Source organism: Lygodium microphyllum, chromosome 18, assembly GCF_053477565.2.
Source record: "Lygodium microphyllum isolate KBCC chromosome 18, Lygodium_microphyllum_v1.1.10, whole genome shotgun sequence".
Taxonomy (NCBI): Eukaryota; Viridiplantae; Streptophyta; class Polypodiopsida; order Schizaeales; family Lygodiaceae; genus Lygodium; species Lygodium microphyllum.
Window position 1 is genome coordinate 74,577,244 of NC_141152.1, and position 144,179 is coordinate 74,721,422.

Genomic DNA, 144,179 nt, shown 5'->3' on the forward strand with positions numbered 1-144,179 from the left:
ATCTTTCCGCAAAAATTGGGCAAAACCACCTGCATTACTATCCAATGTCAATCAAAACCCTAAGCCTATTCCACAGCAAAATCCTAATGTCCCTAGACTTCCCGCCATTGCAAACAATGTAACCAAAGCCAAGCCAATAGTATGCTATAAATGCCACCATCCTAGACATTTAGCAGCAAATTGCCATTCGAAGAAGCCACCTGCCCATATCAACTACCTTGGAGCAATGGACGAAGACAAACATGAAGATATGCCTGATTTCACAGAAGATGAGGACGACACTACTACTACTTCGGATACTTTGCCAGGTATGCCTACTCCACATTCTTTATTGACTATGAAATGTTTGGTGCACGGAAAGGAAAAGATTATTTTGCATGATGACGGTAGCACTCATGATTTTATTTTAGCAAAATTAGTAAAAGAATTGAAATTACAGACTGTACCTACGCATTACTGCATCAAAGCATACAGAAAGTGGATTCTTTGTGCGAGAAGTTGATGGGGACGCATGTCCTTTTCGGGCGTTTTATTAATTTAGTGTGTACATGGGTGATTCCATAGCGGGTGATTCCGCAAAATGCATATTAAATTAATAAACGTTTATGAGTTTAGAGTGCGCACTCGTAATAAATTAAGGTTAGGATTTATTTTTAACCAGTTGATTTATTTATGTAGCTGAAGACTGCTAGGTATTCACTTTTGTCGGTTTAATTGTATTATTTTACTAATGATTGTGAATGCTTCAGTTGATGTGTCGAGATAGCAGCAGTGGCGGAGGAAAGCATTGGAGGATAGCGAGTATTCGATTTATGGATTATATTTTGATAGGCGCCACGCCTATATTTTGTCATGCCTATTTATTGAGGCATTGATTATTTATTATTATTTTGTATGCGCATGGGCGCACGGTTATGTTATTTCTATTTGGACATTGTATTGGGCGTGCCAGACTCTTTGGGCACCGTCCATTAGCTTTATTCCTATTTGTGTGTAAAAGCAAACTCAAAAGCTAAAAGCTTGCTATTTTGTAATTTGGGCTATTATTTGAGCATGAAGATGAATAATACATAAAATACATGCTTTGTGGAGCACTCACATAAGGCATGGGGGGAGATTGCACCCAATTGGTCTCTTACTCTTGTTGTTCATGCTTTTTACCTTGTAATTTGTGCAAAAAGTAGAGTTCCATTATTCTTGGGGACCTTCCGGCATTCACTATGCGAGCATACAGCATCCGATCTGTGCACCAGAATCGGAAGTTACTTCGGATAGTGACCTAGAGATCCCTAGGCCACCCATGACCAGACACACCAAGGGGGACTTACCCGTCCACCTGAGGTGCAAACGGTTAAGGCAAGATAAGGCAAAGCACCCCAGGGATACACGATCAGAAGAACAGCAGAAGCCGCAGGACCTCTCTAGATGCTTCACGAAATTCAAAAAAGGGGATAGGGTGGTAGTTCTGTTAGGTATCAAACGTCAAGGGCAAACAAGCGAACCAATCGAAGGACTAGCCAAGGTCAAAGAGGTAGACCTAGCCCTGGAAGGGGAGACACCCCGACTAGTGTTCATTGCCGATGACTTGACTAGTAAAGAAGAATTGAGTTTTGTCACTCTCTTGCGGGAGTATATAGACGTATTTGCCTGGTCCTTAGAAGAGCTACAGGGGGTAGATCCAAGTGTTGTGACTCACAACATACCCATGACGTCGGACGGAACGTCGGTCAAGCAGCGACCATACCCTATGAATCCAAAACACGCTCATGCTGTCAAAGAGAAAATTGACAAGCTGATGAGAGCTGGATTCATTTATGAAATTGAGCACATAGATTGGGTATCACCCCTAGTCATTGTGATGAAGAAGAACGGAAAAATTCAAGTGTGCATCAATTACAAGAAGGTGAACGCTGCTACGAAGAGAGACAACTATCCCTTGCCGTACACCGAGCACATGCTTAAGAGGGTGGCAAGCAAGGAAGCCTACAGTTTTCTGGATGGCTTCTCAGGGTACAACCAGGTCCAAGTGCATCCTGCAGAGAGGCATAAGATCGCCTTTGCCATGGAGTGGGGCGTCTTTGCATACATAGTCATGCCCTTCGGGTTGACCAATGCCCCCGTCACCTTTCAACGTCTCATGTGCACCATCTTTAAGGACATGCTTCGTAAGGAGTTAGAGGTCTTTGTCGACGATCTGTGTGTCCATTCGACGTGGATCGAACACTTAGACAAACTCCGCGCAGTCTTTGAACGGTGCCGCTTATATCGTCTCTCCTTGAACCCCTTGAAGTGTCAATTTTGGGTAAAGCACAGATGCATCTTAAGACACGTGGTGTCGAAGAACGGCATTGCCACTAACTCCTCGAAGGTCAGGGTTTTGTTGACCTTCCATCCCCAATTAATTACAAGGAAGTTCAATGCTTTTTAGGCCATACATGATACTATCAGCGATTTGTACTAAACTACGCGCTGATTGCCAAGCCATTGTACGAGCTGCTGATTGTCTTCGAGTGGACCGATGCATGCCAATGGGCATACGAAGAATTGAAAAAGGCTCTAATAACAGTACCAATTCTACGAGCCCCAGATTGGACCATTACCTTCCACGTGCACATCGATACTTCTAAGTTTTCCGTGGGGGTAGTGTTGTGCCAACCTGGTGAGCATAACTTAGATTACCCAGTGAGCTTTGCTAGCAGACAACTCACTGAGACGGAGATGAATTACTCGACAACAGAAAGGGAGGGATTAGCCATGGTGTTCACTATGAAGAAATTCCGGCATTATCTATTGGCCACACCCTTCATCTTCTTTGTGGACCATCAAGCCCTGCTCTATTTAGTAAACAAACCTTGTGCTACAGGACGCATAGCTCGATGGCTCCTTCTGCTCCTAGAGTTTGATTTCTCCGTGGTGGTACAAAAGGGAAAACACCATTACATGGCTGATCACATGTCCCGCATACCCACAGGAGAAGCCGCTGGACAAGGCATCATTGACGAGTTACCTGACGCCCACTTATTCCACCTGTCCAGCTAGAGAGATCTATTTAAGGCTGATCTAATGCCATACTGGGCAGACAACATAGTCCAAGTGCTTGAGCATGGACTACCTGAGCGAGCAATAGAAAAGTCACGACTTAGGCGCTTGATCCTGAAGATCCAGCCCTACCAGCTAATTGCAAGCCAACTCTATAGGCTGGGGCAAGACGGATTGCTGCGTAGGTGCGTGTGTGAGCTGAGATGCACGATGTTCTCTCGGAGGTGCACAACGGCATCGTGGGAGGACACTTTAGCAGAGACACGATAGTACAGAAGGTGCTGCAGTCTTAACTATGGTGGCCCACGCTTTTCCGCGATGCCATGCGATTCGTCAAGCATTGTGACGAGTGCCAACGGACAAAAGTCCCGATTTGTAAAGAATAAATGGAGTTGACCCCAATCATTGCTCGCCAACCCTTTGAAAAATGGGGAATTGACTTCATAGGACCCATCAGTCCTGCGGCGCAGTACTCACAAGTCAAGTACATCGTAGTGGCCACGGATTACCTCACGAAATGGGCAAAGGCAAGAGCCACACGAAAAAACGACGCTAGGACGGCCGCCAAGTTCTTATGAGAGCAAGTGATCTCGGGCTTCGGTTCCCCCATCGAACTGGTTAGCGACCAAGGCACTCACTTCATCAACGAAGTGATAGCACATCTCCTATCCACCTTTCTCATCATCCTTGGCAAATCCTCACCATACTACCCTCAGGCTAATGGCCAGGCAGAATCAACTAACAAAATTCTTATCAACGTCCTGACTAAAGTAGTCTCAGCCTCACGAAGCGATTGGAACAACAAGTTGATGGCAGCCTTGTGGGCCTACCGCACAGCTTATAAAACGGCCATCGGCCAAACCCCCTTTAGCTGACCTATGGAACAGAGGCAATTCTACCGTTAGAATTCTTCGTCCCAAGCCTGATAATAGCACTCCAAGAACGATGGAAAGGGAAGGAAGCATGGACGCAACGCCTGGTCGAGCTAGAATGCCTATTAGAGACTAGTCTTCTAGCCACCCACGCGCTTATCTGTGAGAAAGCCCGATGCAAGAGCTGGTTTGACAAGCATGTCAAGCAACGCAAGTTTGAAAAGGGTGAATTAGTGCTCCTCTACTCAGTTAAAGGACATAAGCAAAAGATGAAATTCAGAGGTCTCAGACCCTTCAAGGTTCAGGGGCAATCAGCCGAACCGGCAATGTCGAGCTTGAGACCCTAGACGGTGAAGGAATAGGCTTCTTCAATGGCAGTCGTGTCAAGAAGTACTTCCCTCCCACTCATCCTTTGCATGAGCCACCAATGTTAGAATCGCCGATCAAAATACGAGCAGCCACAATCACTGAAATCAACGAAGATGATGAGGAAGCTGTAGAACCCGCTTACCTTCGTGTCACAGTACTGCCAAGCAAACATGCGCTTTCAACGCCTTGATCGATGAGGGAGTAGACTTCAATGTCTTAACCCACAAGCATTGGATCCAACTTGGCAAACCACTACTTCAACCCACAACTGCCAAATTAAGCCCATATGGGGCTCAATCTTACGCACTTCTCGGCAAGTGCAGAGTCGCCGCTTCTATTGAGTCTGAGACTGTTCCAATGCTTTTTTACGTGTTGCCCAATGCTACAGACGCAGGCATGGAGTCGCTGCAATGTTGATTATGAGTCGCAGCACATCCACCTAGCAATCGGCAACGTGCGCATTGTCACAGCTTTCAGCAAGGGCTGCGGGACACCATCACTGTCCGTAGGGCCATCGATAGAAACATCCGTAGGCAAGACTAAGGAGGGGGTAGTGCACAGCTACCACTCCCCGACTTCCATAAACCGTAGCCCGCAGTGACCAAAGCAAGGGCCCAACAGCCACGCCTCCAATGGGTGCCTAAACAGCCTCGAGAACTGCCTAGGACTAGGCGCACCTATCCTCATAAGACCCAGCACTCTAAACCTAGGAAGCCAAGATGCAATCACAGGAAGAGCCGCAAAATTAAGCAAAGATGGGTCCCTAAATCCCTCTTGCACGCGCAAGACTACTATAAGGGAAATACCTCACTATGGATCCCCAAGGCCCCCACGGCCAAAGGCACTAGTCGTACGCCACCCTCAGGCTTGATCAGCCCACGTCCCTCAGCACCGCGAAACCATAGGCCGCAGCGCTCTTCAAAGCCCCAACCATCCGACTCATTTACGCTTCGGCCCAAGGGAGTCGCGCAAACCTATCGGGCCAAGCAATAGCCACTGTCACCGGAGGCATTATCCGACCAAGTCAATCCCACTCCCCAAAGCAAAGCTGAATGTAGCCGTCCATTCATTAAGGCTGACCCTAATCCGCCCATGTTCCAAACAGCCCAACCGCCAGCTAAGGAAACTCCCAGCTCTTGGGAGACTTTTGAATTCGCCTTTGCAAAGGCTTCTCACTCTGCTGCTGAGTTACTCGGTAAGGTCTCCAAAGAGCAAGCCATTAAGCAACGTCTCATCACGTCATACGATCCATGGACCACTTCTGCTATCACTGCCCAAGAGATCGCAAGGTTATCCCACCTTGCTGATACTGGATCACCTTTCTTAAGGCAGTGGTACGCTCTTAGGTTGCAATGGGAGGTTGACGAATGTCGCATAATGACCAACGCCAAGCTATCAAAATGGCATAGTATAATCCCACTTACGTCGCGCCTACCTCGTATAGAGTGTTAACCACTCTTCAAGGCCGACCCATGGACGAGCATATCAAGGGGCATCCCTATCTTGACCACCTCTTAACAGAGGAAGAGCTCCACATCGCGAGTCGGGTCGACTCCGGTGACTTCCTCACAGATGTCCTCACATAGGTCACACATGTAGGAATTCGACCCTTTGATCTGGACCGCGCCGCTCAACTGGAATACAATCCAAATTTCTACACTTGGCTCCTTCACAAGTAACTCCTTCCCCAACAGGCCCAAAGCCCCTAACCTTTTGACCCCCAATCCTAGAAAGGATTCTTTTCTAAGACGGATGGGGAGGGGGTATGGTGAAGGTGAAAGGAATCAGATGGAAAATGAATCAAAAGGGATATAGTAAAGTAAAGGTAGTGAAAAGCATAAGCATATAGTATGAAAAAATGGCTTCCTAAGAAATTCATTCAAGAGTTTTTATTCTCACGCAACCAGCGAAGGGATATGTGGAAAATGCTAATGAAAGTTACGAATTATGGCAGGAGCATAAAATGTCGCAGCAAGACCGCGCCCACCGACTCCCGTTCACAGACGAGGAAAGGGAGCAGTATTGCATCCATCTAGAGAACCGCGCCTTCGGCCAGCTCAAGTTCCGAACCATCCACAACATAGAAGTCGTGGTGGCCAAGGAGGAAGCAGCCAGGAGGGTGGTGGAACAATGCAACCTCACAAAGTATATTGAAAATTTCTCGTAGGAGCCGGACCACCTAAAGTGCGTAGAATTCCTCATAACATATAACCCAGACCAAGAAGGTGGTATTGTAACAGTGGGTAGAGGAGAGGGTGCAAAGCATGTACAAGTCCGATTGGATCCAGCCTTGGTGGAGAAGGCTTTGGGATTGGTACCAAAGACAGAAAGGAAACAAAAAAGAGATGTTTATGCCATGCTGAAAATGAAGAAGGAAGAGGTGCTCACGAATGACGGCATAAGCATCTAGGACATCCCTGACACAGAAGCCAGGTTGCAAGCCAAGTTGGTATATGTGCTCTTCTCCAGCCAGCATTACAATTCCTTGATGCATCGAATTAGCGTACCAGTGCTGGAGAATGAAGCGGCCCATACCCTAGACGAAGTAGATTGGAATGGGTACGTACAGAAAATGATTGATCAAGCGGCCAAAGCGCTAGCCCTAGGAAGTGCACTAGTAGGAGGAGAATCTCCGACTTCTAAAGTTATGGAAAGGAAGAAAGCCTCCTCCAAAGCCTCCTTCATTGGGTATGGAGGAGTCTTGACTGCACTCATCCAGGAGGCAGTAAAGGAAGCACATGAGGCGGAAGAGGGAGAAGGAGAAACGCCAGAGAGGTCACCTCCTCACCAGGACAAAGATAGGTCCATCGACAGAACTGAAACAGAAGAAGAAGGGGAGGGTCAGACTAGCAAAAAGACAATCAGGAAAACCAAGAAGAAGACGACGCAGAGGAAGAAGAAGGATGACGAAGGCAGGAAGAAGAAGAGAGAAGACTTGGAAAGGGCAAAGAAAGAATCCCTAAAAGAAGCAAAGGAGAGAGAGAGAGGACAAAGAGACAGGAGGAGGAGAAGGAAAAAGAGGAGTTACAGAAAGCAAAGGAGGCGTCAAAACAAGGAGCAGAAGAGAAGAAAATGAGGGAAAAAGAACAAAAAGGGAAAAAGAAGGAAGAGCAGAGAAAAGCAGAGGAGGAAAGGAAGAGAAAAGCGGATGAGGAAGAGGAAGAGCTACGAAGGAAGGAGGAAGAGGACTTGGCGGAAGCCACCCACCGGTCCATTGAACAACAGAGCCAAGCAGATGAACTGAGGAGCCTAGCCCGCGTAGAGAAGAGGGGCCAGGGTCTAGCACGCAGGTGCCAGAGTTTGTGCCACCTCCAATCCCTGAGGGCAAGGGCAAGGCCCCGCTCCATCCAATTCCTACCCTCCTAGTGCCTTCCGCTGAACTCACCACCATCATCCCCAGCATCCCGACCAATGCAAACGTGTCAAACTTCGTGGTGTGGATGTAGTATTTCATCAACAAAGAGATGGGCCAGGGACAGAGCACAGAGACCACGGCCACAGGACAGAAGAGGCCAGCTACAGATGCGGAGTCCAGGCAAGAGCCCAAAAAGCAAAAAGTCGAAGCCTCAACCTCGCCCATCCACACAATGATGATGCCATCGGCTAATTATGACGAATACGTCGCCGAGCTACTCTCCCAATTGGAGAAAGCTAAGGAGGAACGCAAGATAGCCGTGGTTGAGTTGACAGCCGAGAAGGAATTAGTGGGGCCGCCTTCCAGCTGGATAAAACAAGAATGATAGCCTTGCAGTAGTGGGAGATTGCAGATCTCAGACAAGAGATGAAGGCTAGGGACGAGAGGGAGGAACACTGGAGGCAGTTGCTCGAAAATGAGACACATGAGTTAGTAAAATGCAAAGATAGCACAAGCTCCTAATAGTGTAGTACTAGGAGCTTGCTGCGAAATCTGCTCAAATTGATGCACTCGTGGCGGAGCTAAATGCCAGGGATGAAGAAAGAAAATGAGGCATGGAGGAACAACAGGAGGAACTCGAGTGCCTGACAGACCAGCTTACCTCTGAAAGAGAAGAACAAGAAAGGCTAGTCAGGGAATTGGAAGACTATGAGTAGAAACTTATGATGATAACCCTAAAACAGGGAGAGGGCTTGGAAGTAATGAACAAAAGAGCAGAAGAGTGGGTTGCACACAATGAAAAGAGGGTGAAGACACTGGCATGGCGCCTTGCTCTGACAGAAAATGAGAAAATCATCGCAGAGAGCAAGGCAAAGGTAGCCCAAGTGGCCTTCAGCACTCAACAAAAGGCCTTCCTCGACACCATCCTGGATGCCACCCACGCAGCGCAAGGAGAGCCATTGGAGGCGATGCAAAGAAAGCTCGACATGGCACAAAGAGCCCTACATGCTAGACTGCAGATGCCACCATTACATGCGGAGGTTAGGCTGAGCTTGGATGAGCAATGAAAATACCTAATGTTGGTCGGCCTAACCCCCTAGGAGATCGACGCCCTCGGATTCGAGGAAGAAGCAACACACGCAGAACGGCAGGGGGAAGAAGCAGAACTGGAAATCGATATGAATCGATTCAAGGAGGATGTAGTCCCATAACCCCCCTCGCCGCAGTCTCAAGAGCCGCCACAAGAGGACCCATCTGTGGAAAGAAAAGTCGTCTCTAGGGAAAGACACAAAAAGCTAGTGGAGGAAGCCAGAAAAAAATTGAGAGCCAAGCTAGTTGTGCTACCGTCCGCACCTCTCCCACCGTGCCCTGATGATCTTCCCGCAGGATTCCACGCAGAACTGGTGTTGTGGGAGATACATGAACTAGGAAATGACCCATTCCCCTTTAGTTTCCTCCTACCCAACAGTCTGCGGAGAGTCCTGTCGCTCAAGGTGATGGACAAGGTAATCGTGGTCGGTGGGCTGGTTGGGGCAAAAATGGCTAGAAGAGCGAGAAAAGACCCCGACCTCTTGGGGCACAAAAGCGGCCGACTACTGGCAAAATAAAGTTTTTGAAGTCCCACACACTGTACAGGGCTACAAAAGCCAACCCCTGTGGAGGAGGCGAGTATACGACATCAGCATGCTCGCCTGGATGGCGTTTTGTAACACCCTGCCATTCGAGCGGAACAACCCTACCTACATGGCATACCCTCGAAGGGTAGGGGTAGATTTTGATGCCACCCTCCACGGGCGGTATCACTTCCCCATTATTTATAACTCCACTATAGTATCCTTTGAGCATACCCTTCTTTTTACCGCGCCGAAAGCCTAGATGAATCTATGATGCGCTTTCTTGTGGATTTCTCCTCATGTCCTAACCCCGCTTTTGTAACAACTTGTAATTATCTTAGGTTACTTAGGCTACTTCTTAAGCAGGACCCGACTCCACAAGAGTGCGGCCTACCTCCCCTATTCTTTGACCCTAACGCTATAGACAACTGTGCCATGGCTCATCTCATGATGAGGGCTAGTCTCCTTCCCTCTTTTTGCCTAGCCCTCCTAGAAGATATGAACGACATCCAATTCACTAGGTGCAATCACCCCTTCCTCTCCACTACTTCTCTTCATGTCCGCATGAATCTGAAAGATTACATGCAAAGCCCCCCGTTTTTGAGCAAATCTATCTGACCCCCTTCTCCTCCTCATTCCGATGAAGACAATTAGGCCTATTTATCATTTATAAATTTAAAAAAAAGCACCACAGTCACCGCACCTAGGGTTCTCCCTAGCCCCCTCCCCACTTCACACTTAGGGCACATCAAGGGCAGGATTTTCAGACTTGTCACCCTTAGACTTGCACCGCACCTCCAACGACGCACAAACTGGGTCCTCAAGTGTGGGACGTTATCAAGGGCTGGCCCAAGGTTAGACCCATCTCCCAGTTCCATTGCCATGGGCACCACACACTACACGGCAAAACAGACACACCCCTTAGGGAGTGCACAACTTTTCTTACAGGTTATGTTCGAGTTTCAAGAACTGGCTACTCCATTGAGGATCATCCACGACATCCTTTAATGACCAAAACTTTTTCCCTGTACCGGTGTCCGACCATCTGCTTGCTAATGGCTACCATGATTGAACCAAGCCAAGATAGATCTGCCATTGGCATAAATCTTGGAACCTCATCTTCCAAAGATGCATGTCCAATGCCTCGAGATCTAGGGATCGCTTATTGATTCCACAAGCCTGAAGACCTTCAACTCAAAGATGAAGACCTTCAACTCAAAGACACAAATTTCCAATGCAAACAGCATTCGAGGGGGGGCTTCTTCAGAATAAATCCCTCCAATACCATCCTCCTAAGGGATTGCTTATTGTTTCAAGCGTTTCTGATCCTCGACGGACGACCGGCTACATAACGGGCGCCACAACAGTGTGAAAGATGCCGAGTATCTTCATGGAGCCTAAAGCAAGCCGGAATCTCTCCGGTCCTCGTCCTTCAACTCCATCACCTGTCATTCACCCAACCACCTTGAAAGCAGTGTCATCCACCTACCTGTTCCGCCTTGCAGCCGACCTAACTAGCCACTACGTCCCACCGCAGTGCCATGGGACTGGCACTTGCCTAGGAGGGGGGTAATGTTACCGTGTTTCCCGCAGCACAGAGGAGCGGAAAATGAAAAAAAGGGGAAATAGCAGAAAAGGCACAAGATAAAAGCAGAAAAAGGTGCCTTGACCGGTAACTAGACCCTGAAAATTTTAAATGCTTGGGCACGACCCTCAAAAAGCCTCGGTGTTGCCCCGAGACAACAAAAGAGTAAAAGGACGCACCATTAAAATGTGGGAGCACCCCGAATCTTTGTAAAAGAGTGCCAGGCTCACTCTTGTGCAAAGTGTATGCATTAGTTGGGAATAGGATAAATTAGAATGGTGGGAAATGGGAAAAAGGGGCCTAGGCTACGGCCGGCTATGTAAAAAAGGGAAAAGGGGATGACCACCCAAAAAGGATTTAGGGCTTTGTATATAAAGTTGAAAAGTGAATGAGAAGCTCATTCTTTGGTGTGTGACCAAAAGAGTCTTCTTCTTCCTCTCTTCTTATCTCCTTCTTGCTTGTGTGTGCTCTTGAGAGAGGGAGTGTGAGAGTGTGAGGGAGTGAGTGTGTGTGGGAGTGAGGGATCAAGAGGGTGAAGCTCTTCACCATCTCCTCTTCCCTTCTTCTCTTCTCTTCTCTTCTCTTCTCTTCTCTTCTCTTCTCTTCTCTTCTCTTCTCTTGCGCGCGCGGCTATGGAGGATGGAGCTTGGAGATGGAGGAGGCTTGAGGATGCTTGAGCTAGCATCAAGAATCGTGGAGCTACCGGAGTGCAAGACAGAGGAGGATACTCGATCAAGCATCAAGGTAAGCTCACTACACTCGTAGGATCGACGGCGCGTCGGCTAGGTGAGAGATAGCCATTAGAGCTCACTTGGAACGCTTGAAACAAGAAGCGGTCCGTGGGTCTTGGCAGTTGAGTGAAAGCTCCCACAGCCTTAAACCCTCTTATGAGCGTCGATCTATTCTCACTTTCGCCTCAGATTTAGCCAAGAATATGGGGGATGACTTGGTCACCTACATTAGATGTTTGGATTCCACCTTCACTCTGCTTGCTAAAAGCTACAAGCGGTTGCACTTAGATCTCCTAGAAGAACCTTTAGCAATTGATGTATGCATGCTGCCATGCACCTCGAAAGAATCTAAATTCATGTTCATTAAAATCCCCATGGTGGCCAAGAAACCGATTGCCAATGAGATTTCTCCAAGCACCTCCTATATCAAGAGCAAAGTCTCTGCCACAAGCCAAGAGCTAGAAGAACTTAAGAAGTTGGTTGTCACTGAATCTTTGTTTCTATGTAAATGGTATGCTCTCTGTCTCCAATGGGAACAAGAGGGCTGCCCAATTATGACCAATACCAAGCAAAGACACGCCATCAAAACCTATAAGTATGACCCCACTTATGTAGCTCCTACCTCCTTTAAAATATTGGTCATTACTCACAGTTGACCCTTAAAATATCATGACATGACCCACCCCTATTTAGATCGAATCCTTACAAAGGAAGAGCTACACATCGCTAGCTGGATCAAATCCAGTGACTTCCTAACTGATCTTGTGACCTACATTACACACGTAGGCATTTGACCTCATGACATGGAGGACCGACACGCTCACTTGGAGTATAACCCACATGTCTACGTGTGGCTCATGCAAAAATGAAGCACTACAACATGTGCTTAATGCCCTTAGCCCTTCATCCTCCAATCCTAGGAAGGATTCACATCATTCCAGGGGGAGGCGGTAAGGTGGAAAAGAAGACATGCCTTAAAATCTCAACCAAAATTAAGTTTTCATTCTATACTTGAGCATTTCACCTTTCCATAGTTTGCATTCACATTATCTACTTATCTTGTCGCAAAGAGTTGTCTCAAGAAAACTAATGATGAGTTGTCATGTCATGATAGGAATCTAACATGGCAGGTCAAGACAAAGGCAACAAGCTTCCATTTACGAAAGAAGAGCAAGTTAAGTATGACCTAATGGTAGAAATAAGGGCCTTCAAACAGTTCAAGTTCGGCAACATCATGAACTTGGAAGACATGGTCATGGAAGAACAGGATGTGAAGCGGATTGTCAACCAATGCAACATGAGCAAGTATATAAAGAAGGTCGGACAAGCTGTGGATTATAGCAAGTGTGTATAATTCCTACAAACTTTTGATGCTGATAGGAATCGCACCATTATAGCGGTGAGACAAGGAGAAGAAACCCGCAGGGTCATTGAACTAAGCCCCAAACTGGTGGAAAGAGCACTGGGCTTGGTCAACAAAATTGAGAGGTGGCCTAAAAGGAACCTCTATAGCATGTTAGGAATGGACAAGGCCCCTACACCAACAATCGAGTCAATCTAGACGACATCCCAGACCCTGAGGTCAGGGTGCAAGCGAAGACAATCCTCCAATGTCAAAGTTACAACGCTTTAATGAGCAGGATTGGAGTGCCATTGCTAGAGAGCCTCGTGGCCAAGTCCTTAGACGAAGTGAATTGGAACGGCTATGTGTGAAAAACCATTGAAGCTTCAGCAAATGCATTATCCAAGACCAACACATAGGGAGACCCCAACTTCCACAACAGGGAAGGAATGAAAGAAACCATCTAGCAAGGCCTCAAGCATAGGATTTGGAGGTGTGCTTAGTGTGATTATTCAAGAGGCCATTGGAGACCTAGAAAAACTTGTAGTGGAAGAGACTCCAAAGTGCTCCCTTGTCCATGAATCACCAACTCATTCACCACTACAGATGCAGATTCCAGTCTCCTTCTCCACAGGAAACATAGTACACGAGGAAGCAACAAAGGTGCAGAGAGAAGAAGTTGAGCAAGATGCAAGAAAGAGGAAGTAGCTAGAAGAGTTAAAGAAGCTGAAGGATGAGTGAAAGAAGAAGCAAGAGGAAGAGAATGAGCGGCTAAAGAAGATTAAAGAAGAATTGTGAAAAGCAGAGGACGAAAGACAGAGGAAGCATGTAGAGGAGGAGGAGAGGTTGAAAAAAGAAGATGATGAGCAATTAGCCCTGGCCATGAGGCTGTCAATTGAGGAGGCCTCCTGCCCTTGAGAGCCAACAAAGAGAAGCCCACGAGAAGAACCAGGATCAAGCATCGTTGTAGAAGAGAGGTCTCGAGAACCCATCATGTTGAACAAGGGAAAGGCCCTGTTGCACCCAACCACTCAAGAGACCTCGAGAGTCCAAGTGGACCAAAGTAACTTGGTGGCATGGGTGCAGACCTTGTTGAGCTCAAAGCAATTAGGCCTAGTACCGAGTGGTGGAGCACTTGTGTTAGGGACAAAGAGGCCAGCTTGCAAGGGGACACTGAATCTAGGAAGGACCCCAAGAAGCCCAATGTGGAAATGTCAATGACATCCATGCTACTAGCATTGCCACAAGCAACTCACTACGATGAATACATACAAGAGCTCCAAGGACAGCTAGAAAAGATGAAAGAGGAAAGAAAGGCCGCTCTAGTAGAGTTGGAGATTGAAAAAGAGGTGTTCATTGCCTATCATCTTGAGAAGATGAAGCAAGTGACTATATAATATCAGAGATAGCTGAACAACCTAAAGAAGGAGGTTAGAAGCAAAGAAGGAGGTGGAGGTGAGAAAGGAAGAAGACACACAAGAACTTCGAATAGGGCAAGCCAAGAAGCTTCCGTTGGAGAAGGTAGAGGAAGAAACAAGCTTGGAACAGATTTTTCAAGCTTCACGTAGGGACAAAAGGACATGGAAGGGGTCCTTGAGCAATCAAAGATGACCACAAATGAGCTCGCAGATGAGCTCACAGAGGAGTTGAAAAGAGTGAAGACTCGAGCTCGTGCACAATACTGCAAGGAGAGAAGCCAAAAAGAACTACTGCTCAGGGAGTTATTGGAGGGAAGTTAAGGCCCAAAAGGATAAGGAGTCAACCAAAAAGTTGCTAGAGGTAGAGAACCGACTCCTCAAGAGACTCTCTAAGAGCAGGATAGACTATAAAAAGAGTTGACCTGCCATAAACAAGACAAAGAAGAAATGCTTAACACTTGGAAAGAACAAGAACAAGTAATGGCAACACTATCAAGAGAGTTGGGTAACAGTTAATGAAGGATAGAGGAGAGGGACAAGGCCTAGGAAGAGAGAAATATTGGGAGGGTCAAAGACCTGGCCGAATGCCTAGCTCTAGCAGAAAGTGGATGATCATGGTAGAGGCAAGGGCCAAAGCAATAGAGGCGGGGCTAGAGGTCTAATAACAGGCCTTTCTAAATATTGTGCTTCATGTAACTCAAACGGGAGATGAGGATGACGTAGAAGCCTAAAGAAGAAATTAGAGATCACAAGAAGAGCCATTAAGTATGGGCTCCAGGAACACACCCCCAAAACCAGCTCAAGCCCAAGTCTAGAGCAACAAAGACAAATTTTGCTGCAAGCAAGGCTATCTAGAGAAGACTTAGAGTAGCTGGGAATTAGAGACCAAGAACAACAGGAGTAGCTAACCATAACCACCCAAGCAAAACCACCAACAAAGGAAGGCCTAGATTTGGAGTCGCTTGACGATCCTGAAGGTGAGTTTGTTGAACAAAGCCCACCCCTGCCTCCATCTACAGAAGGAGAAGGCCAAGAAGAAGACCTAGCTGCCTTGGAAAGAATAATCGAGGCAAAAAGAAAACGTAGGGAATTGGCCGATCTCACCACTACTCTATTTTGACATCAATGTAGGGATAGACAGTTGTGCAATGACCCGCCTAATGTTAAGGGCCGCTCTCTTGCCAACATTTTGCATGAGTCTCTTAGAAGATATGAGTGATAGTAAGTTCTTGAAATGTAACCATCATTTCCTCTCTACTACCCCACTCAATGTAAGGATTAATCAGAAGGGCTACATGCTAAGCCCCGCCTTCCTTCGCAAATCCCTTAGGTCCCCTCGTGAAGCTCCTAAAGAGCATGAGGATGATGACATCTAGCTTGTCTCCTCCTACTTGTACCAAAAATAAAAATAAAAGAACAAAAAAGGAAAAGGAAAAGGAAATTTAAAAAAATAAAATAAAATAAAAAGGAAATAGAAAATTAAAAAAAAGGGAAAGAATGAATGGAGTCCACTATAACATCAAAGTGCCACAACCACACTGCACCTAGGGTTTCTCAAGTTAGATGCATCCGATGGCCCTAGTCAGCTAGCTCTGTGCCTAACCCCTAGCCCTTTTGTTCCCCCACTTCACAGTTAGGGCTCATGAAGGGCAGGACACACCTAGAGATTTCACACTCGCCTATGGCTAGACCTATCTCTCTAAGCTATGCCCACCACATCTTCCCTTTACACGAACTGGGTCCTCGAGTATGGGACAACATCCCATGCTTGACCCAACTCGCAGTTCCACTGGCACAAACATAATGCAGTGTGCGGAAAGATAGATACACCCCCTAGGTAGTGCATCTTATTTTCCTTTTTAGGTGAACGTGACCAACCACAACAACCCATTGACCTTGAAGGCCCTGTCACCCACTCAATCCACTCTTGGTCTCCACAATCTCATCCACTTTGATATTCTTCTTCTCCATGTCCAATCCTTGTAAGGCCCCATCATCGATCTCCATGACAACCCTTCAACCACTCGAGCCCTCATCAACAAAGCCCATAAATGCCATGGGACCGACACTTGACTAGGAGGGGGGTAATGTTAGCCCTAGTGCAAGAAAGGCAAAAAATAAAAAGAAGGAAGCAAAAGAAAATTTTAAGGGCAAAGTAGAAAAAGATGGCTCAACAGTAGAAATAAGAGAAAAAATGGCCAAAAGTACAAATGCTTCACAACCATAGCTAAATCGCGAAAGAGGGTGGGCCACCACAATTGACATTGCAGCACTTTGCATGCTATAGTGTCTCCACTGAAGTGTCCTCCAACAATCCACCATGCGCTTCAGTAACAAGTACATCGTGCATCTCATGCTCACATACGCATCTTTGCAATAATCCATCCTATCTAAGCCTATAGATCTGGCCGACTATTAACTAATAGGGCTGAATTTTGAGGATAAGGCATTTTAGCCTAGCCTTCTCTATAAGTCTTTCAGGCAATCCATGCTCTAGGATTTGGACTATGTCATCTGCCCAATACGTTGCTAGATCAGCTCTAAATAGGTCTCATTCATCACTAGTCATGCTGAAAAGATGGCATCAAGTAGGTCATCTTAGATGCCTTGTTCAGCCACTTCTCCTGTGGGTATGTGGGACATATGGTCTACCATGAAATGCTGCTTACCCTTGTGTACAACCACGGAGAAGTCAATTTCTAGAAGGAGAAGTAACCATCTAGCTACGTGTCATGTAGCACAAGGTTTGTTCACCAAATAAAGCAAAGCTTGATGGTCAATGAAGAAGGTGAAGGGTGTAGCTAAAAGATAATGAAGAAACTTATTTACAACGAACACCATAGATAGGCCTTCCCTTTCCAATCGTGAAGTGTTTCATCTTAGCATTCGTAAGTTGTTTGCTAGCAAAGCTCACATGATAATTGAGATTATGTTCAACAGCTTGGCACAAAATAGCTCCCACGGCAAACTTTGACGTATCAATGTGCATATGGAATGTTATGTTCCAATCTAGGGCTCATAAGATCGGTGCGTTCATAAGAGCCTTCTTTAGTTCATCCTAAGCGCAGTGACATTCCTCAGTCCACTCAAATATAATCATCAATTTGTAAAGGGGTCTAGAGATTAATGCATGGTTTAGAACAAATCATAGATAGTATCCTGTGTGTCCCAAGAAGCACTGAACTCCCTTATAGTTCGTGGGTGGTGGTAAATTGACAATGACTTTGACTTTGGAGAAGTCTATGGCAATGCCATTCTTAGACACTACATGCCCTAGGATACATCCATGTTTTACCCAAAACTAGTACTTCAGGGGGTTTAAGGAGAGATTGTATAGTCTACACTACTCAAAGACTACGTGAAGTTTATCTAGGTGTTCCCTCCAACTAGAATGGACACATAGATCATCAACGAATACCTCCAATTCTATTTTAATCATGTCTTTGAAGATAGCACACATGAGGCGTTGAAAGGTAATCGGTGCATTCGTCAGCCCAAATGGTATGACTATGTAAACAAATGCATCCCATTGTGTCGTGAATGATGTCTTATGTCTATCGTTAAGGTGTTTTTCGTGCCACTCTTTCGAGCATGTGCTCCGTGTAGGGTAGTGGATAGTTGTCTCTCTTAGTCATAGCATTGACCTTTTTATAATTCACACACATTCTACAAACTTGTCCAAGTTGTAGTGTCTGAGTTGCAAAATTGAACGTCCGAGTCCAAGTCGCATATATGTTTGAGCATGATGCCTTGGCCGTTCGAGGCCGACTTGTCTGAGTCCGAAGTGGTGTGAGTGAGTGGACGACTGTTCCAAGCTGAATGTGATTCAAGGTGTGAGTCTGAGTCTTCGACTCGATGACTTTTGGTCATCCAAGTGGATAGTTACTTGGATTATCCGAGTCAGGCGAGGTTGTTAGAGGCCGAAGGTGGCATTCGAGTGCGGTGACAAGGGTTCAGAATGATGAAAAATCACTCAAATACTCATCGCATCTATTCTAATTTTGCAACCAATGTCCTGACTACGATCAACCAACATTGAATGACACTCAAAGAGCATACCTGTAGGGCTTAGGGATGCGGGAATGCAAATTGGTGAATGAATCTAAGCTCCTATCCTTAAAAATCTCTCTCTCTCTCTCTCTCTCTCTCTCTCTCTCTCTCTCTCTCTCAAGCTCTCTCTTGACTGAATACACACAAGTGAGCTCTCTCCCCTCTTCTTGGCCTCTTAAATCCCTTCTCTCTTGCTCTGTTACTTCCCCCTTCTCTCTCTTTGCTCCCTTAATGCATTTAAGCCCTTTTTCTCCCAATTTTACCTTGTTTTAATAGTAGTAACCCTATTGTTTGTTTCCTTTCTTTTCCTTGTTTCTTCCTACATTAATGCATCCAAAACATAAAGCAAACACCTACGCCACTCCAACCTACTCACCCAAATCTTAGAAACCAAAAAACTTAATTGCAAAGGAGATCGAATGCCCTTTGACTCCCTCACTTCCTACCTATCCCAAGTAGTGGTTCTAGGCAAACCCTACTTCAATACTCGTTTCAGAGCATGCATACACTCAAATCTTGAATCATTGGTCCTAGCAAATGGAACCAAAATGTGGGAGTTCTTGCTTGACTGCCAATACCTACAGACCGCTTATTGTTTCAAGCGTTTCAAGCCAAGTGCAATGGCTACCTCTCTCACATAACCATGCGTACTCTCACACCTACAAGTGTAGTGAGCTTACCTTCATGCCCGATCGAGTTGCCTCCTCTCATGAGCTCTCTGGTAGCTTCACGATCCAAGGTGCAAGCTCAAGTAAGGTTGATCCTTAAGCTCCAAGCTCCATTATCGCGCATGAGACAAAGAAGAATAAGAGGGGGAAAGATGAAGAGCTTCTCCACCATGGTTCTTCACCCTCACACACTCACTCTCTCACACCCTCTCTCAAGCACAAGTACAAGCACAAGCAAGAAGAAGAATAGAGCTAGTTTTGGCCACACACAAGAATGAGCTACTTCATTCACTTTTTGCCCTTTATACATGCCCTACCTCCTCCTTAGCACCCATCTCTTTTTTACATGACCGACCATTTTAGCCTAGGTCCTCTTTCCCTATTCCCTTTTTATTTACATTGTTCCTTCACTTATGCCCACCTAACTTTACAAATTGCATAGGAGGGAGCCTGGCGCTCTTTTGAAAAAATTTAGGGTGCGCTTTTATATTTAAGATACACCTTTTCCTTTTTGCACTCGCCCTAGACTTTTAGAGTTACTCTTGTGCTTTTGGCTTTTTTTCCCTCTATTTTTCGATGGCCCACCTTTTTCCTCTCGCCCTTATCTTTTGATTTTCTTTCACTTTTTTTACACAAGGGTTAATGGAGATAATCACCCAAGAACACACCAATCCACTTCAATGTGCGATGTTGAGCTTGGAAGTCTCTCCTACCCTAGCCTCCATGGTGGGCAAGTGGAGGATAAGTGCACACTCTTTTGAGCTCTTCCCTTCTATGCTTTTCTTACCCACTCTCTAGGCAAAGACACGCGTGTCTTTCTTGATATTCATTAATGTGTATAGCTCCTTGGTGTTCTCTTCCACTTTTTCATGCATCTTTAGCCACATTACTTGAACATGGAGTGCTTTCATTTTCCTTGTTTGTTCCTCCTCCAATGTGTCATTGATTATGGTTGTTGTAGATGTGTGGGCTAGGTGTTTTCCCTTCTTTGCAATCTGAATCCATTGCTTCACCTCCTCTACTTGTTGTTGGGTTTTCTTAAGCATCTCTGGCCAAGAAATGGTCTCCTTTGTTGTCTCTTTTTTTTTTTTTGGAGTTGTACTACTTTCTCTTTGATGTAGATGAGCTCCTCGATCATACTAGGTTAAATTTCTCATTTTTCTAACTTGGGGCTGAGTTGAATTTTAGTCAGCAGTTGCTCCCTAAGCGATTGAATCTCCTCATCTTAGGCTTTATTATTCAATTCCAACTTTTAAATCTTATTGTTCAACTGCCTATTTACTATACTCAATCCATTTTCGTACTCCTTGACTTTGTTGATGGCATTGGTAATCATCTGCTCTAGCATAGACCTTCTCCTTTTTGGGGGTGAGCTTCTTGCTATGCTTGTGGGAGAGATCGATTTAGATGGCCATTTAGTGTACAACAATTTCTTAATTCAGGGTGCTTCATGATAGGGGGAAGCCATTTCAATGTTGGGGGGGAGGTGCAAGGATTGCAGGCATAGGGAGGTGACTGGAGCCGGGGGGGGGGGGGGGTTTGGGGGGAAAGGCATGGCAACAAGTGGTGGCATGAGGAGAGGTAGCCAATGGCAGGAGAAATAGGTGGCGAGATAGAATGGGAGGAATAGTTGGTGACGGGATAGGAAAGATGTGAGTAGGTGGTAGGACAGATAATGAAAGGAGCCATTAGTGATAGGATAGCTAATGGGACCACAGATGGCACGCTGTGTCGACCAACAGGAGGCACGAATAAATCAGATGGAAGTTGGCACTCATCAAGATTCAACCCTCACATTGCTTGAAAGAATCCCCACACTCAAATCAAGAGCTTGAAATTGCTAGATGACTTGCAAGAAGATGACAATAGGTTGTGATTTTGGAAACAACATAGGGTGCATGTCAAAAAGGGCAAAAGAGAGAGAGAGAGAGAGAGAGAGAGAGAGAGAGAGAGAGAGAGAGAGAGAGAGAGAGAGAGAGAGAGAGAGAGAGAGAGAGAGAGAGAGAGAGAGAGAGAGAGAGAGAGAAGATTTCCAATAGCATGAGCAAATAACTAATTACATATAAACTATCAACTATCAAGAGCTCGAAATGTTCACCAATCGTCATTGCAGAGCTCTAATATATCAACACTTTGGCCCAAAAGGGTGGAGATCAACCAAGGGGAGAAAAGATGCCTCGAACTCCAATGATCCAACCGTTCCAAATTTGGGGAGAAGGGAGGTGGGGTTAAAGGCATAAGACAAAATTAGATGAGGTTTCTAGTGAAGGGTTTTAGTGAGAATGGGGGGTTTTCCTAGAAAATTGGAAACCCCCATGCGGTTTTAAATTCCCCCCCGCCCCCCCCAAAAAAAAACCCCTCATGTGAACCGCTCACAAGCGGGCCCCGTTTCATGTCTTATTGAATTGCGCAACAGCCCACGTGGCGATGAGAATGGGAAAAGAGTGATCCACGTTTGCCTCTTTCATCTTTCTCATCACTCATAAGCTCCTAGCGTGCGAGGATGGCGATAGTCTCATCGTCGTCATCAGCATCGTCGTTGCTGCTGCCATCGACTTCTCAGCGAATCGGCCATGGGTGGCTGCGGCGGTCAAGCAGGAACCCTAAGCTCAGGTTCATTCCCTGCGCAGAGTTCAACAAGGACTCCGCTGTCACCACAAAAGATTCTGAGTCCCCCTCAGAGGCTTCATCATCATCATCATCACCGCCACCGCCGGCGTCCTTCAAGACCTCTGACCCCCGACGTTTCTATGTTCGCGGCGACAAATGGCTCGACATTCTTGGCTGCTCCCTGGCTTTGCCAATGCGCTTAGGCACTGGGGCCCTGGCTCAAGGGTAAGCGGTCGAGGTGGTAACCTGATATCTTCTCTTTGCTTTTGCCCGTGAATATGTCTGCGCGAGGCCATTGAATGTTAGTACCGATTTGGTAACTAGAGGCATATGAGGCTAGTCGATGAAAAGCTCCTTACTATTGGCTAGATTTTCCTACAACTTTAGTTCGAGGTGGTAACCTGATATCTTTGTTTGTGCCTGTCAATATGTCTACGCAAGGCCATTGAATGTGTATGCGTGCAGGCACACCTGTTAGGATTTGCTATGTCTTCCTAGATTACTTAGTCCATAACATTGAGGTGGATTTGTTGGCCATCTCATGGGCCTCCTAACTAGCTTGAATTGTCACTTAGGATTGTGAAAACACCTAGCATAGTTAGGGCTAGGGTTCACTATGTGTGATAGGGCATTGAATCCTAGGGTTTTCTACAAAATTCCATTTTGTGCATTTTTATTAGCATGTCAGTGCTGTCATTTTTTGATCATTGTACTTTCATTTATGAATTGAGTACCTTTGTTTCCACTTGTGAGAAATTGTGATCGAGTATCTTTGTGCTTTAGCTCGCACTCTCTCTCTTCTTTTGTGAGTGTAGTAGGGTTGAGTACATGAAATTTGTAAGCTAGTGACGAACAAAGGATATGTAGAATAAAAAAGACTTGAGCTGATCCCATAGAGCAGCTTGGTCCATCAAAGAACAAGAGTGGGATCCTTCATGGGTCAAGGAATAGTAGTAACAAAATCCCATAGATCAAAGGTGTGGAGTATGCACTTACTTTGCATGACCAAAGGGAGTAGTTCAACCTATCAAGTTGATCTTCTTTGGGTAATGTAGGAAGAATAGACACCTGTATAGAGGCTATCATGGCAATATGAGGGCCAAAAGGATGGGCCCCATGTGATATATGCAATGAAGTGGGTGGAGGAGAGAGCCATTTTGATTTTCAAGGCCTGTTAGAGTGGTGTTCCTTTTTAGAATGGTGCTTTGTTCTTCTTTCTTCATGTTGCTCTTCACGATGGTTGGATTGGTGAGGTCGCATGTCTTTTGAAGAATAGATAGACTCCTTGTTTGATTCATCAAACACATTGAACTAGTGGTACTTCATCTCTTAAATAGACCTGAAATTACACTAGGAAATTTGTGTTTTGGTGTTGGGATGCCCGAGTGGAGGAAAAAGGAGCTACACCTTGCAAGAAGCTGTAGCTGTCTTGCACGCTTCATAAAAGGACCGAAAACAATAGCAAGCTCAGATTTCATGACAAATTTGCTCCAAATAACAACCTAGATGTGGTCTCCTCTTGGCGTTGCTGCGGTCTCTTGTAGAAACCTTTGTGTCCTCACTTAGGTGATGAAATACCATGTGAGAGTGTGCAACAAAAGGGATACATGAACATGGAGAGAAAAGAGAAGAGAGAGATAGCAAGACAGAAGAGGATGAAGTGATAATTTTGCACTGAATTTGAAAGGGTATCAATGAGGGCATTGGATCTAGTTGATGAGAAAGGCAACATTGGAGATAGAGGAGGGCTGAAGAGGGAGTGTGCTGAATGTTCAAGAAAAGAATGTATCCATCCAAGTGTGGAGGGGGGCTATAACTAGCTAGTTGTGGCCAAAAGTGGCCGTCTTGATCGGGTGGCCCATAAAGTTGATGCAGTCATCCAGTAAAAACTGGCCAATCAGCTGCCATTGCTCATGAAATGCTGGCGCAAAATGATAATATGCAGCAACCCCCAACTTTTGGCCATTCAAATGACTGCCCAGCCACCGAAAATGGAATGCATCATGGCTGGAACCAGCGCAAACACATTCTAAGCACACTAGAAAAGAAATGCACTCAAACAAAATCGGCTAAAACAGTTAGAGCTCCCATGCCTCTTTCAGATTTTGATGGAGACCACCATGATCATCCAAAAATCGACACGATGATAGATTGAGAAGATTGGAGCATCCTTCTCCCCTCTACTTCTCTACAAATTTCTCATAGGGCATGTACTACAGGTCCTTGAATAACCATTATGGCACCTTTTGTATAGGTGCTCATTCTTACTTCTATGCCCAAAGAAGATCAACTTGATGGTATAAACTACTTCCTTTGGTCTTGCGAAGTGGAGTGTATTCTTAGTACCTTTGACTTGTGGACATTTGTTACTATCCCAATCCCTCTTCTAATGGAGGATCCCGACATTGGTTTTACAATGGACCAAGTAGCCCTTTGGGATCAGCTCAACCTCAGAGCATGATCTTTTCTTCATGAGTCCACAAGATTTAGTCTTTGTGCCTATGCATAGACTTCAGACTGCAGTGGAGGTGTGGACAAAGTTCTATTCTTTCTGTCATTAGAAGACCTTTGTCCATTGGATCACCATAGAGAAGAAAATGTCGAATGCTTTCTATTGATGATTCCTCTTCTATGCAGGATTACATCAACAAGATGGAGGACATGTGAGATGAGCTTTCATTCTGTGGTAGGACGATTTCATCGGAGGACATAGCGATGATACTCATTACTCATCTAGCATCTCCCAAGTATGATATCTTCTATACTAGCTTGCATACCTCTAGGGTTTAGGAAACTCTTGTGTGGGAAGAATTAGCTCTAGTTGTTTTGGAGCGTGAAGAGCGAGTCAAGGAGATTGGTACTAGTGGATTCATTCTTACTAGGGCTTTTATTGTAGGTTCAGGAGACGGCAACGATGAGGATTCAAAAGGCCAGAACAAGAAGGAGAAATAGGATACAAAGTCTTCTTTGCCAACTGTTAGGGCTTTAACACAGATTTAGAGAAGCCTAAATGTCCATATTGTGGAAAGGGCACTCATTCCAAAGAGAAATTTGGAAGAAATATCCTCACCTCTATTCAGGAGTAAAGAATGGAGCTAAATCATTTGAGCCTTTGCTCTTGCTATTACGCATGAGGCTGTGTTTCTTCACATCCATTAGATGATAACGGTATCTCGTCTTTCGAGGGTCGTGGCTTATTGACAGTGGTGTTATTACCCATGAGGATGTGTTTCTTCACATCCATTAGATGGTAGTGGTATCTCGTCTTTCGAGAGGTCGTGGCTTATTGACAGTGGTGCTTGGAGTCATGCGATTCCTCTAGGAGATTTGCCACAGGATCTTTGTCCACCAAAGGCTATAGTCACTGTTGGTGACATTTCTATGGTGCTTATTAGTGGTGTTGATGCTTTGTTGCTATTGTCTAAGTGTGCATCAAACTCCATTTTGGAAGTGCTACATGCTTTGGACTTGGGCTTTGCCCTAACCAATGCACCTTCAACAGAATTCGAACATGTAAGCTTGCTATCCTTAAACCCTTATCTTTGACATGCATTTGCCTTGAGATTGGATGCTGAATTTAATGCTCTCAATGATTGGAAATTAGACCTGCATATCTGAATACATGTGCACTAATGTTTGCCTTGAATCTTCAATGGTTTGGTCAGCAGTTCGCTAGCTGTAGACGATGTGGTTGATCAGCAAACGCAATAGAAATCGTTGTAGACTGCGTGCTAGAGGCTGGAAATAGGAGCCATATGGATAGACTTGAGCAGCCTTGGCTGAGATGTCCTTTGCCAACGGGGTGTGGGCTATGAAGCTAGAGGGCCTGAAACTTGCAAAAATGAGATTGGACTGAATGGAGGACAATCTATCTATTTATAAAAAGTTTTGGGACCTTGTATTACACACTATTTTAAAACTCTCTCGAATTGCACACCATTTTAGGATTTTGATCAATTAAGCATTTTGGGATTGTTTAAGTGGCTAATTCAGCATGTAATGCTTATGTCCCAAAAACTGAGCTAGAAAAGGAAGGCCAACCCAAAGTTGTAAGTGTTTTTCTTTTCATGTGCTTTTACTCCGAGGCGTCCCATCCCAAAGTCACGACGACATCGGACAAAGGTTGCATGGTTGCTACCTTGTGGCCTGCTAAGTCTATAGTGGCAATGGTTATCTTACCAAGGGAGTCCAAGTGGTCACCCTAGAGAAGCTAGGGCATCGGACAAAGGATGCATGTTGGCTGCCCCAGTGGCCTACCAAGTCCTGTAAAGGCGGATGGAACCACAATGAACTTTTTTTTGGGGTGATAAGTTCTGGTGCAAAAAGTAGAGGTGGTGGTTGAAAGGACAGGAGACCAGTAACTAGACCCAAAGGCTTTTACAAAATAAACAAGCTATTCCTAACACTATTGGATACCGATGATGAATAAATAGAGTAGTGATGTGTGAAGCAAATGTTGGGGTAAAGGCGCCTCCGCCGTGCCGCCCCGTGTATTACTACACTGATAGTACCCGCCACTGCACACTGCAGGTGGCGGGCGCCCGTCACGTCACTTTATTCTTTACATTCATTTTTTAGTGACTAGTAAATAAAGGAAGGCCCGGTCACACATTGTGACTGTTGGAGTTCCCATTTCTTGTCTTTCTCTTTCTTGCTCTTGCTCTCCCGCCATAGCTCGTGTGCAAGCTTCGATCCTTCTCACCTTTCAACTGGTATCAGAGCTTGGCTTCCTCTTGCTCGAGCTCGACTCGGTGCTTCTTTACCTTCGCATCGACTCCCTTCACGCATTGGATCTCCATCCCGGTAGCCATATCCGATCTCCCCGAGCTCCCGTCACTCCCCGGCTTCCCGAGCACCTTCCCGGCCTATTGAGGCACCTTCAAGGCATTGATACTTAGGTATTTGATCATTCTTTCAGGGTTTTATTTCAGTCTACAGGTCGCAAACAGCAAGGGCAGCCATGGCTTCAAACCCTTGAAGCTTATTCTCCTCATATTGTGCCTTATACCTATCAAGGCTCAAAGAGGCTTGTCATAGGCCTTTGATAGGCCCTTCTTGAGCCCCCCATTACCCCCTTTTCAGCCCATGTGGAGCAGCAGCAAGTTCAGCACCGACAGGGCAGATTGCACCATTTTTTTTCAGGTTGTTAGCACTCGTTTACTTCAGCTCCACACTTGGCCATTGCTTCTTGCTCTCTACCTTGATCAAGAGGGCTATAGACTTCATGTTTGATGTCATTCAAGCTTTGGGCATTGGTCTTGATCATTCGGGGTTGATTTCTTCAGATTTGGGACTGTCATAAACTGTCATAACAGGCTGAAAACAGGGCCGCACCATTGGCATTAGCATTTGTTGCTTATACTCCATTCCGGTTGTGCTATTTGATGCCCGTATGCGGTCTACATGATGCCTAGTGCCTTGGGAATGTATGCACATGATTATGCCATGATTTTGGCCTGAAATATTGGCTGATTTGGGACTGTTATTTACTGTTATACAGTGCTGGAAACAGGGCAGCTACACTTGGCATTGGCATTTGATGCTTATACTCTACTCCGGTTACCTTGTTTGATGCCTGTATGCGGTCTACATGATGCCTAATGTCTTCGGAATGTATGCATTTGATTTGCCCATGATTTGGCATTGTTTTTGGGCTGGAAATTGACAGTTTTGGACTGTTTAGAGCTGCTGTACATGAGCGGCCTGAAGCTCATTTGTCACATGTATTGCTTCTCTATCGATACCGGATGTATGCTATGGGTTATGTCATGATGTATTACACTTTGGGGATCGACTTCGAACTCATGATCGTGATTCCGGAATGCTTTTGAGCATCGCATTTGCTCCGTTGTTATTGGTTTGTCATTGGCAGTTTGGTCGACTTGACTGGCATTTGGGCCGCTTATGCCTATTGTCTGTACTTGACTGATAAGCTCTATGCATTACATGCTTTGGTCCGTGGTTGATGCCTCTTAGTTCGTCCATGCTTGACAGATATTTTGGAGCTCCGATTTGGACGTTTTGAGCATTTCCGACTCACAGGGATATTGACTTTGGCTTGCTATTGGATGTATTGACTTGACAGAGATCTTGCCATTGGGATTATGTCTTGCTTAGTGGTTGCTACATCAGTTGCTTCATGTATGTCATGCTCTTGGGAACCGTATGACGCATTGACTTGGTCACTTGTCATTGGTACTTTGTCTTGGGTTGCTTGAGCCCTTAACTCGATTGTACGCCTTTTGTGCCAGTGGGAGCATCTTGCATGCTTACTTGACCTTGAGCAGGGATTACATGCTATTGGAGCAGTCTATGTCATTGAGCAGTTATGGATGTATTGAGACTTTGGGATTATACTCCGACAATTGGATGTTGCATTGAGTATATGTCTTGGTTCACAGGATGCTTATGAGCTGAGTCTCAATTTTGGATCCGCTTTCTTTTGAGCAGACACCTATTTGTGTTAGGTTTTGGCAGTTGGTTCTATATTTTGCCTAGATTGTCTGGGGTGTGCCTCTTATTGGCAGATGCTATTTGACATCTCTCGGTGTTATGCTCATGTATTTTCACTGTCATTTGGCTTTGCTTTGTCCTCTTTATGCCGGCTTTGGACCTAGTATTGTTTAGTTGACATTAGATCCAGTTTTGGTACAGTTTGCTCTCATTATTGCAATTCTGAAATTTATTACAACAAGCATTTATTGGTGGACTGAGCAGTATTTTTTATGCTGAAATATCCTGATTTGGTGTACCGCACCTAGTACTAAGTGGACAGTATCTTTTGGCACACTTTTCTCGCCATTTGGAGCTCATATCAGTGGATTTTGGGCATTTTCTGCAGTAAAACAGCCAGCAGTTTTACAATGTCTGTGCATTTCCAGCCTGCATTATGGCATCCTCTTCGACTGATAATGCCATATTTAACATCACAAAGTTGGATGGTACCAACTACTCTTATTGGAAGAGTCAAATTTGGCAGGTCTTGGTGCAGAAATTTCAGATTAAGCCACTTCGGTTGAGTGGGGAGCAGCCTGAAACTATGGATAATGACGACTGGCTTGAACTTGATGAGCTATGCAAGTCCACGATTGTATTCTCTCTCACTGAACAGGTACATTATAATGTATTTGAGGAAGCACAGAGTGCATGGGATCTATGGAATAAGATCAAGAATCTTTATGATAAGAAAAGTTCGGCGAGTCAGATGTACTGGTTGAAGCAGCTTATGGATCTGCGCATGAAGGATAATGCGACTATGTCTGCTCACTTGAGCCAGTTCCATGCTATACTGAAGAACTTGACTTCGCAGGATATTACCTTTGGAGAGGAAGTAACTCCTCTTTTCTTGCTTGGGACTCTGAATGAGTCATGGGATGTATTCCGCACTGCCCTATGTGCCTCTAGTGCTACTCTGAAACTGAATGATGTTGAGAGTGCTCTTCTGCAGGAAGAGGTTAATCGCAAAAACTTGGATGCCTCTCGTGTTTCACATGCTTTGACAGTTAGGGAATGAAAATGTTATTTGGTTTGCAGTATCTTCCGCCTTTGGACTATGCACGTTTTGACTCATGTGATCATTGTCTTTATGGTAAGTAGAATAGGTCTACGCATAAGAAATCGGGTAGGCCATGCATGAGTGAGCCCTTGGCTTTGGTGCATTCAGATGTTTGTGGACCCATGCCGTGTATGTCTATGGGTGGCGCGAAGTACTTTGTTACCTTCATTGATGATTTTTCTAGGAAAGTGTGGGCTTATCCCATAAAGCAAAAGTCCGATGTCTTGGCAGTCTTTCAGCGTTGGCTTGCTCTTGTTGAGAACCAGACTGGGTATAGGCTGAAATGCCTTAGGACTGACAATGGGGGAGAATATGTCTCACGTGCTTTTGAGTAGTTTTGTGATGACAGGGGTATTAAGCGTCAGTTGACCGCCCCTTACACCCCCGCCCAGAATGGTTTGGCTGAGCGCATGAACAGGACTATTCAGGAGCGTGTCCGCTTTATGCTTAGCCATGCAGGCCTACCACAGAGCTTTTGGGCTGAGGCAGTTAGTACGGCAGTGCATGTCATAAACCAATCGCCTTCTAGTGGATTGGATTTCCAGGTTGCAGAGGAAGTTAGGGCTGGTAAGCCACCCTCTTATGCGCATCTCCGTGTCTTTGGATGTGAGGCATTCTGCCATGTGTCCAAGGACAAGAGGAGAGCATGGTGTAGACTTTGATGAGGTATTTTCTCCTGTGGTTAAGATGACCACCCTGCGCTTGGTCTTGGCTTTGGTTGCTCAGCTTGACTTAGATCTATATCAGATGGATGTCAAGACGGCTTTCTTACATGGAGACTTGCATGATGAGATCTATATGGAGCAGCCTAAGGGCTTTGCAGAACCTGGCAGGGAGCACCTAGTGTGCAAGTTCAAAAAAAGTCCTTATGGCTTGAAGCAGGCACCTAGGGAATGGTATCATAAGTTTGATGTCTTTATGCAGTCACAGGGCTACAACAGGAGTGCTATGGATCCGTGTCTTTACACGAAGAAAGCCCGTGATGGTTCATTGCTTATTTTGGTACTGTATGTGGATGATATGCTGATAGCAGGGAAAGCTCATGATGAGCTAGATACTGTTAAATCTCAGCTGAAGAAGAGCTTTAAGATGAAGGATTTGGGACAGGCCTCTCACATACTTGGTATGCGCATTAGACGCGACAGGCATCAGGGACTCCTCTACTTGTCACAGAGGGAGTATATTCATAAAGTCCTTGAGCGCTTCCGCATGCAGGACGTAAAGCCTATTGGTTGTCCATTGCCTTCTTATGTGAAGGTATCACAGGCCGATTGTCCGCATATAGATGAGCAGAGGGCCGAGATGGCCCAGATCCCTTATGCTTCAGCCGTGGGCAGTTTGATGTATGCCATGATAGCCACTCGTCCAGATATTGCCTTTGCAGTTGGTGTTGTGGCACGCTATATGGCTACACCTGGTAGGAAATATTGGGATGCCGTGAAGGGTATCATGAGGTACCTGAAGGGCACAACAGATATGTGTATTTGCTATGGCAGCCAGGATACAGGGATTGTGGGGTACACTGACTCCGATTATGCAGGACATGCAGATAGTAGGAAGTCCACTTCTGGCTATGTATTCACCTATGCTAAAGGTGCTGTCTCTTGGATGTCTAGGGTTCAGAAGTGTACGGCTTTGTCTATCACTGAGGCCGAGTATGTTGCAGCCACTGAGGCTTGCAAGGAGGCCATATGGCTAGGCCGTCTAGTTGCTGACCTTGGGATTGATGCTATACCTACACTGCATTCGGTTTCTATGAGTGCCATTCAGTTGGCTAAGAACCCGGTCTTCCATGCGAAGACAAAACATATTGAGGGGAGGTATCACTTCATACGTGGTGTCGTGGAGGACAAGTCTGTTGACCTTGTCAAGATCTCCATTGACGAGAATCCTGCAGATCTGCTCACGAAAAGCCTCACTACTGAGCGCTTTGCTTTCCTCAGGAGATTGATGGGCGTTGGATGAGATGTTGCCTTTCCTCATCCCTTGTACCTATGTACAGTTGTATTGTCTTTTTCTTTTCTTTCTCTCTTACTGGGGCAGATTTGCCTTTAAGTGGGAGGTTGTTGGGGTAAAGGCGCCTCCGCCGTGCCGCCCCGTGTATTACTACACTGACAGTACCCGCCACTACACACTGCAGGTGGTGGGTGCCCGTCACGTCACTTTATTCTTTATATTCATTTTTTAGTGACTAGTAAATAAAGGAAGGCCCGGTCACACATTGTGACTGTTGGAGTTCCCATTTCTTGTCTCTCTCTTTCTTGCTCTTGCTCTCCCGCCATAGCTCATGTGCAAGCTTCGATCCTTCTCACCTTTCAGCAAATATAGTGGGTATGTGGAGAGGCAAAAAAGATGTGCGGAAAGCAAGCTAGCGAAGCTAAGCAAGCATGGGAGATTGCCTTGTGCAAGGCTGTGAATACGGTGAATCCATAGTTGACCAGTCAGAAAGACCGAAAAGGGATAAATGCGCATAGATGCATGTTTACAAGAATAGAATGCCAATGCACTAGAGTTATGCTAGAGGCAATGTAGGTGTGATCATGCTCATGCAAAATGCTATGCAAGAGTGCCACTTGGATAGTACCCTTGTAGGGGAATTGTTTACTCGTCTAAGCACCCTTTTACAATCATGTCATCGTGATGATGCGGATGAAGATATAAAGTACGATATTAAAAAAATTCTGAACTATAAACAACATCTTGTCACTACCAAGATAAGAAAGCCACCTCCTCTCAAATTGAAAGGGAAAGCCATAGGGAATCACCCTCTCCCCGTCAATTTAAAGTAGGGGAGGCTCAAGGGTGTATCCAAGCCGATCCTGCGTAGAATATAGCCGATCCTGGGTAGAATATATTGCAACATTGGTGGATTGACCGCCTTGGTCAATGTTTGTAAAGTTGTTGGATGAAGGTAAACTCTAGGTGTATAGTGCCTAGCTCGACTTGCTCTCTGGTGAAGTGGAAGTGGATCTCCACATGCCATGTCTATGGTATAATGATTGGATTGCCGGCAAGGGCAATGGCACTGTGATTGTTGTAGTAGACAACAGTGGGAGAGTTGCATGGAAAGTGAAGTGCTGCGAGTAAGCTCATAGCTGAATTGCTCCGAAGTAGTACTGACATATAAGTTCGGATCATAAGGGGTAAAATGGTATCCGTGAGTTCTAAGGAACTCATCGATTCTTTGAAGCTAAGACCATGGTGCTTGCTTTAGCCCATAAAGAGCTTTCCGCAAGCAAAAGACCTATTTTTCTAGTCAGTAGAAGAAAATTAAGGAGGTTACCCACTGACTTCCTTTTCCAAATAACTGTTCAGAGTGACATTTTTGACGTCCATCTGATAAATTGGCGAACTGTAGTAAGTGGTTAGTACAATGAATGGACAAAATGATGTCAACCATGCCGTAGGAGCAAATGTCTTTTGATAGTCAATACCTTGCTTTTGTAGAAACCCTTGTATCACAAGACGACGAGTCTTATTCTTGTCTAAAGTCCCATTAGCCTTCAGCTTAGTTTTGAAAATCCACTTTGTTCTAATGACTTTCTTGTGGCTTTGACGATCCATCAAGGTCCAAGTCTCATCTCGATCAATACTCTTTAGCTCCTTTTTTGTGGTCTCTCGCCTTTGGGGATGTTGAAGAGCCTCCTGCCAACTATTTGGCTCAGAATGCGTTACGTCATTAGCTGTAAATAGCGATGCAAATGAAGCGTGAGGTGCAAGCCGGGCAAATCCTTTAAGGCCCTCTTTGAAAATCTAAGTTTACCCTGTATTCCAAGTTAGTTGTTCGAAAGAACGATTGGGACAAGATGAATTGTTTGTTTCGATTGAGGCAGTCCTGTGTGGCTGGAGGACATTACTTCAATAGTTCCCCTTGAACTTGAATTGGTTCCTAACCGTAGACTAAATGATCCCATCGGACCATTTATCCCAAGTATTTGGTCAAGTGGAAAAATTGCTTGGAGCCGGAGGCTACTTGGAAGTCGGTACATTCATTGAAGAGTTGTTTTCCTCACTTTGTCTCTAAGGATATTGGTGAGAACAATAATCATTCACAAGGGGGAAAGTGTTACGTCCTTGGACATCTGGATGGGCATGATTTAACAGGAGAGGTGTTTGTTGATGTAGATGGCCTATTGGATAGCAAAAACACAAGCATTGTAGCAGTCGATTGGTGGGAGAGATTGTAGCAGCCTATCGTCTGGCACTAGATATTGAAAACATAGGTTGACTAGGCCCTATCATGACATAGTAGATGAAGACCTCCAAACAACAAGGTGATGGTTGGAAATAGGCCATCTAGGGCTGGATATTGAAGTGCTTAATGTGCAGTGGAGATGCAATGGTTGGTGATGGCGAAGGTAAATTGAGAGAAAAACGTGAGCAGTAGTAGAGAGTAGAGAGTGAGAGAGATGTACGATGCGTGGGTACAATAGTGTATCTCTTTTAGATTTTAGAGATAGCTATATGTGTCATGAGGACATGCATTTTTGAAACCTCACTTAACATGTGGATTAATTTTTAATCACATGGTTAAGTAAATGTTGCACATGTGAGTTGTAATTGGGCTAGAGTAAATTTACGAGCCCAGGACCTGAGGAAATTACGGGATGTCAAAGGCAAAAGTTGCTATAAGTTATGCCGCCTAGGTACTTGGTGGTATCTGGTGTCAGTTGTTGGCCTATGTTATTCATTTGGCCGTAAGTGTTAGTTGGTGACACTAGAGAAGTGGCGTTTAATGGTACCTAACGCCAATCTGAAGGTCAAAGATAGCATAGAGACACTCCGGAATGGAAGTTGCCTAGCCAATTTAATTATTGGCAAGTCAGATTATTTTTCAAGGCACCGAAATATTTATTAGATTAATTTTCAGTATTTAAAGACTGAAAATTAATATTTAATTATGGATAATGTTGGAAAAACCATTTGGGAAGGTTGCCACTTGTAAAAAATGCCCATGCAAGATTAAAAACGTCTTTAGAGACTGGAGAGAGGCATTTTTAGTGTATTCAGCTTGCAAGAGAGAGGGAGGAGATGCTGTTGATCTAATTTGCAGCCATTGGAGGATCTTTTGAGGCAGCCAGGGGCAAGAGAAGACCAATCAACAGCAGGTGACAGCATCTACAAGCTGTTGAGATAGGGCAGCAGTAGTAAATGATTGATTTTCTTTAGTACTTTGCATCTACAAGCTGTTGAGACAGGGCAACAGCAGTAAATGACAGATTTTCTTCAGTTCTTCGTAAAGAAAGTCTGAATTTTCTCTCTCCTCAGCATTCTCTCTCATCTCCCAGTCTTTCTACAGCCTTGCTCCAAAGATTGTAGCATTGAGATTACTAGAGGTTGAGTAATTGCGGATTTCTCTGCTATAAACTCTAACTTGCAGCAGAAATTAGGGTTTAGCAGCAACATTAGGAAGCGTGCCAGAAATTGGAAGCTCCAAGACGTGGATTCAACAGGGCTGAAGCTGTTTTTAGCCTATTCAAGTGGAGGGACCAGCAAATAATTGAATTTGGGGCATTTTCCATCTCCATCAAAGCAGTTGAAGGCCAATTGATTGTCCGAATCAAGAGGCAAATCAGATTAAAGACTTGTTGGTCATTTTGAATAGCAAGGGGAGTTGGAATACCAAAAGGGATTGGGAGAATCCCATTGTACATCTTCTTCTTCTTCAATTAAGTGAAATAAATACCGAAAGGGGCTCCAGATTTGGGGCCAATAGGGCGTCTAATGTCCAAGGTTATATGGTAAAGTGTACTTTTCAGTTTTGTGAATTTGTTAATTGCTGTAAATAGTGCTTAATCAGGTTATTTATCACCCTATCCAAGGAGGAAGGCTGGTTACAATATGTAACCTATAAGTGCTAAGGGTGTGTTCACACCTGTGCACATATAAAAGGCACAGTGGCCTTTTATTCCGAACCACCTCCCACCTAAAGGCAGCGTGCCTTAAGGTTGAGGAAAAGAATTAGCTAAGTTAAGTAGGTACAAAGCTGAAATACTTATACTATCCAACTCCCATCGTTTGTCGGCAAATGAGCAAACCGCTCTGTTGGAAGACCCTTCGTGAGAGGATCTGTAGGGTTATCATCTATATATACCTTGATAAGCTCAATGCTTTTGCTATCAAGTACATCCCTGATAAAGTGACACTTAACTTGTATGTGCTTCGTCTTTGCATGAAAGACAGGGTTTTGTGCTAGCATGATAGCACTCTAACTATCACAATGGAGGATAGGGGTCTCGGTAATGCCAAGCTCTCCCACTAGATGTGAAAGCCATAAAGCCTCCTTGCATGCCTTAGTGGCAGCCACATACTTTGCCTCTGTAATAGACAATGCAACACACTTTTGTAGCTTGAAAATCTAGGAAATTGCTCTCCCTGTGAAGGTGAATACATACCTTGAAGTAGGCCTCTTAGAGTTAGCATGGCCAGCATAATCTATATCCGTAAATCCAACAACAGATGCCTTTTGCTTTCCAAAGCAAATGCACAAATCCTTTGTGTCCTTAAGATACCTCATGATACCTTTCATTGCTTCCCAATGCTTTCTACCAGGATGTGCCATGTATTTGCTAACTACTCCTACCGCAAATGCTATGCGAGGACGTGTAGCAACCATAGCATATATCAAGCTACCCACAACTGAAGCATATGAAATCTTGGCCATTTCAGCCTTTTCATCATCAGATATAGGGCTGTTCTCTGCATTGAGTTTCACACATGAAGGTAATGGTACACCAATTGCTTTCCCTGCCTCCATATTGAAACACTGCAAAATCTTGGATACATACTCGTGCTGTGACAGATAAAGAAGACCTTTCGATCTGTCCCCAAGTATATGCATGCCAAGAATGTGATTTGCCTCACCAAGATTCTTCACGTCTAAATTACTGTGTAGGTTTTACTTCGATGCGTTCAAAGGATGAACATCCCTATTAGAAGTCAACATGTAATCCACATATAAAACCAACATAATAAGGCTGCCATTTGTTGCCTTCTTGGTATATAAGGAGTGATCCACTTGACTCCTTTTGAATCCTTGAGATTGCGTGAATGTATCAAACTTATGATACCATTCACGTTGTGCTTGTTTTAGCCCATACAAGCTTTTGTTGAGTTTACACGCCATCTTTTTCTCCCCCTTTGCCACAAAAACTTTTGGTTGTTGCATATATATGTCCTCGTATAGATCACCATGTAAGAAAGTAGTCTTTACATCCATCTGTATAATTTCCATATCCTCACATGCAACCATGCCTAATATGGTATGCAAAGTAGTCATCTTGATTATAGGAGAGAAGATCTCATTAAAATCAATCCCATGTTCTTGCTTGTATCCCTTTGCAACAAGCCGTGCTTTGTATTTTGGCAAGGAACTAGAAGTGACCTTCATCTTGTAAACCCATTTGCATGGCAGGACTTTCTGCCCCTTGGGCAAATGCACCAAATCCCAAGTGCCATTCTTTGTTAGAGATTCCATCTCTGACAGCATAGCTTTATGCCATTTCTTGCTGTCCTCTCTGTCCATTGCTTTCTTGAAACATGACAGTTCACTACAGTCTGTCAACATGAGATAATCAACATCATAATTTGCACCAGGAACAAACCTATCCAGCTGTTTTGTATTTTTGGTTGCTCTATGGACCCGATGATTAGTGTTTGCTGGTTGTTCAGCTTGCAAATCTGCATTAACAGCTTGTTGTTCAAATGGTTCAGCATCCTGTTCTACCTGATCTGGCTATTCTAATGGCAGATTTTCTTGCTGAAACTGTGGTATATCATAGGAAACTTCTTATTGATCTTCAATTTCAGCATCATTCCTTGCATTTATATGGTCATTTGCAGTAGGTATTTGTTGTTGTGCAACGGGCACACTTTATTGTCCTATAGGTATCTCTTCTCGAAACACAACCCTTCTGACTTCCTCAGTCTTTTCGGGCTGTTTATGCATGTGATCTTCCCGGAAGATAATGTCATTGCCGCGTACAAATTTCCTTTTCTTGGAATCCCATAATCTATACCTCATTTCACCCTCATCACCATATTCTAGGAAAATGCATTTATAGGACTTTGGCTCCAATTTGTTGCGTTGTTCCTTGCGTATGTGCACAAATGCCTCATAGCCAAACACTCTTTAAGTGTGTATATGAAGGTGGCTTGCCTGACCACACTTCTTGAGGGACTCTATGTTAGCCAGTTATTTCTTGGACAGTCAGTGCCACGTCACGGCGGAGGAGGTGCCACGTCAGCAGTGCAGTCGAACTGCATAGTCGGCCAGTTTTCTGTTGTTGGCTGCATTTAATGCAGCCGACCTGATGCTGTTTTTAAATTATTTCTTGGCTATTTATAGCTGGTTCCTGTGGCACACTTTATTATTTACTCTTTAGTGATTTCAAATTCTGATCTTGAAGATTTGTTGGCTGAGATAGATTGTGCTCGGGCTGACAGAGATCGAGGCCATCAAGTCGGAGACATACACAGATATTTCCTCTGCCCCCTTGTGTATTTCTGCACTCTTATACAGCATACTACCTCGCAGATTTTTTGCGTTTACACTCTCCTTTTCTCTCTCTCTCTCTCTCTTCTCTCTGTGTTCACTCTCTCAGTCTTTGTCCTACGCTTCTGCATCGCTGCACTCTAACATGGTATCAGAGCGGTGAAGATGGATTGACTGTCTGAAGAGGAGATTTCAGCCGACACAAGGTTGAGTTTCCAGGTTTTGAGGGCAAGCGGGAGGGTTGCGCATCAGATCAAGGCTGAAGCGAGCATGGACGTGTGGGAAAGGAGTCTAATCGGTGAATTTGTTGTAGGTAATTGCTGTTCAAAGGGGAGGAAGGTTGCATTTAAGACCTTCCATTGCAGATTTTACCTTTTCATCGCCTCTGACGGGTAAAGAAGGTTTGGGCAGCAGAGGAATCAGTCTTAGAAGGCTGCGTTTTCACAGTCAGAGGGGGTTGCTTTTGCGTTTGTGCAGGTATTGCAGGGTAACATGTCTATATAGACTAATTTGGAGTTCCAGGCGATCATGGACAGGAAGGTGCCTGTTCTACCGACTCTTCCAACGGATCAAAAGCTTGATGGTGACAATTACCGCACCTGGCGAGTGACGATGTTGGCCATTTTAGAGTCTTATGATTTGGCGGAACTGGTGATGGAGGAGATTAACAGGCCCTCGGTGAGGGATGAGTCCAAACTCTCTTCCAATGCTCGTGCGGAGTTGACCAAGGCCCAATCTTATTGGGACAAATTGAATGCCAGGATTCGATCTTTTCTGTTTCTGTCTTACACCATAGTCATGATAGCTTACATCGAGCACTTGACAATGGCTCGTGAGATATGGATGGAGCTCGACCAGATGTACAACCGGATGACCCTGATGAAGAGGGTTTCTTTGGAGATGCAGATGCGGACTTTGTCCGTGAATAAGTCTTCATCGCTTCGGAAACACATCAACAAGCTTTGGCAGCTTCAGATGCAGGTTCAAAATGCGGGGAAGCCTATTTCCTCCAAAGATATGGTGATCACTTTACTGTCCTAGTTGCCGTTACGATTTGGTACTTTTTATTCCGCTCTTATTGCTTTAGGGCAGGAGTCTACTCTTCAGTGGAAAGAGTTAGTTCCTATGGTCTTGGACCAGGAGGAACAATTGAAGGGACATAATGCTTCCAAATCGGAGGCATTGGTTGGTCAAGCCTCTCAGAAGAAGGGAAAGGACCAAAAGAAGAAGAAAGAGAACAATAAATCCAAGAAGGACAAGGAAAAGGAATCAACTTGCCATATTTATGGAAAGACCGGTCACTGGAAAAAGGATTGCCTCGACAAAGACAAGAAGGATACCAAGAAGAAGGACACGAAGAACTCTAGAGCGGTGACTGCACCCTCATCAGCTGCTTTTCTTCACTTAGCAGTCATTGAGGACTCTACACCGACAACTTCTGATGTTGCGATGGCAGCTCCCCAGGATCGAGAGTGGATTGTGGAAAGTGGTGCCTTATGGCACATAACTCCTCCTTTCGTTGGTGTTGTCCTTTTGCGACCTTCGTGTGGGCAGATTCTTATTCGAGACAGCTCTTCTGTGTCTATTGGCTGCGCGAGGTGAGATGCAGCTTATTCCAGATGGACGTGGTGGTACCCACACCTCTGAGGTGTTGCATGCGCCAGGATTGGATATCATTTACTTTCGGTTCATAAGATTTGTGCTCTTGGCCTCTTGGTGGAGTTTGACAGTGATACTGTTCGAGTCCTTGATCGTGGATCAAGGAAGGTTGTCTCTGCAGGGTATGAGGAGAATGGAGTCTACAAATTGAAGTCTTCTTTAGCTCTTACTTCTCAGACACAGTCCGAGCTATGGTATGCTCGGTTTGGCCATTTGAACTATGAGTACCTTCGGAAGGCGTCACAAGGGTCCTTTGTCCGAGGGTTGCCAGACATAGTGGTTAGCCATCAACCATGTGTCTCTTGCATTCGTGGGAAACTACATTGGGATGTGATTTCCAACAAAGCTTCTAGGCGGTCTACTTCACCCATGGAGTTTGTATCTACGGATCTTTGTGGTCCGATGAGGATCGAGTTCCTGAAGGGGAGCTTGTACTTCATGTTGATCATAGATGACTACAGCAGGATGACTTGGGCCTATTTCTTGACTTTGAAGTCGGAGGCTTTCTCTCATTTCAAGGATTGGCTTCTTTTGAAGGAGAACCATTCTGGCCGGCAACTGAAGACCTTGCGTTCAAACAAGGAAGGTGAATTTATGTCTAATGAGTTTGCTCGTTTTTGTGCAGATAGGGGCATTCACCAGGAGTTTGCTAACACCAACACTCCCCAAGAGAATGGCATTTTGGAGCAGAAGAACCGAAGTGTGATCGAGATGGCATGCACCATGATGGAGCACCGACAGACATCTCAATTTCTTTGGGCCGAGGCAATGGCTACCGCAGATCACATCCTTAATCGATCTCCCACTTCGGTCGTTGACAGGATGTCACCTTTTGAGGCTTACTTCGGGACTAAGCCTGATGTCTCTTATTTCAGGATCTTTGGGTGTGACGCTTATGTGCACATTTCGAAGACGCAGCGTGATAATTTCAAGGCGGCTTCCCAAGGATAGGTTTTTGTTGGCTATAGCTCCCAATCCCAAGGTTGTCGTTTGTTTGATCCCGTTAAGCAAGATGTCTACATGAGCTGAGATGTGTGGTTCGTGGAAGTACCAGCCACAGAGGGGTGTGAGGAGCACCCCGTCCTTGGAGATCCAGGGGAGAGTTGGGCTCCTGAGACAGTTTCTTTGGAGCCAGAGTCTCTTGATGGAGATTCTTCTTCGGATTCAGAGTCTTCTCTTCCACCGGCCACCCCCGAGGAGCTTCCGCCGGTGGATATTCCTGAGTTTTCAGCAGATGGAGAGCGACGGCGGGGAGAGGTTCGTCCTCCTCCTCGTTGGGCTCGTGACACCCTCCGAGATTTAGGGATTGAGGGGGTCCCTGAGGAGTGTGAACCGCAGGATGGACCACGGAGGTCACGGAGGAACCGGGCACATTTTTTGGAGCTTGTTTACTCCAACTATTGTTTGCTGACCCGTGTTATGCAGGATCGAGAGCCCACTTCAGTGAAGGAGGCTTTGCAGTCTGATCATTGGCGGAAGGCCATGGAAGCCGAGTTGGAGGCTATTGAGAGGAATGGCACTTGGTCTCTTGTGCCTCGTCCCTCTCACAAGAAGGTGATTGGTGTCAAGTGGCTCTTCAAGACCAAGTACCTTAGCGATGGTTCTTTGGACAAGCACAAGGCTCGCCTTGTTGCTAAAGGTTTTGCTCAGCGCCCAGGCCTTGATTTCCATGATACTTTTGCCTCCACTGCTCGTATGGCGACTATCGAGCTGTTCTTGCCTTGGTTGGCCATAGGAGATGGCTTATTTATCAGTTGGATGTGAAGTCGGCCCTTTTGAATGGTGACTTGCAGGAGGAGATCTATGTTGAGCAGCCTCTTGGCTTTGGATCCTCGGATGGGAAAGTTTACAGGTTGAAGAAGGCCTTGTATGGCCTCAAGCAAGCTCCGCGTGCATGGAACGAGAAGATTGACTCGTTTCTTCAATCAAAGTTGGGATATTGGCGCCCCAAGGCCTATCCGCAGCTTTCTGTGCACACTTCTGAGGTTGATCGTGTGTTGTTTGTGTTATGTGTTGATGATTTGATTTTGATAGGGGATCATGCACAGAAGGTCCGAGAGACCAAGATAGCTTTATATCAGGCATTCGAGATGACGGATTTGGGGCTTCTTCATTTCTTCTTGGGTCACGAGATTTATCAGTCTCAGAGGGGGATTTTCATCTCTCAACAGAGGTACATTCAGGAGCTCTTGGTGACTTTTAAGATGGAGACTTGTCGGCCCATTACTACTCCTATGGATCCGAATTGGAAGGCCACTTCACACTCAGATTCTTTTGTGATGCATGCTTCACGCTATCGTCAGTTGGTTGGATCCTTGATTTGTCTTCTCAACACTCGTGTTGATCTTTATTTTGCTGTGGGTCTTTTAGCAGGGTTCATGACGGAACCCAAACAGGTGCATTGGTAGGCTGCCCTGAGGATTCTTCGGTATTTGAGGGGAACCTCTGACTTAGGGATTTCTTATCCTGCAGGTACAGATGCTTCCGATCTGGTTTTTGCAGGTTGGAGTGACTCGTATTGGGCTGGAGATATGGACCATTGACGGTCTACTACAGGCTACTGTTTTATCTTGGGTACAGGTGTTATCTCTTGGAGTAGCAAGAAGCAGCCCACGGTAGCCCTTTCTTCTACTGAGGCGGAGTATCGGGCTGCGTCTTCCACCACATGTGAGGTTGTGTGGCTTCGGAGATTGTTGGAGGAGCTTGGTTGCCCCCAGACTCGTCCTACTCTTCTGTGGTGCGACAATGAGAGTTGCATTGCCTTGGTATGGAATCCAGTATTCCATGCTAGGATAAAACACATTGAGATCCAGTATCACTTCATTCGGGAGAAACTTTTGGATGGGACCATTGATGTGGAGTATTGCAAGACGGAGGATAATCTTGCAGATTTGTTTATGAAGGCGCTTCCCCAAGCTCTTCTTCGGTAGAGGGGGTGTTAGCCAGTCATTTCCTGGACAGTCAGTGCCACGTCAGCACAGTACGGCAGAGGAGGTGCCACATCATCATTGCCACGTCAGCAGTTGGACTGCACAGTTGGCTAATTTTCTGTTGTTGGCTGCATTTAATGCAGCCGACCTGATGCTGTTTTTTATTATTTCTTGGCTATTTATAGCCGGTTCCTGTGGCACACTTTATTATTCACTCTTTAGTGATTTCAGATTCTGATCTTGAAGATCTGTTGGCTGAGACAGACTGTGCTCAGGCTGACAGAGATCGAGGCCATCAAGTCGGAGACATACACAGATATTTCCTCTGCCCCCTTGTGTATTTCTGCACTCTTATACAGCATACTACACTGCAGATTTTTTGTGTTTACACTATCTTCTTTTCTCTCTCTCTCTCCTCTGTGTTCGTGCTCTCTCAGTCTTTGTCCTACGCTTCCGCATTGCTGCACTTTGGCACTCTCACCCCCAAAGACTTGTTCGATGTCCGATCTATCAAGTGCACAGCTGTCATAACAACTTTTTTCCAAAATCCATAGGCTAACGCAGCGTGAGATAGCATGGTAGGGACCTTCTCCTGAATAGTTCTTTTCATATGCTCTACAACACTGTTTTGGGGGGGATTGTAAGGGTAGTGAGCTGCCTCTTTATCCCTTTGTTGTCACAAAAGGCTTGAAAGGCTTTTGATATATATTTCCCACCATTGTCAAAGTGAAGATACTTTAATGTCTTGCTGGTCATATTTTCAGCAAGTGCCAATAATTTTTTAAACTTATCTAATGCCTTGTCTTTACGGCGGATTGGATAAACCCATCCTTTGCATGTGGCATCATCAACAAACATGATAAAATATTTCTTTCTTCCTAGAGATAACCCTGGCATTTCACATACATTTGAATGCACCAACTCTAAGGGTGAAGACTTTAAATAAAGAGACTTTTTATGTGATGTTTGAGCATATTTACCAAATATACAACGATCACAATGGTCAAAATGAGCATACCTGAAACAAGGCAAATAAACCAAATAAGAAAGCACTTTCATTCCAGTTTGACTCATGTAACCCAATCGGCCATGCCACAAAGACACACTTGGCTGCTCGGTTATGGCGACAACATGGTCATGCACACTAGATACATTTAGTGGATGCAGAGTGTCACTCTTAGAGCCTTTAGCAACAATCCTAGATCCCTTACATATCTTCTATTTGCCATTCCTAAAAGTGGTGTGATAGCCTTCATCATCTAGTTGCCTTGTGCTTATCAAGTTCTTCTTGAGTTGGGGTACATGCCTCACCTTATGCAAGGTAAACACTGAACCATGCTAAAATGCCAAGTATGCACTGCGAATCCTTGCAATGTTACATGCATAGTTGTTCCCCAAGTGGACAACACCATGTCTACCACCATTGTAGTTAGAAAGCCACTCCCGGTGTGGTGTCACATGGAATGAGGCACCTGAATCAAGAATCTAAGTGTGCATGTCATCATTTGAATTTGCAATCAATGATTGTGCACTAAAAGAAGAAGTAAAGAGTATATCATTGCCATTGTCACTTTCATGATTGATTACATTGACTTCCTCTATCTTCACACTACTCTTCTTTGCATGTTGACTGTCTTTTTTCTCATATTTGCCATCATCAGTGCTTCTGCCCTTTTCTTCCACTTGAAGCAATCCTGCTTGAAGTGCCCTTTCTTGCCACAATGATGGCACTCTACATTTTTTCCATGAGATTTGTTACTTGCTTTGTTTTCAGACCTACCCTTCTGTTGGGATTTGCTATTGAAGACTTGCTTGCTGAATTGTTTTGTCTATTTAGCTCTTCCATGAGTAAAGAGCTCTCCACATTTGAATATAACAGCATGGCATCGGAGTTATTCATTGCTGTTCTAAAAGTGTCCTAACATTCAAGCAAAGTGCATAGCAAAAATGTTGCCTTAAACTCCTCACCAATGTTGAACTCCAAAGCAATTAGCTGGCTGAAAATAGAGTTAAACTCATTCAAATGTACAGATATAGCTGTATCTTTCTTTATACGAAGGTCCATCAGTTTTTTCAACCAATAAACCTTGCTTACTGCACTTTTTGAGTATATAACTCCTCAAGTCTTTGCCACATATCATAAGCAGAATTCAATTTCTCTATATTAAATAGTAGAGTGTATGACACAGAAAGCTCTATGGTAGAGCGTGCAAGCTCATCTAACTCATCCCACTCATCTTGATCCATGGTTGTTGGTTTTATCCCTTTTGTCTTTATGGGCTTCACCTGTTTCTTCTACACCAAGACATTATAGCACTGCTTTTGCCATATAGCAAAGTTATGTGCACCCTCAAGCTTTTGAATGTTCAAAAGGTTGCAGTTATCATTGCTGCCAGCCATGATTCACAGCCCAAAAATGCCTCAAAAGTCAATAAATGTAAGCCCAACTATCACACAAATGACCAAGCTACAAAACAAGTATCAACTAGCAATGAAAAACCAAGTAATTGGAGAAATTTTAGATTTGCAAATCAATTTTGAGAGTCACAAAATGTGTGCTACAGTACACGACAAGTAAGTGCAGCTGTGCCACGGGCTAATACATCAAATTGCATGAGAAAGCCCCAAATTTTAGCTGCAATTTTTACTCCAAATGCATCCATGAGCACAAATTTGACCCGTTACGTCAAAAGCCCTAAAATTTCTCTACTCAAATCACTCAGATTGCATCAGACATAACACATTCATTTGGTAAATTGACCACTGCTTGTGGGTGGCCACTACAAGTACTGTGCGAATAATGGCCATTCTGGCAGTTGGGGCAAATGACTCTTGAGAGTCAAACCCTTCAACCTGTGAAAATCCTTGCGCAAGTAGTCTAGCTTTGTACTTTTCTAAGTTCCCATTAGCCTTGTACTTTACCTTCCAGATCCACTTGGTGCCAATAACCTTCCGCTTTGCTGGCCGATCCACTAGCTCTCAAGTGTCATTCTTCATTATACTGTCATACTCAGCTTGCATAGCTCCCTTCCATGTTGGATTTGCAAGTGCTTCTTCTAAGTCAGTTGGCTCCTTTACTTCTCTCATAATCTTAGCCATCAAGGCCATATTGACTATGTGAGCAGAAGCTCTCCTTTGCTCCTCTATTCTCTGAGATTTTCTTGGTCTGTCCGTCTTCTCCTCAAAAGATGTAGGCAGAGGATTATTGTGTCATAGGGTTGCTTTACCCAATGCATAAATGGCTTTTTCGATGGGGTGATGTCAGGTTGGTGAACTTTTTCCTCATCTGAAGATGATGCTTCCTCCTCCTTAAGATAGGGACAGCTCTTGGGACAGGTTCATAGCGGACTACTTCGCTTGATGATAAAGTGGAAAAACTTGCATTCTTTTCCTTCATTGTATGTGGTTGCTCCTTGAACACCACATCATGGCTCGTGATGATCTTCTTTGCCTCTTGGTCATATAATTTGTAGGCCTTCTGCTCATTACTATAACCCAAGAAGATACATTTTCTGCTTTTTGGTTTTAACTTACTTGTCTTCTCATCTGAAACATGTGCATAACATTCACATCCAAAAATTCTGAAATGTGAGAGAGATGGTTTCTTACCAGTGTAAGGCTCATGAGGTGTTTTTCCCTTGAGAGCCTTTGTGTAGCTCCAATTTAGAATGTAGACTGCATTATTAACAGCTTCAACCCAAAAATGGCTAGGTAATTCCTTGCCCTTTAACATGCATCTTACCATCTCCACAATTAACGCTTGATCCCTTTGCTCTTGCAAAAGTCAATTGACACCACCGTTCTGTTGAGAAACCCTTCACCCTTCACCCCCAGTTTGCATTTTTGCGTTTCTGCGTTTTGCATTTAGGGTTTGCAGCCCCAAAAAGGGGGCGCTATCCTAGACTAACTGTGCCTATTTATAGGCCACTCTCTCATTCATTCCTTACGGCTGATTCATTCAGTCTGTCACCTCCTCTCTCCAGCCTCTCCACTATCCTCACACCCCTTTAGGATGACATTGCGGTTCGTGGTTCGTGGCTGTCTTTATCATCTTCCTTATGCTACGGCACCCTTGTTTCCTTGTATCACATTCACTCCATGATTCAGAACTTCATCTTTCCATTCATGAGAGTTTCTTCTCTCTTCTCTTCTCTTCTCCATGTGTGCCGAGTTCACTCCGTGTTTCTCCCTGCCAACCCTACTGTCTCGCTGATATGTCAACTTTTGACACGTCTTGCTGAGGTGTGTGATGCGTCGTCAATTGACGCTTGATCCCTTTGCTCTTGCAAAAGTCTTCAAACTCCTTTGAGTTAAACTCACCACCACCATTTGTTTTAAATTTCTTCATACTTTTCCCTGTTTCATTCTCAACAAGTTCTAGATATTCTTTAAACTTACCAAAGGCTTGAGCCTTATCATGAAGGAAGTACACCCACATCTTCCTACTGTAGTCGTCGATAATTAACATAAAATAAGCAGATCCCCCCAAGGCTTGTGTAGGCATCTTACCGCACAAGTCAGCATGCACTAACTCTAGAGAGCTTGTGCTCTATTCTTGCTTTCGTGTGAAAATTCCTTTCTCTATTGCTTGCCCATCATACAAGCTTCACATGGTTCCTTTAATTCAATCACACTGCAGGTAGGTGAGCAACCATACCTTGCTTGTGCATCTCCTTCAACACTGCGAATCCGACGTATCTAAGCCTTTCATGCCAAAGCTTACTTGCGTCCACTCCAACGGTGGTTGTAAGAGCACTTAGCCTATACAGGTTGTTCCTTTTTTCTCCTTTGCCAACAACTTTGCTAGTACTGTCGAGAATTTCTGCATCTGTCTTCTTGAATCTCACTTTGTGACCAAGATCAGTTTTGGCAACAACTGATAACAGATTTCTTCTAATTTCGAGAATATACGATACATTTGAAAGCTTTTTGACTTCACTATTTGCAGCAACAAAAGAAATAGTACCTATGCCCGCAGCAGGGCATTATGCATAATTTCCAACTGCCATAGTGATGGATTCTTGTAGAGGCTGCATAGAATTGTATAGACCTTTCTTATTGGCCATGTGATGGGAGGCCGCACTATCCAACACCCATGAGTCAGTGGTAGATTCTTCTTGTGCCGAGGAGCACACTTCCTCAATGGTCGCCATGAAAAACTCCAACTCTGCTTCAGCCGTATTGGTTGTCTTTTTCCCTTTACTTTTAAGGGTATCATTCTTTTCATCTGTCTTCTTGACACGACAATCTGCGATTGCATGCTCTTTCTTCTTGCAGTAGAAGCACTCTCCTTGAAACTTCTTACCGCCCTTCTTATTTTTGTCACCATCATTTTTGGTGGAGAAACTATCTTTGCCTTTTGCATTGGCAGCGAATGTAACATCTCCATTGTTGCTTTCTTCTCGAGCTTTCTACCTCAACTCCTCCTCCATCAATAATGCACAAAACTCCTGAAAAGTCAAAGCTTAAGGTCTCACCTGAGTATTAAGTGTAGTTACTAGTCCATCAAACTTTTGCGGACAAATCCAAAGACACCTCCTCGCTAGCTCCTCGCTAGTCTTTTGTATCCGAGCGCCAGCCATCTGGTTGTGCAAATTCTTAATCCGAGTGATGAATGCCTCAGCCGTGTCTCCTTCAGTAAACTTCTCTGTTTCTAGTTGATTCTCCAAGTTTTAAATCCTTGTTTGGTTTCGCGTTTCATATTGACTCCTCAGTATATTCCAAGCCTCTGATGCTTTGGTTGTATGTTGAATCAAAGTCAGAACAGTGTTAAAACAGCTTGTAACTAAGGCACACAATGCATCTGCATTCCTTCGTTTCCAAGCTTGTAGAAGATCTGCATTTGAAGGAGTTATCACACTAGAATTTGATGGATCGGGGGTAGGCTGTGGTTCTGCGTTAGTCCCCAGCACAGTCTCTAAAAGCTCATAAGAATCAAGGATAGTTGTAATTTTGACATAGAGACAAGGAACGACTGTTCCAGCACATAGGAACGGATTAACACGTTTCGGGAGGTCCGAGCCCAGGAAACGCCGGCGGAACGTTCCAACCTGTTTCATGTCCCGTTCCCTTCCATTCCCTCTCGTTCCGGGCCGTTCCTTGGTCGTTCCAAGGCCGTTTCCTGTTTGGAACGGCCGTTCCAGTAACAAATATTAAAAAAAAAAGTCGTTTGCTCGTGCCTGTTTAGGGTCGCGATTCACTGGTGGCTCGATGACTCCCGTCTCTCTCGTCTCTCTCACTTGCCTCACCTCTCCCGCTTGCTCCTGCTTGTCCCACTTGCCTCGCCTACTGCTCTCGCGTGCTCCGCCTGCTCCCACCTGTCCCGCTTGCCTCGCCTGCTCTGCCTGCTCCCACCTGTCCCGCTTGCCCCGCCTGCCCCGCTTGCTGCTCCCGCCTGCCTTGCCTGCTTGCTCCCACCTACCTGGCCCAACTTCTGCTTGTGATCACGTGAGGAATCTTGTATAAAGCACCAATCAAAGTGTTTGTCTACTTAGTACTGATTTTTGTTCAGTAGGACCATTATCTCCCCCAAATTTGGGGCATTTTGGATTAGTTGTTGGCAATTGCCCCAAAATTTGGGGCCCAAATTTGGTTGCAATGTCCCCAAATTTGGGGTATTGGGATCCATCATTCCAAGATCTAAAAGAGCCCCCAAATTTGGGGCATTTTGAATTAGTCATTGCCCCAAATTTGGGAGCTGAAAATGTGCCAAATATTAGGGCATTTTCAGCAAGGGAATGCAGGCTGGAATGCCCCAAATTTGTGGCATTTTCAGTAAAAGGAATGCAGGCTGAAGTAGCACCAAAGTTTGGGCATTTTTAGCAAACATTTAACACATGCATGTTGAAAATTTGGCTGCAAATCTCTGCAATTTCATTGAACTTTACTGATTATTTGTCACTTTCATATAGATGGCAGCATTGACATCTATGGGATCTTCATCATCCTCAGCAGGTACTTCATCAACAACTGGATGAAGTCGGAGCACTACTTGGTCATGGTGAAATGAGGTAGATACAGGGGTGCCATTGAGAGGTGGAGGGGCTCGCCCTTGGAAATGCAAACTTTGCTCTTATGCTCACAATAGTGGGGCTAATAAAGTGAGAGCCCATCTTCTGCATGAGGAGGGGAAAGAGGTGCGTTTTTGCACCGATGTATCAATTATGAAAAGGCAGGAGTTACTTGATCGCATAGCTACTTCTATGGGGAATTCACATGCTAGGAGGATGCCAAATATAGCAGTGGATCCAACAACATGGACTCCCAGGCCAACAGGGCATGGTGCTTCATGTAGAAGACCACCAGGATTTGTGGCTACACAGCCTTCTCGTGGGCCATCAGTGGCAGCAGGTTGTGGTGTTAGACAGAGTTCATTGCACACTTCATGGGAACCAAAGAAAAAAGAGGAAACAGATGCAGGAGCGGCACACTTTTTTTACCATGACCATATTGCATTCAAATCAGCCAGGTCACCTTATTTTTTAATTATGGTGCAAAGATTGCAGAGTATGGATCCACATATAAGCCCCCTTCATAAGAATCTATTAGGACTACATTGCTTCAGAAGGAGAAAGCAGCCATAGAGATTGCAACAGCAAATATTTACAATCAATGGGCAAGAAATGGAGTGACATTGATAGCAGATGGATGGAGTGACACATGCTATAGGTCCATGCATGGTGTTGTTCCATATTCTCGTGGGGATGTATACTTCATTGGTAGTCATGATACTTTAGAGACCGGAAAGAGTATAGATGTATTGGCATTCGAGTGGTGTGAGGCAGTGCAGGCTGTTGGGGCAGAAAATGTAGTACAGTTTGTGACAAATGGTGAACCTACAAATAGGGCAGTAGGAAACATTTTAATGGCAATGTATCCACATATCACCTTTAGTCCATGCACGGCACATTGCTTGAATAACTTGTTGAAGGATATTGGGGACTTGCCATGGATTGCATCCCTTGTTGCAAAAGGCAACAAGATTATCACATTTATATGTAATCATTAGTACTTGCATGTTGAGCTAAAATATGCATTACTTGTTGATTAGCCTCTTAAACAGCCCCAAAACACACTAAAAATGCTCTTTTAGAGTAAAACCCTAAAACATGGAGCGGTTTGAGAGAGTTCAGTGGAAACCCTAAAACGGGGAGTGGTTCGAGAGAGTTTAGTGGAAACCCTAATTTTTGGGGCGCCCTTCCACATCTATAAATAGACAGGCTGCCCCCATTCAGCCATCATCCTTGTTTGCAGGTTACACCAGCCCACACACCCTCTGCTGCTGTTGGGGCCCAGTTTCCAGCCTGCAGCCCGCCTCCATTTGCTATCCAGCCATCATTGACTGCAGCCATATTATCTTCAGCCTGTCCATTGCTGTAGGCGACAACTCTCAGTTGCTGGCGACTGCGACTGCTCCAAGCTGTCCCAGACTGCTGTTCAGCCTGCTGTCCATCATCTCCAAGGTCAGCCAGCCTGCGTTTTCAGCATTGCAGGCCTTGATACTCTCAGACACTGTTTCAGCTTGCTGTTTACAACAGACTGTGCACAGTTTCCAGCCTCCGATCGGTGGTACACTGCTGCGTTTACTAGTTTCCAGCCTCTAGACTGCTGCGTTTTGGTGACCATCTTGTTGCCATTCACTATTCAGCACTCCTACACTCCGACTGGTGGTTACAGACTTGGGATCCGTCTTCGGTGGACGTCACACTTCGACATTACTCTGCCCTTGAGTACACTGTACACTCTTACATTCATTTACAACATTCATTCACTTCAGAGTTATGTTCTCTCTCTCCCTTCTTGTGTTTGTGTTTGAGTTTTGAGTTTTGCATTTAGGGTTTGAGTTTTCAGTTTTGTGTTTAGGGTTTGAGTTTTACCCTCTGTGTCTGTGTCTGTCTCTTTGTGTTTTTGTCGTGGTCGTACACTTTGTATGTCCATAGTGCAAACCCTAGCAGTTTTCTTCACATGATATCAGAGCTGGTGCTCTTGTAAAGAGTATCTTGCGGATATTGTGGAGAGCTAGTCTTTGTGCGAGGCACATAATATGACTCGTAACCGAATCACAATGTCCTAGACACCTTCTTCTCCAATTCCTATGATGTCTTATCAAGCTTCTCCATCATTGGAGGCCCTGAGACGGCATTATGGACTCGGTGAGGAGGACGACACTCCACGTTCACCAGAATTCACTAATATGGCAGAGGAGGACTTTGAGGAGTACTATCGCAACCCCTCCTACCAGTTTTGCTACCACATCGGGACCAGTTGGTGAGGCTGGCCACCTCTTCGATCATGGAGGACATACAACATTCGAAACGTCTGGCGATCCATCTTCATCATCCTAGCCAGGTTCAATGTCAGGTTTGTATAATTCTTTTGTGTTGCATGAATCAAAACCCTCGCCCGTTTCTTCTTTTGAGGTACTGGATCAAGATGGCTTTGTGTATGTGAACTTCAATAGAGGGGGACTCATGAAGCAAATGAAATTCAGGTACATCTACAGCTTCTATTTCATTTGAGCATATCACATATACTTTTCACTTTCCTCCCATCCCACCCTCTTCTATATCACACCTCTCATCATCTTTCCAAAACCTTGGATTACACTCCACATCTGCTTTACACACCTTAGGGGTTGGATCTTCCATCTCCGCTCCCAGCACCTTTTTCTTCTCCACTGCATTCTCTATCTCTTTGCACCATGGTACTTCGTTAGGGGGAATGCCATCCTTTAACACATTGCCTCTCACCTTTCAGCACGAGCACACCCATAACTCCTGGGACGACTGTGATGGGCATCCCCCTCACTATCCCCAGCTTCACATCTTCCATGACCACTCATACATAAGGGTTTCTATCCTCAGCTTATGGTGCGTGTTCACACTCTCCTTGGGTTACACCTACGTAGGGATTCCCATCTTTTGCTCACCGTGTTCCCGTCTTATCTTCTTGGGATCCTCATGTGGCTACCATGCAGATGCCTAGTCAACCCATCCCTACCTATGAATCCACCTTGCACACTACACACATGCCTGGTGGGCACTCTGGGGCCCATTCCCAAGTGTACTCCACTTCCCCATCCTACCGACACTACACTTTTTTACGCTATCCATCTCCGAGCACTACCACTCTTGTTTCAATAGCCAAGAATGCCTTCACAGATAAGACACGTTTTAATGGGTCAATTTCACCACTTGGTCTAATTTCATTCAACAAGTGCTTGAGTCTCAGGGTCTTTGGGACCTCGTCATTGGTCTAGAGTCTATGCCGGACCCTCGACTAACTCACCTTGATTACATCCGTCAATGGAGAGACCGCAATGTCATAGCCAATGTTGAGCTGATGTAGGGATTGCTTCCTGAGTTTCACTCTCAGTTGCAACACTTCTCGCTCGTGTCAGAGCGCTGGAGTCACCTTCTCGATCGCTATGCGGCTCGTGATCGTACTTGGCGCATCAATCTCGACTTTGAGCTTCAAGAGTTCTCTATTAAGGAAGGGGATGATCGGAAAGTCAAGCTGGCTGAATATAGGTGGTTACTTGCCGAGTTTGCCACTACTGGCTCTCCAAAGTCAGATGACGATCAGGTTACATTCTTCTTGAATAAGTTGCCCGACAAGTACTTCAATTTTGTTTGAGCATAGTGGTCATACACAATTACATTGACACAACATGTGGTATCATATCTTGGATGCATAGCACTTGTTTGTATGAGCGATGATCTACGTTGAGAGGGTGAGGTATCCTAAGCCGTAGGGCTAGATATTTGGTTCTTTGGGGTTTGATTAGTGATGTTTATCTATTATCTCCTGGATCGATTCATCAAAAGAGTGGAGTTTGTTTCGAAGGTGTTCTATGTTCATGGCGTATCTTGGGGCCAATCCTCGAGGCGTAGGAGAGCCATAGTGGAGCCACGGTGATTAGCCAGGGGTGCTCCCTTTGTGTGTGCTACGTGGTGTATAATACCAAGATGTTTAGAGACTCCCTTTGAGGAGTGGGGAAAGAATCATCCGTTAGACTACAAAATCATACAAACGTAAAGTTCTTAGATGCTCTTCTTGGCTGCGAGGCCGTGTGGAGTGGTTTTAGGTGAGTAGTAGAGACGTGGCTACTAGTGCCATCATAGAGCCAGTGTTGGGTCCGTTTTAGGTTCCAACACACACTTTAGACATATTGGATGTTGTAGTAGACCCATGGGCTTTCAAATGTCTCTCTACTTCTTATAACTCTTTGTGAGACTTGCAAAGCTCAGGTTTTAGGAGGGGAGGATAGTTATATTGATCAATGTGACTCTAAGAATTTGTATATGCACCATTCATGTAATCTACAAGTCCTCCATACAAGACAGTAAGCAATTAGGATGCTCTTAGACAACTAACACACATATGTGCGCATGCAGACACACATACACAGACAAACAGAGAGAGAGACAGAGACAAAGACAGAGAGATATTATGAGTTACCCAACCCCATCTCATCCTCCCATGACATCCCCTTCCCAATGAGCCTACCAAGACAAGTTGAGAGAATACTCATGCTCCTGCTCTAGATTTTGGAGCTCATGGCTACTTGGGCCATGTGATCACCGAGAGAGAGAGAGAGAGAGAGAGAGAGAGAGAGAGAGAGAGAGAGAGAATAAGAAGAAGAAGAAGAGGGCTTCAAGAAGTTGGAGAACATGAAGAATCGAGATCGTTCTCCTTTTTCTCTCTCCATCTCTTCTCTAAAATTAGAGATCTTCCTTTTTTTAATCCCTTTCCTAGAATTAGGGGGGCACACCTATCACTAGAGAGCGTGAGGGTCTAGAGAGAATGGGGTGATGGGGTAATGGATGCACCCCACTAATGCCACCCTTGCATGCAAAGACCGCTAGGGTCTAGAGAGAATGGGGTGATGGGGCAATGAATGCACCCCATTAATGCCACATTGGCATGCAAAGATAACCTTTTAACTTTTTAAATTACACATTTGGAGAGGATTGTGTAAATGCCATTTAGGTATGGTTTTTGGTTTAAGATTTTCTTCAATTATAGTCCTAAACTTATAAGCCTAAACTATAAAGCAAGGTTTAAGTAAAGTTATAAGCCTAAACTATAAGACCTTAAGGCAATTAGAGCAAGATTAGCCCTCTCCATCAAGTAAATATCCAGTTCCAATCAACCATCAAGCACAAGGGAATAATCTTCAACAAGATGAGGGACCGAAATGAATATTGCAAAGAGGGAAGGCTATTGTAAAGGAGCTGCCTAGTGGAAGTGGAGTCAGCCTTATTAAAGCTATACGTGTAAATGGCACTAAAGCTTCTAACCCACAAGTTATTACAAGAGATTAGAAGGGTAGAGATGGTGATAAAGACAAGGTGAAACCTATCGAGGGAAATCCTAAGCAAAATGATAAAGGGACGCAAGTCCTTAATTCTGACATGGAAGGCGGACCTCTAAAATCCATTGATAGTAAAGCTGACCTCAAGAAGATAAGGAATTGCCAAAGAAGAAGACAAAAGCCAAGAAAGAGGCACCAAAGCCTATTCAAAGACCAAAGAAGAGAATGGTCTAGTGGGAGAAGAGAGCTATTGCCAATCATCACAAATTTGATTTAGCAAGTTCTCTTTGCAAGGTTAAGCCGGATGTAAACCTCCTACAGTAGTTGATTAAGATTTCTCTAGGAGTACATAAAGAGTTTAAGAAGATTCTTCACACTGGGTATATCGTGGAGCCCTTTGACATAGCGCAGGTAGAAGATGATTGATTTGAACATACTAAAAAGCATTGTCCAAGGGTAGCAACATATATTGACGGCATATTAGTGGAACATGCTATTGTAGATATGGGATCCTCCGCCAACATTATGAGTTTGGAATTGATAGAGAGGCCAGGGTTAGAAATCCAAAAAGATACCTCCATGATTCTCCGAATGGCTGATGACAGTTTGACTAGACAACTTAAAGGTTGCATCGCTAAAGTCCATGTGACTTCATTAGAATTAAAGTATTTTATTTCATTAAATAAAGTACAAAGCATTACATTCGAAGTAAAGTATTTCATTTCATTTCATTTCTGAGTCAAGACACAAAGTACTAGGCCATATCTCAAAGCCTCTTACAGAATAGTTTGTAGATCCAATTATCAGACCCATATTACAAGTTTGACTATTTTTTCTTCCCTCCTACAAAACACACGAGGGGACGCACTTAGAAATTGCATTCTATCTTTCATCGGTAATTTCATTGCCAAGATCCTCCACAAGGCAAAATTCAATATAAATGAGGAGGATGTGAGGCTCTAATAAAGTATTCCAAAACTAGCTATGGGGCCTATACTACTAGTCCTCTTTATCTAATATCATGATCATGTACAATAGGCAGATTGTAAGCCACCACAACTAGATCTTGAACCACTACATCATCAGTAGCTGCAACACGCTATCTAGTTGGGGTTGGGTGTACTGTAACAGGATACTTCTCGTGAAAGATCACTTAGTGTATATCAAGTATCTAGTCTCGTCTCATATTCACATTTTTCTCATGGAATCTAACATGATAGTACCTAGTGATAACTTTCCAAGCCTATGGATCCCAAAGGAGGCAACCCATATCACCATGCATCACCATATCTAAGAAATAAATATTTGATAGAATTTAGATTCAACTTATTTCATTTTTCTTTGAAAATATGGTAGAAAACCTCACATCCAAAGATACAAAAGTGTGCATACAAGGAAGGTTTACTAGACTATACCTCCTCTACAACCTTACCATCAAGAGCAATGCATGGGGATCTATTAATTAAATAAACAATAACACTAATTGCCTCAATCCAAAAGTACTATGGTAAGCTTGCATGACTAAGTATAATACATAATTTTTCCTAAATAGTCTAATTCATATGCTTTGTAATACCATTCTAGAATGGGGTATATGGGGCAGTCAACTAATACTTAATATTACTCTCATCACAAAATTGCTCAAATACCCTAGAGACGTATTCACCCCCATTGTTAAGTCATAGGCATTTAAGTCTATGCCAAGACTCATTCTCAACCATAGGAAAAAAGCACAAAAAATTAGATGACACCTCTCACTTCTACTTATAGGCCCAAACTTTATGTGAGTAATCATGAATAAATGTGACAAAACATTTAGCATCACCTAATGACTAACAAGGTATAGTATTTTAGAACTTTTAAATTTTTTTTCAAAAGTTTAGGACTCATGGTCAAACATTCTCTTTGCTATAACTCTTACACCATTGTTCCAAATTTATTGTTCAATAGCTTAATAGATTTAATTTCTCATAAGGTTTCTAATGATGTATCACATGATCGCGTTGGGAAACTTAAATATGTCTTTTTGGAATCCCAATATTCTAAATAATGAAGAATAATACTTGACAGATTCCCTAATTCACTAAAATTGTGTTACAACATCATTTCTCTTACCTATGTCACCAAGTAAGAAGTAACAACATCATCTCTCTTACCTATGTCACTAAAATAAATAGTGCATATTGAAACTTATTGGATTAATCCCCTCAAGCATGTTAGAAAGTTCATCTTCTAGTACTCCTACTTGTTCTACTTTTTTTTCTTTTACTTTCTTTCTCTTGTTCATCCTCTATTTATTTACTTGTTCCTCTATATCATTCTCCTCTTTCTCATGCAATCTTGTATCTCTCTCATATGTGATTGCTTTTATTCTAGCCATAGCTTAACTCACCAACTCCAAAAAATAGTTGTAGTAATATAGTCAATAACTCATCACAATTGATAATTATATTTATTTTAATTATGTGATCCAAGTAACCAATGCTCCCATGCATAGATGATTTTAAGAGCCAACGTATATTTTCATGTTATAGAATATGTGATGAAACTTGTATTTTAGGCTTTTGAAAGTGTGGCGATTTGTTCTCTAAACCAAAGATATCCTATAATTAGTTGGCGAATATTTTTTATGAAAATAATAAAGTAATAAAAAGTTTAAAGTTTCAAGGAAAGAGGATGTCATTGATAAGCTGGTGAAAAACTATGGAGGATTTGCAAAATCGGCTAAGTAGGAAGATTCTAGGAAACTGATCATTCACAAGCTCTACCTAGGAATAATTTTGTGTATAGATACATATGGTGTAATAGCCCTAAGCATGAGCACAAAGATTGTGAATCATTTAAGAATGTATGTTAAAAAATTTATTTTTCTAGCTAGATGGAAAGATATTTGCAACCAAGATTGATAAGTACTTTGTTATAAATTTTGGTAAGGGTGGAATGAAGAAGCTTTTTGAGGATATGACTAATGGGACATATTATGTAGCCATAGGAGATGCTTTGGCTTATGGTGTTCAGATTGAAAAGAAACCAAAGTGTAAGTCAAAGTTATGGAGTTTTGCTTTACAGACTACAAATAAGGACAAAGTGTAGCAAGCAGATTTATCTGGTGCAAGGAAGAGCATCACAACAGAGATTGGGTGGGGATCTCCAATTGATAAATACTAAGTTTATACCTATTTAACAAAGACCCTAGGTACATAAGTGATTGTTGAGGAAAAGCGAAAAAGGGATGATAACAGTCTTAGCACTTCCAAGAAGACTAGAGGGGGTGAGCCTACATCACCACCTTCTAGACCATGACGTGAATAGAATAAAGAGGATGCACAGAAGAAGTAGAAGAAATAAGATGCTAGACCAAAGAAACAACTAGGTTACAAGCTTGCTTCAGATGGTGAGTTTGCAATAGATCTTAAAAGTGTGTTGAAGGAGAGAATCTTGAATAGCAAGATTGAATTCACCTTAGGAGAGATTTTGGGAATTGTAAAGAGAGAGTTTCATGAAGAAATTATAGACATCATAAAGAGAAAGAAACATGTGATTCAGACTATAGAAGAGCCTATCATGCAGGATATCACAATTGAGGAGCTGGCTAAGGAGAGTGATGATGAAATTCTTGTTGAGAGTGTTGTAGTATATCCAAAGATTGTGAAGAGTATACAAGTGCACGATGCAAAGGATCATGCACTTGTGTTGATTACTTGCATGCATTTTCTAAAAGTCATTGGGCATGAGCAAACACTGAGACAATGCTTAAGATTGGAGAGATGGAGACAACCATGTGTTGCCTTGCTAGATCACAGCTCAAAGATAAATGTTATAGTTTGCCATTTGTATGAGAGCAGGAAGTGGCTTGTAGATGTAGAACACAGTTGACAGATAAGAGCCACCAATAATACTGCAAGAGAGCTATCGATAGGGAATGTTCAGGGCGACTGTCATTTCTTAATGCAAGATTCATGTTCTTATGATGTCATTTTGGATCAACCCTTTATCATGAAGCACAGATGGAAGAAAAGGTTATAGACGCTGGATCTACATGTATGTGGATCTGAAGCAAAGATGGGAAAAGAGTTGAGCAATTTATGACAGTCTGTGTAAATCACCCACAAAACAAAGATACATTGCGAGATTCTTCTTTACCCACAAAAGAGCCAAATTTTCACTAGGTTCCACTATCCTACAAGATGACGGTGGTACAAGGAGAGAGAAGCTCTCGCCTCTCCTGGCAGTGATGCTTTTTCTTCAAGATTTATTGATCTTTCAGCTGAGAATTTTGTTTGTTTTCACAAAGTTGCAAAGATTTCTAGAGTTGCCAAGCAATATGCATGAAGAAAGGAAAAAGAGTTGAGAAGAGCAAATTTATTGCAGGATGAGGAGTGCATTGATAGGATGTATGATGGGCTATCTTATGCGAATACTATTACAGAGATTGAAAATATGTTGAAAACAAAGGTGCAAAGTGGTTCCAATTTGGTGCAAGTACATTTCCTAGATATGAACCATGAGATTGTTGATTTTATGCATCAAAGAGGGTTGGGTACTGTGTTTTCTCAACAAAAAGAGTTATTTGCTTATGTATTTCAGCAAACAGAGAAGAGGGCTGAATTATCAGCCAACAGAGTTACAAGGGGCTGAGTTATTTCAGCCAAAAGAGTTTTATGTTGATTTATTTCAACATACAAAGTTTGGGGCTATTTATATGCAGTCCAAAGAGACTATGATTGATTTATTTCAACTGACAGAGTTGGGTGCTTCCCATTTGCAGCAAAAGTTGGGTTTGCAAGAGAAAAAGGGTAAAGCCAAGGTTCAAACCAAGTACAAAACAGTTGACAAGAAAGTGAAACCAGTTGCTGGGCTGTTACCTCCTAACAATGATGAGCAAATGAAGAGGGTTGCCAAGCAACTGAATTTGAGGAATCCAAAAAATATTTTTCAGCAAAGACATTAGAAAAATTGAAGATCGAGAATGGGGATTTTTTACTTCGTGCAAAGAGACAATACTTTGAGGAGAATATGCTCACTACTGAAATAATGTTTAGAAAGATCGAAGCTATATCGACAACGAATGCAAAAGAGACACTGAAAGAGCATACTAATGATACCTTGACTTAGAGTATTAATGCTAAAATACTTGAGAATGTAGATGAAATGGATAAAGTGAATGTAGATGATACAGACTTAGGATGATACAGAAGAACTGGACATTTTGATTGAGGGTGTTCATATGCAGGATATGTAGAAGTTACAGAGGAATGCAAAGAAGACATTGTGACAATGTTGCTTGTACAAGACAAAGATACTTTCATAGGTGTTTTTCCCAAATTAATCACAGAGAGATATGCTATGGATTGCAAAGCTAAAGGGGGTGACGATACTGGACCTGTGTTTCAGACATGGATACTAAAATAAGGAGATGTATACATACTTATCTATGGATTTCAAGAGTTTTACCAACTTGAAAAAGGAATGATAGAATATTCAAGTGATTGTCTTCAAGAGGGTAACATATGTAGAATGATGAAGTAAGTTTTCAATCCTAGCGGATACCATGTGTTGCTAAGTATGATATATAGGTTGTTTAGACCAAAAGTGAATGTATAGGATGTATGCATGCCTTATTGGTCGATTATCCAATGGCCATTCGATCCAGGAGGAGGGATATTGTTGTAGGTTATTGCACAAAGAGATTGAATCTAAAGGATGTAAAGTATTGTATGTGACATCTACTTTAACAGAGGTGGATAGGACTGACTTGAGGATACCCGGTGTCGGAGGGGTTTTTGTCGAAAGGTCGAATCCAGCGGGGATCAGGGGTAGAAGGAAGTAGAGATAGAAGATGGAAGAGAAGAAAGAGAATACACAAGTGGTAAATACGACAAAGACAAAGCACAATGAACCGAATCAATATGTATTGAAAGAACCTGGAATCTTTGCACTTCTCAGAAGCAATCTCCAGGCATTAGATCTCCTGGAGCCTCTTCGTAGAACAAAACGTGTATAAAATTTACAGCTTCTTCTTTACTGCTCGGAACCCAAATCTGATGGCTCCATTGGCTTCAAAAGGGGGGTAAAACCTCAGGACACCAGGACACCTGCTCACGGATCTCCCAGATTACTCCTTATTCTTTCAGTTCAAAGTGTAGTTTTGAGTCTGTTTACAGCGATTGCGATACGGGTAATTTCGTCAATCTATCTTTTTTATGAAAAACCCTAATTGGTTGAAAAAGCAACTAGCTTTTTGCATGCCATCTTAATCTAGAAGCTTTTCTAACTTTTTTGGATTTTTTTTTTCAATAAATAATATAAAAAATAGGCTAAAATTATCCAAAAATCTAGTATTTTTGGATAATCCATGCAACTCCTACTAATACTAATGACTCAGATCACATTGACTCTCTTGATCAATAAGAAGTCGGATGATGATGCATTCCAGAGTTTTTTACATCGTGTCCGCGTAGTGGTACGACATCCACCTCCTTTGAACCTGCACATCCTCTGGTATGTGCCAAAATCCTAGTTGTCACCGGATTCTGAGTCCTCCTCATTCTCTGTAACCATATCCTTTGCTTCTTCATCTTCCATATCTTCCTGGCTATCCCCTGTATCATGGCCACCATTTTCTCCAATTCTGGCAACTCATAGGCAATAGATTCTCGCCTCTTGAATAATTTGATTCTTTTCCCTGCTACCAGAAGTTTTATGGCTGTCCCATCTAGTTCATTTAATACATAAGTAGCATTATCAAACATCTATCTTACCACATAGGGTCCAAACCATCTTTTGGAAACTTTACGCATGGCACTATGTTGGTTGTCTAAACTGCTATCATAAACCAATACCCAATCCCCATCTTCTATGGTTCTTGGTCTCAATCTATGTCTTTTGTCAAACCGTTTCTTGTTCTGTATCCTTGCTGCCCTTTACTTTGTAATTGTTGCCTCTATGTCTTTTCACTTTTTTTTCAACTATCTAATGCGCAAGGCCAACAACTCCTTTTCCCAAGGTAGCACACTCTAGGTGCCTTAGCAAACCACTGCGATTGCACAGTCCAGTGGGACTACGCCTTTTGCTCTTGCTTCATCTGCTCCTTTAGCACCCGTTGTTGTTGCTGTTGGATATATGGCTCGAGTACAGCCTTAGCAACCCCTCTCTTTCACTACCCCTGAGGAATTGGTTGATTGGTTTGCAAGTTCCGATCCCATTGCACTTCATGCATCCATCTCACCTTCCTCTCCACCTCGTTAGACGTTCCCTTGGTAGAGCCCTGCTACTGGATATAGGCGATGGTAGCCACCTTCTTCGACTCGCATGCCTCTAGGTCTGGATACCCTAGGTCAGTCTAGCATTTATTTTTCTCACTCTTAGAGTTGGGCCCATAGGATTTATTATCCTTAGTTTTTCCATTTTTTTGTTTTCCGCTACATTTCCTCACCCACATACACATTCATTGCATTTATTTTGAGTTAGATTTTCTTTCTGTTCTGTTTTGCTTTGAAGCATCTCACCACTAACCTCTGTGTTTGCAAATTCTCATCTCTTTTGCAAGGTTTTGTCTTTCAGTGTAGGGCTAACTTGCAGATTGCTTTGGTCCACCTTGGGCTAGAGACATGGGGATACACACCATTTCTTTCACGGTTTCATCATCCTAGGAGTTCTTGCTCTTCTTTTAGCATGGCGGTTTTCCCTCCGGAGGCGAATCATGCAATCTCTCTCGATACTATCATGGCGGTGACTTCTACCTTGCTCTTCTAGCGGGGTGCTTCATCCACTTCATCCACTTCATCTTCTTTCATTCCTTATGGTTCTCGGCACCATATGAAGACCGACATCAGGCTCCTTTTCCTTCTTTGGCATCTCCATCCAGGTTGAGAGGGGATTCCTACCCTTCTTGGTATTCTACAGGCTTCAACACTTTGTCTTTGACATCGGCTTCTTCCCCCTGTTGTACCTTACCCTTTGCATTGCATGATTACATCATCCTTGTACTAGGGCGCTTGGGCAAGTGAACAATTTCCCCACGAGGGATACTGTCCAAGTGACACCTGCTGCATGAGCATTCTTCAGCATGTCGCATACTTTGCATCTCATTGTGCAGAGCACCACTTGCGCGGATCCTAAGCTGTTTCCACCGGCGACTGTTGTTACCACACCACCCTCCTTCTTCATCAGATGCATATCTCATCATCTATTTTTCCTCGTCATTGACACCATGAGTGGATGGGTTAGCTTGTACTGTTTTGTGATGTGGTGGATGTACCCTCCCTACTCCCGTCTTTTGGGGTACTTTTACTCAATCGACCACATCTCATCAAATTTACTTCACTTATTAAAAAAAAATAAAAATAAAAATAAAAAATCCATGTAGTTCCATCCACCTTTGTAGGGCATGGTAGGCCACTGAGCAGCCGACTTGCACCCTTTGTTTGATGCCTTGTCCTCTCTGGGGTGACTATTTGGATTCCCTTGGTAAGATAACCATCGCCTTTGTAGTCTTGGTAGGCCACTAGGTAGCCGACGTGCACCCTTTGTCCGATGTCTTGACTGCTTTGGGGTGGGACGCCTTGGGGTACATAAACATCACAATGGCTAGCCTAACCTTTCAGCTTAGTTTTGGGCCTAAGAGGGGGTGTTGAGCTAAAATATGCATTACTTGTTGATTAGCCTCTTAAATAGTTCCAAAACACACTAAAAATACTCTTTTAGAGTAAAACCCTAAAATAGGGAGCGGTTCGAGAGAGTTCAGTGGAAACCCTAAAACGGGGAGCGGTTCGAGAGAGTTTGGTGGAAACCCTAATTTTTGGGGCACCCTTTCACATCTATAAATAGACAGGTTGCCTCCGTTCAGCTATCATCCTTGTTTGCAGTTTACACCAGCCCACACACCCTCTGCTGCTGTTGGCGCCCAGTTTCCAGCTTGCAGCCTGCCTCCATATGCTGTCTGGCCATCATTGACTGCAGCCACATTATCTTCAGCTTGTCCATTGCTGTAGATGACAGCTCTCAGCTGCTGGCGACTTCTCCAGACTGTCTCAGACTGCTGTTCAGCCTGCTGTCCATCATCTCCAAGGTCAGCCAGTCTGCGTTTTCAGCATTGTAGGCCTTGACACTCTCAGACACTGTTTCAGCCTGCTGTTTACAGCAGACCGTGCACAGTTTCCAGCCTCTGATCGGTGGTACACTAGTGCGTTTACCAGTTTCCAGCCCCTAGACTGCTGTGTTTTGGTGACCAGCCTGCTGCCATTCACTTTTCAGCACTCCTACACTCCGACTGGTGGTCACAGACTTGGGATTCGTCTTCGGTGGACGTTACACTCCGACATTGCTCTGCCCTTGAGCACACTATACACTCTTACATTCATTCACAGCATTCATTCACTTCAAAGTTATGTTCTCTCTCTTTCTTCTTCTGTTTGTGTTTGAGTTTTTAGTTTTGAGTTTTACGTTTAGGGTTTGAGTTTCTTCTGTTTGTGTTTGAGTTTTAGTTTTGAGTTTTTAGTTTAGGGTTTGAGTTTTACCCTCTGTCTCTGTGTCTGTCTCTTTGTGTTTCTGTCGTGGTCGTACACTGTGTGTCCTCAGTGCAAACCCTAGCAGTTTTCTTCACATTGCACGTTGAGTTTTGCAAGAGAAGTGACAAAGAACTTCTCAAATACTCGGATACACGATTTGCATATAACTTTCTTATGCTTGGTCGATTGCACTATTGCAAAGATGCAATTAGGGAGCTATTTGCTAGTGATGAGTATGAAAATTGGACTAGGGCTGCCACTGCTAGTGCTGTGTTATATAATGTATATGTCTCTGATAGAGATTTTTGGGATGAGGTGAATCGCACCAATCAAATGGTTGATCCTATTATGCACATGTTGAGGCTTGCAGATGGCATGGATCCATGCATTGGGAAGATCTATGAAGATATGGATCGCACAATTGAGAGGTTGGAGAGTTTGAAACCAAATGCAGACATGTATGAGCAGATCAAGGAGTTATGCATTAGTAGATGGAATGAGTATGACTCTCCTATGCATGTTGCAGCATATGTGCTTGATTCCGAGTTTCAAGGAAAGATGCAAGAAAGAGACCTTGAGGTGGTCAAGGCTTGGAACACATTGCTTGCAAGGCTTTATCCTAGCCGTGAAATGCAACGCAAAATTAAAAATAAGCTCTTTGTGTATCGACAAACACTAGGGATGTTTGGTGCAGAGGATGCACTAGAGGACAGGACAAATATTGGGGCTTCTTTATGGTGGAAGGACTACAGGGCAGAAGCTCTAGAGATGCAAAGTTTGGCTATTCGTATTCTTAGCCAAACAATTAGCTCTTGTTGTTTAGAGCAACTATGGAGCTCATTCAATCACATTCACTTAAAGAAGAGAAATCGTCTTGGTACAATGAAGACGGATGACCTAGTTTATGTGAGCTCCAATCTTCGCTTGCTAGTTCGTACACATCAGTTGCAAAGGTTGATTATTTTATACGTGGGAAAAAAGATGATGATGATGATGATGATGATGGTGATGGTGATGGTGAGGATGTTGTTCAGTAAGATGAGCATTCAGGCACAGTGGAGCTATCTACCATGAATCAGAGCACTTAGCGGCTAGCCTTTTGGAACTTTAGAGTATTGACTTCGAAATTGAAGCTCTTGTAACTTGGATCTTTAGACTGTAAAGTTTAGTGCATATTTTGTGTCTTTGTAATGCTCACTTGTTGGACTTATGCAACATTGGTGATTACAATGTTGAATCATGGATGCGACAATCCATTGCTGATTACAATGTTTTGAATATTTATTATTGTTGAAACTTGATTATTATATCTCTAATTTGACGAATTATGATTAATATGATATATCTCTCTAGATTGTAAGACTTAAGTGTTGATTCTCTCTCTCTCTCTCTCTCTCTCTCTATATATATATATATATATATATATATATATATATATATATATATGCCGTTTCCTCCGTTCCCATTCCCTAACTTTGGGCATTCCTCCCATTTCGGAGGGTCGCGTTCTTGTTTCCATTCTCGTTCCCCGTTCCTGGTAACTATGAATTTTGAACTTCCACAAGGTTTAGTTTGTACCATCTAACTTGCCTTCGCTGAAGGTTGATGGATGAATCCTCAGTGTTTGAATAGCCGATATAGCAGCACCACCTCCTGCACCACTTCGTGATGCGCCATAACCGCTTTTCCCGGAAGACGGCATCGTTCCTCTTTGCTATTGAAGCCTTTGCCTCTTGTGCTTTTTTTGATCCCTAGAGCCCCTTGGGCTCTGATACCATGTAAAAATTACACGGCGCATCAAACAGAATCTGAGAAAGAGATAGAGAGTACACAATAGATAAGAGAATAATAAAAAAATTCTTTAGCTCCAAACAATTGATACAAAGATGGCTTTGTCCACCCGTGTGCTTCCACTGTGAAGCTTAGATGGCGATCTAAACAAAAGATAGGTGAAGAGCTTAAGGCTAGTTGGAACAACTTTGACTTGGTGAAAGATAGATGATCGATGGCTATGAAGGGGTTTACCTTTTGTAGCCCACGAAGGCGGTTAGGTTGGCCTGACCAACCTACCATATGAGCCTCCACTAGTCGGCTAGGGTATATTTCAGGGAATATTTCTTTTATTGTCGGGCCCCCCGCAACTCGATGTAATGTGCCTCAAGTTGCTACTAGCTTAACTACTCCGTCTAACCCAAAGATTAGACCTACAATGGTTACCTTTTTGCCATCCGGTCACATAGACGGTATCTGACATGCAAGTCAGGACTCAACCAATATCCAAGCTCACATATGGCTTCTCCTCATAATGGGGTCCTTACAACTTTGAGCACCATGGATCATTGGTGGCACCTTAGGAGGGTGGGGCATTGAGCATATCTAACACCTACTTGACTACCTCTGACCAGAGTTGAAGACGACTTGTAGTGGAGATGCAATGGTCGATGATGGTGATGGTAGATGGAGAGAAATACGTGAACATCAATAGAGAGTAGAGAGTGAGAGAAATGCACGATGTGTGGTACAATAGTGTACCTTTTTTAGGTTTTAGAGATAGCTATATGTAAAGTATAGTGCTAAGGGTGCATTCACACCTGTGCACATATAAAATGCATGGTGGCCCTTTATTCCCAACCGATATAGTGATGGGCTGCAGTCGATGATGGCTGGACAGTAGATGGTAAGTATTTGATGATTGAACTTTGTACGGTAGAGTGAGAAACCTGCACAAAAGGATGAAGACTGAATGGGTGAGCCTATCTATTTATAGATGTGTATAGATCCTCCCAAATTGGGGTTTCACAGAAACACTCTCGAACTGTGCATGGTTTTTTTGTTTTTCATTAAATAAGCATGTTTTGGGGTTGTTTAAGAGGCTAATCAGCATGTAATGTATTTTTTAGCTCAATCTTCATGTCTTGTCTATCTCTTCTTGTATTACATGTTGATTTGATCAATACAGGATTCGAGCTGATTACTATTGCGAAACACCTATTGCTTTCAAACAGACTTATTCTTTGACATTTTTTGATGTCTTGGGGTTACAAATAACCCTCTTACTTATGCAGTTTAAATTAGTTTGCATAGCAACTCAAAATTAAACCTTAGCTATCAGTGTTCAGTGTTTCTCTCCTCTCTTCCCTCATCTATGTGTGCATGTTTGGGGGTTGTGAGGTCAGAGCAACAGTGGGTGTAATTCAACTCATTTTGCAAAACTACCCCGGAATCAGAACCTTAGCCTGTTAGCCTTCGATGTTTCTCTCCTGTCTTCCATTGTTTGGGGGCTTGAGTGTTTTTGCAATATCATAAGCCCCAAATCAATTTGCAATTCAGACATGCCTTTAAGATGAAACAGTTGGCTTTGGCCATAGAGGCATTGGTGTTCTTTGTCTATTTTGGGACTACCCATTACCAAACAGTCTTCAAATCTAGTTTGCAAACACAAGCAATAGTCAGACTTACTGTTGACATTTGCATTTTTCCCCACAGTAGCAGCAATGGTATTTTGAGGAAGCAAAGTCTTCCCCCCTTTCCTCCCCAAACATGGAATTGTCATCCATGGCATCTTCGATTCTCATACTTCAATAGATTGATCAATACTTAATGAGCAACAAAGAGCTTTAGCTGGCGAAGGAAAGGAATTTAATAGGAGAAGGTTCAATCAAAGCTTATTTTAGAATGTCATGCCCAACCACCTGCATATACAATGGTGGATTCACAATTTCAAGCTTAGACCTTGGAATGTCAGGACTAGACTGCCTAGATTCATCCCCAATCTTGAGCAAGTGAGATTTATCACCAATGAATGAGTGTCACCCGAACTGCCTACTCACTTTTAGACAAATGGACCAAAAAAGAGAGGTAAAGATGATGTACCCACCAAAACCAACAAATATAGACAATGTCAGTACATGTTACCAAGAAGATTATTAAGATTCAAAGAATTATAACGTGACTAGCAAACTCTTTTTATGGTAATATCATGGCTTCTCTAGAATACAAACTACGGATTTCAAGGCAAGGGTGTTTTTGGCTTGCTTATGCTGTTTTGTTGTTCAATGATCAAGTGGGTGAGACAATTTTTCTGTGCTTGGAATTGGCAGATATAGTGCATCTTGGGTTCCCGAGTCTGAATTTCCATCCGATAGCTATTCTTCATTTACTGTTGCAGGTACACATACTATTATGCACATCTTTGTGGATTTGATGTTATTGCTAGCTGCTTTTGTCATGTTATGGGTCCTTCTGTTATTTGAAGCATTTCAATATTGTGTGAAAATGCTATATGAATTACAGTCCTCATAAATAATATGTTAAACTTATTATGATAAAAGCATTTCAATATTTTGTAGGCATGCTACATGAATTATGCAGTCCTCTTAAATAATAGGTTAAAAATTGTGAAACTTGCTTATCATGCTCAACAAGCGGTCCTTCCCCAAGCTCTATTTTTCTAGCTGTTTAACTTCCCAAGTTTCACTTTCATTAGGGAAGCTTCTTGGTTCCACTCTATTGAGGTAAAGTGATCCATTGCCATCAAGCTGTCTTGTCTTCATCAGATTTGTCAGTTCCTCCTTCATTTGAACTGGGGACTAAAACTAGGATATAGGCTGTGGTTCTTGACATCTTTTGTGAAAGGCATGGGCTTGGCTTGATATATGCCTTTTTGTTAAACAAAGCTCTAGATGATGTTGAACCAGCAAGGTTTTTATAGGTACAAAACCTTCAAGAAATGGCCAAGAATGTTATACACTTTCATGTGCACTTTTTACAATTGTTATGACTGTGTGCTTTGCATCTAGGACTTGTAGCATAAGTGCTATTTTAAATTGAAACATATGTCTCTGTTTCCTTGTCACACCAAAATACTTTAAAAAATTCCTTACTAATGTATATTTTTGATGCGACAGGAAATTCTTGAATCATAGATTTGCACTTTAATTTCAAACTTAATACAGATTAGTGTCATGACAATTCCCCTTTTGAGCAAAAGTTGTGTCATGACAATTTCCTTTTTGAGCAAAAGTTGTCTTCAACTTTATGTGTCTAAAAATAAAAAGAATGCATGTGCATTTGCTTTGGTTGTTTTATATAAGACAAAAGTCAGAATATAAGCAAGGATATAACAGAGTATCCTTCATATTCACATTCCAAATTCCATCTTGCTCTGTATATAGCAATTTCTAAAGTTGTCTTGACAGTTTGATGTTTTAGGACTTTATGGTTGCTTAAAGTTTTATGTGTTTCAGCTGTTGGTTTTATAACATTATGGTTGTTTGGAGTTTTATAATATTACAACTGTCTGAAATTCCTTTTTGAAGTTTTACAACGCTCAACCATGAAAAATAGGCAAGGAAAAAGGTCATGTTTTCCTTATTGTGCAACAGGATGAAAAGTAAAGGCTGAGCTCAAGAGTTTTAAAATCAGGATGAGTCTGTTTACCTTTCAGGTCGTAAATTGAAAGAGACTTCAAATCTTGGGCCTCGTCCTGGAAAGCCAATTGAGATTTATGAATTTGAAGGGTTTGTATTTGTATTCTGAAATGTTTACTGTTGAATATGGTCCTATGAATTGCCTCACTATGTTACCTTTTGATGGTTGTACCCATAATCATCTCTCATTTGACTTTTGGATGCTATTGATGGTCTGTGGATTGCTGCAGTTGCCCCTTCTGCCGAAAGGTAACTTGCTTAAATGTTAGTTTAGCATGCCTTAAGAAACTTGAGCTTTTCATATCTGCCTGCTTCCATGAAACAGGTGCGGGAAATTGTATCTGTATTGGATTTGGATGTGCTTTTCTATCCTTGCCCAAAAGATGGACCTAACTTCCGGCCTAGAGCAATCAAACTCGGAGGAAAGAAACAGTTTCCATACATGGTATGCTTGTCTAAAAATTACTCATATATGGCAACTGTTGATGTTTAGGCTAACAGGTTTTGCTAAAAAGATACGTAATGGAGGTGCTGGAATTCAATGCTAGTTGATCGATTCAGATAGTTTCCAAAGGAAAATTAGCAGATTAAATTTGTAAAAAAATAGCAGATTAATCTTGTAAAATGTGAAAAAAACATGCTAATGGATCGTGCATTTGTGAAATTTCAGATTAATTACTTTTTGTGGTCTCAAACCTGTCTAGTTTCAATCCTGTAGTTTAGGAACTCATGATAATTTTAACTAGCTGTGGGTTTCCAACAGTAATTACGTTGCCTTGTTGGACTTGCTTCCTTGGACAAATGTTGGGAAAATTGCATTTTCACAAAAAATTAAGGCCAGATTTGAATCTCTGAAGTTGCAACCTTAAAATTTAAGCTCATTTTAGGAATTCCCAATAAAGTGTGGGTCTATCTCAATTGCTGTTTTGAAATTTATGAATTTGGGAGACAATATGGCTTTATTTTGTTCTTAGATTACCACTATAACAGTGCATCATTACAGTGGTCGCTACAGCTTTAGCCTCAACATCAGATCGGAAGGTCCTAAGCTTTAACTTTTTTGTGCAACAGATTGATCCGAACACAGGAGTTGCAATGTATGAATCCGATGACATCATTAAATATTTGGTCCAGAATTATGGTAATGAAAGTAAATTTCTGGTATGGGAATTGTATACTTTATTGTTATTGTTTGTATTGTAACATGATTTTTAAGTGTCTCTGCACATGAAGAATGGGATGAGCTTGGTTCAGGCATATAGGATTATCTTTGTAACAGAGAAGATGAAAAATTGTCTTAAATTATTTGGAAAGCAAATAATTTGTTTTGATACAAAAGTGGACCAATTTTTGGTGCTCAAAAGCATAACGGAAATGAATGCCTGGTTTCCTGTTTCTCAAATTGTCAGTACTGAAGACTTCACCTTTTGTGTGTGGGGAAAGTAAGCGTGTGAGATTTGCTTACAATCAGGAAGATGAGACAGATACTGAGCTATTTTACTTTTTTTTTGGGAGCTTAGATTGCTTTGCACGGAAAAGGCTTTTTCTTGTCACTGCATACAGAAGATCTCTTTCCAAAGCCAAGGAAACTTTAGGTTTGGTCTTGCGTAGGCAATAAAATCAATATGATTGTGATTTAAATTCTGATTGGTCATGCATCTGTTTGCATCTAGCACATCTTTGCTAAAGTTTTCTATGCAAGAGTCAAATGTAATACTGTCTCTAAAGTTCTTATTATTACTAATTTTGAATATGAGTCAATGGGATACTTTTCTAATGATTCAGAGAGCTATGCTAGGGACGGTAAATAAGAGGGGTAAAAACTTGAGGCTTATCTTACTGGTTTTGACATGTGGAGGCTGACACCAAGGTTGTCACGTCTGATGGCGTCTGGTTAGTACTGTCCGATATTAGTACGGTACCAATCGGACTAATAAATCTTGGAGCTACGTGTGATGAAAATTTTTTAACGTATAATTTAAAGTCTATATGTAATGTTTGGACTTTAAAACATAAATTTAGAGTGCAAAAGAGAATTGAAATAAGAGTATAGTATGAGACCGACAACTTTATCATGAGCCAAGTTGGAAATCTCATACAAAAAGGCATACAAAAATGGATCATGTGACATAGATGATCAATCCCATAGGCTCTAAGTACTCATATCACTATCAGTATCGGAGCTAGAAGCATGCTTACCACCACTTGAGGAGCCATCACCCTCCTCAACAAAATCACCCTTGCTAAGTACATTACCCAGTCTCCACACACTTTTTCAGTTGTGCTCTTAGTTTTCAGGCTATGGATGGTGGAGATGACCTTGGGGTTCTCGGAGTGTGAGATCTTCGAGGTGGAGACATACACAGACATTCTCTCTGCACCTGTGTAGATATTTGCATCCTTATATAGCATTCTTCATTGTAGATTTTTTGTGTTTCACTCTCTCTCTCTCTCTCTCTCTCTCTCTCTCTCCTCTATTTGTTCACTCTTTGTCTTGGTCATATGCTTCCGCATTTCTTCACTCTAACATGGTATCGAAGCGTTGAAGGATTGGCCAAGGGGTGGACTTACTTGAAGAGGAGATTTCAGCGCGACACAAAGCTGTGCTTTCAGCGTTCAATAGCGAGCATATTAATTGCATTCACACAATTAGAGGGGGTTGTTTTTTTTGTTTTGTGCAGGCATTGTAGGTGAAGATGTCTTTTGAGGCCAAGATAAAGTTTTAGGCGATCATGGACCGGAAGGTGCTCGTGTTAACGGCTCTTCCATGAGATCAAAGCTCGATGGTGAGAACTACCGCATCTGGCAGGTTATGATACTTGCCATTTTGGAGTCTTATGATTTGGTGAGCTTGTTACGAAGGCTTTTCATTGTCCTTCTTTGCGAGACAAGTTCAGACTCTCTTCCAGTGACTAAGATGGAGTTGGCAAAGGCTTAGGCACATTGGGACAAACTCAACACTCGCATTTGCTCGTTTTATTTCTCTCATGCACTACAACTATTATCTCTCATATTGAGCATTTGACGGTGGTCTAGGAGATATGGTTGGAGCTTGATTAGATGTATAACCATATGACCGTCATAAAATGAGTTTCTTTGGAGGTGCAGATGAGGATCATGAGTGTTAACAAGCCATCTTCTATGCGGGAGCATATTAACAAGTTGAGGTAGCTTCAGATGCAGGTTCAAAATGGAGGGAAGGTGATCACTTTTGAGGATATGGCGATAACTCTTTTTTCACTACCACCCCGTTTCATTGGTTTTTATTCCGCCTTGATTGCTTTAGGGCAGTTTGAGACTCTTCGGTGGGAGGAGTTGGTTCCTATGGTCTTGGACCAAGAGGAGTAGTTGAAAGGAACCAATGCTTCTAAATCTGAGGCCTTGGTTGGTCAGTATGGCATGCTCGTTTTGGCCACCTCTATGATTACCTTCGGAAGGCGTCTAAGGGACAACTTGTTCGAGGTTTGCTAGATATTGTGGTGAGCTAGCAACCTTGCATATCGTGTATCCGTGGGAAGCAAACTTGTGATGCTATTTCCAGCAAGGCTTCGAGGCGGTCTTCTGCATCCTTGGAGCTTGTTTCTAGCGATCTTTGTGGATCGATGTGGACAGAGTCTCTTCGAGGGAGCTTGTATTTCATAATCATTGTGGATGATTACAGCAGGATGACTTGAGCTTATTTCTTGAAGCTGAAGTCGGAGGCTTTCTCCAACTTTACGGATTGGTTGCCCTTTGAGGAGAACCGATCTAGCCGGAAACTAAAGACCTTATGATCGGATAAGAGTGGAGAATTTGTTTCTAATGAGCTTGCTTGTTTTTGTGCAGATCGTGGTATCGACCAGGAGTTTGCCAACACAAACACCCCTCAAGAGAAAGGCATATTGGAGCGGAAGAATCGCAGTGTGTTCGAGATGGTCCGTACCATGATGGAGCATCAACAGACACTTCAGTGTCTATGGATTGAGGCTGTGGCTACTGCAATTCAAATTCTTAATTGATCTCCTACTTATGCTGTTGTTCGTATGACCCCTTATGAGGTGCACTTTGGGTCTAAGCTAGATGTTTCTTATTTCATGGTTTTTGGGTGTGACGCCTATGTTCACATCTCGAAAACACACCATGACAAATTTGAAGTGGCTTTCGAAAGACAGGTGTTTGTGGGCTACAGCTTGTAGTCTCAAGGTTATCGATTGTATGATCCTACTAAGTGGGATGTCTACACGAGCCGTGATGTTCAGTTCGTGGAAGTTCTAGCCTTAGAGGGGGGTGCAGAACACCCCATTCTTGGAGATCCTAGTGATAGTTCGGGGCGCTAATGATTGTTCCTCTGAAGCCTATGCCTCTTGAGGACTCTTCTTTGGATGAGGAGCTTAGTTCTCGGCCATCAGACTAAACGATTGTGCCCTAGCAATCGGTGGACCTTCCAAAAATTTTAGGAGATGGAGAGCGACGAGGCGAGATCTGGCCTCCTCCTCGTTGGACTCGTAACACTCTTCATGATGCAGGGATTGAGGGGGTCCCTGAGGAGTGGTAGCTGCAGGATGGCCTGTGGCATTCTCGATGGAACCGGGCATACCACACCGAGCTTGTGTACACTAATTACTATTTGATGACTCGTGTCATGTAGGATTGGGAGTCAACTCCATGAAGAAGGATTTATAGCATGTTCATTGGTGGAGAGTGATGGAGGAGGAGTTGGAGTCGATTGAGAGGAATGGCACTTGATACCTTGTATCGAAGTCTCTTCATAAGAAGACCATTGGAGTCAAATGGGTCTTCAAGTCCAAGTACCACAGTGATGGCATATTGGACAAGCACAAGGCCTGCCTTGTTGCTAAAGGTTTTGCACAACGCCTAGGTATTGATCTCCATGATAGTTTTGTCCCTATACCTCGGATGGCTACTATTCGCGTAGTTCTTGCCTTGGCTAGCCATAGGAGATGGCCAGTCTATGAGTTGGATGTGAAGTCAGCCTTCTTAAATGGGGAGTTGAAGGAGGAGATCTATGTTGACTAGCCTCCAGGCTTTGGTTCTTCTGATGGTAAGGTATACAGGTTAAGGAAGGCTCTCTATGGCCTTAAGCAGGCTCCCTGTGCTTGGAACGAGAAGATTGACTCGCGTTTCAAGGCCGACTCATAGCTTTATGCTCACATCTCAAGTGGGGTCGTGTGTTGTTTGTCCTTGATGTGGACGACTTGATTGTGATAGGCAACCATAATCTAATGGTCAAGTAGACAAAGGCAGCACTTCATGAGAAGTTTGAGATGATGGATATGTTGAGCTAAAACGCGCATTACTTGTTGATTAGCCTCTCAAACAGCCCCAAAACACACCTAATTAATGAAAAACCCTAAAAAGGGAAGTGGTCTGAGAGAGTTTGAGTGGCCTCCCAAAAACCCTATTTTTTGGGGCACCCTTCTACATCTATAAATAGACAGGCTGCCCCCATTCAGCCCCAATCCTTATTTGTAGGTTACACCAGCCCACACACCCTGTGCTGCTGTTGGCGCCCAGTTTTCAGCCTGCAGCCCGCCTCCATCTGCTGTCTAGCCATCATCGATTGCAGCCACATTATCCTTAGCCTGTCCATTGCTGTAGGCGACAGCTCCCGTCTGACTCTGCGTTTTTGCTGGAGGTCTGGTCATACAGTTGGCACCACTGTTTTGGAGGTCTGTGTCAGCATCCACATACCCCTACAAGTTGCATCCTGCTGCTTTCCCTCTCTGACTGGTGGTTGTATCGGGATCTGTCTTTAGTGGATGTTACACTCTGACTACATCCATTGCTCTGCCGTTTCGCATTTTTCATTCAGGGTTTCTGTCTTATTGTGTGAGTTATTATGTTTTAGTCGTGTTTATACATTCTGTGTTTTCGTAGTGCAAACCCTAGCTTATCATCACATGGTATGAGAGTAAGTGCTCTTCTAAAGGGTATTCTATGGCTATTCTAGAAAGCTCGATTTTGTACGAGATATATGAACGATATGTAAGTAATCCATGATTGGAGGCCTTCACAAGGCATTCTGAACTTGATAAGGAAGACATCACTACACCTTCACCTTCTTCTTCTTGGCCACATATACAATTCATGACAGGTGAGGAGTTGCAAGAATACTTGTATTGCTAATATGTGGTGACAAAGAAGAAAATGTACTATAAATTGAAAGAGATGATCCAAATCCTAGCATGCTACAATACATAGAGATTTTCTAGGATGCTAGGATTTGGATCATCTCTTTCAATTTCTAGTATGCTAGGATTGTACTAGCATACTAACATAGATTTTCTTTCTTCTGTTTACAATAATTTAGGATTGCACTTCCTTGTGCATTCTAGCATACTAGGATTTGTTGTAGTGACCGGGAGACATGAAGATCGAGGCAGTCAGTGTTTGTTATGTGTAGCGAGATAGAGAGTGAGAGAGAGCAGAGTTGAGAGTGTGCACGATTAGTGGGTACAATGACGAGTATACCGCTTTAGGTTTTTTAGATAGATATATATATGTGTAAGTACAAGTGCTAAGGGTGTGTTCACACCCGAGCACATTAAAAGGCATAAGGGCCTTTATTCCCAACAACCTCCCACCTAAAGGCAATGTGCCTTAAGAGGAGAAAATGAATCAGCTAGGTCTAGGTATGTACAAAGCTGAAATACATATATCTATCCAACTACCATCATTTGTCGGCAATGAGCAAACCGCTCGACTCGAAGACCTTTCGTGAGAAGGTTTGCAGGATTATCATTTGTATGCACTTTGACAAGCTCAATGCCCTTGTTGTCAAGTACATCTCTAATGAAGTGGTACTTCACCTGTATGTGCTTCGTCTTCGCATGAAAGACGGGATTCCATGCTAGCATGATAGCACTCTGACTGTCACAATGGAGAACAGGTAACTCTGTAATGCCAAGCTTTTCCACCAGACGTGAAAGCCATAAAGCCTCCTTGCATATCTCAGTGGCAGCCATATACTCTGCCTCTATAGTAGACAATGCAACACACTTTTGTAGCCTGGAAATCCAAGAGACTGCTCCTCCTGTGAAAGTAAACACATACCCAGAAGTGGACTTTTTGCAATCCGCATGATCAGCATAGTCTGCATCCGTAAAGCCAACAATGTTGCAAGACCTTGGAGATATACTCCTGCTGAGATAGATAGAGCAATCCTTTCGACCTATCTTTGAGTATTCGCATGCCAAGAATGTGATTTGCATCACTAAGATCCTTCATGTCAAAGCGGCCATGAAGATTTTTACTTCAGTGAGTCCAAGGCATGAGTATCCCTACCAGCAATCAGCTCGTCATCAACATATAGAACCAAGATAATCAGGCTGCCATCTGCTGCCTTCTTAGTGTACTAGCAATGATCCACTTGACTTCTATGGAAACCTTGAGATTGCATAAATGTATCAAATTTATGATACCATTCTCTTGGTGCTTGTTTCAGCCCATACAAACTCCTTTTGAGTTTACACAACATCTTCTCTTTCCCTTTTTCCACAAACCCTTTAGGCTGCTGCATATGTATGTCTTCATGCAGATCACCATGTAAGAATGCAGCCTTTATATCCATCAGTATGAGCTCCATATCTTCAGTTGCAACTAAGCCCAAAATGGTTCTCAAGGTAGTCATTTTGACTATAGGAGAGAAAATCTCATCAAAGTCAAATCCATATTCCTGCTTGTATCCCTTCGTAACCAATCTTACTTTGTACTTTGGTGAGGAACTGGAAGTGACCTTCATCTTGTAAACCCATTTGCATGGAAGTGTTTTCTGCCCTTTAGGCAACTGCACCAAGTCCCAAGTGCTATTTTTCTCAAGAGATTCCATTTCTGACAACACGGCTTTATACTTTTTCTTGTTGTTTTGTCTGTCCATTGCTTCCTTGAATGCTTCCTTGAAGCAAGATGGTTCACCATAGTCTATCGACATAACATAATCAGCCACATTATTTGCACCAGGAACAAATCTATCAAGTTGTCTAGTAGCCCTAGAAGATCTCCTAACCCAATGATCATTGCTTGCTTGCTGTTCCTGCAAATTTCCATTTTCAGCATCCTGTCGTGGCTATTCCTGCACATGTAGTGGCTCATTATCATGGGCAATAGCTGGCTGATCATTTCCAACATTATTTTCTGCATTTACAGGTTCATTTACAGCAGGTATTTGCTGTTGTACAACGGGCACATTTTGCTGTCCAAAAGGTATTTCTTCATGGAATACAACCCTACGGACCTCCTCAGTCTTTTCGGCCTGTTTATGCATGCGATCTTTTTGAAAGATAACATCATTGTTGCGTACTACTTTCCTTTTCTCGGGTTTCCATAATCTATATCCCATTTCACCCTCATCACCATATCCTAGGAAAATACATTTACAAGACTTTGGCTTAAGTTTGCTGCGTTTTCTTTATAAATGTGCACAAAAGCCTTGCAGCCAAACACTTTTAAGTAAGCATATGAAGGTGGCTTGCCTGACCACGCTTCTTGGGGAACCCCCCTCCCACCTGTGCTACAATGATCACAATGCTCAAAATTAGCGAAAGGGACTTTTTATGAGACATCTGTGCATGTTTACCATAAACACAATGATCACAATGCTCAAAATTAGCATAATGAAGACAAGGCAAGTAACCCAAACGAGAAAGCACTTTCATTCCAATTTGGCTCATGTGTCCCAACCGGCCATGCCACAAAGAAACACTTGGCTGCTTGGTCACGGCAACAACATGATCACTCACACTCATATACAACATTTAATAGTGGTCAGGGAGATATGGTTGGAGTTGGATTAGATGCATAATCGGATGACTGTCATGAAGCGAGTCTCTTTGGAAGTGTAAATGTGGACCATGAGTGTCAACAAGTCATCATCCATGTGGGAGCATATCAACAAGCTAAGGTAGCTTTGGATGCAGGTTCAAAACGTAGGGAAGGTGATCACTTCTGAAGACATGGCGATAACTCTCCTTTCACAGTTATCGCCTCACTCAATGGTTTTTATTCCGCCTTGATTGCTTCAAGGTGGTTTGAGACTCTTCAGTGGGAAGAGTTAGGTTCTATGGTCTTGGACCAAGAGGAGCAATTAAAAGAAACCAATGCTTTGAAATCTGAGGCTTTGGTTGGTCAATCCTCATAGAAGAAGGGGAAGGACCAAAAGAAGGAGGACAAATCTAAGGAGGACATAGACAAGGAGTCTACTTGTCACATTTGTGGCAAAACAGGTCACTGGAAAAAGGATTGCCTCCACAAGGAGAAGGAGAAATCTTGAAAGGATTGCGGAGCAGTGGCTACTCCCTCATCAACTGTTTTCCTCCATTTGGAGGTGGTTGAGGATTCGACATTGACGGCTTCTGGTGCTGGGTCAACGACCCCATTCACTCAGGAGTGGATTCTTGACAATGGTGCCTCCTGGTACATGACTCCGTCTTCAGCAGGTGTTACTCTTGGAGATCTCGGTGATAGTTGGGCCCCAACGATTGTTCCTCTCAAGTTTGTGTCCCTTGAGGACTCTTCTTCGGATGAGGAGCCTAGTTCCCAGCCACCGGATTCACTGATTGGTCCTCTACTGTTGGTGGACCTTTTAGAAACTTTAGCAGATGGAGAGCGCTGAGGCGAGATTCGGCCTACTCCTCGTTGGGCCTGTGACATGCTTCGAGATTCAGGGATCAAGGGGGTCCCTGAGGAGTAGCAACCGTAGGATGGACCGCGGAGGTCACTGAGGCACCAAGCACATTCTATGGAGCTTGTTTGCTCTAACTATTGTTTGATGTCCCATGTTATGCATGATAGAGAGCCTACCTCCGTGAAGGAGGTCTTACAGTTTGATCATTGGCTGGAAGCGATGGAAGTTGAGTTGGAGGCTATTAAGCGGAATGGCACTTGGTACCTTGTGCCTCGTCCCTCTCATAAGAAGGTGATTGGTGTCAAATGGGTCTTTAAGACCAAGTACCATAGTGATGGCTCTTTGGACAAGCACAAGGCTCGTCTTGTTGCTAAAGGTTTTGCTCAGCGCCTAGGTATTGATTTCCACGATACTTTTGCCTCCGCTGTTCGTATGGCTACTATCTGTGCTATTCTTGCTTTGGTTGGTCATGGGAGATGACCTTTCTTTCAGTTGGATGTGAAGTCGGCCTTCTTGAACGGTGATTTGAAGGAGATGATCTATGTAGAGCAGCCTCCTGGCTTTGATTACTCAGATGGGAAGGTTTACAGGTTGAAAAAGGCCTTGTATGGCTTGAAGCAGGCTCCGCGTGTCAGAGATCATAGCCTGTTTTCAGGCAGCAGCTGCACAGTCCAGCTGCACAGTCGGACTGTGCAGTCGGACTGCCACGTGGCAGTCGGACTGCCTGCAGCCGATTTTTATCAGGTTGCGCCCTATTTTGGCGCCCCATTCCAGGCAGTTTTTCGCCTATTTATTGCTGACGTTTTCAGCAGTCTGGCGATCATTCTCTGTCGCAGATTACAGACCGGTGCCGTGCAGATCTCTGTCCCTGTTCGCAGATTTCAGACAGCAGACAGTGCAGACTTCGAGGTGGACAGCAGGTCGCATCGTCGAGGTGGAGACAGGCAGTCCAGCGCACTGCGCCCGTGTATATCTTTGTATTCAGCATTCTTTATACAGCAGATCTTCAGTGCACACTGTCTCTTTCTCTCCCTTCTCTCTCTGCGTTCTCTCTCTCTCAGTCCTACGCTTCCGCACCGCTGCACTCTGACATGGTATCGGAGCAGTGTTTGAGGGCTGACTGAGCGCAGAATCAACTTGAAGTGGAGTTTCCATCGCGACACAAATTTGCGTTTTTTGCGTTTAAGGGCAGACAGGAGGGCTGCGCCTTGAAACAAGGCTGAAACGAGTGTGGACGCACAGGAAAGGAGTACAGGTGGTGGATTTGCTGCTGTTTACTGCTGTTTGACGCGGAGAAAGTTTGAGTTTTCAACCTAAAAGTGCAGGTTTTGCTTTTTCATCGCCTCCGGCGGGTGAAGAAGCTTCGGGACGCAGAAGAGCCTTAGCAGGCTGAGTTTACCCAGTCAGAGGGGGCTGCTTTTGCGTTTGAGAAGGCATTGCAGGTGAAGATGTCTACAGAGATGGACTTGGAGTTCCAGGCGATTATGGACCGGAAGGTGCCTGTCCTACCGGCTCTTCCTACAGATCAGAAGCTCGACGGCGACAACTACCGCATTTGGCGCGTTATGATGTTGGCCATTCTGGAGTCCTATGATTTGGCAGAGTTGGTACAGGAAGATATTGACCGGCCTTCGGTAAGAGAGGAGTCCAAACTCTCTTCCGATGCTCGTGCGGAGTTGGCCAGGGCCCAGTCTCATTGGGACAAACTGAATGCCAGGATTCGATCCTTTCTCTTTCTATCATGCACTACAGCCGTGATCGCTCACATCGAGCACTTGACGGTGGCTCGTGAGATATGGCTGGATCTTGATCAAATGTACAATCGGATGACCCTGATGAAGAGGGTTTCTTTGGAGGTACAGATGCGGACCTTGTCCGTCAATAAGTCTTCTTCGCTAAGGGAACACATTAACAAGCTAAGGCAGCTACAGATGCAGGTTCAGAATGCGGGGAAGCCAATTTCCTCCGAAGACATGGCGATTACACTCTTGTCCCAGTTGCCGCCACGATTCGGTACATTTTACTCTGTCCTTATTGCTTCGGGGCGAGAGTCTACTCTTCGGTGTTAAGAGTTGGTTCCTATGGTCTTGGACCAAGAGGAACAGTTAAAGGGACAGAATGCTTCCAAGACGGAGGCGTTGACAGGTCAAGCCTCTCAGAAGAAGGGGAAGGACCAAAAGAAGAAGAAGGGGGATAACAAGTCCAAGAAGGACAAGGAGAAGGACAAGGACAAAGACTCCACATGCCATATTTGTGGAAAGACTGGCCATTGGAAGAAGGATTGCCCTGACAAAGACTCGAAGGACACCAAGAAGAAGGAAACCAAGGATTCTGGAGCGGTGGCTGCACCCTCATCAGCTGCATTTCTACACTTAGTTGTCATTGAGGACGCTTCACCGAATGCTTCTGATGCTGCGATGGCGGCTTCCCAATCTCGAGAGTGGATTATTGATAGTGGTGCCTCACGGCACATGACTCCTTCATCAGATGGTGTTGCCCAGCTGCGACCTTCGCGTGGGCAGGTTCTCATTGGAGACAGCTCTTCTGTTTCTATTGCAGGTCGGGGTAAGATGCAGCTTATTCCGGATGGACGAGGTGGCACCCATACCTCAGAGGTTTTGCATGTACCAGGATTGGGGTACCATCTCCTTTCAGTCCATAAGATTTGCTCCCTTGGTCTTTTTGTGGAGTTTGACAGTTCTACAGTGCGAGTCCTTGATCGTGAATCGAGGAAGGTTCTATCATCTGGATATGAGGAGAACGGCATTTACAAACTGAAGTCTTCCACTGCCCTTTCTACTCTTCTTCTTACCTCACAGTCTCAGTCAGAGTTATGGCATGCTAGGTTTGGTCACCTAAACTATGACTATCTTCGGAAGGCGTCACGGGGACAGCTTGTTCGAGGGTTGCCGGATATAGTGGTGAGCCAGCAGCCATGTGTCTTCTGCATACGGGGGAAGCAGCATAGAGATGCCATTCCCCACACCGCTTCGCGGCGGTCTACTTCTCCGATGGAGTTAGTATCTACGGATCTATGTGGCCCTATGAGGAATGAGTCCTTGCGTGGGAGCTCGTACTTCATGCTGATCGTGGATGACTATAGCAGGATGACATGGGCCTACTTTTTGGCACTAAAATCAGAAGCTTTCTCGCACTTCAAGGATTGGCTTCTCTTTGAGGAGAACCGATCAGGCCGGAAGTTGAAGACCTTGCGATCCGACAAGGGAGGTGAATTTGTCTCTAATGAATTTGCTCGGTTTTGTGCAGATAGAGGAATTCACCAGGAGTTTGCCAATACGAATACTCCACAAGAAAATGGTATTCTTGAACGGAAGAACCGCAGTGTGATCGAGATGGCGCGCACCATGATGGAGCACCGACAGACCCCCCAGGTTCTGTGGGCCGAGGCTGTGGCTACTGCAGTCCACATTCTTAATCGATCTCCTACTTCGGCCGTGGAAGGGATGACTCCCTTTGAGGCGTATTTTGGGACGAAGCCAGATGTTTCTTACTTTCGGGTCTTTGGGCGTATTTTGGGATGAAGCCAGATGTTTCTTACTTTCGGGTCTTTGGGTGTGATGCCTATGTTCACATTCCCAAAGCTCACCGTGACAAATTCGAAGCGGCTTCCCGCAAACAGGTATTTGTTGGCTACAGCTCCCAGTCCCAAGGCTACCGACTCTATGATCCTGTCAAGCGGGATGTATATACTAGCCGTGATGTGCGGTTTGTGGAGGTTCCGGCTGTTGGGTATCTCACACGCCTTACTTACGCCTACGCTCATATGGGAGTGTGCGGGTGATCACTAGGACACTGGGGCACTTTTTACTCTCGGTAGGAGAGGTTTTTTCCCCCAGATTATGTGTACTATTTTGTATGTGCTTGTGGTGCACACTTACGGGCACTTACTGTGTTCGGGTGTGAACAGCCCCTTATAACCCTAAGGTATAAGGGTTATCATTTGTACTTTCAACTAATACTCTATTCAGTACTATTGCATTGGGTATCGTGCTCAACTCTGTCTCTCACTCTCACACTGTCTACTGCACTTCAGCTGCACCTCGATCCTCTCCCATCTGACATTTGGTATTAGAGCTGGTCAGCAGCTCTGTTCGGTTCCCGAGGACTTGCGTCAGCACTGACAGCTCGTCAGTACCTGTCTGGTACAGCACGTGCAGCCTGTACCTTCGTCAGCAGCCACGTCACTTGCAGCTCAGTCCTGCCCGTCATCAGGTCATCAGTCACTCAGCGCCACGTCAATGCTAAAGGCCACCCGCCACCTGTCTATCAGAGCTCCCGCCTCTGCCGCATGTGCCCGTCACATCCTGTGACCCCGTCACCTCCTGTGTGTCGCCTGCAGCCCCGCCAACTCCGCCAGCTGCGCGCCACCTACAGAGATCGCTGCCACCTGTGCGTAGCTCCGTCTGAGCGCCCGCCACCTGCTCCGCCTGACGCCGCCTCTGTCGCCTGCTGCGCCCCTGGACCTGCACGCCTGTACCTACACGCCACCTGTGCAGGGCCGTCGCCTCTGCACTCTGCTTCCGGCAGGCGCCAGCTCAGCCAGCGCCACCTCCCGTGGAGTCCGCCATTTGTGCAGTACCCTAAGGCGCCGCCGCCTCTGACGCGCCACCTCGAGATTCGTGCTAGTCTCGGGATCCATGCCCGTCTTCGACCTGCAGAGGTAACATTTCTGCATTTTTTATTTCCACACAGGGATTCGTGCAGCAGCAGCAGGTTCAGTTTTCAGCATTGGGAAACGTGCTGTGTCTGTCTGTGACACATTGAATGCACATTCTGGGGCTTTTGTAACAGACATTTGTGACAGAAATTTTGGGCAGAAAATTTTGGGGCTTTTGATGTTTTAGTGCTGCTGAGCACTAATTGCACCTTGGGAAGCGTGCATCAGTGACAGTTTTTTTTTTTTTTTTTGACAGAGTACCCTTTGCACATTAATTGCAGACTTGTGTTTGCTGCAATTTCTGGAAATTTGCAGATTTCCAGCCCGTACTGCATTGACATTGCTCTATTGCCTTTTGGGAAATAATGGCAAATCAGGGAGGAGATGTATTCACCTATGTGTCCAAGGAAGACCGATTGGATGGGAACAATTATTCCCTTTGGTCTTTCATGATGAAGAATGTATTAGTGGCCAAAAATTTGTGGGATTATGTCAGTGGAGAGGAAGCACGACCGGGAGTTGTGGCTCCCGCTACTCCTCCTCCAGGAGGACGTGCAAGAGGGCAACCTCAGCCCCCTCCACCTCAGCCCGCTCAGCCACTTCCCCCAAGAACTGCAGCTCAGAAAGCTTGGGATACACGGGATGCACAGGCTATGTCGCTGATTGCATTGGCAGTTCAGCGTTCTATCATTCCTCATATTCGTTCAGCAGCTTCTTCACAAGAAGCTTGGTTGACATTGGAGCAGATGTTTGCAGGAAAGAATGAGACTCGCATCTCTTTCTTGAAGAAAGAGCTAGAGACTCTAAAGATGAATGAGGGTGATTCTATGCAGGATCATCTCAACAAAATTCAGGACTTGCGGGAGCAACTCATGAATGTGGATGAGTACTACTCAGATGCGCAGCTGATTTCTACGACATTGAATTCACTGCCTCCCTCTTACTTGGCTTTTCATACTGCCTTGAACCTCACTATGAGGATTTCGAAAGAGCCCATCACTTTCATTCAGCTTGTCAGTTTGCTTCTAGAGGAGGAGCAAACTAGACGGAACAGTGGTGTGGATGGTATAGCCTCTGAGCAGGCTTTTATGTCAAGGCAGAAGGGTAAAAACAGCCAAGGGAAAAATGCTTCGCAGAGTTCTGGTAGTAGTAGCACTTCACAGACAAGTCAGAAACAGGGGGGCACGCAAGCCAAGAAAGGAAAATGCCATTACTGCAAGAAGCCTGGCCACTATATCACTGAGTGCAGGAAGCGCATCGCCAAAGAGAAGAAGAAGGAGTCAGGGATGTCTGTTTCTGCAGCTCCTTCCACTGCTAGCGAGTCCGCGTCCTTTGTTGCAGCCAGGGACTATTGTTTTTACACTTGCAGTTATGATGTCTCTTGGGCTGATAGAGCATTTAGCTCTATAGAGGATGCTGACACTTGGTTCTTTGACAGTGGTGCTTCACGGCATATCACATCTCGTAGAGATTTGTTTGCTTCTCTTGGTGCACCTCCCGTTGGAAAGTCTGTTCAGTGTGCTAATAATGCATCATACCCTGTTCGTGGTATTGGGGAGATTCAGCTTACAGCCATTGATGGCTCTATTCTCCGCCTACAGGATGCTTTGTATGTGCCTGGCATTAAGAAGAATCTGCTTTCCATTTCTTCTATGGCACGTTGTGGTTTGCAGGTCACCTTTGATGATGACCGTTGCATGGTCCGTGACAAGGAACACATGACATTGGTCTTGACAGGTTCTCTGTGTCATGGGTTATATGAGTTGGATGCTCTTTCGGTAGATCAGTCTGCATATTTGACATCCATTCTTACTCCTGCTATGTTAGAGGCAGAGTTATGGCATGCTCGTTTGGGGCATGTAAACTATGGCAGCTTGATGCTATTACAGCGTACTCAGATGTTGGATGGATTACCTCTCTTGGAGAGACCTCCTGAGCATTTATGCGAGGGTTGCATTTTGGGGAAAATGCATCGTTTCTCTTTTCCCCGTGATGTTGCTTTTAGAGCAACAGCCAGACTGCAGCTTGTGCATTCGGATGTTTGTGGGCCCATGCAGACACAGTCATTGGGTGGTTGTTACTATTTTGTAACATTTATTGATGACTTTACACGTTTTTGCTGGGTCTACTGCTTGAAAAAGAAGTCAGAAGTGTATGATGCATTTTTGGCTTTCAGTGCACTTGTGGAAACTCAGTCTGGTTGCAAGATTAAGACTCTCCGTTCGGACCGAGGGGGGGAATACATGTCCTCTATGCTGAATTCTTATTTGCAGCAGAAGGGCATTATCCATCAGTACACTACTGCATATACTCCACAGCAGAATGGGGTAGCAGAGAGGAAAAATCGGTCACTCATGGAGATGGAGAGTTTGCCTCATAGTTTTTGGATGGAAGCCGTCATGTGCGCTTGCCACATTTTGAACAGATGCCCTACCAAGGCCTTGAAAACCGTCACACCTTTTGAGGCTTGGCACAGCCGCAAACCTTCTGTTGGCCACTTCCGTACTTTTGGGTGTCTTGCATATGCCCATATTCCACAGGTACTTCGAAAGAAGTTGGACAACAAGGCTGTAAAATGCATCTTTATGGGATATAGCAGCGAAAGCAAAGGCTACAGACTCTATGATCCCGTGACCAAGAAGGTTTTTGTCAGCAGGGATGTTGTATTTGATGAAAAATCAGAATTATCCTTGGCTGGTTTTGATACATATCAGGCTGCCCGTGATGTCTTTGAAGGGCTGCTGCCCATCACATTTGGTGATTCAGCTGGTACTTCAGCAAATGAACCTAATGTTCAGCCAGCTGCTCCTATGGAACATGCAGTAAATCAGCACATTGCTGAAACTGAAATTCAGCAGGAACTTGTACACAGTCAGGAAGCAAGACAGGTGCCTAGATGGTACACGCAGACTATGAGAGATAGTCATTTGGAAACACCCTTGGCTAGTCGTACTCGAAGGCAAACTCGACTGCATGATTCAGCACATTCCATGGAGTTTGTTATGGCAGCATGTACTCATGATAATGAGGAGCCTGAATGTTTTGAGGATGCACGACATAGTGTGCATTGGATGGCAGCCATGCAAGCTGAATTGGATTCTATTCATAAGAATCATACTTGGGATTTGGTGTCTTTGCCAGTTGGCAAGCGTGCCATTGGTACGAAATGGGTCTACAAATTGAAAAGGAATGCAGATGGATCCATAGATAAGTACAAGGCACGGCTGGTAGCTAAAGGCTACGCACAGAAAAAGGGCATTGACTATGAGGAGACCTTTGCTCCTACCTCCCGTATGACGACCATTCGGTCTATGATTGCCTTGGCTGCACATTTTGGTTGGAAAGTGCATCAGCTGGATATAAAGACTGCATTCTTACATGGGGAACTTCAGGAAGAAGTGTATGTACAGCAGCCCATTGGTTTTGCAGTTGAAGGCTCAGAAAATTTAGTATGCAAGCTGAAAAAAGCTCTATATGGTTTGAAACAAGCTCCACGAGCTTGGTACGCAAAGATAGATGCTTTCTTGCTTAGTCAGGGGTTTGTAAACAGCCCATCTGAGTCTACCCTTTATGTACATAAAGAGGGGGGATCCATGCTGATTTTGTGTCTATATGTAGATGACCTTTTGCTCACTGGAACACATGCTGATCAGATTTCAGCGTTCAAAAATAATTTACAGCAAACTTTTGACATGTCTGACTTGGGTATTTTGCACTATTACTTGGGCATCCAGTTTGTACATGATGCTAGAGGCATTGGATTATGTCAGTCAAGGTACATTGGGCAACTTCTTGAGAAGTTTGGCTTACAGGATTGCAAGCCAGTTTGTACACCCATGGAACCTGGGCTCAAACTGTCATTACATGATGATAGTGATTTGTTTGATATCCATACTTATGCTCCAGCAGTGGGATGTCTCATCTATCTATGCCACACTCGGCCAGACATACAGTTTGCCGTTTCAGTTTTGAGCAGGTATATGCATCAGCCTCGTATGTCGCATTGGCAAGCTGTGAAGCGTGTGTTTCGTTACTTGCAGGGTACTAGAGCTCTTGGATTGCTTTATGCCAAGGGGGGACCACTGCAGTTACATGCTTACAGTGACTCTGATTGGGCTGGTGATTTTGATACTCGTCACTCCACTAGTGGCAATTGTTTCTTTCTTGGCTCGTCATGCATTTCTTAGCTTAGCAAGAAACAATCCACTGTTGCCACGTCGTCATGTGAAGCTGAGTACAAGGCAGCCTTCACTACTGCAGTTGAGTGCGTATGGCTTAGACGCTTACTTGCTGATTTGGATGTATCTATTACGGAGCCTACTCCTTTATATACTGACAGTCAGAGTGCCATTGCAGTGGCACGGAACCCTGTGTTTCATGCTCGCACGAAACACATAGAGATTCACTACCACTTTGTCAGAGAGAGGCTACATGGAGGTGATATCAGCCTTGTCTACTGTCCTACCACCAGCAATGTGGCAGACATCTTCACCAAAGCTCTTCCCCGAGACAAATTTGAAGCATTTCGCGATGCTTTGAATTTGACGCCCTTTGGTGGCGGATGATCCTTGTACACTTGATCACTCTTCACTCCAGGGGGGTTTGTTGGGTATCTCACACGCCTTACTTACGCCTACGCTCATATGGGAGTGTGCGGGTGATCACTAGGACACTGGGGCACTTTTTACTCTCGGTAGGAGAGGTTTTTTCCCCCAGATTATGTGTACTATTTTGTATGTGCTTGTGGTGCACACTTACGGGCACTTACTGTGTTCGGGTGTGAACAGCCCCTTATAACCCTAAGATATAAGGGTTATCATTTGTACTTTCAACTAATACTCTATTCAGTACTATTGCATTGGGTATCGTGCTCAACTCTGTCTCTCACTCTCACACTGTCTACTGCACTTCAGCTGCACCTCGATCCTCTCCCATCTGACACCGGCTTCTTCAACGGGTGAGGAGCACCCCGTTCTTGGAGATCCAGGGGAGAGTTTGGCTCCCTCTACTGTTCCATTGGAGCCTGTGCCGTTTGATTATGATTCTGTTTCTGACACAGAGTCTACTGTTCCACCGGATCCTTCTGAGGAGTTACCACTGGTGGACATTCCAGAGTCTTCTACTGATGGAGAACGACGAGGGGAGGTTCGGCCTCCTCCTCGCTGGGCCCGTGACACACTTCGTGATTCAGGGATTGAGGGGGTTCCTGAGGAGTGGGGACCGCAGGATGGTCCGCGGCGGTCACGGAGGCACCAGGCGCATTCTTCGGAGCTTGTGTGTTCCAATTATTGTTTGATGTCCCGAGTTATGCAGGATCGAGAGCCCACCTCCGTGAAGGAGGCTTTACAGTCCGCCCCATGGAAGAAAGCTATGGAAGCTGAGTTGGAGGCTATTGAGAGGAATGGCACTTGGTCACTTGTGCCACGCCCCCCGAAGAAGAAGGTGATTGGAGTCAAGTGGGTCTTCAAGACCAAATATCTCAGTGATGGTACTTTGGATAAGCACAAGGCTCGCCTTGTTGCTAAGGGTTTTGCCCAGCGCCCAAGGATTGACTGTCATGACACCTTTGCCCCTACAGCTCGTATGGCAACCATTAGAGCTGTTCTTGCTTTGGCTGGCCATAGGAGATGGCCTGTTTATCAGCTGGATGTGAAGTCCGCCTTCCTGAATGGTGATTTGAAGGAGGAGATCTACGTTGAGCAGCCTCCTGGCTTTGGTTCTTCGGACGGGAAAGTCTACAGGTTGAAGAAGGCCCTGTATGGTCTCAAGCAGGCCCCGCGAGCTTGGAACGAGAAGATTGATTCGTTCCTCCAGACTCAGTTGGAATATCGGCGGTCCAAGGCCGATCCGCAGCTGTATGTTCACACTTCCGAGGATGGTTGTGTGCTGTTTGTCTTATATGTTGATGATTTGATTGTCACAGGTGATGATGCACAGCAGGTCCAGGAGACAAAGTCAGCTTTACATCGGACGTTCGAGATGACGGATTTGGGGCTACTCCATTTCTTTTTAGGACATGAGATTTTTCAGTCTCAGAGGGGGATCTTTCTCTCCCAACAGAGATATGTACAGGAGCTCTTGGTGTCTTTTGAGATGGAAGATTGTCGGGCCCTCTCTACTCCTATGGATCCGAACTGGAAGGCCACTTCCCACTCAGCTTCTCCTTTGGCGGATGCTTCCCGCTATCGACAGTTGATAGGGTCTTTGATTTGGCTTCTCAACACCAGGGTTGATCTATGTTTTGCTGTTGGGCTCTTGGCAGGGTTCATGAGTGAACCTAAGACGGTGCATTGGCAGGCTGCTCAAAGGATACTTCGGTATCTGAGGGGGACGTCTGATTTGGGGATTCATTACCCCGCAGGGACAGATGGGTCAGATCTTGTACTTGCAGGTTGGAGCGACTCGGATTGGGCCGGTGACGTGGACCACAGGCGGTCTACAACAGGTTACTGCTTTACTTTGGGTGCAGGTGTTATTTCATGGAGTAGCAAGAAGCAGCCCACGGTAGCCCTTTCGTCTACTGAGGCGGAGTATCGGGCCGCGTCTTCCACCACATGCGAGGTTGTGTGGCTTCAGAGATTGTTGGAGGAGCTTGGGTGCCCCCAGACTCGTCCTACATTGCTGCGATGTGACAATGAGAGTTGCATTGCCTTGGCAAGGAACCCTGTTTTTCATGCCCGGACGAAGCACATTGAGATCCAGTACCACTTCATCCGAGAAAAGCTTTTGGATGAGACCATTACTGTGGAGTATTGCAAGACGGAGGATAATCTTGCGGATTTGTTTACGAAGGCGCTTCCTCAGGCTCTACTTCGGCAACATTCCAGATCCCTCAGGCTTCTGCCCTGTCCAGGCTCTGAGAGGGGGTGTCAGAGATCATAGCCTGTTTTCAGGCAGCAGCTGCACAGTCCAACTGCACAGTCGGACTGTGCAGTCGGACTGCCACGTGGCAGTCCGACTGCCTGCAGCCGATTTTTATCAGGCTGCGCCCTATTTTGGCGCCCCATTCCAGGCAGTTTTTCGCCTATTTATTGCTGACGTTTTCAGCAGTCTGGCGATCATTCTCTGTCGCAGATTACAGACCGGTGCCGTGCAGATCTCTGTCCCTGTTCGCAGATTTCAGACAGCAGACAGTGCAGACTGCAGCAGACTTCGAGGTGGACAGCAGGTCGCATCGTCGAGGTGGAGACACGCAGTCCAGCGCACTGCGCCCGTGTATATCTTTGTATTCAGCATTCTTTATACAGCAGATCTTCAGTGCACACTGTCTCTTTCTCTCCCTTCTCTCTCTGCGTTCTCTCTCTCTCAGTCCTACGCTTCCGCACCGCTGCACTCTGACACCGCGTGCTTGGAATGAGAAGATTGATTCGTTTCTCCAGGCCAAGTTGGGATATCAGTGCTCTTGGGCCGATCCGTAGCTTTATGTTCACACTTCCGAGGGTGGTTGTGTGTTGTTTATTTTGTATGTTGATGACTTTATTGTGAGAGTGCGCAACGGAAGAAGAACACGAACACAGAGGAGAGGAGAGAGAGTAGAGAATGAAGGTAGAAAGTCTGCACTGACTGAGATGAATGCTGAATACACTGAAATGGACAGAACAGTCCCTGCACGCAGCCCGGAGCGTCAGTGAGGGGACCAGGACAGACTGGAAGCAGTGGCAGCACCAATGCCGGAGACAGAGATGACGGAGGCAGTGCTGAACCTGCAGAGCATAATGCTGGAATGACTGGGGGGGCTGCTATATATAGCCCCCAGGCCAGAAAACTGGCCGACCGGCCAGATCTGGCTGACTTTGGCCAGATCTGGCCGACTGCCCAGAAAATGGGCAGACTGGACAAAAAACGGCCCAGTTTGGGCTGTATGACACCCAAGGCTGCTGGCTAACCAGGGCAGCCACAAAATGAACTAACAGAGCTCCTCTGTCTCCTGTCAGACTTTGACAGGAGCTCACAACCAGGAGATGACAGACTGAGAATGATAAAGAGCAGGCTAACACCCCCTCTCAACTCCTGGGAGAGTTTGAAGACCCAAGAGCCGCAAGTGATGAAGCAAAGAAGCCTGAGGCAAAGGCTTCATAAAGAGATCAGCTGCATTGTCCACCGTAGGACAATAGACCACCACCAGCTCCGAATCCACGATCCGCTCTCGAACATAGTGATACTGAACCTCAATGTGCTTCGTGCGAGCATGAAACACCGGGTTCTTGGCCAGAGCAAGAGCACTCTGGTTATCCACGCGCAGCTCCGTAGGTCCGGTCTGGGAAAAGCCAATCTCTGCGAGTAAGCGACGGAGCCAAACTGCCTCCATAGCGGTCGAACATAGGGCCCGATACTCAGCCTCTGTAGAAGAAAGTGCCACAGTAGGCTGCTTCTTGCTGCTCCAAGAGATAGCACCAGATCCAAGGGTGAAAGCATAACCTGTAGTGGATCGTCTCGAATCCACATCACCTGCCCAATCAGAATCACTCCATCCAGAAAGGGTAATCCCATCTCCATACATGATCCCGAAGGATCGAGTCCCCTGTAAATAGCGAAGAACCCGCAAGGCCGCCTGCCAGTGATCCTGGGTAGGAGTCTGCATAAAAGAAGACAATAAAGCCACCACAAAAGAGATATCCGGCCGAGTGTGAAGCAGCCAGATAAGAGAGCCGACAAGGCACGTGTAACGGGTGGGATCGGTAAGAGGAACTCCAGCTGTCAAAAGCTTGGACTCGGGGTCCATGGGGCATGAGATAAGCCGACACTCAGCCATATCAAACTCCGAAAGAAGCTCGGAGATGTACCTATGCTGCGAGATAAAAATGCCCTGTGCCATCTGATAGATCTCCAGGCCTAGAAAGAAGTGAAGGATCCCTAGATCCGTCATGTCAAACTCCTGCTGAAGAATGGACCGTGTATGCTCCACCTGCTGAGTGTCGCTCCCTGTAATGATAAGATCATCCACATACAAGATAAGGAACACCGAAAGAGAATCCACAACCCGTAAGTAGAGGTTGGGATCATAAGCGGAGCGCGCAAAGCCACTCTGTAGAAAGAAGTGGTCAATCCGCTGGTACCAAGCACGAGGAGCCTGCTTTAGGCCATAAAGAGCCTTCCGCAGCCTGTAGACATGATCCTCCTTCCCCTGCACAAGAAAACCAGGAGGCTGTGAAACATAAATCTCCTCCTCAAGAACGCCATTCAGAAAAGCAGACTTGACGTCCATCTGATAGACAGGCCAACGGTGGTGAGCAGCAAGAGCCAAAAGAACTCAGATGGTGGACATCCTGGCTGTAGGAGCAAAAGTCTCGAAGTAGTCCAACCCTGCACGTTGTGCAAAACCCTTGGCAACAAGCCTAGCCTTATGCTTGTCCAAGGAGCCATCTGCAAGATACTTGGTCTTAAAGACCCATTTCACACCAATCACCTTCCGTTTCGCGGGACGCGGAACAAGCTCCCACGTATGGTTTCGCTCGATGGAATCGAGCTCGGCCTACATAGCCTGTCTCCAAATATCCTGTGCAAGAGTCTCCTCAATAGTGGAAGGCTCGGAATCCTGAAGAATCTGTGACATAAGAGCATAGTTCACATATAGTGAACTGTCCCGCTGGGCCTGTAAACGTGCTGATCGACGTGGACTTGTAGAAGAAGCAGGAAAGTGAGTAACACCTGAATCCTGCATGAGCCGGCGATACCATAAAGGAATCCTGAGAGACTCCTGTTGCTGTGAGGGAGACCGGGGGGTCTCCGGAACCTGCAAAGCACCCAAATCGGAGAGGGACTCCCCCTCACTGAGTGAAGGTAGATCCTCCGCATCTGAAGAAGGCTGTATATCCCGTGAAGATCCCGAAGTGGCGGTAGAAGAGCTCGTAGTAGACGGAGGCATATCCACCACGCAGGGGAAAGGGAAGCCGAAGGAGGAGAAATAGGGTGGGTGCTAAGGGGCATCCTGGAAGGAAGTGAAGGGAGAGAAGGTGGGGGGGGGGTTCCGTCGATGACGAAGAAACATCTGTAACGGAACCATCAATCGGATCCTCAGAGGCCGAAGCCTCATCAAAGATCACATCCCTGCTCACCTCAACCTTCCGCGTCGTCGGGTCGTAGAGCCGATATCCCTTCGTGGTCGTACTATAACCAACGAAGATAAGCTTTCTCGACTTAGAGTCGAACTTCGTCTTCCTCTTCTTCTTGTCCACATGGACAAAAGCATCGCACCCAAAGATGCGAAAATGGGACACGGAAGGCTTCTTCCCAAAGAAAGCCTCATACGGAGTCATGTCCTGTAACGCCGAAGTCGGAGAGCGGTTGCGAATATGCACCGCTGTAGCCACCGCCTCACCCCAAAGGAAATGAGGAAGACTCCTATGCTCCAGCATAGATCGGGCCATCTCAAGCATGGTCCGATTCGCACGCTCCACCACACCATTCTCTGATGGTGTGTTCGGATTGGAATACTCCACCCGAATACCATGATCCCTGCAAAACTGAGAGAAAAGGTGAGAAGTGAACTCGCCACCGTGATCAGCTCGAACACCACGAACCTTGGAAGTTGTTTGGGTCTCCACAAACACCTGCCACTCACAGAAACGGGAGTACGCCTCGCTCTTGTACTCCAAGAAATATGGCCACACATAACGACTAAAGTTGTCCACAATCAGCATCAAATACTTGGCCTTCCCAAGGGAGGCCGTGCCCATAGGTCCGCAAAGGTCGGTGTGAACCAACTCAAGTGGAGAAGTAGCCCTCCGAGAAGCAACCTGCGGGTGAGGCTGTCGGTGTTGCTTGCCCCTCAAGCAGCTAGGGTACAAAGTGTATAGAGGAGGGAAATCAGGAAGTCCCTCCACCATCTTCCTCCTAGAAGCCCGGCGAAGGGAATCGAGGTTCAAATGACCATACCGAGCATGCCAAAGCAGCCCAAGCCTATGGGAGGTCCGCGCAGCCAAGGCTGTGAGCGTATAAAGCCCACCCTCCTGTGTACCTGTCCAAAGAGCATCACCTGTAGAAGCATCCTCCACTGTGACTGCATCCTGTGTAAAAATGACTCGGGTACCTAACTGAGTAAGGCCATGCACAGATAATAGGTTAAAACCCAAATCAGGGACATAGAGAACTTTGGCGGAGGAAGACCGCCTGTCAGAAAACATAGGTAAAGTCCCCACGCCTCGAACAGGAACTGTAGAATTGTCACCAATGGTGACTGTACCCCCTCTGGAACGAAGATCCTGAAGCCAATCTTGATGGAAGGTCATATGTGAAGATGCTCCACTGTCGACGAGCCAAGGCTTCTCCTGTGTGGTAGAAGCTAGGGCAGTGTCCTCCTCAACAAAGACATGCACAAACGCAGATTCTGTTGTGGCTGGGGCCGCCTTCGAGTCCTTCTCCTTAGGCTTCAAATTGGGATACTTCTGCCAACACTTCTCCTCGGGATGAGTGCCCTTCCCACAATGGGGACACTTGGGCTTCTTCTCCTTCGCATCCTTCTTGTCCTTCTCCTTCTTGTCCTTGGCCTTCTCCTTCTTTTGTTTCTTCTTCTTGCCGCCACCTGTGCCGGCCGTAAATGCCTTGGTGGAGCCACTGGCTCCCACCTCTTTGAGTCGCTCGTCATGCTCCAAGACAAGCGGGGAAAGCTCCTCCCATAGGAGTGTCTCACGGGTCCTCGAAGTGATGAGGCTGGTGTAGAAGACATCATAACGGGGTGATGGCAGCTGAGTCAACAGAATCATCGCCATATCCTCAGACGATATCAGACGACCAAGAGAGGCTAGCTCGCCTCGCATATCCTCCATCTTCGTGATGTGCTCCTTCATGGAAGAAGAACCATCAAGACTGAGCATCCGCAACTTCTTCTCTAGGGAAATCTTGTGGGCAAATGTCTTGTGCTGATACAAAGACGCGAGCTTCGTCCACACTTCCGCCGCGGTCTGTAACCTGTGAACATGTACAAGAACAGAATCATGGAGACTCATAAAAAGAAAGGAACGGGCTCGAGAGTTGAGCCTATCCCATAAGGCTACACGGTCCATAGAGGTGCCATTGGACGAATCCACGGGGGGATGGTCGATGGGCGAAGAAACAAGCTCCCAAAGGTCAAAGGTATCGAGGATGCAGGCCACCTTGCATGACCATAGGGAGTAGTTGGAACCATCCAACTTATCTTCCTTCGGAAAGGAAGGGAGAATCGGCACCTGAATAGAGGGAATCAAGAAAGGCATCTGCACATTTGAAGGTGTCTTCACTGAAGAAGCCTTCGCGGTAGATGGAACCCTCTGAGATGCATGGACTGAAGAAGGACGAGTGCGAGGAGGTTCTTCCCAATGTCGAACTTCACGATAATCCCGCCTCCGCTCAGAGGAATGATGAGAGAGAAGTTCATCCTCTGAGTCTTCAAAGCCTGAAAACTGGTAAGACATCTTCCAATCTGCAAAATACCAAAGAAAGTTGTGCCGCTGTCAAAATAGGACCAGCAATGTGGTCACCAACCACCAAGACGTAGGCAGAGAGTGCCTACAAACACTTGGATCTGCAAAACGCAAAGATAACTGATGTCAAGCACCAGAGAAGAGACCACCAGCACCAGGAAACAGCCCGGACAGAAGTCGCCAGCAGGAAAAGTGCCGCCTGGAGTGGAAGCGACCAGCAGAACAGCAAAACGCAGCCTGTAGTGAGGTCGCCCAGCAGCAGGAGGGACAGCCTGGTGGAAAACGCAGGGTTTCTGCGTCGCTGGATGATGTGGCAGCCTCTGCAGTCAGCGTGGGCAGCAAAACGCAGGCTGAAAAGCCTCCTGTAGCAGTCGCCTGGCAGTTGTTGATCTGTTGGCAGCAGCAGTAGAGTATCTCACTCCTGAGGGTATGTCCTCCGTGCTCTCAATCAGGCGATGATACCATGTGAGAGTGTGCAACGGAAGAAGAACACGAACACAGAGGAGAGGGGAGAGAAAGCAGAGAATGAAGGAAGAAAGTCTGCACTGACTGAGATGAATGCTGAATACACTGAAATGGACAGAACAGTCCCTGCACGCAGCCTGGAGCGTCAGTGAGGGGACCAGGACAGACTGGAAGCAGTGGCAGCACCAATGTCGGAGACGGAGATGACAGAGGCAGTGCTGAACCTGCAGAGCATAATGCTGGAATGACTGGGGGGGCTGCTATATATAGCCCCCAGGCCAGAAAACTGGCCGACCAGCCAGATCTGGCCGACTTTGGCCAGATCTGGCCGACTGCCCAGAAAATGGGCAGACTAGACAAAAAACAGCTCAGTTTGGGCTGTATGACACCCAAGGCTGCTGGCTAACCAGGGCAGCCACAAAATGAATTGACAGAGCTCCTCTGTCTCCTGTCAGACTCTGACAAGAGCTCACAACTAGGAGATGACAGACTGAGAATGATAAAGAGCAGGCTAACATTTATTGTTATAGGTGACCATGCCCAGAAGATCGAAGAGATGAAGGTAGCCTTACAACAAAAGTTTGAGATGACGGATTGAGGACTTCTCCATTTCTTTTTGGGCCACGAGATTTATTAGACTCAAGAGGGGGATTTTCATCTCTCAGCAAAGATATGTACAGGAGCTCTTGGTGGCTTTTGAGATAGAGGATTATCGGTCCATTTCTACTCCTATGGATTCGAATTGGAAGGCCACTTTACACTCATATTCTCCTTTGGCAGATGCTACTCGCTACCGTCAACTGATTGGATCGTTGAATTGGCTCCTCAATACACGGGTTGATCTATGTTTTGCTGTAGGTCTCTTGGCTGGGTTCATGAGTGCACCTTAGCAATTGCATTGGTAGGCTGCCCAGAGGATACTACGGTTTTTAAGGGGAACCTTCGACCTAGGGATTTCCTATCCAGCAGGTACAGGTGCTTCCGATCTTGTTCTTACAGGTTGGAGTGATTCGGATTGGGCTGGCGATGTGGACCATAGACAGTCTACTACATGCTGTTGTTTTACCTTGGGTGCCGGTGTTATCTCTTGGAGTAGCAAGAAGCAGCCCACGGTAGCCCTATCTTCGACTGAGGTAGAGTATCGGGCGGTGTCTTCTACCACATGTGAGTGTGTGTGGCTTCGGCGATTATTGGAGGAGCTTGGCTGTCCCCAAACTCGCCCTACTATTCTGCGGTGTGACAATGAGAATTGCATTGCCTTGGCACGGAATCTCTTATTCCATGCCCAAACGAAGCACATAGAGATCTAGTACCACTTCATCAGGGAGAAGCTTTTGGATGAGACCATGGATGTGGAATATTGTAAGACCGAGGACAATCTTGCAGATTTGTTTACGAAGGCCCTTCCCTAGGCTCTACTTTGGCGACATTCTAGATCCCTCCGCCTTATGCCTTGTCCAAGATCTGAGAGGGTGTGTTAGCTAGTCATCACTTGGATAGGCAAGGCCACATGGCAGGCAAGCGCCACGTGGTAGGCAGTCGGCCAGGTGCCACGTGGCTTGCAATCAGACTGCAACAGTCAGCTGCATTAATTGCAGTCGACTTGTATTTTTGTGGCCATTATTTTCAGCCTATTTATAGGCTTTGTCTCCAGCAGTCTCAATCAGTTGTGTCCCACAGATTTTAGGTTGCAGACTGTGGAGATTGCCCTTGGGGTTGACGGAGATCGAGATCTTTGAGGTGGAGACATACGCAAATATTCTCTGTGCATCCATGTATAATTTTGCATCCTTATACAACATTCTTCACTGCAGATTTTCTGCGTTTCATTGTCTCTCTCTCTCTCTCTCTCTCTCTCCTCTCTCTCTATTCACTCTTTGTGTTGGTCATTGGCTTCCGCATTGCTTTACTCTGACACCCTTTGCATTGCATGGTCATCATCATCTTTGTAAAAGGGCGGTTGGGCAAGCAACAATTCCCCCACGAGGGACATTGCCCAAGTGGCACATGTTGTATATGCATTCTCATCATGTAGCATACTTTTTGCATCTCATTCTGCAAAGCACCCCTGAGTGGATCCTAAGCTGTTTCCACGGATGGTTCTTTCACCACCTTACCACCATACCTATATCCTTCTCCCTTTTTGCTCGTCATCGACACCCTCTAGTGGTCCGGATAGCTTGTTTGTTTTGTGGTGTGTTAGATCTACCCATCTCTTCTCATTCTCCCTCGGGGATCAATTTCTTGATAGGCCGCAAACCATATCTTTTCCCAAAAAAAGAACAAAGTTCAATGTGGTTCCATCTACCTTTAAAGGTCGTAGTAGGCCGATGGGTAGCAATTAGCACCCTTTGTCCAATGCCTCGTTCTCTCTGGGGTGATCCCTTGGGCTCCCTTCATAAGATAACCATCGCCTCTTCAATCTTAGTAGGCCACTGGGCAGCCAATATGCACCCTTCGTCTAATGCCTTGAATGCTTCGGGGTGGGACACCTTGGGGTGGAACTGGGCTTTAGATTTTCTTCCAATCACTTCGTGGTTCCAGTTTGGGCTTGAGAGGGGGTAGCTAAAAATGCATTACAAATTGATTAGATCTTTAAAACAGCCGGAAAACATGTAAATTACCAAAACTCTAATTAAATGGTGCATGGTCCTAGAGAGTTTTTGTGTCCCATGTGCAAAACCCTAATTTGGGAGGATTGCTCTACATCTATATCTATTTATAAATAGATAGGCTTCCCACCATTCAGCCCATCCTTTTTGTAGTTTTCATCAATCCTCACGCCCTTTCCAGCTCTGTTGGTGCCCTAATTTCAGCCATTGCCTTGCTGTCTAGGAGATTCCAACTGCTGCGTTTTGCTATCCTACTGCAGGCGTCAGCTGCCATCATCATCTCAGCCCTTGTCAAATTTGTGTTTTTTGTTCTTGCTGCTAGGCGATAGGTTGTTCTTCACATCCCCTACCTCGGATACACTCCACGACAGTCTATAGCCTGTGATATGCCAGTTCTAGCTGCTGCCCTGCTCTTCTCGAGTGTGTAGGTCTGGTCATACAGCTGCTGCCACTATTCTGGAGATCTCTATTGGCACTGTTTTGGAGGTCTATGCCGGCATCCACATACTCTTACATGCTGCATCTTGTTGCCTGCCCTGTTCGACTGGTGGTTACAACACTTGGATCTGTCTGTGGTGGACGTCACATCCCAACTACATCTCCACCTTTGAGCCTTTTGTACACTCTTTCCTTCATTTATAGCATTGATTCATTCACTTCAAAGTTCTCTTCTTTCTCTGTTTGTATTTGTGTTTTTGGCATTTTTGAATTTTGTGTTTTGTGTTCAAGGTTCCTACATTATTGTTTGAGTTATAGTGTTTTAGTCATGTTCGTGCATTTTGTGTTTTCTCAGTGCAGCCCTAGCTTATCTTCACATTTCTTTTTTTTGTTATTTCTTTCTCTCTCTTTTTGCAAAGGTCGCTGAAATTAGAGAATAATCAGATGTATAGAACCCATTTGGCCACCATGCAAAAGCCATATTCACCACTTGGGAAAGCAAAATCCAAAGAAAGTCAATATTGTGAAACCAAGAAAGAGAAGACTTGTTGAAGGCCTTGTATAGTATCACTAGTTTGCAGCATCATGTGATTGAAGTTGTGCGAATAATATCTAACCATGGAGTATCCACATTGAGGATGACAACATTCGATGATATCATAGAAGCCACTTGCCACAATAGTAAGCCTCTAATGGAACCAATATGACTGTGAATTCCAGAGGCAAAGTCGAAGATAAAAGCATTTCTAGTATGCTAAACATGCCAAAGTCCATCCCCAGGCAAGACATGAAACAAATGAGAATGTTGTGTCTGCAATGTTTTAATCTTGGGTAATCTTCCGAAGAGGTGGATTTCCCTAGAGCTTCCCGACAATTATGGAGAAGAAAAAAAAAGCTCAGGGATTTTGGTAGAGCTTCCACATGATTGTGGAGAAGAGAGGAAGAGCTCAGTGGACTCTGGTACCCGGGAGGTAGCTGAAGGGTGGAGAGAAACTAAGTGAGATGATTCCTCTAGCTTCTCTTGTGCAAAGTGGTGTCTGCTCCAAGAAGAATACACATGTAGTGCAAAATACACAATGGCCACTAGCAATCTTGCATCATTGCACTATATCACTAGTAGAGAGGCCTCTAATAAGAACTCCAAATAAAAACCTTGCCATGATATGAGATCTTTGGCTTCCATAATTGTAGCAATCTATCATGCCATTGGGTGGAGCTCCAATCTCACCAATTATCAAAGCCCTCAAAATTAGGAAGAAGAATATGCTGCCTAATTTTCTCCTCCAACCTAGAGCACACCACTCCCAATGATTTCTAGGTATGTGGAAGGAGTGTCACAGACAGTGGAAAGGATAAAGTCTTGATTGGTAAGGAAGAGCATAATCTCCCATTGTCTTGAGACACACACACACACACACACACAATCACTCCACACTTATGCCAATAGGCATTAGGAGAGATTGTATCGTGTGACCAAGGTAAGAAGAGCACAATGTCATGCCAAAACTCTAGTCTCTTTTGCTAGCTCGCTTGCATTCCTGTTCTGTACTATCTAACATGATGTACTACCATTGTATTATGTTTTTGGTCTTATAGTTCTTTGATGTGAAAATCTTTATCGAACTTTCTTTTCTTCTTCTCTCTCTCACAGATCTAGACATGTGTGTACACACTCAAACTGTAACTTGGTCTTGTTGTTTTGTTGTAGTAAGGCTAAGTATAATGTTAACAAGAGCAGTCCAACTGAGGCCTGGGCTATTTGTTGCCTTTGTGTTTCAGGTGATGGGAAAGTACCTTTGATGCTTTCGCTGGGAATATTCACAGTAAGATTACAACAACCGTGATGTTATTGGGGCATAAATGCAAACAATAATAATTTAGGCTACACTTTACAACAAGAACCATTGACATATGAAGTAAGTTTTCCAATAAATCCCTTCCACTGAAGTTTTGGATTTTTTGTTTGCAGACCTTGACAGCTGGACTTGCAATGGTTGCTCGAATGGGAAGGGTAGGCCTGCATCATTTTCGAAATGACAACTGACTTGGCCAGCCTTTCCATTGATCATTTTAAAGCACTATCTTTGAGTCTGTTGTAATGTGCATCTTTCAGTTGTGGTCGTGGATGTGAGGATGAAGGAAGATGCTAGAATAGAGTCTATTTGCTTAGTTGACTTGCATGTGTAGGTGCTCATATTTTTGAAGCACTATTGGGGATGTCTGTGCCTATGAGAGCCCTTTTCATTCATGTCAGGGGCAGATAAGATGTGTTAAGGTCATGTTTCTAGGCAGATGATCATCTAGACTAATTGGTGTTTACAAGGCACATCGTCTTGTGAATAATCGTGATAACCTTGCTGTTTCTCTTGAAGTTTTGAAAGTATTTCGACTTGCTGTTATTTATAGGCATTTTGTTTTCATGCCATTGAAGTCCATACTCCGGAAATGAAACCCCAAACCTGTCTAGCAAATGTGCAAGAAATAAAAAGATAAGCAAGCATCTCATCACATGTAGTACAAAAGACACATCTATTAGTGAGGATCTTGCGATAGTGTAATAATATATCCTCTGTGGGGAGACCCCAATAAGAAGCCTCCATATAAGACTTTCCCCAGGTAGGGAAGGTTATATGTTTGTAAAAATAACTTAATTTACTCAAGATCTTGGAAGCTGAGGGATGCTAACAAGATACCCGGGTGAAAGACAATAGTAACCACCGCAAGGTTGATTAGATATGGATGTGTTTCCTTCTCCACACGTTGCATCCTAAAGCTTGTACCCAAGTGTGTGGATGATTTCTGGCTGAGATATAAAGGCTGTTTACAGTCCTGCAACCAACTCCTAGATATATGATTGGTTTCTAACTGCTTGGACAGGGCGAGTTTCCATTGTTTTGGGGCTCATGGAAGGCTTGTAAGAATAGAACGTTGAAATTTTTAACATGCAGAACCTTTATAAGCCTGCAAGCAATGCTCAGGTAGCGGATGGATTGTTGGAGAGTTTCTTGCTTGTGTGGTGCTCAGCTTCCCACAAAACTGAGTGGGGTACATGGCATGGTTTTTCTTGTGCATATGGAAGTCTATTAAGAACATCACTGAGCTCTTTGATCTTAAAACAGTTATTTTTCATTTTCTTGTTGTTTCGGTCTATAAAAGATCTGTAAGCAGATTGATTAGATGGATTCAACTTTTGCTGTTTAATATGCTTGATACTGGTCTATTTAAGGAACTTTGCCACATGCTAGGAGGGGGCATGCATTGCATTTTTTATTTCTATTTAACGTCAATGCTTGCTCTGATTTTTTCGTTAACTTGCATAGGGAAGTAAATATGTACCTGCAAAACTTCCTGAAAAGCCTCTTGAGCTGTGGGCATATGAGGTAAGTGGCATTTTGTTGTTATGTGGTAAAGAATCAGTTTAATGAGATTTGATATATTTAATGCTGAATAATGCTCTACAGGCTTCTCCATTCTGTAAGATAGTAAGGGAGGTCCTAGTTGAACTCGAGTTGCCTCACATTTACCATAGGTATTCATACATGTGGAAAAACAGCAACATATATACCTACTGTAGCACTTACTCTGCCAGTTTTTCAGAATTTCTTTTGATAGCTGGACACTGCTTTTTCTTTTTTTTTTTGGGGGGGGGGGGGGGGGTGGTATGAATCAGCACTCCTCGTGGCAGCAGTAAGCGATATGATTTATTCAAACGTGTAGGGCATTTTCAGGTAAATTCAGAATCTTGAAGGTGCCACTTTGTTGCAGTTTATGCAATGCCATGTATTCAGCATGTTTTCCATTACATGAAAGCCTGCCTTTTCTGTTTAGATACTCTTCTTGATGATCTGCATGTGTGTGTGTCTGTTGTTAAAGGTAAATTCAAAAATTTTTACGTGCCCCTTCATTCCTTTTTATGTAATGCCGTGTAGTCAGCATGTTTTCATTACTTGAAAGCCTGCTTTCACTGTTTAGAGACTCTCCTTGATGATCTGCATGTTTGTGTGGGTGCATGTTTTTGTTTTCTGCGGGGGGGGGGGGGGGGGGGGTCACATTGTAAAGGTTGTTGAATCAACATTAATGAATGTTAAGATATAAAAGAAGCTATCTGGCTCTATGTGTACAGCTAACAACATAACCAAAAGAGGGCCACACAACTACTAGGGCAAGGAGGTTGTTTACAAAGATGGTTGTGTCATCATCATAAAGAGGAGACCATGGTGGGGAGCTCATCATGGATACAACCTATGAGGTGTTTGTGTGGAACTGCAATGGGATGGAGCAATGAGCCCACTTGTGGGCTTGTTTTAGACCTTAGAGGTAGGGACATCATATTACATGCAGAGACATGCTAGAGCCTCAACAACCTTCTTTAAAAGACGAGAGGTTACAGATGGGAGATTACTTGCCATTCTTGGATACAATTATGAGGAGTGGCCATGTTGTATACGAGGGAGCTACAGCATAATGTACAGGTCATGAGTAGAGGTGAGGAGGCTGGCTTTATGTGGATCTAGATAGACATAGGCCTTCCCAAATAGGGTAAATGGGATAGTACATCCTCTAGTTCAGCCTTGGTAATATCTGCCTCCATCAAATCCACCCATTTAGGCTTAACTTGATTTCCTATATGTCACAAACGTGTCGATGGGCAGAGTGAACAATATTTGATGGAACTTCTTGTGGACCCAACAAAGATTTAAAAGAATCAAGGCACATTTGAATAATAGATGTAGGCTCAATAACCATATCACCCTGCTCATTCATCAAACACAATATTTTCCCAAGCATATTTCTAGTGTAAATAAGCAAAGAAAAGATGAATCTGGCAGTTATTATCATGCAACACATCTAGACGGGCCAACAATTTATATTTAGTGTATTGCTTCTCTTGAAGAGCTTTCTTCTGCCTTGCTCTTTGCAATGATCTTTTCCTTTTCTACCAGAGCAAGGTGCTGTGCCAGTGTCTTCACCCTCTTAGCATTATGCACCGCCCACTCCTCTGCTCTCTTGTTCATTTCCTTGGACTTTGCATTTCAACCATTCAAAACATGTGAGCAAGTCATTACAGGTATCCTTCGCTTGTTGAATAGACACCGAATGTTCCAATAGAGATTGCAAATACTGCAATTCAGCTTGAAAAGCAGATTCTTTCTGAATGCCAAATTGTCAGGACAAAGCACTTGCATTATCCTTAAAAATGGGCCATGCATCGATACTTGTGGATAGAACTTGTATGCCAAATGAAGGAATTTTTTGCTGCATGCATCCCAAAAACTAATCATGCAGCAAAAAGGACTGATTAAAATGCAGAGGCAAGTGAGGAAGCAAGGCCTTAAGGGCATGCACCGGCCTATGTGTCATGTAGAGGCAAGTGAGGAAGCAAGGCCTTAAGAGCATGCACCGGTCAATGTGTCATCTCAAAATCAAAAGACAATGATAGTAAAGAATATGCTATCACTTTTGATAAAAATGAATCACTCTAGCAAATGTACATCCCATCCAGCTTGGCCCAAGTATCGAAACATTGAAGGGATCGATATATAAATCAGGATTGAGAAGACTCGAGGATAGACAACAGTAGGTGGTTTGGAGAGGATGTGCACAAGTGCAATGTCAGGAACCTTGGACTAAGATGTGGCTCTTTGATACAGCGGTCATGTCTACATTACTCTATGGAGTATAGGGAGGATAGACAACAGCAGGTGGTTTGGAGAGGATGTGCTCACAAGTGCAATGTCAGGAACCTTGCATTAAGATGTGGCTCTTTGATACAGTGGTCATGTCTACATTACTATATGGAGCATAGGTGTGGGGGACCAGTTTTGATCACCGCAAGCCAACTATCATGGATGGAGGTTGATGGAGCAGGTTGATTAGATGTCATGGCCTCAGTTCCACATGAGATTATTAGAGTTGAGCTAGCTAGCGGCCACACTGATTGTAGTAAAGGCCCTCATCCGATTAGTCACAAGCATACACAACTTATGGGATCTACCCAGATATAGATTTGCACGTATTGCTCTTGAGTCCCCTCAAGAGCTTGCTAGAGAGGGTGATACTTCGTGTTGGTATGCATAGATGTTAGCCTAGTTTGAGTTACATGGCTTTAGCATGAACATGCTACAGTCTACCCCTTTCAATATTTTCTTGATGCACCATCTCTTACCTTAAACTCAGAGATTGGTAAGGTTATCAAGATGGAACTCACCCAGCTAGACACCAATTGGACATGGTTGGCACTAGTACAGGAGCTAGGAACGAAGATAGCTTTCTACAAAGAGCATCTTCTCTATACTATAGATGATGAATTTACAGTCTGCCCAAAATACATGGACACCAACTTGTCACATGAGATTAGGTATACTATTGGTCAACTGCCTATCTCTTCACACGAGGTAGAGATTGAGACTAGCAAATACATATCCATACTGCTAGAGGAGCGTATCTGCAAGATATGTCAGCTAGAGCCAATGATAGAGGAGTACTACATTTGCTATTGCTTAGCATACTATAAGATTGCAAGCTCTTTCGATTGTCTATTTAGAGACAGGTTTGGACCACTATCTAGAGTCACGAGTTTCATAGAGCAACGGTGCCTTGACGTCTTCCTCCTTGAGATATGATATTTTCGAGACACACTCCTTAGAAGTACAACAGCTCTAGGACATCAAGGCCCTACCAGAGTTAGCTTACAAATTTTTCTGCGAGGGAGACTCAAGAGGTTTCAACATAGTAATAGTCACAATTATCTACACATACATTTGGGATAGATTGATCGAGCCGTCCAACTTGGCTGATCTAGATGTCCTAGATTCCAATACAAGCATTAGTGGCACTTCCATAGGCAGATGTGAGAGATTATTGCTCAGGCTAGAGGCAAGCCCTCTACACCTCCATGATATTGTAGAGCTCTTCATTTGTCAGCTAGAGTTTTCCTTACTTATAGCATTTAGCTTTCTTGTACAGTTTGTTACATTTTCACTTGCTGTTTTTTTTTCAAACAATTGTATCAGCATGCAAATTATTGTAATTTATGGTCTCATTGGTCATTTTGGCATTTTGTAGAGGTTAATATATCATTTTATTTCTCACTTTTGCGTAATAAGTAATTATATTAATCGCATGAGAAATACAAGAGTCACAATAGAGAAGAAGAAGAAATTTCTGGATTCCAAGCAATTAAATCCTCTCTAGGGAGAAGGCTAGCATGCTGAATAAGATCCAACTGCCAATGGAGAAGACCCTTGAGCTTGGCAATATGACTTTGAATCCTAGAGGCTGAATCGAAGATGAATGCATTCAGGGTGACCTAGTCGTGCTAACAGCCTCATAATCTTTGAAGATAAACAAGATATTCATGTGTGGTTGCACAGGAGTAGAATATTTCGCCTTGCCAAAGACCCAGTCAAATGGGCACATCAAGGGCCTGACCACAACTCTCTAGATGTCAGCCAGGAGAGACCAGATTTTCATGGCTAATGGACAGGAAATAAATCTATAGTGGGAAGACACCACACTGGTAGTACAGATTCATCTCTGGGGAAGGGGCTTTTACCGGGCAGACACAAGCAGTCTCGATACGTGTCTGGGACACAATTAATACAGAAATTTCTTGGCAAATAAGTCAAGAATTTTGGGGCTTTTGGGTTTTGTGAAGACATTGGTACATGCAGTAACAGTTTCAGTCTGAAATAGCCTGTTTTTGAGCATTTTGGGGCAAGAAATTTTGAGGTTTTTCCTTCTATAGTGTTGCTGAGCATTTATTGCACCTTGGACTGTGTGCATTACAGACAATTTTGCTAGAGTGTACTTCAGTTTGCTAATTACAGCAAATTACTTGCTATAATTTCCGGAAATTTTGAGATTTCCAGGTTGGTCCAGCTACGACATTGCTCTTTTGCTCCTTTTTTGGCATTGTTTATCATGGCAAATCAGGGAGGTGATGTATTTACCTATGTATCCAAAGAGGATAGGTTGGATGGTAACAACTATTCACTTTGGTCCTTCATGTGAAGAATGTGCTGATTGCGAAGAATCTTCGGGAATATGTTAGCAGCGAAGAAGTTAGGCCCGGAGTTGTGGCTCCTGCTACTACTCCTCCAAAAGGACGTGGACAAGAGGCAAATCAGCTTGTTCAGCCTGCTCTAGCTCAGCCACTTTCCCAAAGATCAGCAGTACAAAAGGCATGGGATACATAGGATGCATAGGCCTTGTCACTGATTGCATTGGCAGTTCAATGGTCTATCATCCCTCACATTCGGTCTGGAGCTTCTTCACAAGTAGCTTGGTTGACCTTGGAGTAGATGTTTGTTGGTAAGAATGAGGCTCGCATCTCTTTCTTGAAGAAAGAGCTTGAGACACTGAAGATGGATGAGGGTGATTCTATGTAGGATCACCTAAACAAAATTCAGGACTTGCGTGAGCAGCTTATGAATGTTGATGAATATTACTCAGATGCACAGATGATATCTACTACATTGAAGTCATTGCCGCCCTCGTACTTGGCCTTTCATACAGCCTTGAACCTCACCATGAGGATTGCCCCACAGCCACTTACTTTTCTTCAGCTGGTCAGTTTGCTCTTAGAGGAGGAGCAGACAACAAGAAACAGTGGTGTGGATATTATAGCCTCTGAGCAGGCTTTTATGGCACGACAGAAGGGAAAGGGCAGCCAAGCAAAGAATGCTCCGTAGAGCTCTGGGACTTCAGGCACTTCACAACAGGGCAATAAAAAACAAGGGGGCATGCAAGCCAAGAAGGAAAAATGCCATTATTGCAAGAAGCCATGCCACTATATTACTGAGGCAAGTACATGCATAGTTTCAATCTGTTTACAATGGTTTCCAGGTTCAAATGGGGGCTATTCCTATTGTGCCTTCGACTGCTACTGAGTCGGTGTCCTTTGTTGCAGACAGAGACTACTGTTTTTATACATGGAGTTGACTCTTCTTGGGCTGATAGAGCATTTAGCTCTACTGAGGATGCAAACACGTGGTTTTTTGACAGTGGTGCTTCTAGGCATATCACATCTCACAGAGATTTGTTTGCTTTTATTGGTGTAGCCTCAGTTCGCAAGTTTGTACAGTGTGCCAACAATGCATCATACCCTGTTAGAGGTATTGGGGAGATTGTGTTCACAACCATTGATGGCTCTATTCTCTGCCTATAGGATGCCTTGTTTGTGCTAGATATAAAGAAGAATTTGTAATCTATTTCTTCTTTGGCACGGTGTGGTTTGTAGGTCACCTTTAATGATAACAGATATATGGTGCAAGATAAGGAACACACAACTTTGGTCTTGACTGGCACTTTATGTCACGGGCTATATGAGTTGGATACTCTTTCAGTTGATCAGTCGGCCTATTTAGCGTCCACTCTTACTTCTGCTATATTATAGGTGGAGTTATGGCATGTTCACATGTGGCATGTAAACTATGGTAGCTTGATGCTTTTACAGCGTACACAGATGCTTGATGGATTGCCTCTCTTGGAGAGACCTTCTAAGTACTTATGCGAGGGATGTATTTTGGGAAAAATGCATCGGTTTTTGTTTCCCCGTGATGTTGCTTTTAGAGCCACAACCAGGTTACAGATAGTGCACTCAAATGTATGTGGCCTTATGTAGACAAAGTGAAACAGAAGGGCATTGTTTATCAGTACACTACTGCTTATACTCCATAGTAGAATGGGATTGTAGAGAGAAAGAATCAGTCACTCGTGGAGATGGCCAAATGTATGCTGAAAGCAAAAAGCTTACCACACAGTTTTTGGATGGAAGTCGTTATGTGTGCTTGGCATGTTTTGAATAGATGCCCCACCAAAGCATTAAAGAATATCACGCCTTTTGAGGCTTGGAATAGTCAGAAATCTTCTGTTGGGCACTTTCGTACTTTTGGGTGTCTTGCATATGCACACATTTCCAAGGTACTTACAAAAAAGTTGGATAACAAGGCCATCAAATGCATTTTTGTAGGGTACAACAATGAGAGCAAAGGATATAGATTATATGATCCTGTCTCTAAAAAGGTATTTGTCAATAGGGATATACTTTTTGATGAAAAATCAGAATTATCCCTTGCTGGTTTTGACACACATCAGGCTGCTAGTGATGTATCCTACAGCTACTCTCGTATAAGACCACTCACTTTCGGTAGGAGTGTACCAAGTCTGCCTTGAATAGTCGGCTGCATCAATGGACAATAGACATTGATGTTCACAAGGAACATGATACGTGCGAGGTATTAAATATCCAGCTCTACTGGCAAAGCAAGGCGCTCACATGGTGGCGCGATTTGTTGCAACTTGCAACATCCTACACGTGGGCTGATTTTATAACACGGTCAGAAAAGGTTTTTGTAAAGACCAATCCATTAAAGCCTGTGGCATACTCCAAAGTTTGTCAATGAAGATTCTGCCTTTTGACAAGGTCACGACTCACAGTAAAGAGGCCTCGCATGCGATGAACAAGTATCTGCCTGGTTTGCATGGGATTATATAGATGGGCACTTCGTCAAAAGACAAGGCCTTCACCAAGAATTTAAAGCTCTTGCATCTCCTGACAGAGCTATGTAGGTACTAGGGACCGCATCAATGAGGACACTTAAATCTGGGGGTATTGATGAGTGTAAGGGAGTGCTCCTGAAATGTTGTAAATGGGACTTTTTTTTTCTTCTTTTTCCAGGTGCCTTATTTGGAGGACCCAAACACTGCAATCAAAATGTTTGAGAGTGCCGACATAATAGAATATTTACAAAAAACATATGCGCTCCCACAGTCATCTTGATGACAGGTGCTCTATAGATACAAGTTATCGTTCTCTATCACTGGATGCATTGGCCCGCCGTGGTCTACTCATGATTACCATCGCACGCTGCAGTGACTAGTATAAGCGCTATGCAGCTCTGTACCATTATTGTTGTATAATGAGCTTTCTTGTAACTATAAATGGGTGGTTCTCCACACTCTCATTCAGCGGACACGGAAAATCTGCTACAATTGAGACTCCTTGTACAAGCCAAAAGTTTGCTTTTTTTGTTTTTGTTTCTTCTTTGAAAAAAGGCAGAAAATATGCATTAAAGAAGGTAATTATAGCTTTACCAGTGGATCAATAACCGCATATCTGAAGTTGTGAAACCCTTGAGAGGAGAGTTCAGTGGGCATCAAGGGTCATGCAGGCATGTTGGACTAGCATTTATATTTAGACAACACTAGCTCGAAGTTAGAGCATCACATGGCATGACAAACGTGCCCTTTCGAGGAAGTCGACCAAGTGGAGCTGACAAGCGTATTGATGAAGTCGACAAGTATATTGATTCCTGAACTCGCATATTTTTCGTGCTCATTATTCTAGATCTGTGTATAAGATGCTTCGCCTACATCGTGGTGACGCTTTTATGGTGGTTTCCATCTTACTAGAGGCAAATGATTCACATTTAAAAAGAGGGCTACTACTACAAACACGATTCCAATTTTACAATTGCTATTGCATTATATCATGTATTATTGCTGATCTGGATGCTAAGGCTTCCTTTGAGACTTTCTATGATTACTCCCTTGAGCCACCTAAGGCTTCCTTTGAGACTTTCTATGATTGCTCCCTTGAGCCACCTTTTGCATTGGCTCATCTGTTTGCTATCTTTAGTGTTATAAACTTTTATTTTATTGATACACTTGTCCCCACTATTTGTGCCATGCCACCTATGGATTATATTGTCCCCTTAGACTTGTCATATTGCCATCTATGGATTATATTGTCACCTTCCGACTCCTCATATTGTTATTGCTTTAAAGCCTAGCACTATTGCTACTATTGCTACTAGTTTATTTAGGCTAGGCATGTGGCTCCTTATTCCACTAAGATTGAGATCATCTTTTATGGATCTTTCACATTTAGCATGCTAGATCTCCTACCCATTCTGTTCATGAAGGTGCTTATTATCTTGCACTTGTGCCATATGGAGGTACTTATTATCTTGCGCCTGAGCCATACACATGGAAACCACTAACTTATTGAAGCTTTTGGAACCCTTTCCAAAGAAATGTTTGATGGATGGGAGTTGACAACCAATATGCAATATGCCATAAATACAAGCTATACCAAGATTTCTTGGCTCCATAACACCTACAAAACTTAAAGGCAAATACTAGTGAAGTCCGTAGAAGCCAGATAATGTAAAAACACAACTTAGGACCACCACGCTAAATTTGGAGCCTTGGTACTAGTATAAATATCCACCTTGAAAACAAAGGCGCATCCTCTTTATTTTCAAATTTTAATCAGAATTGTATCAACTCTTCACCATACATCATGTATGGCACTTGTGTAGTTGGAGATACATAGCATACACCACATTTAATTTTACTTGTTTTGTAATCCTTTCAACCATACTTTCTTCATAAGAGCTCTTAAATTTCAAACACTTTTGTGTGCAATTAGTAGTTAGGCATGTTTGATGGATTAGTTGATTACCTTTCTCTAGGCATTATATGCTATGATAGTGAGGGCTCTAAAAGCAAGTACTTATCTTTAGTAGTGAGCGACGATGGCTCCAATCCACTGAAGGTATGGATGTTGAGAATGAAGGCAAGTTGGAGGACTTCGTGCTTTGTAAAGTATGATTGTGTGTTTTGTTGTGACACCTCCAACTTGTGGATGATGTATTAGTGTTGGTATAGTATAGTATTTGGCAAGCTAGCCTAGGAGCTAGAACAAAAAAATCTATTAAGAAACCATTGGCTCATTGAATCTACCTCTATCTCTACCCCTCTAGTCCTCAACAATTTCTCTCTGCATGGTTGAAGCTTTAGTAAAAATTAGAGCTTTAGTTGGTCATAGTTTGAGTTGTGTTAGTGTTTGTTCGGTTGTGATTGGCATTTTGGTTCCCTTGAAACATTTTGATTACTGCAACACTTCAACTTTATCTAGCATGTTAGCAAACACTAGAATTGCTTGGTTATTTCCTTGCTTGGTGATTTTTCATGGAACCCTTCAACCAATTCTTTTTTTTCAAATATTGGCCTTAGTTTGGTCTCTAGTATGTATGATCGTAAACATGTTTGAAGATCATCATCATCTAGCTCTTCTTGAGTTTCTTCATGTTGCTTGCTAAGGAGATGCCCTAAACATGCATGAAATGCATCTTCTTTTGCAATGTAGCTTCATTAACAAATAGTATGTCATACCTTGCTTATCTACTTCTTTATTTGTTTCGATTTTCTTATGTATCTCATGCACTTTGATCTTTATTTCCTTGACTTCATATTTACTCTTTTGTATCAATTGTAGCTATCTTTGTTGCCAACTTTCCCTCTAGCTTTATCAAGCATGTAACCACTTTGGCGAGACCTTAATAACCCCATTTTTTGCCTTAAAAGTTGCAAACTCATTGACATAGGTATTCCTCACATGGGTTGGAGTCTCAAGTTGGCCTAGGCAGCAATGGTACCATGACATTTGAGAAAGCCTTTAGGTGCATCTCATTGTTAGGGTAATGGCTTAAGACTTAACCGCACCCCTAGGTGTTGGCCTTGCACTGTAGGGGGAGATGATGAGAAATATTAGAAGTGCATGTGAATGATCCTTTATGTAAGGGAAGATTGGTGTGAAAGCTAGAGAAATTACATGTTACTACTAGATATGTAGAGAAATAATGTCAACGTTGGGTTGGAAATCCAGAGAAATGTAGGGCTAAAATTGGAAATATTAGGATTGGAGAGAGAGAGAGAGAGAGAGCATGTAGTGTGCGTGTGCGTGCATGTATGTGTTAGTTCTTTCAATATCATTCGAGGGGTTAAAGGCCTCATGAGTTTGTGTTTAAAATAGGTATGTGTTTGTGTGTGTACAAGTATGTGCTTGTGCGCATGTGTTGACATGGAGGGGGGGGGGGCGGGGGGGATGGGAATGTATTAATTTGTGGAGAATGCACTAGCCTTGAATTTTGTGAAATGAAACTTTATTATGGGTCGATATTTGGACCCTATGACTAGAGTCAAGAATCTTGAGTGCAAAAAATATATGTAGAGGACCAAGACCCTAACATTGAGTAAACATATTCAATAATGCATAAATACAAACCGTTTCAAGCAACATGTGCACTCCTACAATAATTTGAGTGGTATGTGTTTCTATTAATTCAAGTGCGGTTTTTCGATATTTGGGTCCTATTAGTAGAGTCAAACGTCTTGAGTGTAGAAAAGATATATAGAGAACCAAGACCCTAACATTGAAATATTTGACAATGCATAAAACCAAATTGTTTCAAGCAACATGTGCACTCTTGCAATCATCTAAGTGGTATGTGTTTCCATTAATTAAAGTGGGGTTTTTTTTGATATTTGGATGCTATTAATAGGGTCGAAATTCTTAAGTGAAAAACCCTAAAATCGAGTAAAAATATTTGACAATGCAAAGAGACAAACCATTTCAAGCAACATGTGCACCCCTGCAATCATTTGAATGGTATGTGTTTCCATTAATTCAAGTGGGTTTTTTCTTTGGGTGATTGCATTTGGCCATAATTGTGCCAAACCTATTGGAAATGATGCTCCTTAAACAAACCAAAAGTCAAATGTGTGATATTTTTTAGTGATCTCTCTTATATGTGTATTTATATATATCCCAATGCAATAGGTGAAACACTTTGCAAGATGGATCTAATACGCATGTCTAAATAAGAAACCTCCATCAATGTGGACATAGACACTTTGAGTAAATCCAAACTAAGTTTCGATTCGTCAACCTAGTTCTTAGGCAACAATAAATACTCTTTGAGAGAGTATATTTGCCTAGTAGCCACAAATCATGTGGCACTCATCGTTAAATGATTTATTTCGTGAAAACTTCTCATTCACATATCTACTTTACAAGACAAAATCACCTTGGCCAACAATTTGTTTTCTCAAGGTTTAATGTGATAATTTGCCTCTTCTACATATTCTACCCATGTGCATGGATGGCCCACAGGCTAAGGTATTCACCGTTGTAGCACAACTCTATAATTGAAACTAGAGTCATCACGATAGATGTATGAGTTCTCTTACGGGTGTGTAAGTGGCACTCTTCAATAATAAGTTTTCCCTCATTATAGATGAACTAGCCCAATGAATTTCCCATGTCCACAAATGGAGATTTTATTTTTGCGAGCTTTCGTTTTGGTTCTTTAGCAATCAATCTCTTTTTTTTGAGCTTTTTCGTGCAACATACTGATCCCACCTATAAATACCTCTATGAAACATATTCCTGCATGGAAGTATTCTAGGCCATACATGATTTGCATACATACATTCAGAGCACGATAACTGATTCATAGGCATACAAACTATAGATATGATGTGACATAAAAATAAAATAGCAATTCTTCATTATTACTAAAATAGTATGAAAATTTGCATTTACATGAACACACATTGAGAAAACAAAATCAATGTGACATATTCTCAACATAACCAACCAAATCAAATATCCTAATGCATGCGATTCCTTAAGCATAGTCTCCTCTGTGGTAGCAAATATTTTTTAACATGATATATCGATCACCCTTAATTGGGCTTCCAGTGTGGAATTTAAGGCAAAGTAATGATAGGGAAAGAAAAACCAATATAGTCACATGCCAACAATATAGTTGAATGATACGGTATCAACACAACCAACCACAAAGCAAAATGTTAGACTAAACAATGTAGTAAGTTCGCATGGCACACTCCCACTAATCACATAGTCACATGGTATACTCAAAGATCAAACTATAGTCACATGATGAAGTACATGATAAACATCTCAAAATAACAACAAAATGAGTGCTTAGAGTCTCTCAAAAAATCCTCTCTCCCTTAGCACAATATCAATCCACACACAAGGGTGGATAAAGATTCCCTGTAGAGCATGTCACCGAGCTATAGACACATGCAATGTCTCATCTCCTCTACATTGTCCCATTTGAAACCACCACACCCTACGAGCACATCCAAAATATAGTCGTAATGCTTCACAAATGTAGCCAATAACCACCTAATGATATCGCCAATTAAGATACAACATGTTTATAACCATGCAAGTAGAAACAATGAAATAACCACACAAGGAAATCGGAGAGTAAAAACATACAAAACTACTTCAGAATAGAAAAGATGAGATCTCTCCACTCCAACTCTAAGAATGATACCATCAATGTTTGTGGGAAAGACGCAATCATCCAGCATGTAGCTACAATGTGCTAGAAACCACCTCTCTAAAAACTTCTTCCTAGCCTCTCTATTGTAGCAAGGCACAACATGATCAGCACAATGCCAAAGATACATGATAAGATCAAGTATCTAGAATAAGTGATCCAAGTTTATGTTTAAAGCATGTAACACAAACCTTGTTTACAACATACAACAATATGTTTAAAGCATCCAACTTTGTTATTTTACCACCTCTTTAGTAATAGGGTGCCGATAAGCCTTGGAATCACACATGAGTGTCTAAGTGCAGTGAAGCACAAGCCCCACTCTCGCCACATCTACAATGAACTCGCTTATATACTTTGCCAAGCACATAGTGACCAAGAATCCATCATTGGCCAAATACTCACGAGCAAGATCCATGCAACCCGTAACTAGACCCTTTGAGAATGTATTCCACTTGGGAATAGTCATGTTCTTTAAAAGAAACGTAAGGTCCATAACATATGGGAAGTGATTTTGATGTAAACCTTATATGAGAGAAAACATAGCTTACCCAATGGAGTGGGACCTAGAGTATCCATAAGTAAGCTCAAAGGAAAATGTGCAAATATCAATCGAGCTACCTCTCGACATGGAATGCCATCTTTGCTATAAATATGTGTCTTGTGTTGCAAAGAATTTGTTGATGCTATTAAAAAAACAACACAGTCATTGATGCTAAGTAAATAGCGATGCCATGCTACATACAACAAGTAAATTGATGTCCTTGCAAAATGTGGTCACCATGTTTATCTATCAAGGGCAAATCTATCAATTTGAGTCACATCCACTAGCAAACCATCAACATATGCTTGATATTCGAACTCTGCAACAATTATTTCAAGTAATATATTTTTAATTGTCATACATATACGTCTTCTTCATGGCGCCAAACAAAGAAAATGAATTTCAAGTTAATATAAGAGCTTCCCATCTACTACTAAATGAGTCATGGGTTGCCTCTTTCAGCTCTCTTAACTAAGAGATGATTCTGTAACAAAGTTTCATACAATGCACAAAAACATGCATGAAGAAAAAGGACAACACACACACAACTTGCTTTATAAATACACATTACCTATTTGGAGAAATTTTTGAGCTTGTAAGAAATGCAACTTGTCTCTTGTGATCTTAAGCATGCTTGTGTCATCCCACCTAAGGCTAAATAAGAACTTAAAGAAATCATCTCCATTTTGGGGATTGGCAATGCATAAGTACTTGTAACCCCTATCTTTGAGACGCTTCTCTTTTGCTCTTATAGATTATCTAAACGTTTCTTCCTCTTGGCCTCATCTATACCAAGAGCCTCAACCTTCACAGTTTCTTTTGAGATAAAGACATGGAATTCATTCCTATCATGCCAAAACAAAAATAGAATTATAGCCAGAGATAGAAAAGCACATCCCATACGAGAGAGCTAGAGATAGAAGAACACCTTCTATACAAGTTGAGATATTAAAACCGCAAGGAGAGTTATACCATGGAGCGGCACCATGATAATATCTCCACTCTATACTCATCTCAACCTCAACCCACTTGCTCATGTTTGAACTCAATCTATCTAGAAAGGATTCTTTGTTTATAGTACCAAAATTTTGGAACATGTATACCTCATGAGCAATATTTGGAGCACTAGAAATACTATTGGAAATAAACATAAGCATAATATGAGAATGTAATCATAAATATGACAACGAGGAGCACAATTGAAGGAATAAGACTTACACATTAGTGGTATCCGATGCGAGTAGTAGCTCTGCTTCCTTCTCCTTTGGCACCTCAATGAATTGACACCGTACACAAATATGGAATTGAGCATTGTCAGAGTACTCTATAATTGAAAATTGAATAACATAAGAATAATATGCATATATTCAATGCCTACATGTATAATGGACAAAGTATAATTATTACTTACTTTCTTTGATGTGTCTCCATCATGTTTTTAGCCTGTGGTTTCCATTCCAAACCAAGAACTTATTGCGCCTAAGATCTTGCCATTCTCTCCCGAGAGCCCTCTCAAACTCCTTATTTCTTTGATACCAAATCCGACACCACTCATCTAGATTGTTGGCTGTCTCACATGCATGGTCTCCCCTTTGGGACCTGCAACAACTCTCACAAGGAAGTGTCTCATAGTCTCAAGATAACCGATGGAATCAACCACTGAGCATCGTTTGTGGAAAATCTAAGTGCCTCATGAGCCACCAATCTACAAAGAGGCATGGTAGGAGAGGCAATGTCCTCTTCTTGACATAAAACTGGCTCAGTACATCCTTCATCAAGTCTAGAGAGACTTGCTTACCCAAGTGCCTCGAGTGCTTTTGTTGCTTTCTATCCTCAGCCTCCCCTTGACCACGATCACCACTCACCTTTTCATTATCGTCCAGACCCTCATGGTGCACATTGGTCTCTATAAACACATATGTTAATAAACAACAATAAAAAACAATAAGGAATTATGTATATAATGATAAACAAAAATGAGTAACAATGAGCAACAACGATATATAAATGAAATGAACATATAAGTGACTCCTTGTTTGCTTAGCAATCTTGTCAATGTATGGTATTGGAGTCCTCATCTACTTGTGCTTCATCGTCAATGAACATACATCTTTTTGGACCACATCCTTTCTTCGTTGGAGGAGTGTCCAAAGGTCTCACATGTGATTATGCTTCCTGGTCTATGATTCGTCGCCTGGAAACACATCCCGAATGTAGCTTCATGCTGACTTGACAGTTACTATGAGGTGAGACATATTCCTTTCTCTTGCCAGGTACCCTTTTTGGTGCCATAATATGCAACTTGAGCATAAGCAATAAATAAATAAATAAAATCCATGATGCACTTATTTACTGCTTAATATTGTTGAAATCCTCTTTTAGTATAGTCACAAAGTGAGTACACTCACACAACTCTTTTCAATCTTATGCATGTGCCAGCATATGGGTATATAGACATACAGATATATGCTAAGATACACCTTCTCTTTTGTGGATATACATGAAAAATCACATGACAATTCCATACAGACATACACATATATGCCCACATGTGTTAGCATGTGGACATGTAGACATACATGTATATGCTAAGATACACCTTCTCTCTCGTGGATACACATGAAAAATATCACAACAATTCCATCTCATATCCACATCCATCCTCTCTCTCTCTCTCTCTCTCTCTCTCTCTCTCTTTGTGACTACCTCTCATATCCACATCCATCCTAGAGTTGCTCTCTCCCATCTTTGTCTCCATCTCCTTCTCTCCCTAGTGGCATGTCGTCTCCATTACTTTTTCTTAGGGCTAAGATCTACCTCCCCTCCATTCTAAAAGGGGATGTATTAGGCAACCTATCACATGCACATCTTGGGACAAGGTCCACTACAAGGTTGCCTATTATCCTATAAACAAAGAACTACCTTATGAGCCCAAAGTAGTAGATCAACTAGATCAAATATCCCCCATTCATAGATCTTAATGGCTAGAGAAACGAAGTATAATAATAAAATAGGGACAATTACAATGGCTATTTAGTACCAAGGAGATCTCCTAGAATCGGCACTTGCAAAAGACTTGCAAAACCCTTGGGGGATACTTGCATTAGTAACCCACCCATACGTGCTTTAGCGATCTACTAAGCTAAAATGTCCTTTAAAGGGAGTGATGGTGATCAATCACCCATCCCTCAAAGAAGTGTGCTGAGGTCCAAACGTCTAGCGTACAAATGACACCTGCCACCTTAAGCACATGCAAACACACCATATCATTGCTAAAGAGCAACTGGGAAGTACATGGACTACAAAGAGATGGAAAGTACAAGCTACAAGTATCGATAATGTATGCTTATGAACTTATCTTTGTAAAGAGACCAAACAATCTCATCCAAGGTGTTCATATGAATTGTGAATTTTGTGTACGATTTAAGTGAGAGAAAATAATCAATGGTTCATGACAATAGGCAATTGCAAATTTTGTGTGCGATTTAAGTGTGAGAAAATAATCCAATGGTTTGTCACAATAGGCAATTGAAAATTTTGTGTGTAACTAATCCAATGGTTTCATTTATTTGTTGCCTGGCACTCGCTCGCCGCCACAACGAACAGAGAAACGGAATGCTGAAATTCTACATTCGCCGCAATGATGCCACCGAAAAATAAAATTTTAGCTGTCAACAGTCACAGTGATGCCACCGAGAAAACAAAATTTGGGCTGTCAGCATTTGCAGTAATGATGCCACTAAAAGGACTGAGAAGCGTTTGCATTTGACGCTTTCAAAATTCGAGTACGCTCTCTCAGGTAGGGTTATGCTTGCACAACTCCTTTTCTATGGGCATGTGCGCTTTAATATTTCAATTACTAGCAAATCGTACATTAGCACACAACAAGATTTGATAAATACAAGTTCTTTTTAATGGGCATGTGTGCTTTAATATTTCAATGACTAGCAAATAGTACATTAGCACACATGAAATCATTTTCATGTCATTCATACATAATGGGTTATGGATTGTTATCATTAGCACACCCTCATGCAATGAGAATGATGGGTAGTTTTTACTACTTGAGTGATAGTGTATCAAACCTCCCAATTAAAATTTTACGATGCTTATAGTGACATAAAGAAAAATAACATGCATTAGCTATTCAAATGAATGGTTGAACTTGAGAATTAAAGAATTGGATGGTGGTAAATTCTACCAATAAGAAATGATTGGATGCTATCAATAAGAAATGTGTGTGTGTGTGTTGGCTTGAATCGGTTAAGGTTTGAGAGAGAGAGAGAGGGAGGGGAGAGACACACGCAAAGGTTTGTGAGAACGAGAGCGAGAGTAAGACATTGACAAAATCAAGAGTTCATGATGTTGAAAGACATCTTCTTTGGGAAGGCAATGTTCTTAAGTAGGATTATAACGCACTCTTGCTACCAAGGTAGCTGGCGGTGACTCTAGAGATTATATTACTAGGCATGGAGGGTCATACTAATGCCTGTGTAAAATATCCTAGAGCAAACACCCCAAACGTCCTTGTGTGTCATTTTCTTTACATTCGTCACACAAGTCTCTCACTCAACCTAATGATGTTTTAGAGTTATTGAGCCATCACTACTAAATGTTCTCTATGGTGTATCATAAATGAATAGTTATGTGACTCAACACTCTAAAATTCTAATGAATCTACTCATTCATTGTTGCTCTTAAATTTTGATGATTCTACTCATTCATTATTTAGTCTTCTCAATTTGCAATGATGGCCACTACAACTTTTACATTATTCAAGATCTCTTGAGACTTCCTCTATGTTGCCCTTTTTCCTTTGCACATTCCTCAATTCACGAGCTATTTCCTTCTCTTTAAAAATAAAAAAAGTAAGCTCAATATAGAGTTGTCTTAATTTTCATCAATTTCCAACCCAACAGAGAGCACAACATGCCAAGTTTTGCCATTTTCTCATGGAGAATAGCTGGTGATTACATAGAGCACATGGTTTCATTAAGAAATGGAGAGCTTATTTTGAGTGAGAACCACATGCAGAATCTATTGCCTCCAAAACAAAATTTTCAAGGGTTGCAAGCCTTCATAGAGCATGAAGGTGGAGCAAAAAATGTCAACGTGTCTCCAAGATGGGATCATGAAGGGTATGCATACTACATGATTAGTAGCACATTATCAACCACCTACTCCATCATGCACTCAAATGATTGTGTGCACGTGTCTGATAGTATTGAATCAATAAAAGGAATTAAACATGTAGCCTTTTTCATTGACTACACACCAATAATTGCAATTTTCAATCTGTAGGCAAATGCCTCTTGTGTCTACAACCTAGAAAATACCTAAAACCTTACATATTTGAAATTTATAACCTATGCGTGTGTAAATGGCGGACATAGCCGAAATTGTAGTGTATCCAAAAACTGCTATTGAGACCAATTGGAGGTCCAAAATGGAGGCCGAAATGACCCTAGATGATGCCAAAAATCACAGTAGTTTACCTGCAATATATACACTATTTTTCCTACTCACCAAGTTTCATTGCAATCCAAGACTGAAGCTCTACTAGCCTCAAAAGCCTCCTCGACTACAACTTAAGGCAAATTGAGAAAGGTGGAAGAGCTTCTTACCCATTGCTTACTTGCTTGCTTCCATGCTCCAACGCCTTCACTTCAGCCTTCAATCAAGTTCCACACAGCTATGGGATGGCTCTAATACCATGAAACTAGACAAGAGAGGAGAGAGCTGAAGCACCCAAGAGCACACAAAGGCAATGGAGACTTAAACACATAGAGAGAGATAGTGCTAAATTTTCTTCTTATTCTTCTTTCTTCCTCCACACAAAAAGAAGAGCTAGATCTACAACATGGTAAAAAGACTAATATAAAAGTACCACAATGTATGTACACATGGTCACTAAGTGTGAACTTAGTAGGAAAGAAGAGGTAGTACAATAAATGTGCCATAATCAAGGTTGGACTATGTGGGTGTAATCCAGCTATAGAATCACTGGCATATCCTCATGTTAGTCACCTAACACACTAATGAATAAAATCGAGCCACATCACCAAGGCATGTAGTGGATGCAAGCTCGGGTAGAGCTTGGCATCTCTCAACACTGTAGTGATATGGATCCGTGTCTCTATAGGAAGAAGGCTCATGATGGTAGCCTTATTATCTTGATACTTTATGCGGATGATATGTTAATTGTTGGGAGGGCTCATGATAAGCTGGATGCTTTGAAAACTCAACTTAAGAAGAGATTTGAGATGAAAGACATGGAGCAAGCCTCACATATTCTTGGGGCGTATATCTGCACGATCGCTCTTAGGGGCTCCTTTACTTGTCATAGAAGGAGTACATAGAGAAGATCCTTGATCACTTTCATATGCAGGATGCTAAGCCTATAGGCTGTCCTTTACCTTCCCATGTGAAGGTAAGCTAGGTAGATCCAATCAAATGAGTAGAAGGCCGAGATGGCCAAGATCTCTTATGCATCAGCAATGGAAAGTTTAATATATACCATGATAGACACTTGCCGTAACATAGCATTTGCAGTGGGAGTTGTGGCACGCTATATGACTACACCTGGCCGACAACATTGGGATGTCGTGAAGGGTATCATGAGGTACCTAAAAGGTAGTACATATATGAGTATTTGATATGGTGGTCAAGATACTATAGTCATAGGTTACACTAAGTCAAACTATATAGGACATATAGATAGTAGAAAGTCCATCTGTAGGTCAATTTTCACTTTTGTTGAAGGTGCTATTTCTTGGATGCCCAGGGTGTAGAAATGCATGGCCTTATCTATTATTAAGGTAGAGTATTTTACAACTATTGAGGCTTGCAAGGAGGCCCTATGCTTAGGATTTCTGGTGGCAAACCTTGGTATTATTGTTACTCTTACATTGCATTTTGATTCTATGAGTGCTATTTAGTTGGCTAAGAATCTAGTTTTCCATCATGCAAAGACAAAGCGCATTGAGATGCACTATCATTTCATTAGGGAGATGGTAGAGAACAAGCTGTGTTGAGCTTGTTAAGATCTTGAGTAACAAGAATCCTACAGATCTACTCACTAGAAGTCTCTCAGCATAATTCTTTATCTTCCTTAGGAAGGTGATGAGCATAGGATGAGATGATGTCTATTTCTCATCTTGTTATACTTTATGTACATTTGTACTTTGTCACCTTTTCTTGTTTTCTTCTCACTCGACACACATTTGCCTTTAAGTGGAAGGTTGTTGGGGGTAAAGGCACATGTGCCTATGCTACCTTGTATTTACTTTTCATACACTATGACCATACACCTATACATTGTAAGTGGTGAGTGCCTATCACTATCATTGTATTCTTTATTTTTTCAATGACTATTGAATAAGGGAAGGCCTGTCAAATATTGTAACTATAGGAGTTTCCACATCTTGTGTCTCTCTCTTTTGCTCTCTCATTCCATCCTCCATAGCTCATATCTCTCTTGTTTTAGCTTGCTCGTGCTTCCACTCGGGCTTCTCCCTTCAACAATAGGCAACCATTTGCAAAATAAGACTAAATTGTTTCATCCAATTCTTAAAGTTGTCAAACTTGGCAACATAATGTCCCATAGTAACATCATTTTGATGCATATATGCAACCTTTCTAACACGTGCAAATCTATATTCTCCATATGATATCAAGTAAGAAATGCTTGTTTAAGAATAGTGTAATTAATGAAGTGATTAGGGCCCCCCTAAGAGACTCAAAATATGGCATTCTTATGCAAAATATTAATAAATGCATAGGACTTAGCTTCCATAATTCACTCCACCCTAATTGTTCATTGAATAAGGATTATCATATAAGGTGGCTGAGCATCAACATCTTTGAAATCCTTACCATAAATTTTCTAGGATGAAATTATTGCAATTTCTAGAGTTTCAAATATCACACTCAACATATTGAAATGAAATAACCATGTCCTTGATAACTATGGAGGTTGCAATGATAGATGAGGTGGCAACAACATTAGGTGTGGCTATGAAAGCTACATTTGATACCAAATTCAACACAAACAAGACAGAGATAGATATAACCATAGTTAATGATAGTAAGATTTGGATCAATATTAGAGAATGGGAATCTAGGATTGAGATCAAGATCTCATCAAAGGAGGAATTCTCTAGAAAAGGACCAAATAGCACAAAACTAATCTCCATTGTGCTTCATTTAACAATAGACCAGTTGATCATGGTCGCCATAGGGTTGTATCCCAAAAGAATACAAAAGAGATAAGGAATTTTTGCAAAAGAGATTCACCATCATTTGATTATCCTCATGATCACATAATGAACAATATGCATGAGACAAAGAGAGATTGGCAACTAATGAGGCACAATCCCTAAAGGGACACGTCCAAATACCTCCTTTGTAAGGTGGATATATATCAAACCTTTGCATATATGAGAGAGAGAGAGAGAGAGAGAGAGAGAGAGAGAGAGAGAGAGAGAGAGAGAGAGAGAGAGAGAGAGAGAGAGAGAGAGAGAGAGAGAGAGAGAGAGAGAGAGAGAGAGAGAGAGAGAGAGAGAGAGAGAGAGAGAGAGAGAGGGAGAGGGAGAGGGAGAGGGAGAGGGAGAGGGAGAGGGAGAGGGAGAGGGAGAGAGAGAGGGGGAGAGATCCTCCTATTTTGTATATTGTCGAAATCTTTCCCACCAAGTTCATTTTGAAGGTGTTCAACTTTTCTAGAGTCTTATTTTTTAATGTTGAATTCATGTGGATTGTTATTATGAATACATTAGATTTTTGGCATTAGGGCAACTTGCTAGAGTCTGCTTTTGTGTCCATTTCTATAGTAAGCTTATATGTATTACCATTATAGATGGAGGAGTCTTTGTATTAGAGCAAAGTGCCTCTTATCCTAGACTCTTCTTTTACCCCATTTGTTCTCAAGCCTCATGTGGATTGTAATTATAGATAGAAGAGTTTTTTGTGTAAAGTAGTAAATCTCATTTTGCAATATTGGTATAAAGAAGTTGGTGTACAATGGACTTTGTGAGTGACTACGTATGCTTTTACCAAATGTTTATGGTTTCACATTAGGTCTAATTTTGTTTGTGGTATAGCTATACCTCATATTGTTTTCATTTTCTCTATGTAGTGCATACTAAAGTTAACATGTACTTACTATTTTGAAAGAAATGGACATGTCATATGTGAAATTAAGCCTTTTTGATTAAGAAATTCACATGAGAGAGAGAGAGAGAGAGAGAGAGAGAGAGAGAGAGAGAGAGAGAGAGAGAGAGAGAGAGAGAGAGAGAGAGAGAGAGAGAGAGAGAGAGAGAGAGAGAGAGAGAGAGAGAGAGAGAGAGAGAGAGAGAGAGAGAGAGAGAGAGAGAGAGAGAGAGAGAATGCTAAGAGCTTAAGGGGTTCACCTAAATATATCTAAAAATCAAATGTGATCAAGAGAGAGGCTTGATTAATATAGGTTCCCTTTCTTACACAATTAGAATCCTTGAGGGGAAAATAATCTATTTTCAAGTTACACTTTATGTGCATCCCTATATCCAATATTGTCTCAAGTAGTAAAGAATTATTCTTGTTTTGTTGTCATTTAACTTGCAAACATATTGTGTAAAGCTGTTGAGATATCGAGCTCCACTCGTGATACGCCAGGGTGACCGTTGAGTACTTATGTCACCAACTTGTCAGTTGCAGACGCGGTTGGTACACCGCCGATGAATAATAGCTACATGATAGCTATCCTTATCTACTCTAGTTCGTGGCTCAGTTAGTATGCCACCTTAGTTAGTTGAGTTTGGTTTTGAGACCCATATAGAGGGTTCTTATATTTCTTTGTACTTGAGTTCTTTTGGCTTACACAACTAAGAAGAGGAAAACTGTTTTCAGCCTCCACCCTTGTGTGTCTTCCCCCATTGTGCAAGCAAGAAAGCTTCAAGCGAGACTCCTTCCTTCTCTCCCACAATCTTGACATGGTATCAGAGCCTTGTTCGTGGTAAGGAGCTCAAGAAAGCAAGCCAAGCTCGCGGTGGTCTGGTAAGAGGAGCAGTGTTGCTTTCATTTTCTATTTTGGGAGCAGATCTCTGCAGGTAGCACAGCTGGAAATTGCAAGAGTGCATTGTCTCAGGTTGAGACGTCCTTCGCGGTGAAGCAAGAGGGCAGTATATGCTGCGGGATAGGGCTTTAGCCCTTGGCGACCTTGTTTTTTTGATTTGAGGCCATTTCGGGGCCTATTTTGCAGACGGAAGTTTTCTGCACGCACTCAGGAAAAGGCTCAGTTTTATGCTGTGCAGCCACTGTTCTACAGGTCGGTGAAAAGTTATTGTGGAAATTGCATCGTATGCTTGTGCGCAGAGACATTGGGAGTTTCAGAATTATCCTTGGTTCCTGTTTATGCAAAATCGTCACTACGAAGTGACTGTGTGGTCAAATACCACTTTCGCCAGTTTTGCAGATTTGCCCTTGTGAGGGTGAAGCTGAGTTTTTGTAGTGACAGAATTTTTTGCAGTGTTCTGTAATGGCGTCTGACTCTCTTTCACAGATTGTAACTGAAAAGCTTGACAAGAACAACTTCCAGGCATGGAAGTTTAGAATGACGAATTTCCTTATGGGAAAAGGATATTGGGAATTTGTTGCAGGAAATGAAGAAGAACCAGTTTTTCCTAATGTTCCCAATCAACAGCAAATGCAGGCATTCAAAGCATGGCATGAGAGAGCCAGGAAAGTTATGTACTGGCTGTCAATCAGCATTTCAGACTCTATGATTGTGCATATTCAGGATGCAAGTACGCCAAAGGAGGCATGGGATACTCTGTCAAAGATGTATAGCACAAATACGCAAGCCAGGAAAATGCAGCTCAAGCAAGAGTTGCATAATGTGCAAAGAGAAAATATGAGCATCAACGACTACCACATGAAGGTGAAGAAGATTGCAGATGCACTTGCTTCCATTGGGTCACCAGTGGAAGATGATGATTTAGTTTCCGTGACCTTGAATGGTCTAGGAAAGGATTATGCACAGTTTCGGACATCCATTTCAGTTCGTGAAAGATTTCCTGATTTTGAGGAGTTGATTGCTCTTCTAATTTCTGAGGAGCAGAGAAATGGTGGTGCATCTTCTTCAGGAGGAACTTCAAAAGAAGCTGTCTTCTACTCAAATGCTGGAAGAGGTAGAGGCAGAGGTAGAGGAGGCCGATTTGGAGGCCGTGGTAGAAATCAGAATATGCAGCAAACTCAAGAAAACCAGTCCTATGGAGGAGGACGTGGTAACTCTAGAGGCAGGGGGAGCCAAAGAGGTCGTGGTGGATGGCAAAGAGGCCAAAATGCAAACAGTAATGTTGAATGCTACTACTGTGGTAAAATGGGTCATATGGCTAAAGACTGCTATAAAAAGCAGAATGACATCATGAATGGAAAACTGCAACAAGGGAATTATGCATCTTCTAGTAGACAGGGTGATGACAGAAATGAGCACTTGTTTATGGTGCAGCACATGAACAATTCTGTGACAAGTACAGAAGAAAGCAATGATGTATGGTATGTTGACTCAGGTGCATCAAACCACATGACAGGTCATGCAGAATGGATGGAGGATGCAAGGAAAATGGAAAAACCAGGATTTGTGGAGACTGGTGATGATACTGCACATCCTATTGTGCAGATTGGAAAAATTCCCTTGTCTATGCAAGATGGGAAAAAGAAATACCTGTCCGATGTATTTCATGTCTCGAATATCACCAAGAATCTGGTTTCTGTTGGTCAAATGGTTGAACAGGGCTTGCAGGTCAGATTTAATCCTCATGGATGCTTTGTTGAGGATATGAAAAATAAAGGTCACTTGATAGCAAAAGGAAAGAAGAAGGGCAGAATGTTTACATTGGATGCAGACATGTCTGAATTGAGTGCAGCAATGTTTGCACATGGGACCGTTGTAGTTGCAGATATTGATATCTGGCATAAACGCATTGGTCATGTTAATGTATAGCGACTTAAATCAATGCAGGCCCAAAATATTGTTGCAGGATTGCCAAAATTCAAGGTTGCAGAAATGCATAAGGTATGTGAAGCTTGTCAGTTTGGAAAACAGGCAAGGAAACCATTTCCTAGACATGTTCAAGAGAGTAAGAAGCCATTGGAATTAATCCACTCTGATGTGTGGACTACTAAAGCTGCATCTCTTGGAGGTTGTCATTATTTTGTCAGTTTTATTGATGACTACAGCAGAAAAGTTTGGGTGTATTTTATGAAAAAGAAAAGTGAAGTTTTTGGGCATTTCAAAACTCTTAAAGCTATGGTTGAAAAAGAAACAGGCCTGCAAGTAAAATGCCTAAGGTCAGATGGAGGGGGAGAGTACCTCTCAAATGAGTTTGCAAAGTTCTTGCAGGAGCATGGCATAAAGCAGCAATATTCATGCAGTTATACCCCACAACAAAATGGAATTGCAGAAAGGAAAAATAGGCATATTGGAGAGGTATCTCGTGCCATGCTCAATGAAAAAGACTTGCCAGTTTTTTATTGGGCTGAAGCAGTTGCTACAGCAGTCTACATAATGAACAGGACTCCCACTGCAGCAATACATGGAATGACTCCAGAGGAGAGGTATACTGGTAGGAAACCAGATATTTCTCATTTGAAAATTTTTGGTTGCATTACCTATGTACATGTGCCAGATGAGCTGAGATCCAAGTTGGATCCAAAAGCTGAGAAGTGCATCTTTATTGGTTACTCTCTGCAGCAAAAAGGGTATAGATGCTATAACCCTTCTACTCGTAAGTTTACAGTGAGCAGAGATGTTGTTTTTGATGAGATGAGTAGCTGGTATAGACCAGTAAATGTGATTGATGATGTAGATGCACAAAATGGTAATGCTGCACAGAATTCACAGCAGCAGTCACAAAATATTAGTGGACCTGGAGCGTCCTCTAGCAGTGGTTCACATTCTTCGCCATGGACAGGCAGATTGAGATCAGGAGAATCTTCTCAAAGCAACGTAGATAGTGGTATGCAGGTATCACGAAAAGGAAAAGAGAAGGTTGATCAGCCCATGTTTGATGTGAATGCAGGTCACTCTTATGTGGATGGTGAATCCAGTGGCTCAGAACAGAGCATTGATGATGAGTTGGGTATCCCTTCTATTGTTACACCTGGAGTAAGAAAGACCAGGGATGTTTTGAGAGCACCTAGGAGTGAACCTACTTTGCGCAGGTCTACGAGAGCTAGGTATCCTGTGGATAGGCTGAAATATGATGGATTTACAGCCATTCACTATGCATATATGGTCAAAGTGATACAGGAACCAGAACCCACATCTTTTGAGCAAGCCATGGGAAAAGAAAAATGGGAGAAAGCCATGGATGAAGAAATGGATGCCTTGGAAGCAAATGCTACATGGGAGTTAGTACCTTTGCCTAAAGGTAAGAATGCAATTGGCTGTAAGTGGGTTTATAAGGTGAAGCACAATGCAGATGGTTCTGTGAACAGATACAAGGCAAGATTAGTAGTCAAGGGGTATGCACAAACATATGGCATTGACTATGAAGAAACATTCAGTCCAGTTGCAAGGATGGCAACTGTAAGAGCAGTCATTGCTATGGCTGCATCAAAGGGATGGTCTTTACATCAGATGGATGTAAAGAATGCCTTCTTGCATGGTGATTTGCAAGAAGAGGTCTATATGGAGCAGCCACCAGGTTATGAGCATGCTGTTCATCCTGAGTTTGTTTGGAGGTTGAAGAAAGCCTTGTATGGCTTGAAGCAAGCACCTAGAGCATGGTCTGACAAGATAGGAGAGTATCTTGTCACTATTGGCTTTCAGATTTCCAAGGCAGATTTCTCACTTTATGTGAGAAAAACAGAGAAAGGTATTATGCTACTTATCATTTATATTGATGATTTGATTATGACAGGTGACAGTGATGAAGATATCCTTCATGTAAAAATGCTATTGAAGCAGAAGTTTGAGATGAAGGATTTGGGAGAGCCGCGTTATTTCTTGGGCATTGAGGTGATTAGATCACCAAGTGGGATACAGCTCTTGCAGAGGCAGTATGGATTGGACATGCTGTCCAAATATGGGATGACAGGCTGTAAGCCTATTTCAGTTCCTTTGGAGCAGAATGTGAAGCTGAGCACAGATGCAGGTGAGCTTCTAGAAGACCCTACTATGTACAGACGCATAGTAGGAAGTTTGATTTATATGACTATTACCAGGCCAGATTTGAGCTATGTTGTTGGATTGGTAAGTCAGTTTATGCAGGCTCCAAGGAAACCGCATTTGGATGCGGCTAGACGCATACTCAGGTATGTGAAGTCCACATTGCAGTATGGACTATTTTATGAGACTGGGGTTCAGATACAGTTGCATGGATACACTGATGCTGATTGGGCTGGTAGCATTTCTGATAGACGATCTACCAGTGGATATGTGTTCTCTTTCGGGAGTGCTGCAGTCACTTGGAGCAGCAAGAAACAGCCTACAGTTGCCTTGTCGAGCACAGAGGCCGAGTACAGGGGTGCAGCAATGGCTGCATGTGAGGTAGCTTGGTTGCATAAGCTACTTTATGATATGCATCAGTCTACAGATGGGCCAGTTGTCATTTATTGTGACAACATGAGTAGTATACACTTGGCAAATAACCCAGTCTATCATGCTAGAACAAAGCACATTGAGGTGCATTATCACTATGTGCGAGAGAGAGTTTTACTAGGTCTTATTGATCTAGTTTATGTCAGCACAGAGGATCAGGTAGGTGACATATTCACGAAGGCATTGGGCGCAGAGAAGCTGCGCAAGTTCAGAGACCTGCTTGGTGTGCAGGAATTGGGATTGAGCTCGAGGGGGAGTGTTGAGATATCGAGCTCCACTCGTGATACGCCAGGGTGACCGTTGAGTACTTATGTCACCAACTTGTCAGTTGCAGACGCGGTTGGTACACCGTCGATGAATAATAGCTACATGATAGCTATCCTTATCTACTCTAGTTCGTGGCTCAGTTAGTATGCCACCTTAGTTAGTTGAGTTTGGTTTTGAGACCCATATAGAGGGTTCTTCTATTTCTTTGTACTTGAGTTCTTTTGGCTTACACAACTAAGAAGAGGAAAACTGTTTTCAGCCTCCACCCTTGTGTGTCTTCCCCCATTGTGCAAGCAAGAAAGCTTCAAGCGAGACTCCTTCCTTCTCTCCCACAATCTTGACAAAAGCTATATGTGGATTTAGCATTCTATTTTAGATGTGAATAGATTGTTTCTGGTAGTATTGGTGGAGAAGCATAGTTCAGATTTTCAACTCACACACTCACCAAATTAAACCCATACTCAAGAGAGCTAAGCTATGACCCCATTGCAATGTCTAAAGTTGGATAAGTCTCAATGGGTTTTTAACTTTTGCTTTTTAGAGCTTGAATTGTCATGTATAGACATGTAAATATATGCACACATTCACACATGTTCATAATTTTAATATTTATAGCTTGTTATATGAATTCTAGCAGGTATAAAGTTTACTTTTTGGAGCTTGAATCATCATATATAAACATATAAATATACGTGCATATTTGCACATGTTTATAGTTTTTAACATTGATAGCTCATTATACAAATATTACTAGGTAAAGAAGGAAATATAGAATGTCTCAAAGTAGAGAACATGTATATGTCACTTTTATTATCATTAATTAAGAAAGAAATTATCATTATGTGAGTGTTAACTCACTATGACAGATGATTTTTGATGCCGATAAGTGCTTAAAAATAGCCAAAAAGTTCGAATTTTAGGGAAAAAATAGACTTCATCAAAGGCGGCGGTTGCAATCAATATGATTTTAAGCGACAATGCCCGAAAGTGCTTAAAAGACCCAGCGGATGACATTTGGTGAATTTTCATAAATTTTTGGCATGTCAGATGAGACCGTAGGAGATGCCCGGCAGTGGAGGACTTCTAGACGGACGCCCAAGATTTTTCGGACCATGAATCAGGTACCGGACGATGGAGAGGGAGTGTCCGGGAGGTCAATACCCAAAAGGAAAAGTGGGAAAGGACTTTAAGTCCAAAGGAGGTGACTTTTGGGGGCTCCCTTTGGGGCCTCCTCAATTTTTGGAATTTGTGGGATGGGGGGGGGGGGGCGTTTTTTTTTGGCATAGTCTGAGAATGAGGACGCCATCATCTCACGATTGGAGGAGGGGGCTATGGGGCCTGCAAACAACCCCCCCAATTGACTGGATGCCTGAGATGCAATCTTCTCTCCCTATCGCTTGCTTCCGTGCGTGGAATGGCTACCCGGTTGTGGAGATGCAGATTCAATCTTTGTCTCTCCTCCCTCTCTCTCCCCTTAAGAGGCACTTCATGTGGCAAGAATGAAGAAGAGAATCGGGAGATGGATGCTTGTCCGGGAGGCACCAGATTGTTCCAAGAGGCTGAGGAGGCTGAAGGCTGAAGATCTATGCTGAAATCCATGGCTAGTTGGTTGATAGACAGTCTCAATTAAATATTCAAAAAACCCGAAACATGCAAAAAGGCCGTATGCAAATTTTATGAAAGAAGTTTACTTATTTTTGATCGTTCATGGTCTGAATGGTGTGCACATGGGCTGAAATTTTATTTGAATGTTCCTTGCATTATGTTTGAGGGCTGCAATCACTGTTATGAAGAACCCGTATTGATTTACAGTAATTATAAAATTTCAAAACCCGAAAAAACACAAATTTTGATGGAAATTGATAGTTTCTTTGATTTTGAGTGGAAAAAATGAGTGGACATGGGATCAAATAAGAAAAAATACTGTGTTTCAGTTCAAATGATCATTCATTAAAAAAAAAAACAAAAAATACCTATTTTTAGTTAAAAATAAATAAAAAAAGGAAAAAAATGGATTTCTTGCGTTAGAAAAAATTGAAAAAATAAGATTTATGTATGTGAATGTTTGATGGGGCTGAAGCATAAGGTTAAGCCTCAGTTTGACCCTTGTCCTTTGTGTTAAAGTGCACATTTATTATTTTTACATATAAAAAATGACATAAAAGAACCTCTACATCTATGCGCCGCAGCAAAATTTAAACTATGAGGGAAGGATGATGTTATACAATAGTTTAAATGCTGAAATAATACAAAGTCTGATTGTTCTATTTATGCAGAATTTTTAGGATGTGGTTTATTTGAAAATAATGGATCTAGCAACATGAGGTTCGCCTTGGTGCTAGGTTCCTACAATGAAGCATTGGGTATTAGCGAAAATTCATTTAAAGGGCTATTTTTGCATGACACATAGGCTGATTTAAACTATAATTGTTTGTGCACAATAAGGCATTTACCATTGCATGAATCGTACACATGGTATCTATTCCTGGCATGCATAGCAATTGGTTGAAGTATAAATGACCCATGGTGGAGAGAGTAAGGCACCCAAGCTGTAGGTCTAGACAATGGGTCCAAGGGGACAAGTAAGTGATAACTGGTATATTCTTGGAACGATATAATATTGGTACTAGAACGGAGTCTGTTTCGTATGTGTTATATGTGTTAGCGACGCATCGAGGGGCCAATCCCCAAGGTGTAGGAGGGTCGCAGTGGGGCCGTGGCAATTAACCAAGGGGTGCCTCCTATGTTGTTGTACGTGGTGAATTACACCAAAATGTGTAGGGCCTCCCTGTGAGGAGTATGAGAAGGTTAAGGATTGGACTAAAAACACGATACAAACACAAAATATACGTACGATGGTAGGGCAATGTATCCTGTAGATGCTCCTGGCCGCGAGGCCGTGGGGTTATCTTGTGCATGTTAGAGGTCCGGCTAGTGCTAGCCAGTGTTGACCCATTTTAGGTTCCATCAGTGGTGTGTCTGCCGGGAGTTGCCAATAAGTGGTGGTTGCGAATCTAGGGTTTCTAGAGACCAAATAGTTGGTTTATGTCCTTTGACAAGGACGGTCAAGCCGAAATACAAAAAGCAGAACGTGCTGAGAGGGCTAGACGATGGTTGGAGATTGTAAGACGCTATTCTCCTCAAAGGAGCAACCCGTTACGCATGAGCGGTAGTGGTTCTAGTAACCTAAGTGTGACGAGTAGCCCTTTGAGTGCAAGTGGAAGTCTTGGTACTTTCCTTCTTCCAGTTAATCAATCCACTTCAAGTGGGGATGTAGTTGTACCTATACAAACTCCTGTTATCAATCCGGTTGTAGCCATGGCACAACCCATTGCCATTCTAGCAGGTACACTGGATTTACCAGCATTAGGAGCACCGTTGTCCATTTTCCATGGGTTAACAGAAAAAGATGGAGAACTCCATATTAAGGAGTTCCAAATGCTCATGTTCAACCATCGAATCCAAGACGAAGGACACCTAATGATGTTCTTCAACATGACATTAAAAGGAAGAGCGTCAGTATGGTATCATGGTCTAGAAGCTGAAACCATAACTAGTAGTGCCCAGTTCTTTACGGCTTTCCGTAGTGAGTTTGCTCCTAAGAAGGGTGGACAATATTGGTTGCGCGTCTTGAATGTAACACGCTAAGAGCCAAATGAGAATGTCTAGGCCTATGCCAAGAAACTAAAGCAAGTTCTTCGCAAACTTAATACTTATATTCCCATTTCATCGGTTGCACAGTTGCAATATTTCCTACATGGATTGGATTTCAATATCCAAGTGCACCTTAGTAGTGTCGCTTTGGCCGACATTGACATTGCTATTACCCAAGCAGAAGGAGTAGAGTTGCACTTGCAAGCGGCTTATGGTGCAGCAAGGATAAATTGGAATGGTAATAATTTGGCCTTGACCAATGGGAGTCAAGGGGACCCCATGTCAAACGCAAATGGGAGAGGGAGTATCATGCCGAATTTTCCTATGTTACCAGTCCCTCCTAGTATGACTATGCCCATGGCTAGTCAGGTGGCCTCACTAAATAGTGGTGGAAGGCAAACAATGAATCCTAATTTTGTCCCAATAGGTCAGTGGCCAATTCCGAATCAAGTAGCTAGGCCGACGGGATGACAGATAGATGATCGCGGCTATGAGTCGAGTGCCTCTAATGTCCTTGGCAAAGTTAAGGACATGACGAAGCACTATATTGATATGATTTCTGAACAATACAGACAAATAGATGTGGACGTGAATTTTCTTAAGAAGCAGCAAAATTTGATAGGGAGTCGAGGCCTTGAGGAGGGTGCCCCCTCAAGATTCAGCTATAAGTGGTGTGGTGGCCAACATTTCCCTAGGAATTGTCCGAATGTCAAATGCGATATTTGCGGAAAGTCTAGCCACTTAGCTGCTACCTATTGGAGTAAGATCATTTGTCTCCAACAAGGGAGTAAATAACCAGGTCCAGTTAACCGTCGCGCACAAGGGAATAATCTCCAGCAAGATGAGGGACTAAGATAAATACTGCAACGAGGAAATGCTATAGTAGAGGAGTTGCCTCATGGCAGTAGAGTTAGCCTTATTGAGGCCGTATGTGTTAATGATGCTGAAACTTCTAATCTACGAACTGTAACACGATGTCAAAAGATCAAAGAGGGTGACAAAGGAATTGTAAAACCCGTCGAGGGAAGCCCTAAGCAAGATGCTAGGGAAAAGGAGTACTGAATCCTGATATGGAAGGTGGACCTTTAAGAGCTCTTGGTAGTAAAGTTGATCCCGAGAAGGATAAAGGATTGCCAAGAAAGAAGGTAAAGGCTAAAAAAGAGGCATCAAAGCCGATTGAAAGACCAAAGGAGAGAATGGTTTGGCGCGAGAAGAGAACTTTGGCTAACTACCATGACTTTGACCTAGCAAGTTCTCTTTGCGAAGTTAAACCAGACGTAAATATCCTACAATTGATTAAAATTTCTCCAAGAGTATGCAAGAAATTTAAGAAAATCCTGCGTATAGGGTATATTGTAGAACCTTTGGGCATAGCTAGAGTGGGAGAAGATTGGTTTGATTATGTTGAAAAGCATTGCCCTAGGGTTTAGCATATGTGGATGAAATATTAGTGGAGCATACTATCGTGGACACCGGATTCTCCATCAATATTATGAGTTCAGATTTGATGGAGAGGTTAGGTCTAGAGATCCCAAAAGATGGCTCTATATTTCTCAGGATGGCGGATGATAGTCTAAGACAACCGGAAGGTTGCATCACTAAAGTCCACGTTACAGTTGCAAGCATGGAATGCTATTTGGACTTAGGGTGATAAGGTTTGCAGGATGTCCTAGCTATCGAGTTTTACTAGGCAGGCCATAGATTCTACAAACAGAGTGTCAAGTTGATATACCTACTGGTCGAGTGATTATAGGTCGAGGCGCCCTGAGTCTCCTCATAGTGAGAGAACTCCATTATCCTCCACTGAACTAGAAATAGTAGATGATCCATCTAGTAGTGAGACGTCATCGAGCGATGGATCTAAAGAAGAGTCCACTATAGGAGGATATTTATCAGATAACCTTGAATGAGTCGATAGAGCCTCAAGATCGAATAAGAGATGCGGATGTTATTGAGTTGGACCTTGGCATGCCTAATGATTCGCGGCCAGTCAAATTAGGTTCCATGCTCAATTCAGAAGAGAGAGAGGACTATGTGTCCCTGATTCAGGATTTCCGCGACATCTTTGCTTGGAGCTATGACAAACTTAGGGGTATTCCTCCTAGTCTGGCTATGCATACCATTCCTGTAAAGGAAGGAACCCGCCCTGTACGTCACAAAGTAAGGCGTATGCCTTTTGAACTAAGGGACAGACTGTTTGAAGAGCTTTAGAAGTTGTGGAAGGCGGGTTTGATCTTCCTAGTTTAGCATATTGAATGATGTTTGCCAGTTGTGATTAGAAAGAAGAAGAATGATCAAATCCGTCTTTGTGTAGACTTTAGAGAGCTAAATAAACATACTATTAAAAATTACTACCCATTGCCATTCATTGACCAAATTTTGGATCAATTGGCAGGAAGGAAAATATATTCGTTCATGGATTGCTTTGTAGGGTATAACCAAATGGCGACTGTTGAGCAAGACAAGTTGAAAACAACATTTATCACTGTCTTCGGTACCTTTACATACTATGTGATGGCATTTTGTCTATGCAATGCACCTGGTTTGTGGCAAAGAACACCCGACAAGACCTTTGGTGACATCTCCCCAAAGGATTGATGACCTGGGGGCAGCCATTGTAAGAGAAATGTAGTTGATTATTTTGTGGAAATGTTTCGAGCGTTGCAGACAATTTGCATAGCTCTCAACCCGCGGAAGTGCATCTTTGGAGTGCCTTATGGGCTATTGTTAGGCCATGTGGTTAGTTTAGTAGGAATTGCAACTGACCCTGAAAAGATCAAGGTCATAGTCGCCATGATTTTGTCGCGTACTCCAAAGGAAGTATATAGCTTTCTGTCACCGATAGGGTATTATCAGAGGTTTATCAATGCCTTGGCAGAAAGAACGTTGCCACTAATGAACCTATTGTCCTTTAACTGTCAGTTTGCTTGGAGTGATGCTTACAAAGTATCTTTTGACGATGTGAAACAGGAGCTTACCAAAGCACCTATTTTAAAAGCACCTAAAAGGGGTGAAATGTTCTATATACTTTCAGCAGCAACCATGTATAGTATTAACTACTGCTTATCTCAAATTTGGGAGGAGAAGTGGTACCATCCGATAGCTTTTGCTAGTCGAAAGTTGGGTACATAAAAAATTAACTACAGCTATATGGAGGAGTTGTGCCTTGCGATGGTATTTGCGACCAAAAAGTTCAGGCACTATATTCTTTATGAGAAGGTGGTTTTTTATACAAAGACGGAAGGGCTTCAATTGTTGTTGAATAAGCTACAGTTGCCTGATTGTTTAGCAAAGTGGTTAATCACTTTGCAAGAATTTGATTATGAGATTAAGAGTAAGCCGCCGAAGCTACAGGGCATTATCGAGTGTCTTGTGGATTTCGAAGAGCCAAAAGAGGTCTCGGCTGAAGGAAGTGATATGGAAACTTTGTTCAAGATTGATACGGCGTCTATTCTCTCTTGGTATGCTGCTATAACACACTATCTTTCTATGGGAGAGACTGGAGCTGCTTTATCAAAATCGGAGAAGAGGAAGATTAAACAACAAGCATTGAAAATTTCCCTGATCGCAGGAACACTATATTGACAGGGTGTTGATGATATCTATCACCGATGTGTGATGCCTGATGAGGTTCCATTTATACTGGAAGAGTGCCATGACTCCGCTTGTGGAGGGCACTTTGCTGGGCGGTTAATGACACAGAAGGCTTTAAGAGTTGGGTATTGGTGGCCGTCCATCTTCGAGGATTCATTTGAGTATGTTAAGCGATGTGATACATGTCAAAGACATGACATTAGAGAGAATAGGAAGCGTCCACTTACGCCGATTATGGCTACCCTTTCATTTGAGAAGTAGGGCATCAATTTTGTGGGACCTATTACCCTATCGTCTACTACTCAGAAAAGATATATTATAGTAGCAACTGATTACTTTACAAAGTGGTCAGAAGCACGGGTGACGAGGCTAGACAATGCAAAAGAGATTGCCAGTTTCCTACTTGAGCAGACTATCTGGCGTTTTGGTCCGCCAAAGGAAATAGTGTTGCACCGTGGAATCCATTTTTTGAACAAGGTGATTAAAAACCTGATTGAAGCATGGAAAATTAAGCATAACAAGATGACCCCTTATAATTCGTAAGCAAATGGACAATATAGTCTCTGAAAAGAAGCGGGACAGGAATACAAAATTATATGTGGCAGTATAGGCATATGATACGACGTTCAAATGAGCCACTGGCCACATCCCATTCAAATTAGTTTTTGGGGAGGAGTGTGTCTTGCCCTTAGAAATTGAGTTGCTGACCATAAGATTCACAATCAATCATTCTTTGGGTGATGAAGATGCCCTAATTGAGCGGTTTATGACTATAGCCCACTTGGATGAACTTAAATTGCAGAGTCTGTTGCACCAGAAGGTGGCTAAACGTCAGATGAAGCGGTTCCATGATCTAAAAGCGAAGAAATATACCTTTAAGAAAGGGCAATTAGTTCTATACTACGATGCGCATAGGGAGCTATTTTCAAGAAAGCTGGAACCTAGATGGGATGGCCCTTACAAGATAGTTCGATTAGGTAAAAATAAGTCCACGGCTTTATTAGCTGATCTACAAGGAGTGAAATTTTAGAATAAGGTTAATCTTAATAAGATTAAACCTTATTATTTCTGAATATGCTAACACGCTAAATGCATTGTAGGTCTATGTTGGGGTTGATTTGAGATTTGTAGGAGAGCTTAAACTAGTTAATGGGGCATTTAATCCCTTATTTGGAGCACCCATATCTCGAGTAAAGATATCATCAAGGGAAGCTTATCTGGTGGAGCAAGGGATACAAAGTGATTGAGCAAGAAGACGGTGCCTTTGTGTGGGAGATCAAAGTTTTTTGCCATCACTATTTGCAAATTTTGACAAGCATCCCTGTTGAGTTTAATGAAGAAAGGGGGATGGAGTCGTTAGTTCATTCTCTAAATATGTTGAATTTTGACTATCATAATTACGAATAGGGGAGTTCTTGATGGCTGGCTGTGTAAACCATTGTGGACATACACGTTATACTTTGATGGAGCGTCCTGGGGGTCTAATAAAAAAGAGAGTGTTGGAGTAGTTATCCGAGATCCCCGATGTAGGGTTGCAATGAAATTAGCTATTTATCTCGAGGTAGGATTCACTAACAACATGGTAGAGTATAAAGCCTTGATTATGGGACTGAATATTGCCAAGAAAGGTGGTATTCAGTGGTTGTTGGTAAAGAGGGATTCCCAGTTGATCTTAAATAAACTCAATGGGACATATACAGTCCGGAATCCCATCCTTCGTATGTATCATCACACTGCTATAACCCTACTTGATGAATTTGAGAGTGTATCTCTTCAGCTCATTCCACTTTATTGGAATCAGTTTGCGGATTCCTTAGATAATTTTGCTTATGGAGAGGACATTTTCTTCAACTGTGGTCCTAGTTTGGATGTCGCTCTTGATAATGAGATGAGACTTGGTCGCTTGTGGGGAATGTTATCAGACCACACGTTATATGGTAGGCGATGGTTGATATGGGTAATGCGAAGAGTGGCCGAGACCCATCTACCACTATCATCCTGGACCCATAGGTTGATCAGACGACATGTTATGCGTATGACTTTTGCTATATATGCAAGAGGTATGGGTCACAACTTGATGCATTTAGGTTAGGGCTCAGAGTCCTATTTTTCCCCTTGGAATGGAGCGTATTCTCATATATTTGCCTTCTTCCAAGGAGGGATCTATACGAGCTCGTTTGCTCGATTTCCTTAGGCCAAGAGGGCCAGCTAGTTTGTAGTGAAATGTACCATTTCTTTAGGCCAAGAGGGCCCTATGTCTGTTTGGTGCAGGTATAGTTGATGGTTTTTTGTTGTAGTGATTGCATCATATAGGTTGACGAAGTCACTAGAGGGAGCCTTTGTACGAAGGAGCTTCTTGTGGCTATTCCAGGTGGTTTTGTCTCCTTTTCGAGTCTTTTTCCTTAAGCAATTAATGATATTTGTGCGTGTAAAGGTTACTTTCTTTTGTTTGTTGGGGACCGACAGTCGAGGCATAAAGTCCTAGGTTTATGCTCTGTATGTCTAGGGGAGGTCTGAGTAGTCATTGCCTCTTGCAAAGGCATTGTCAAGCATTGAAAGATCTATTTTAGAAGGCAATTCTAGTGACCCTGTTCTGCTAACCTGCTAGGCAGATGTTCTAAGAGTTCCTGTTAGTTGTGAGGCAGTTAGAGAAGCCTACTAAAATAATGATGGAAAGAGGCAAAACCCTACATATTTGAAAGACAATATATGAATATACGAAGGTGTGTAAAAAGGGATTATAACCCCTATAAAAATAGAAAAGGAAAGAAAGAAAAATCCTTGAGCTGTTGTTTATCGCCTTGCGAAGGCGTGGTAGATTCCTGGGGACGAGACAAGGCCTGGGGCCAATAGCTTGTCTTCCAAGGGGTGGCATCTAGCAGAAAAACAAAGGATACAAGAAGATTGGAGAGAAAATAAAAGTGAGCATTAGAAAAGGATTCAGTGTTGCCTTGTGAGGGCTTGGTAGGTTCTTGGGTACGGAGACAGGACCTGAGGCCGATGCCCTGTTCTCCTTGGGTCACTATGCTTATCTCCCTCCTTACATCCTCAAGTATGGAAAATCAGAGGCTAAAGGAGCAATGTGCTAAAAGAAACTATTTCTTGATCAGGCTATAGGAGTCCTTGCCTAGTAGGAGCTCCTAGTTGAGTTGTCCTTAGTGAGGTAGGTAGTTTAGACCACCACTTAGGATGACCTCTTTGATAGTTCTTTTTAGCTTGGCTGTGTTGGAGCAGTTGGTTAGTGACTGGCTTTAGACTTTCTGTCAGATTATGCTAGACCTACTCCTCGTGGATTTCATGCCTTGGTTTTGACAGGGGGTAGGGTGAGAGCTGTGTTGTGCTTTGATGTGTATTTTTTTTTGTATCAGCTTGATGCTCTTTGTGGTTGTGTTTATGTACAGATTTGTTCGTGGGATTTGACGGGCTGAGTCGCCCTATCCCATGGTCGCTAATGACAGATGATTTTTTATGCCGAGTAGTGCTTAAAAATAGCCAACAAATTTCAGGGGAAAAATAGACTTTGTCAAAGGCGGTGGTTGCAATCAGTACGATTTTAAGCGACAATGCTCGAAAGTGCTTAAAAGACCCACAAGACAACAGTTGGTGAATTTTCATAATTTTTTGGTATGTCAGATGATACCCTGGGAGATGCCCGGCAGTGGAGGACTTCAAGACGGACGCCCAAGATTTTTCGGACCATGAATGGGGTACCGGACGATGGAAAGGGAGTGTTCGAGAGGCCAATACCCAAAAGGAAAAGTGGAAAATGACTTTAAGTCCAAAGGAGATGACTTTTGGGGACTCCCTTTGGGGCCTCCTCAATTTTTGGAATTTGTGGGGTAGGGGGGGCATTTTTTTTCGGCGTAGTCTAAGAATGAGGGCGTCATCATCCCACGATTGGAGAAGGGGGCTATGGGGCTTGCAAACAACCCCCCCAACTGACTGGATGCCTAAGGTGCACTCTATCTTCTCTCCCTATCGCTTGCTTCCGTGCATGGAATGGCTACCCGGTTGTGGAAATGCAGATTCAATCTTTGTCTCTGCTCCCTCTCTCTCCCCTTAAGAGGCACTTTATGTGGCAAGAATCAAGAAAAGAATTGGGAGATGGATGCTTGTCCGGGAGGCATCGGATTGTTCCAAGAGGTTGAGAAGGCTAAATGCTGAAGATCTGTGCTGAAATCCATGGCTGATTGGTCGATACACAGTCTCAATTAAATATTCAAAAAACCCGAAACATGCAAAAAGGTGGTATGCTCTATTTTATGAAAGAATTTTGCTTGTTTTTGATCATTCATGATCTAAATGGTGTAAACATGGGCTGAAATTTTATTTGAATGTTCCCTGCATTATGTTTGAGGGTTGCAATCACTGTTATGTAGAACCCGTATTGATTTACAGTAATTATAAATTTTCAAAACCCAAAAAAACATAAATTTTGATGGAAATTGATAGTTTCTTTGCTTTTGAGTGGAAAAAATGAGTGGACATGGTGTAAAATAAGAAAAAATGTTGAGTTTCAGTTCAAATGATTATTCATTAGAAAAAAACAAGAAAATACCTATTTTTATTAAAAATAAATAGAAAAAATAGAAAAAAAAAAGATTTCTTGCGTTGAAAAAAATTAAAAAAATAAGATTTATGTATGTGAATGTTTGACGGGGCTGAAGCATGAGGTTAAGCCTCAATTTGGCCCTTTTTCTTTGTGTTAAAGTGTGCATTTATTGTTTTTACATACAAAAAATGACATAAAAGAACCTCTACACCTATGCACCGCAACAAAATTTAAACGGTGAGAGGGAGGATGATGTTATACAATAGTTTAAACGCTAAAATAATACAAAGTCTAATTGTTCTCTTTATGTATAACATTTAGGATGCGATTTATTTGAAGATAATGGATCTAGCAGCATGAGGTTCGCCTTGGTGCTAGGTTCCTACAATGAAGCATTGCATATTAGTGGAAATTCATTTAAAGGGTTGTTTTTACACAACACATAGGCTAATTTTTAACCATAATTTTTTGTGCACAATAAGGCATTCACCAATGCATGAATCATACATATGGTATCTATTCCTGGCATGCATAGCAATTGGTTGAAGTATAAATGACCCACGCTGGAGAGAGTAAGGCACCCAAGCTGTAGGTCTAGACGGTGGGTCCAAGGGGACAAGTAAGTGAGGATTGGTACATGCTTGGAACGATATAATATTGGTACCAAGAGCGGATTCTATTTCATATGTGTTATATGTGTTAGCGACATATCGAGGGGCCAATCCCCAAGGTGTAGGAGGGTCGCAGTGGGGCTGCAGCAATTAGCCGAGGGGTGCCTCCTATATTCTTCTATGTGGTGAATTATACCAAAATGTCTAGGGTCTCCTTGTGAGGAGTTTGAGAAGGTTAAGGGTTGGACTAGAAACACGATTCAAATGCAAAATGTATGTATGATGGCAGGGTAATGTATCCTATAGATGCTCGTGGCCGCAAGGCCGTGGGGTTGTCTTGTGCAAGTTAGAGGTCCGGCTAGTGCTATATCTAGTGCCGGCCCATTTTAGGTCCCATCACACTAACATTTCCTATGGGCAATGTATAAAGGATAGGCTATATATAGCTCTCTGCAT

At 43.3% G+C, this 144,179-nt stretch overlaps 1 protein-coding gene across 1 annotated transcript; it reads left to right on the forward strand.

The window, feature by feature from the left end:
• The first annotated feature begins 21,495 nt into the window (after nt 1-21,495).
• LOC148021028 (Thioredoxin family protein) lies at nt 21,496-110,842 on the forward strand. Its single transcript, XM_087698869.1, has 12 exons — nt 21,496-21,877; nt 68,216-68,283; nt 69,562-69,634; nt 69,775-69,793; nt 69,870-69,989; nt 70,616-70,685; nt 101,537-101,580; nt 101,727-101,768; nt 103,078-103,137; nt 103,219-103,286; nt 103,428-103,485; nt 110,439-110,842. The coding sequence occupies exons 1-12, from the start codon at nt 21,546-21,548 to the stop codon at nt 110,538-110,540; spliced, it is 1,056 nt and encodes a 351-aa protein (XP_087554995.1). The 5' UTR covers nt 21,496-21,545; the 3' UTR covers nt 110,541-110,842.
• Nucleotides 110,843-144,179: the final 33,337 nt, after the last annotated feature.

Excerpts from the sequence above, each read along its gene's own strand:
- LOC148021028 (XM_087698869.1), top strand. The coding sequence starts at position 21,546 with ATGGCGATAGTCTCATCGTCGTCATCAGCATCGTCGTTGCTGCTGCCA. Across the intron at positions 21,878-68,215 it reads ACTGGGGCCCTGGCTCAAGG|ATATAGTGCATCTTGGGTTC; the intron begins GTAAGCGGTCGA and ends TGGAATTGGCAG. Across the intron at positions 101,581-101,726 it reads TTTCGCTGGGAATATTCACA|ACCTTGACAGCTGGACTTGC; the intron begins GTAAGATTACAA and ends TTTTGTTTGCAG.